Here is a 144,179-nt window from a genome sequence, read left to right as displayed (position 1 = left end):
AGCTGCAGGTGCTGCTACCTCACTGAGGCATGGTGTCCAAATGCTTTTATTTACTGTTTCTCTTATTTTATCATAGTGTAAAACTTGTCACATAGCAAGCACATTGGAAAGATGTATTGTTTAATTAGAATTTGTTTCTAATTGTTTCCAGCACACATTGGCTTAGTCATTTATGTGCCACAGTGGGTTAGGACAAATCTTAACTAGGTTGCTTCACAAAGACTCTGTCCCTGGTAGTGATTTGGCAACTTGAAAATTAGTAGGGAAAGTAGTAATGGCTCCTGAACAGAGCACCAATTTGGATTCTGATTTTCTGCTATGAATCATTTATTTAACCTAGGAATGCTTTAAATTATTTTTCTCTATGTAGTAATAATATAGCTTAAATAATGATCATATTTATTGTGTATTTATCCTATCTTTTTTGAGGTAATGTCTTGCTCTATAGCCCAGGCTAGCTTGTATCCCATCATATAGTCCAGGCTGACCTTGAATTTGCAATCCTTCTGCCTCTGTCTCCTGAGTATTGAGATTACAGGCTGTGCCACACCTGGCTGGCCTTTTTGTCACATTGTCCAAAGCACTACAAATCAGTTTCAACCCTATAACTTACCTGCTACTTCCCCACTGCTTGGCCTCCCAATTCCTAGACCCACCTTACCAGATTTTGTCTTTGTTCAAGCCTTTTTTATTTTTTATTTTATGTGTATGAGTTTATTGCTTATATGTATGTAAGTGCACCCATGTGGTACAATGCCTGAAGAGATAAGAAGAGGGCATCAGATCCCCTGGAACTGGAGGTATAGATGGTTGTTAGCTGCCATGGGGTGCTGTGAATTGAACCCAGATCCTCTGCAAGAGCAGCCAGTGCTCTTATCCACTGAGCCATCTCTCCAGCCGTGTTCAAGTCTTTTAAGACAAATGTCACCACATTTCTGAAGTTCTAATGGATCTTAGAAAGGAAACTATAGGCTAGAGACCCACAGAATCTACATCGTTTTGTTTTTATGGTCTTTCACTGTAGCCTAGGCTGAACTTTACAGAAATCCTCCTGCCTCAGTCTCCTGATGCATGCTGGGGTTACAGGCACTAGTTACCATACCTGGCCTGAGCTGGCATCTGAGACTGCCTTTTGACACCTTCAAACAAACCAAGAACCCACAAAAGAAAAATTATTTAAGAAGGCAAAAACCGCTGAAGCAGCTCAAATATTCTCTTGGTAGCTAGTCAGAAGCATCGGCGTCTGGCACAGTCAGTTCAGTTCTGTAAGTCGGCTGGAGAGAAAAGGGCTATTTTAAGAAATCACCTCCTAGGAAGCTTAACAGGCTTCCTTTGAAGTAATGAGTCCAAGGAACTCTTGAACTGAAGAGCCATCCTGGATTTCTGATATCTTTTGGAAAGAATCACTCTTGATACTACATAACTTAACCCTGGAGTGATAAAAGAGGCAAAATTTATTACCTACAATATCAGCCTTTTTTGGTAAAGCACAGATGAAATTTTTGGTTCTGTATACTAATTGTTTATAGTCACTGTGTGATTGTAACATTTCAGCAGACAAATACAAGGTGCAGGGATCAGATCATAATTGGTGTGTATCTCATTTGTATTATTTCTTTGTGTTAGGAATTTTCAAAATCCCTTCTTCATGGGGGCATGGTGGCACAGGCCTGTAATCCCAGAACTTGGGAGGCAGAGGCAGAAGGATCATGAGTTTGAGGTCAGCCTGACCTGCATAGTCGGTCCTGTCTCAAAGCAAAACAAAACAACGAAAACCATCTATTTACCTGCTTTGGAATACATAATAAGTTATTGTTAACTATGCAGATAGAAAGTGTTGAGTGGATCCAGATAGCCTAACTGGATGTCATTAGAAACAAATGTCTCAGTATCAAGCATAATTAGTATTTTCAAATGAACATGAAAAATTATTTAGAACATTTTACGTAAAGCAATCAGTTGTATGTTTCAGAAAACATGGCAGTTGGTCTTACATAGTATTTGGCACAGATCTTTCCCCATGCTGTAATGAGACATACAGCAAGAGTCTTAAGACTCAGTGGAAGTTATTTGCCTTTGTGACCCTGGCCCAGTCACTTCAGTGTGAACTTGGTTTTCCACCTTTACAAAGATCCCTTGTTACAGTCTAGAGGTCTTGATCTGGTTGTTTTCTTGACCAATTAAAGAATTAAAAGACAAGAAAAATCTCAGACACAGCAGAAAGCAACAGAGTAACAAACTTTATTAAAGATGAAGAATCATGTTGGGGAACCCTGCTGCTAGGGTTTTAGTCCTCCACGTCCAGATAGCTCTAAGGGTCTCGGTGCTATATGGAAGGACTCCCTTTCTCAGTGGGGGCCTCCTGCTCTCTGCCTGACTTACCTGCAAAGTGCTGCCAAGCACAGATGCCTGACCTTATTTGGAACATGACTTTTGGCATAGTTACCTGGAGTAAAAACTACCCCCAGGTTTTTTCTATGTGATAATTAGGCATTGCACCATAGTCGGATGATAGGATCCCTCTACTACATGTAAATAAAGCATACTATGAGCACCTATAAGCTGAAGCTTTGGCTGCTGCCTCCACACTATATTTTCCCTGACCCCCACTGAATAAACGGAGCTGTATCACTGAATCTGGAGCTGTATCACTGAGCATGCCTCCCCGGGAAGGGCTTTCTTCCATCAGTGCTCACTGGCCGTCCTGACCCTGTTCATTGCTTCTGCTCCTTTTGTCCTCTTGGAACGGTGGCCAATGACCCACGAGGGGAGGGAGAGGCCCCACAGAATCACACACAGAGAGAAAAGCTCCACAAGTGGAGAGGGGATAAGAACTCCAACATTCAAAGCCTCCAGGCAGGCTTAGGCCTTTTAAGTGTTTTTGCTGGTATGGGGCAGGTCCCCCTCCCCTAATTTTGGATAACCAACTTAAAGAAGAGAAAGCCCATAGGTCACAGCTCCAAGCTGCCAGGTCGGCCTAGGTCTTACCTAAGCTGGTCTGGACCCATCAGCTGGAAGAGAGGGGGCTTGCTAATGCAGGAGGGAGGTCCCAGGTCTTTGTCTGGGACCATGGCCCTCCTTGCTTTCAGGGATTTAGTGCCTCACAAGCTTATTTCTTTGTTTTGGATTAATCCATATCTAGATAAAGGAAGCCAAATGTTTTCCGTGACACCAGTTGCCATTTAAATAGCCTTCCCATTGGGCTGGTGAGATGGCTCAGTGGATAAAGACACTGGCTGCCAAGCCTGAAGACCAGACTTTGATCCCCAGAACCCACATGGTGGAAGAAGAGAACTGACTCGTAAGTTATCCTCTGATCTCCACATGTACACACACACACACACACACACACACACACACACACACATCCCATATATACATACATATATATGTAATAAGTATTTTAAAATCGTCTTCTTGTTTCTCAAAAGAGGTAGAGGTTGTACACGGTACCTAGAGTGGTCCACCCTGGGGAATGAAGATGAATTCCAGTCAGTAGCCACCAGATGACTGACTTGACTGCAGCCTGTATGGGTCCACTACCAAGAGGCCTTTGGAAGTAGTGGGGCTGCATCAATTTGACCAAACAGAAGAGTGGTCAGATATGCCAGCCCCCACTTAGCCCATCATCAAGAAGGAGGGTGGGCTGTGAACGGTAGTCCTAGGGAAAGACTATTCCAGGTTCTTAGGTCTGAGTATGGAGCCCAAGGCTCTTTAACTGGCCTCATCACTGGCTCTTCTCTCACACCTTTTCTGGGTACTTATTTCTGTTCTTGCTCATATAGAAGATAATGGACCCAAGTCATTCACCATCACCCCAGATCTTCTGCATGCATTCTTTGTTGCCAGAACACAGGTTTTGTGCAAGGGGACCCCAAAGCCCATGTGACTAAGTGAAGGGTTCCCAGGTGCCTGTCTCATGGACATACCTGACTGGTCTAAGTCAACCACTACACTCCCATCCTCCCATCCTCCTAACTGGTAATTGCTGTACATATGGCTAGGGACTGTACTTCTGGCCAGTGAGGGAAGTCAGTTGAGAGGCATCTGGGGAAACCACACTCTTACATCTGTGCAGGGTACCTGGAATACCACCACCATCTTTTGAAGATGAGAAAGATGAGTTGACAGGCTGAGAGAGCCCTGCTAAGCGAAGAAGTAAAATTGTCTGGATCTTGGGTGAGCTGTTTGATGCACAGCCCTGGCGACTCACTGCTTCCTGAGCTACTGTGACCCGAGATTACAGTGTTTTCTTACTGTAGAGTAGGAAGCCCAAAGCATCTTATAAGAGTTTGTGTAGCAAAATGCAGGGGCAGTGAGGACATCTGGGTAAGAACTACACATGCCTGGTTTCAAATCTCAGTTCCTCCCTTAGTGCTGCTGAGGAATCAACTAATTCAGGATTCAGTAGCTTAAAGCACAGCGCCTATCCCACAAGGAGGCACATTCCAAGACCCTAGTGGATGCTGGAAACCAAGATTAGTACCAAACTTTGAATGCACTGTGATTTGTTGCTGTATACACATACCTATAATAAAGTTTGATTTACAAAATGTACATAGTAAAAGACAAAAATAACTTCTAAGAAAGTAGAGCAGTTACACCAGTATACACTAATCAATTATTTAAAATTTATGAGTTACTTACTTCTGGAATTTTCCATTTACTATTTTTGGGCCTTGACTGGCTATGAGAGAGTGAAACCTTTGAAGGCGAGAGCACAGGTCAGTGGGGACTACTGCAGCATTAAGCGTGTTTTCATTTCTAAAGGTTGCAAACTTGGGAATGGCTTGAATCGGCAGCCCCGGGTTTCAGTCTTCTGTTCTGAGATGTAAATTGTCTCTCCTGGTACTGCTGTGATCTGAAGGCTTAGGCAGGGCTGGTAGGGGTGCTTCCTGGCAGCATGTTCTCATGGCTCACAGACGGGTGTTGGCTATGGATAGAAACTTCTACTCCTCAGCACGTGGGTGTCTCCCCTGGTCTTCTTAATTATCATCTGCCATAAACACAGCCTTTAGTATTATAGGTATAACAAGGCCAACACAGCAAAGGGTGACTGCAAGCAAAGAGTGTTTGAGGCCTGGGGATACAGTTCAGTAGAGCACTTGCCTGGCATGTGTGAGGCCCCAGGTTTGATCCTACCCATGCATAAGGAAAAAGAGAAAAAGTTTTACACCTCACAGATTCCAAGAGGAGGCACATGCCATGGCATGCATCCACATGGAGAAGCACTGGAGTGGTCAGGAGGCAGTGGGAAGAGGGGAACCACAGCATATTGCCCTCCCTCAGGATTACTAGGCCAAGTAGGGGCCCTGTGTTGTAAGACAATATACTAGCTGGGGAAACGTCCAAAATCAAAAATTCAAAGCCCAGTTTCTACTGTATCAGTATTACTTTCATATCAGCATAACATCAACAACCGAAGATCCAATAGCATAGGTTAGGGACCTTCTGGGCACTATAGCTCCGAACCCTGAGTCCAAGTTACACATCGATTGCAGAGAAATTAGACCCACAGAGATGAAACACAGAATGAAGCAGTGAAATTTGAACTGCAGGGCCCTGCCCACAGCTAACAAAGCCTAGGCTCTTTGGTAAGAGGAGACTGTGGCTGTTCAAACTGAGATAGAAGGAAAGGAAATAACAAATGGGAGCCTCACCCCCTTAGAGAGTGTGGTTAACCTTGGTTCATGTGGGTGCCAAGCAGCCAGGGCTGCAGTTTTTGCAGGAAGCCTTCAGTCTTTGCCTTAGTTAGCCACCTCTGTTCATTGCCTCCAATGCTAGCCACAGGTCTACTAGATCAGTTTGGACACAGGATTTGTATAAGTCTCAGCAAACTAAGGAATTTGTGTGACAGAGGTGGGGTAAAAATGTATTATAGTCAATCAATATGAGGGGCTGGGGTGTGGCACAGGGGAGAATACTTGCCTAGCATCCATGAGACCCTCGGTTTGATCCTCAACACCATGGGCAGCATCACATCACTTTGGTGTGAGACCACCAGACTCACTGTTATTCTACCCCAAGATGGCTTTCCACCTTCTGTTAAATACCCAACCATTACTGAGCACTCTCAGCCCCCATACACTTTTGTTTCACCCTCCTGAGAGTGCCACAGGGTCAGTATGTACAGAGATCCTGCTTGTGTTCTTGGGAAGTGGATGAGACCAGTCCTCCCTTCTCCATTCTTCCTGATGCTGTGGAACCTTCCAGGTACAGAAGTGGATGAGAGTTGTGCAGCAGCAGCCGTGGTCAGGGCGAGCTGAGCTCTGGTAACAGATCTGGTGTCCAGCCTGGTGATGTCAACCCTGGTTTTCCAGCAACACAAAACCTTATTAAAAATCTTCCTGCCAAAACAAAGCAAAACAAAACAACAAAATACCAGGCAGTACATGCCTTTAATCCCAGCAGAGATAGGAGGATCTCTATGAGTTCCAGACCAGTACAATCTACATAATGAGTTCCAGGCCAGCCAGTGCTACACAGTGAGACCCTGGCTCAAAACCAAACCAAACCAAACTCCCTCCCCCTCAAAACCTAAAAAAAGAGATGGGCTGGAGAGATGGCTCAGTGATTAAGAGCACATACCACTCTTGCAGAGGATTCACATTCAGTACCCAGCACTCACATTGGGAAGTTCACCACCACCTGTAACTCCAGCTTCAGGGCATCGGATGCCTCTGACCTCTGAGGGTACCTGCACACAGGTGCACATATTTCCCCCCACACATATACATAATTAAAAAAAATCTTAAAACAAAAAAACACAAAAAGAATATATATTTCCCTCATGGGGAGCTCTGAAACACTGGTAGGTATCTGCACATCAAGATTTACTGGCTAAAATCTCATGGACCTTAACATCAGGGTGATGCTCAAGGTCGATGTGTGTGTGTGTGCGTGCACAGGTGTGAACATGAATGTGGATGCCAGAGGTCAATGTCAGATAGCATGTCTTCCTCAGTCTCTCTTCACAGTTTTTGAGAGAAGGGGCTCTTACTGAGCCTGGAATTTGCCAGTTTGGCTAAGCAGGCTGGCCAGCAGTCCCCAGCGGTCCTCCTGTCTCTCTCTCCCAGTACCGAAGTTATAGGTACCACTACACCTGGCTTTTTACACGGGTGCTTGGGATTGAACTCAGGTCATCATGCTTGAGTGGCAAGCACTTTGCCCACTGAGCATCTCCCGGCCTTCAAGAATTTTGATTGTTTGTTTCTGACAGTGTCTCACTAGGTAGCCCTGGCTGGCCTGGAGCTTGCGCAATCCAGGCTGGTCTCAAACTCACAGAGATTTGCCTGCCTCTGCTCCCAAGTACTAGGATTAAAGGCATGTGCCACCATGCCTAGCCTTGTTTTTTTTTGTTGTTGTTGTTGTTTTGTTTTGTTTTAAGACAAATTCTCATAAAGCCTAGGTTTCCTTCAAACTCACTAGCTGAGAATGACCTTGAACTCGTGATCCTTCTGCCTCTATCAAGTGCTGGGATTTCAGGTATGCATCACACACGGTCACAAGTATGTTCTTAAGTGAACAAGATAGCCTATTTCTTTTAAGGGAAAGAAAAGTTTAAGAGCAACTGGTAAGTCAAGACCTGAATGTGGTATCCACCTCATTCTGCACAGGCCCTTGATGTCTCTAGACTTCCCTGTTCTAACCTGCAAAATGGGACCTGCAGGTGATCACCAGATATACCCAAGGAAGTGAAATTACATCATAGCCCTTAGGGATGAAATGTGACACCTGGGTAAATCTTTGTTAATCCTGTGTAAGGAAATAAGAAGAAAGATTTAAGGACCAGCAAGATAGTTTAATAGGTAAACCTGTCTGGAAAGCCTGAAGACCTTGCGTTCCAACCTTGCAAGGAAAAAACCAACTCTACAAAGTTGTCCACTGGACTACACACACACACACACACACACACACACACACACACACACACACACAGAGACTCCTACATACCCCCACATATACACACACACTTACATACACACAGACTCCCACATGTCCCCCACATATGCATACCCCATATACACACACACACACAGATTCCCTCTTACCCCTGCATACACACACCCCATATACACACACACCCAATACACACATACACTCCCACCCCTCTCCCCCACATATACATATACCCCATACACATACACCTATATATACACACCTCCTATACATATACACATACCTATACACACAAGCCCATATACACACCCTCATATGCACACACCCTATACACACCATATACACACATCACACACAAACATCACACCCACATACTTCCACACTCCATGCACAAACACTCCATACATGCATACCCCCCATACACACATTCACTTCCACACATACACACACCCTGTACACACATACCCCCCTACATGCACACACACATATACACACCCCATACACACATTCCCACACAATAATAATGAATTAGATAACATCTGAAGAAAAAAGGAAAAAGAATTTAAGGTTAAAAAAGTCTTTTAGAAGTAAAGTTTTAGGGGTAAAACACCTTAACGAATAGCAATAGTTTTTTCTTTCTGCTGAAATAAATTGCCACAAACTTGGTGGCTTAGAAAACAGCAATTTGTTCTCCTATAGTTTTGGAAGTTATCCATTTGGCATGGGCCTCCATGTTCTCAAAGGAAAACATGGACAGGCCTCTGTCTCTTCTGGAAGCTGCAGGAACTTGGCCTCGCGCTCTCTTTACCTACCAGGCTATCCTGCTGGTTGGTGAGGGTCATGACAGAGCGCAGAGCACATGCCAGAGGGGCATTCTTTGGCTTGTACCCCTGTTGGGTGGGCTGAGTGTCCCCTAAGCGTTTAGGTTTGAAGCTCAGCTCTCCACTCCAGGGTAGGTACTGGGAAGTGGTGGAAACTAAGAGGAGACCACCTTGGGTCTTTGGAGGCATGTCCTCAGAAGGATTAATATATTGCTCATGTGATCTCTTGCTAGTTCTCACAGAGGGTTTTTAAGTAAGCCTGGTCCTGCAGTCTCTCTCAGCTTCCTCATCTGGTCCAGGACATTTCTCTGGCATGTGCTCTGCCCTCTGTCACAGCCCTCACCAACAGGAGCCGAGCCTCTTGGACGTTCATCCTCCAGAACTGTAACCTAGTTAAACCTCTCGGCTACTTCATCTTAGCAACAAGAAGCTTACTAGTCAGGGATGGTGGAGCACTCTGGAATTCTAGTGCTCAGAGGCTAAGGCCGTCCTCAGCCACTTAGTGAGCTGGTGACTAGCCAGGGCTTCATGTAGCCCTAACGCAGCTCTTTCCTCGTCTCAAAGCCAGCTTCTCACCGTTCCAGGATCTTTGGGCCCACCTCTGCTGTGGGACACACCCTTGCTTTTATGAAGCCATGTGACTTCCCGAGTTTGTCCAGATAACCCAGGATCATCTCCCCAGCTCATCACTTTTGCAGAGTCCCTTTGTCACGTAAGGTTATATGTTCTGGACATAGGTGAGCAAAGTTGTTCTGCTTACTGTAAGGATGAGATTTGTTTTTCAAAGAACTAATGATAGCGTTGAGAAAGATGTCATAAATTTTGAAATTAGGCTATGTGAGGCACACAGTATAAACAGGGTTGATGGGGGGGAAAAAGCAGGGAGCTTAACTGCAGCAGGAGCACACCATCAGCCAGCAGTGAGGTGCAGGTTAGTCAGAGCTAATAACTCTTTACTGTGAAGAGTTATTATGGACTGGTCTATTTCTCTCAGAACTAAAAATCTAAAATCACAATGTGTGACAAGGAATGCATTAGCAGTCACTAAACTGGCTTGGCTTGATTTTTTTTAAACTTTGATTTATTTTTATTTTATGAGTGTTTGGTGTGCAGGTATGTAAGTGCACCACTTCTGTGCAATTCCTGAGGAAGCCAGAAGAGGGCATGAAATTATGGAAGTTGTTAGCCACCGTGTGGGTGACAGAAGTCAAATTCAGGTCCACTGCAAGAGCAGTGTGTGCCCTTAACTGCTGAGACTTCTCTCTGGCCCAGCTGTGCTTGATTTTCAGGGTGGGATCAGGGATGTTAGGAAGCTTCCTACAGCGCTCCAGACAGAATTTTGAGTTCAAGATATAGGGCAAAAAGGAGCATAGCATCTCCATGGAGGGGATAGTAGATTTGGGGGCCACTGGCGGTCAAGTGCCTGTTTAAGGGTCAGTAAAAGAGATCCAAGAAGGGGTCCCAATGAGGGCGTGCCCGAGGACTTCACAGCTTTGGCTGTACTGGCCCATTGAACCAGAAAACCTATCCTTGTGAGGGTCTACCCTGTTCACCACAGTGACGTCCATTCATTCCCTGTTGGGATGTGCCTGCCCCCTCCCCCAGGCTGTGCCAACCCAAACTGTCCCTGGGGGCAGGTGAGCAAGGTCAGGTGAGGTTGCAAGTCACCCCAGTTGAGAGTCAAAGGTATGGAGTCACAGAACTGGCCACAGCCAAAAGGTGGAGCCTGCCAACTGGGAGAAGTTCTGCAGTGCAAAGGACTAAGACATCTCTGCAGCCTCTGAGTCCCAGGCTGGCAAGGCACCACTGGGCCTGTCCTGCTGGTTTGAGCATAGGCAAGGCAGCTCAAGGTCAGAACTCCAGGACAGTTTGTCCAGACTTGAGCACTGTGGCTGCTGTCTGTTTCACAAGCACAGATTTCCATAGGCAGTTCACCTGACCAAGTGATAGGCTTGATTATAACTTAAACAGTGTGGGAGCTATTAGTTTACATGGTTATTTTACTTCATCTGGGTTAACTGCCTGTCCTCCTGACCTCTGAGTTGTAAGGGGAAAAGGAGCAGAGAGGAGAGACTGGGAGGCAAGCAGTGGACAGACGTTTTAGGTGACTTAGGAAAGCTGCAATCCTGGGTGTCCCTTTGGGGCATCATGACCAAGACTCAACAGATGGCGCTGGAGCTCCCCCTTCTGATCCCGCAGAGCCCACTGTCAGCCCCACACAGCCTGGGCACTCTGCACAGTGAGCACCTTCAGGGCCCCTCTGGGGACAAACCTCCTGTCCTGCACACTGCTATTATAGGTCACATGATAGAAGTGGGGAGCCTTTACTATGAAGGCTACTGGCCTTCCTAATTAGAGTTCTGATGCAACACACAGTTAAAATACAAGGACACTGGGTTCTGAAGGGATGGCTAAGGTGATTTATGACTGTTCTAAGGGTGGAAAGGCACAATGAACAGCTAGGTGATGCTGTACCTAGCAGACTTGCTGTCTAGGTGGGTCATCTTGTGCACTGATAAATTTAGGATGAAGGCAGGGAATGTGGAAAGAGCCATGCTTTTTCAAAGGAGGGCAGACTCTGCAGCAGAGGGCAGACATCTCAAAGCCCTCCTAAGTTTCAAACACAAATGCTCCAAGGTTTGTCAACCACACTTAAGCTCAGGATACGTCGTTCTATAAAATAAGTCATGATCTACTGTGTGACTTACTATTGCTGAGTACTGTGTAAAGAACTGGCTTTCATGATCGGGGAAGGCTAGAAGTATTCACACTCTTCTTAGGAAGGCTGGGTGAGGTCCTGCCAAGCGGCAGACAAGGAGATTCTCATTACATGCAGAGATCTAAGTCACAGTATTAGAACCAGGCGTAGACAACGTTAATGGTGGCCCACACATCAATCGTTCAGTGTACAAGCAACACGGTGTTCGGTGTACTGTTTCACATTGTATATGGCAAATTAACCTTCACAGCGACAAAACTGAAGAAAAAGTATAATCTACATGCTTTTTGATTGTGGAGATATGGTCCGTGTAGGTGAAGCTGACCTTCAATTCTTGGTCTTCCTGCCTGTACCTATCAAGTGTTGGGATTTTAAGTACACTCCTATTCTTGACCATCTATGGTTTTTATGAGTCAAAGTTATTGAAAATAAAAAGAAAGGATGACTTCATTATTATTGTACACTGCAGATGTTCTGTTTGAGTAATGAGATGGACACATAATTCATGTATCAAATATTTATCCAATAAAACTAAGGCTTTCATTTCAGAAAGTCACTAATTATACTGTTATAATCAACATTTTTGAGTCTTGGGTTTTTTTTAATTTAATTTTTTTTCTGTTTAGAGAAACTGCAGCAAAGCAGAGACAGCAATTAAAACTGTCCGCCAAATTCTTTTTGTTGTGTTGTCACAAAGTGTCATGTAGCCTAGTGTGGCTTCAAACGTGCCATGTAGCTGGGCTTGGTTTGAACTCCTTGATCTTCCTGCCTCCACTTCCCAAGTGCTACGATTAGAAGTGCTCACCACCAGATCTGGCTGTGACACAATTCTTGAAGCAGCTCTCTTCAAAAATCCTGGTGTTAGTTGCCTTCCTCAGTGCTGCAATAAAATACCTGACCAAAGCAACTTAGGAAAGGTTTATTTTGGGCTCACAGGTCCAGAGGAGTTCCACCAAGGTGGGGAAGACATGGCAGCAGGGGTGCGAGGCAGATGGACACGTTGCCCCTGCAATTAGGAAGCAGAGAGCAATGGATGCTAGTGCTCGGTTTCTCTTTTTTGTTCAGTCTGGGATTGCAGCCTATGGAACAGTTCCAGCCACAGTAAAGGCAGATCTTCCCACTCAACTAACTTATCCAGATAATCCCTCACAGGTATGCTAAAAGTGTGTTCTCCTAGGTGATTCTAGATCCTGTCAAGTTGGCAATACTTTCCTGATTAATTTAGCACTCCTGTGATCACCATACCTCACATTTATTCGTGTGTGTGTGTGTGTGTGTGTGTGTGTGTGTGTGTGTGTGTGTGACTGGGGATTAAACCCAGAGCATCACACGCTAAGCAAGTGATGTGGCACTGAGCAACAGCCCCAGCACAGGATACAGGAAAACGACAGTTTTCACCTAGATATTTATTATTTCTTTGTGATTCCAGGAGCATTCAAAAACTTCTCTACCAGCTATTTTGCCATATACAATTATCAGAGACTGGACACAGTGGCACATGTATAGTCCCAGTACTAAGGAGGCAAAGAGGATCAGGCATTCAAGGCCAGCTTCAACTATATAGTGAATTTAAAGCCATCCTTGGGTACATGAGACTCTGTTGAATGAGAGAGGGGAGAAAGGACAGGGTATGTACAGTTATAAACTATAGCTATCCTACTATGCTATAGAATATTAGACTTTATTTCTTTTCCATTTGTACCCATGCTCCCATTAAATATCCACCCTCCATGCCACTCTTCCACACCCTTTCCAAGCTCTGGTAACCATTATCCTATTTTCTACATCTCAACTTTAAAACGCTCTGCTATGGGCGTTTCACAAGCATTATTGAAATAAATCTTGTAACTGCCTAAGTGGCTGCTTGCATTATCCCCAATTTACCCATGATGAAATTAAATTTCAAACCAGCCAAAGGGCTTGATGAAGACCATACAGTCAGTGACAAAGGTGTGATTTGAATCCTGTGTGTCTGAGTGCCCTTCTTGTCACCTGCCTGGTCATGCCTTCCTGTGAGAGACCAAAGCCCATGCTTGTGGTTTCTTGACAATTGCTATCTGTTCTTTGTCCCTATTTAGCGAAGTCAGATCTTCAAATTTTTATTTACTTTGTGTGTGTGTGTGTGTATAGATGTCAAAGCACAACCAGTGGGAGTCAGTTCTCTCTTTCAAGTTTGTGGGTCCTGGGGGTCAAACTCAGGTTGTTTGGCTTGGCAGCAAGTGCCTTTACCCACTGAGTGGACTTGCTGGTCCAAGGTCCTGTTCTCTCTGCATCCCCTCTCCAACTTTTAAGAATGAGACATAAATGATAATTGAGCATTTGTCTAGCTCAGTGGACCATAGGAAAATGGTTTTCTTGCTACAACCATTTTTGGGGGATCTTTTTGAGACACAGTCCCTCTGTAGCCACAGTTGGTCTGGAACTCACTATGTAGATCAGGCTGGTCTTGATCTCACAGAGATCTGCCTGCCTCTGCCTCCCAAGTGCTAAGATTAACATGTTTTGTGGTTTTATTTTTTTTCCTTTTAACACTATATCTTTTTATTTCTTGAACTTCTTTTTTAAATAAGTAATTTATTGAGAATTTCATGCATGCATACAAGGTATTTTGATCAAATCCATGCCCACTCCCTCCTATCAAACTCCTCCCATATATCCCCATCACTTTTTTTTTTTTGATAACTTCATGGACTCTTTCTTCTTTGATTGATTTATTTTTTTTAATGGGGCTTTTGGCTACTCTAACATTCCCCCCTCTGAAGAGGTAACCCTAAAATCTTTTAAGGATTAGACAAAAGCTCCCAAGTACTGTCGAAATTTTGGCCATTGGAACAGAGTATGTTGCTAAGAGGCCCAAGGACATTGTGAGTTTTAGCCACTGGCTACTTTTCTTTGGGTCTTTTTACCCTAACTTCCTAGCCAATTCCTACCTCCTATTCTTATCACACCATCCTCTGAAGAGGTTACCCAACTTGCCAATAGGGAATTGGGACACAGACAGCTCTGGCTTCTTCCATGCTCAACAGGGATGCAGGATGAGGCAATTGGAGTAACCCTTCAGTGGGTCTATCTAAAAGACTCCCAAATTGCATAACTCTTATCTCTAAGGGGAAAGGAAAGTTCTTGAATTGTGAACAGGTGATGTGAAGGAGAAGTAAAGGCAAGAGTAATTAGCATTACAAGCGCTAGACAGGGAACTAGAAAAAGTCAGAAAAGGGCAATTTTCAAATATTCATGAGAGTCCACTGGAATTTCTTGACAAGGGCTTCCAAAAGCATCCCTCTATTGGGTTCTTCCTCATTTTTCTTTTGTCTTCCAAGGCTGGACTCTAAAGTGATGGATTCAGGATTTGCTTTCAGATATTTTAATAGCTGTTGGAGTGGTTAGAATCAGTGTCAGTTCCCTCTCAAAGGCTTCTAGATAGAGGGAGAAAACAAATTTATCTGTCATTTTAGAACAACACCTGGTTGTCTCCCTTTCTGATTTTTTAATGTAGGCACTTAGAGCTATAAACTTCCCTCTTAGGACTGCTTTTTAAAGTGTCCCAGAGGTTGTGTTGTGTTGTATCATGCTTCTCGTTGAATTCCACTTTTTATATAGATTTAAGCCTGATGTCTGGGAAGTGTAATCCCTTGAACTCTTAAAGAAATATACTGATGACTTAACTCTTTGGTTATACTTTCCTTTGGGGGGTTTAAGACCATACAGTTGGCCCAAATAAATCAGTTTACTTATACACTTAAGGGCATATGAGGATCTGTTCCTCCAGGGTCACATGGGTTTGGGAGTAGACCCTGGCTCCTTTCTTTTACCAGTTCCATCTATGTGAAGATATGTTCGACCATGTCTGGCTTCACTTGGAAGCATGAATGAGATGTTTCTTCTAAGTTGACCCTCCTTTTTGTAGACTGGACACTGGTTCAAGTCCATCCGGTGGGGTCTCCAAAGCCTCCTTGATTAAGAGGACAGGGACAGGTGGCTCACCACAGTTACAGGACATTTTGAGAGATGCTCCATAGTCCCCTGGAACTTAGTCAACCTTGGAGGGCAAGGGGCAAAAACTGTCTTTAAGTCCCTCTGACCACATTAGTATAGGCCTCAGACTATGGCTGTTAAACATTCAATAAGGTTAGTTCCACCAGTGTGATACTTTTAATTATCATGTGCTATGTAGATAAGGCTTGGGTGAAAAATCAAATATTCTCAGATAAACCTTGACTAGATACATATTTTGTTCCTTAAACTAGTTGACTAAGCTATGACCATAGAAAATTTAAGATTTTGTGTATATATTATTTGTGTCTCATCCTTTGTATATCATAACAAACCTACACAGACCTTCATCACTCGCTTAGGCTTTCTTATTTGCTTTTATGTGTGTGAGTGCTTTGCCTAATGTGTATGTAAGTGTACCACGTGCAAGCAGTGTTCCAGGAGGCCAGGAAAGGGTGTCAGATCCCCTGGAACTGTAGTTATGGTCAGTTGTTAGTCGCCATGTGGGTGCTAGGAACCCACCTGGGTCCTCTGTGAGAGCAGCCAGTGCTCTTAACCACTGAGCTATCGCTCTAGCTGTTGATGTTTTTTGAGACAGGGTTTCACATAGCCCAAGCTGGCCTCCCAATTGTCATGTCGCTGAGGCTGGCTTTGAACCCTTGATCCTCCCTCCTCCCAGCTGTAGAGAAATATCACATATAGTTCTTTGCATCTGCTCAGCCTCTAGGTTCAGTTTGACTTGCAGATGTTGCCAAGATACATCAGAAATCTCTGGAGGCGATCTGTCCTTGCAGAAGGAGAACAGTTGGGATGGCTTTGTGTGGATTATTATTTATTTATTTATTTTTGGAGATTTTGAATTTGTGCAAAGACCTCCTCACTGTAAGATGGAGAATATTTAGAAAAAAGTTTGTTTTATTTTTTATATTTTATTTATTTTATGTGTATGCGTGTTTTGCCTGTGTGTATGTGAGTACACCAGTGTTGTGCAATGTTGCGGTGGTCAGAAGGGCGCATCAGAGCCTCTGGAACTGCAGTTACTTTACAGATGATTATTAGACACATTGTGGGTGCTGGGAATTGAACCTGGGTCCTCTGCAAGAGCAGTCAGTGCTCTTAACTGCCGAGCCATCTCTCCAGCCCCAAAAGTTTGTTTTCCTAAGATATAAACTATGGTCTCAGTAACCTCTCAGAATATCAGACCTAGACTCTGGCCAAGAAAGTAGTTCTTTTTCTCTAGCTTAATTCTGTCCTTTGGGAACTAGAAGATTGTTCTCTTTGCTGACAAGTTCAAAAACTGTGTGTGTGTGTGTGTGTGTGTGTGTGTGTGTGTGTGTCTGTGTGTCTGTATATTTTCTGGATAAGATGGCTAGTTTTGTCACCTTTTTTTTAAACCACAAAACCCACACATCATTTCACAGGTGAAAGCATGGAGTCTAGGTGAATCTGAAGGATTTTCTCCAAGATGATTCAACCGACACTAATATAAATGCTGGGCATGTCCTTTAAAAAAAAGATCCCATTTAGTGAAAAACAGAGCTATTATACAATGAGTTTTAGGCTAATTTTAAAGCAAGTCATGTGTCCTTCCCTTGCTTTGACCCAAATGTGAGACAGAGATGCCAACTTGTATACAAACCCTCAGATTAATCAGGAAGGTCCACATGAGCTGTTTGCTTATAGGAACATAAGTCTCATTTTACAGCCACTGTGATGTCTTGCTCCGTGGGTTCTCTGGGGCTCTGATTTGTGGCTGGAGGCTTATATGGAGGAAGCAGAGTCTTCAGCCAGGACTAACTTATGTCACCTGATCTCTTAGACCCAGGCTTCCAGAACAGTGAGATGCTAACCTTACCCCTCACAGAACTGCCTGTGTACTGCACTAACCAATGACTGTACAGAGGGCTGAAGCTGTGGTCAAGAACTCTTTGGAGGACTGGTTGGGAGAAAGTCAAAAGCAGTGGGGCTGCCAATAGTCCAAAGGCAGCCTAGGGATGAGGAGCACTGGTGGTGAGAGAAGGCACCAACCTATACGGTGTTAGTTCACCCTAGTTCCCTGTTGGTAAGCCCGTTCTTTCTGTCTAAGGTTACTTTACACAAACAAAAGAGCTTTCTTCCTCTAATTTCTTCAAATCAAAACCTGCTCCAGGGAAATTATTTAAGTTTAGCTGCAGTATGGAGAGCAGCTGTGTTGTGGCCATGCTGTACTGTGGTCACATCGCTATCTTCTGGGACTATCTGTGTCTGAAACTGGAGAACCACAGTAACAGCTGTCTGCAACTTCAGGGATGAGGGAAGATGGTCAAGAAGTAGGACTTGTCGGGGGCACGGGGTCCCAAAGATGGAGGGCAAGGTGGCTGGCAAGAAAGTCAGGTAATATAACAGGAAAAACATGTTCAGAAAAGGAAAGGAGACAAGTGGGCAATGGAGAACACAATGGATGCCACGGAAGCGAGGAGCAGAGAGCCTCAGACTAAAGTCCTATTGGAGTTACCGGCTCCTCTTCCGGAAACTCACAAAAGCATGTAGGCAACAGTTACCTTCTTCCATCCGTCCAAGCCTTCCTCCCTCCATTCATCCACCCATCCCTCCCTCCCTGCATCCACCTGTGCCTCCATCCCTCCATCTGACCAAATGTAATTATATTTACCACATTCCAAGTAGAGATCACTGAGAATCAGATAGGCAGAGTTTTTGTCTACATGAAACTTTCTTTAAGCTGGTAGATTACTGTATTAGTCACTTTTTTGTTGCTGTGATAGAAACACTGACCAAAACAACTTATAAAAGGAAGAGTTTATTTAGCTTATGGTTCCAAAGAGGGAAGAATCCATCATGGTGGGGAGGCATGACAGTAGAGGCGGATGGAGGAGGAGCAGAAGCTAAGCTCTCACATCTTCAAGCAGGCACAGGAACCAGAGAGCAAATTGAGATCTGGCAAGGATTAAGAATGCTCTAAGCCTGCATCCAGTAACGTGCTTCTTTCAGCACAGCCACACCTTCTAAGACTTCCCAAAACAGCACCACAAACTGGGGACAAAAAGTCCAAATACTTGAAGCCTCTAGGGGATGTTCTCATTCAAACCATCACAGTAACACTAACAATGAACAAAGAATATCTTTCTTTCTTTCACTTTGTTTTTGATCTTTTTGTCTTTTTGAGACAGGGTCTCCCTGAAGCCTCAACTGTTACATTCCTCTAACAGTTGCTGTGTAGGACAGGCTGGCCTTGAACTCATAGAGATCCGCCTGCCTCTGCCGCCCAAGTGCTGGCATTGAAAGTGTGCACCACAACGCCTGGCTATAAAGACAAAGACTTTCACACAGCACTAAAGAGATCACTAAAGGTGATCACAGAAAGTTTCCTAGGTAAAGCTTCCCAACTCTTCAAACACTAAAATACTGAGTTAAAACTGAGCTTTAAAGATGACCGCTCCTTTAGGGTGGAAGTATGTCCCATGCAATTCTTGAAACACTTGTATACTCATTTATCTGACCTACAAGTGTAACCAGATATCCTGAACTTTACATTGGAACCCCAGTCCTAAGAAGCCTAAGGACTAGAGTGGAAGCATTCCAGAAAGAAGGGATAAGTACACAGCCCCCAGCAAGCTTCCTGGCCAGCATGGCTTGTTAGGAAGATGCTTCATGTTCTGGAAGTGAGGTGGCAGAGAGGATGATGGCCAATATGAGCTGGTGGGGCCTGATCATAAGGGGCTCTAGGCCAGGATGAAGAATTTACATCTTCTGATATCTGGAGTTTTAATGAAAGACTTCAGCACTGTGAATTATTCAATGCCATGAATATTCCAGTTTTGAACTGTGTTTTCTAAAGCAGCTCCACTGTTTTACATTAACATCGGGCTTTGGGATGGAAGAGGGTAGGTACTCCTGCCCTTGGGGAAAGTGAATAGGCCTACGCCTAAATCTACCAGGCTGGCCTCCCTCCTCTCCTTCCACTCACTCACTAGTGTCTTAGTTTTCCTAACACCATTCACCAAATAATAAATGAGCTCAAAATGCTACTGGTAGCAAAGACTTAGGGGCTCTTTTTGTGTTTGTGTCTTTTTGAGACAGGGTTTCTCTGCAGCCCCAGAAGGCCTGTAATTCACCATGCAGACCAGGCTGGCTTCAATCTCACAGAGATACAGCTGTTTCTGCTTCCCAAGTGCTGGGATGAAAGGTGTGTGCCACCATGCCCAGCATTTTTGCTAGTGAGTAAATGACTACTAGAGAGTTTTTCAAGTAAGAGAAGAGCATGTACTGTACCTCAGAGGATAATGATAATAAAAAGAGGGCTGGAGAGGTGGCTCAGCGGTTAAGAGCACTGGCTACTCTTACAGAGGACCTGAATTTAGTTCCCAGTACCTACATGTGGCTAATAACCATTGGCAACTCCAGTTCCAAGGCATCTGATTCCCTCTGCTGACCTCCATGGGCACTGCACACATGGATGCACTTATATACATGCAGGCAAAACACTCATACACATAAAATAAATAAATCTTTTTTAAAAAGAATATAAAAAGAAATTTGGGTTTGGAGACAGGTTCTCATGTAGCCCAGGCTAGGTGCAAACTCACTATGTAGCTAATGATGAGAACAAGAGATAGAAACTGGTCAGGTGTTTTTAGAGACAGAACTTCTTGGGCAGAAGTCAGGAATGTCTTGCTCTGACAAGAAGTTCTAGACATGTTTGTGAGGTTCTGGTTCCTGGTTCAATTTCTTACTATTTTTCTTCTTTTACACAGCTGTGTTAAGTAGCTAGACAGGGATTATCAGGCTTGAAGGCCACTGAGGATGGACCGACCCCTCCCGTCATGGGCAGCTTTGGACACACCTCCCATTTCATTGGTAACACCAGAAAGGGCAACAAAACAATGGCCCCTCTTTAGGAGGCCCATTAAGGAGAGCTGCTACCTGGGCTCAAAAGAATGGATGCTCTGCCTCCTGCCCCGAGAGGCAGATGTGATATTCTGAGCTGCTCCAAAGATGAGAATACTACATATTATGGCCTCCTCCCTTAATTGTGAATCCTGCTGGGCCTGTCAATCACCCAGCCTAGCCTCTACCCCACAGGAAAGCTGACTGACCTGAAGATATGCTAAGGATATGGGAGGGATGATTATCCCTTACTGAAGTACTGTACTTCCCAGAAGCCCCTTCCCCAGGATTCAGCTGCTTAGAGGACTTCTTCCTGCAGCACTGTTAAAGTCTTTTCTGTTTTTCTGCGTTCTCACTCAAAAATCTTAACTTTTCCTTCTTTCTATCTCTTCAGATACTGGCCCAAAGCTTGAACATGCTATTCCTGACACTGGGCTTTCTGAAGACACCATGCTCCTTTCATGCAACTGCTTGCTGACCTGCAGGTCTACCTGAAAGGGATAGGCTCTTCTCTTTTGTCTTACCCATCAAGTTGCCTGCCCTGGTGCTTTTCTCTCAAATAAAATTGTCCTTGAGCTCCTTCTGAATTGGTTTTCAAACTCTTTCATTGACAAGACTAAAAGAACAGGGAATAGTTGGCCTTTTAATGAGATAATGTACTTTTCCTTCCCAGAATTCCTGCCTCAGTACAGTTACTTACAGAGTTCCAGCCAAGCAGCTGAGCCACCACACCCAGCAACTTCTCTCTTTTCTAAGCATGCTTTCCCCTGCACTTTGGACTCCACTCTCTCTAAAGCTCCCCTCCCCAAATATGGCTGCCTGTCCACCATGTGGCTGACCTTTATGCCTAACTCAAAGGACATGACTTTTTCTCTTTTTCTGCTCTATCTTCCTTCTCCAGGGAGATGCTGAAATTTGTAGCTTGCCTGCTCTTTTTTGTTAAACTAATAAAACTGTGTGCAAGCTTCTGTTTGAGTCCATTATTAAATTATTTTGTTAACAAGACTTTACGAGAACCAAGAGGAGACTTTGACCCTCTGGTAACACATGGCAACCCCAGTGGGACTCCTCACAGTTTCCAGTGTCAAAAGGAAACTGGTGACACTGGTACCCAGCACTGCACCTTGGCCTATTTGCCTGGCTAGGACACTGAGGCCAAGGGCTCAGTACAGAACTGAAACCCAGTTCTCATTTTCTATGTGGAGGACAGGCTGTACGCCTTCACTGAGGAGACTTATTCTGAGCCAGGCTGTTTGGGCACTATTGCTCAAGGCAGAGCCATCAAACACGGAGCTGGCAAGCCCGCCCCCCCTCCCCAGGTCTTGTTCTTGCAGTCTCTGTTGCGGACCCTGTTGGGCTTCATTCTAAGATCAGCAGCTGCCTTTTGCTCTAGTCAGGGTCAGGCAGGGTGACTCACCCACTCCAACGCTTTTCTCCTTGCAGGAATTCATCTTTCTGAGTCAGAATCTTCTCTGGCTTCCTGGTAAAAGATATTTAAATAAAGAAAAATACTGCAGGGCTGGAGAGCTCAGTGGTTAAGAGCACTGACTGCGCTTACAGAGGACTCGGGTTTGATTCCTAGCACCCACATGGCAACTAACAACCGTCTGTAACTCCAGTTCCAGGGGATCCGACGCCCTCTTCTGACCTTCTTGGCCATTGCATGACATGGGTGCACACATGCAGGCAATACACCCATACACATAAAGTAAAAATAATAAATAAAAAAAGAAAAATACTGCAATCTATGAACATGTCCTACCTTCCTTTGCATGCAATGAGGGGCTTTTCAGACAGAACAAAACACCTTGTTAGTTCCACAGAAGCTGCAGGAGGTCCTTAGGGCAATCCTCAGGGTGGTCTTTAAGGTGGTGATCCTTAGGATGGTGGTCCTTAGGGCACCATCAGGGGAATGTAGACTTCCTCTGGTTTCAAGAGTAGTCAGTAGTAGAAAGTGAACCTGGACCTCTGTTTGTGTCTTTTCTCACACATAACAGACTTTCAGTTCATTTGGAAAGTATTTAATGCCTAAAGCCAGAGCACACAGGATGTACCTTCCTCTATATACTCAGAATGCTCTTTTCCTATGAAACCAGGGTTGGAAACCAAGACAAATCTCTACTGGGGGACAGAATCTCTCTTACTTCTCGACAGGTGTTCATGGCAGTGAGGCTGAGTCACCTTGTAATTGATTCAATTCAAAAAAATATGGTGCTGCCATTATAATGTGGCAGAAAATCTGAGAGTTGGAAAAACACGGAGGAAAATAAAATTACTCATAATCCTCCTACCAGATATAATTGCTGTTGGCATTATGACATGCATCTTTCCTGGCTTTGAACACATATAATAATACTTTAAAAATTGGAACAATATGACATGACGTTTGAAAACTTACATTTTTCATTTAACAGCATTTCCATGACCATCTTCTCATACTGGCAAACCATCTTCAAAGCATGTCTGATGACATCACTGTGTAACATATGCACAACACACCTGTTTTATGTAACCTAGTGGGATTCTGAAGTCGTTACTCGCTCTTTAATTATAAACAAGAGTACACAAGCATCTAATGTCTTAAGATTTTAATGGTGTTTCCACCCAATGATTTGCTTGGGCCTTTGATCTGAAAGAAACATTGAAAACAGGAAGAAACAAGTTAATAGACATTAGCTCAGTTTTTGTCTGTCTGCAGGAGAGAAGCAAGGCTGCCAGTTTCAAGCCTCTATGAAGGTCATTTCCTTCCCCTCTGCTCTCAATAGTTTCTTCTAGCTTAGTCCTTGCACTATCATCCCCAGTTCTGCAGCCACCTCCCCGTCTCCAACCTCCCACTGCCTTCAGCCTTGGAACTGTCTAGCCTCTCCACCTGTACCTTCCTGTGCTCACAAATCTGTTACTAAATGCTTCCTGACTTTACTCAGTGCCTAAGAAGTTATATCTGAGAACAGCAAATGAAGTCTGCATGCCACAGTATCTGAGGTTGTGCCCACGACCTTTGACAAATCATTGTACCTTTCTGTCTATGTGTATATTGTTCCCAACCCAGCTACAAGTGACCCTGACAATAAGCCTGTCTCTTCTCTGCCTCTGTTTCCCTCTCTCCTTCTCCTCTGGTCAGGCTGGCCTTGAATTTGATATGTAGTGGAGGATGACCTTAAGCTTCTTATCCCCGTACTGTCCAGAGGTGATAGCTGGGAGGCAGAAATAGCTGCTCATTTGTTAGGAATGGGGGTGTGTGGGAGAACCCTTTTTTATGGTGTTGGGGGTGGAACCTAGGCAAGCATACTGCCAATTGAGCACACCTATCATTTTGTTTCTTGCTGGACTAAGCTAAGGTCCCTTCATTCTCTTCTTAACAGGAGCTATTTGGTGATTGTAACAACTGAAAACAGGTGGTATGATCAGTATTCTCAAACTAGAATTTGAGAAACAGAAGAGAACTTATAAAAGTCAATAAGCCTAAACCAAGTGCCTTTGAAAAAACAGTAACAACAAAGAAAACCCAACAGCCATCTTATTTGTTGCAAGCTTCTAAAAATAGTTTCCAATGCTGTCTTTCACCTTCACAATTATTTTTGTCTTCAGTTTGAAATCTGAATGGCCTAGAGCAGCAGAATTCACGCATTGTTTGCAGGGGAACAGAAAGCTCATTAATTTTGAATGCTGTTGGGATTTGACTGGTCACCATCATGTGCTTCCTTCTAAAATATATCTGGGTCTACTTTTCTGGGATGATTAAGTTGTACTGACCACTCCAGGGCTATTAAAAACATAATATCCTTCATATGTGAGAGAAGGTTCCAGCTTCCACACCTCATGGTCATTCATTCACAAATGGACTTACTCTGATATTTAAGACTCACCTACATACCAGACTGGAGTCTTTTAGGAGGAACACAGATAAAAAGACAGCACAAGGAAAATGTCACAAAGAACAGGAATCCAAGGGAGGCATGAGGTAGACAGGGGGTGAGGTTTAAGATGTGGTCATCAGAGAAGGCCTCTTTGGGTAGATGGCCTTTAAGTCACAAGGGGAGTGGTTCAAAGTGTGAGTGAGGAAGGCAGATCTGAGAGGGGAGGGTCAACTCAGGAGCAGCGTACAGGAAGAGAGGGACTCCAGATCTTACTACCAGGAAAGCAAGCACAGAGGTGGCCTGGAGGCAGAAAGAAGCTAGTAGGTCACACAGAGGTGGCCTGGAGGCTGAAGGAGGCTAGTGAGCTGTTCAGAGATGATAGTTGGGAGGCAGAAGCACCTGCTCATCTGTTAGGACTGGCAGGGGGTGTGGGGGGAGAACGTCCAGGAATTGTACACTGACGCTGTGGTTCACAGACCCACCCTTTTGGAGGCATTCCCATTCAAGTGAGCAGCTCTGGTATCCAGTCTGCAGAAGCAGGTGGCATTCCCTTTGTGCCACTTGCTAGTTTTTACTCATTTAGCCATGGACTGCTGCATGGGGATCCTAACCCGTGAGTCTTCCCATGTACACCATGTGGATCAGCATATATTTTCTCAAATGCCAGAGATGTATGTCAAGGAAGTAAGTAAGGTACCTGGTTACTGAGGGAGAGAGGCATTTAAACTCAGCTCTAATTGGCTGGAAAGACTTTGTCACTATGCACCATCGTGTTTAGTGCTTCCTAAGTGCCTCTATTTATTTCTCAAAATGTTTCTTGAAGCTGGCATGGTGATCCAAAACCAGTAATTGCAGCACTTACTTAGGAGGCCGAGGCAGGACTGGCAGCTCTGCCTCTGTTTTTATTGGAAGTCTGCTTTGTGTTGGATGCTGTGCTGTGCTGGATGTGCAGCAGTCATGAAGACATGAATGACACACTTCTTGCCCTCAAGTGTCTTGGGATGGAATGGAGTCCATCTATATTACATCTTCTAGGATGATGTAAGAATAAAAACTTCCCCCTCAACACAGCATTTTAGATTTTCTAAATAGATTTACCACATTATCTTTCTCAATAAGGGCCTTTGCTAGCTACAGGTAGGGCATGAAGTAGCTGTCATCTTACTTCTGCTAATGTCATGTATAAATCAACTGTCAGTTCACTGTCTTTTTGTTTGTGGCCTTTGAACTCCTGATCCTCTTGACTTGTCCACCCAGTTTGGTCCATTTGTCTTTGACACTGGACACATTATTAGGTAGACAGTGTATAAATTTGGATCCTTAATTGTTACTTTAAAAAATCTTCAAAGGGAGCCAATGAGATCGTTCAGCAATAAAACACTTGCTGTGCATGCCTGGTAACCTGAGTTCTCTATCCTGGAGATCCACATAAAGGTGAAAGGACAGAACCAACTCCACAAAGTTATCCTCTGACCTCCACATGTATGCCAAGGCAAGTATCACTTTCCCATACACTCAGGTACACACACATACACACACACACACACACACACACACACACACGCACACACACACAAATTCTTCAGAGAGATCACACTATGCCATAGGGCTAAAATGAAAAGTCCTCAATGCAGAGGCCTGCCATGCTGTGGGGCAATGAAGAGGGTGTCAGACATGGTTGAGTCTCCAAGTGCTCCTGGAAATTTTTGAAATGATTAAACTTCCAGTGATACCTTATGTAATTGAGGAAAACTACCAATTTAATCACATGTATAAAAGCTCCAGTGCTGGGGTTCAGTGAGTTATTCAGTGGTAGAGAATGTCCTTAGCACGTGTGACATTCTGAGCTCAACTGTTGGAACCAAAAAACCCAGCACTCTAGCATCTTTTAATATGCTTTGAAATCATCTGCACAAGTGCCTAAGAAAATACTCAGGACTGGCACTCTGTTCTTCAGGGCAGCTCCACAGTTTACAGCTAGTTTTGTGGGCTTGTCTTTGTCTTTCCCCTAGAATAAGGTTATCCTTTCATTTTTATTTCCCCATCAACTGGCAGGATGCTTGGAGCAGCTGGTGCTCTGGTAGAACGAAAGTGGGTGGTGGGAAACAGTGTGATACAGGCCCAGTAGTGAGTGGCCAGAATGATTTCCAGCTGTTGTGAAGGGGCTTCCACTCCAACATTTTATTGTGATGCTTAAAAATGAAACACTAAAGGGCTAGAGAAATGGCTCAGTGGTTAAGAGCACTCGTCGCTCTTGCAGTGGATCAGGTTTGGTTCCCAGCACCCACATGGAAGCTAACAATCATCCTTAACTCCAGTGTAGGGAATCTGACACCCTCTTCTAGACTCTGTGGGCATTGCATGCATGGGTGCACTTGCATACAGGCCAAACACTCGTACAATAAAATAAAAATACAAAAGAAACAACACATAATTTTATAAACATACTAGTAAATAAATATTGGTTTTACAAATAGAATCAAGAATATGCAAGACATTTGTTTTCTGAAAAGAATGTATTAGATTTACAGTTATTTGTGCTTTTGTTATGAGAACATTTTTTCTCAATGGTATGCATCATAGGATGAAGGAAATAGTATGATGAATGAAAAGCTCTTCAAATATTTCAAAGAACAGATGAATCCAGTAAAGGTAAAGGGCACAGTGTCAACACACACGCACACACACGGGGAGGTAGGAGCACTACTGCAAGTCTGAGGCTAACCAAACACTCCCACAGGCCCCCACAATATCAACATACAGAAAACAACATATATTGATAATGAACTTATTAAAAAGAAATAGAGAAATCAGTTCTATTCAGAATAGCTATAAAAATATGAGGAAGGCCAGTGAGTAGAGCCTGCCTGGGTTCAGTCCCTGGAATTGACTTTAATAACTGTCCTTTCATTTTTCAGTTCTAAAATGAGGTGGTTCAGTGTCTAGCCTGGGGCCATCATGGTTTCTCTCTTCTACTACTTAGTTTTATGCTCAGGATTTGGTTGCTCACTATTTCCTTGTACGGGCATGCAGTGGCTTTTGGCCTTGGTCTTAAAATACCTTTAACCTAGTACCCTAGGGCAGCAAGCCAGTGCTCCAGTTGGCCCGCTCAACCATACAGCCTCCCCCAGGCCTGCAGTGAATGAGGCTGCAAGTTTGTTGGAACCTGGTGTCAATGCACAGCTACAAATGAACATCCACTCTGTTGGGAATGCTGTCTGGGGCGAAGGCGTACAGCTTGCTGCAAAATGCTAGCTTGCCTAAAATGGCAAACTCATTCGCCAAGGGAAATCCACATCTGTGCCCATTATTCCAACACATAATGCCAGCAGTGTGTTGACATAATCACTGAAGTCTTGTTTTCATGCAATGTGGAAGCTGGCTTGTTTATAAGCCACATACTACCCATTCCCACTCAGGTGCTCCAAGGGGTCAGACCTCAAATGCTATTCCTTCTGTTAGGAGGAATTTTCTGGCTTTGACAGACTAATTCATAGCTGATGCAGAAGCGAGTCCTAATTCCCACTACCATTGCTCCACACTCCCTAGCACTGCTGTGAGGAGATGAGCTGGGAGCTGGGACAGCAGGTACAGCCAGGGTGCCCACAGCATAGTTACTGCTTCCCCTCCGGAAGGCTGAGAAAGATTCCACACATTTCATCAATGAGAACACTCAAATTCCACTCTCTTCTCACTCTGCCTCTTAAATTTAAAAACTATCAGGTTCACCCACACATCTACTAACAGTTCAATATACTGTCTCTGCCTGCTACATGTTTCTCGTGCTGGTTCCTGTATCTAAATGTTGTCTCCCAGACAACCTCCAACCTCTGTCTCTGACGCTAAAACCCAGACTGTCTGAAGGCTCAACTGAAAAGCTCGATCCTCCTCAGTACTTTTCTTCAGCATCTTCACTGAAAGAGCTCTCCTTTCCAGGATGTGGCAGTTGGTTTATTTGAATTTTGTAGCACTTGCACACACCATTTTACACTGATGGTATCAGTGTGCACGTTTGATCCCACTCAGTCCTTTGGGGACTGAAGTTCTTTGCTTAGTCCACCTAATTCAGTGTCCTGTTCACCATGCCCAGTGAACAGTGTGCAAAGGTGTGGTCAACACAGCAACATAACTGGGCAACATGCAAGTCCATATGAGAAGGGGAAACTGTCTCCACACCACTGGGTCTCTGCCTCTGCTACACTTGACCCAAGTCTGTGCTGCTTATTCCTACAACTTCCATTCTGGAAGTGTCTGTGATCTTAGACCAAAGCCTAGTCCAGATGTCCTGTGTGTCCAGATTGTGGCAAAGGTAGGCCCAGGAATTTCTCCTTACAGATGAGAGTCATAAACATAGCAGAGAAAGACAGATGAGATGCAGGAAAATGTCAGTCTTTCTAGATCAAGAACTAGTGGCCAATGATACAATGCTAATGAGCAGATAAGTAGAGCAACCACTGTTTTCCTGTTTATTTCTGCATTGAGGACAATCATCTCTAAATTCTAAGAGTGTAGAGAAAACCCTGGGTAGGATTTGAAGTCCAAGACTGGTGAGAAGATAGTAGATGTCTCCTAATTGGCTAGTTCCTCCAAGGGGTGGGACCTTCCACCGAAGGTGGACTACTGAGGGGCTGCTGGGAGCCACCTTGGAATGGAAGGCCGGAACTGTGGGTAGCACGTGGCGTGGGAACACGCAGCAGCAGCACCGGGCATACTCAAGGACAGAATGGCCTGTCAGAATGGACCTGGGGCAAGACCACTGGCTCCTGAGGCATGAACGAATGCTAGCGGTGACTATGGGCGTGGTGCGGGAACCATCTGATATGGCGGGCTCTGAGCCTTGCCGCCAGAGGCGCTGCCTGAGCCCAGTGGCGTGGAGCTAGGCACTGGGTGCTTGTTTCTTTGTAAGTTACTGTCCTCTCCCCCCACAGAAATAATACATACACATAAAGATGTTATATGATTTGCCTGATAGTACAAGAGACGCCCCAAGAGAACTCAGGCGACAAAACTGGTGCAGTCCGGCCCAGATAAAGGAAGCACAGCCTTGGGGATGTGGGTCTCAGAAAGCAGTGCTGTTCCCGATGCTCCTGTGGCGGGTCAGCTGGGCTCTGAGTCCAGGAGAGAAGCCAATCAAAACCCATATGCTTAATGGGGTTAGGGATAGTTACATGGGTTATACAATGGATTATAAAATCTAACCAAAAGGAGGCCAGCCACACAGAAGCGTCAGCCACAGCTTCTTACAACGTGGGCCATGTTGTAAATGTGGGGATGTGTTGCAGGTATGTGAAGATTTGTTAAAGGTTATTCAGAGGCTAGAAAAACGTTATCCCCAAACGGAGTGCCCAGAGAGGGAGCGGAGTGCCCAGAGAGGGAGCGTGGCCATTTTGCGTAATAAAAGATGTGCCCCAGGCAGGGGAGGCTGAAAAGGCCAGGGAGGTCCTGGCAGACCCAGTTCCAGAGCTGGAGAGAGAGAAAAGACTGGACACTTTGACTTGTGTAAGGTCCAAGGACTCAGAGGAAAAGGTAATAGTAAAAAGGAAAAAAAAAAAAAGCTAACTGTGCTGTAGCTAGGAAATAGTCTATGCTAGAGCTGTTAAAACTAGGAAAAACTTATAAGCAAGCAAGCAGAGAGCCCCTGGCGACATGACTTGTGAGAGTATGGGACATGGGTGCAAATGACATCAGTCTAAGTCCTTCAGAAGCTTCACAGCTGAATTATATAACTACCCATCTGTCCTTGTGATATAGGCTGTTCAACCTAGGCCAATGCAGGGGGGAGCAGTCCTTAATGGGATGGCTGGTTGAAGGCATTAAAGATACATGGATGACATCAAGGGAGACTAACATGACTCGCAGTAGCTGGAGGACTATAAAGGAGGGGCAGACATTACTGAGAGAGCTAGGTATGAGAAAAGCAATATATGATGTCCAGTTCACTAGGCCAGGTAAGACTGAGCTCACCAGAGATATAAAGGAGAGCTTAACTCAACTGGGACCTTGAGAATGGTATGGGGCTTTAATGGTTTTACTAAGCCCTTTGATGGGACAGAATCTGTGTAAAGTGAGAGAGGCTTTGGAAAATCTAAATGGTTCTGACCAGCATGTAAAACGCATCTGTAAAATAACAGAACACCCTATAAGAGATATAAAAAAGACCAGAGGAAATGATCCACTTAGGTTACTTGAAGACAAATGTGGCAAGACTTATGTCAAGCCCAAATCCTCAGAGAAAAAATGGATAGAAAACCAAATTCAGTACTAAGGTTTTAAAACAAAAGAACAGTTTACAAAGGACATTTGATGAATAACAACTGTACAAGGGGTGGTTAAGAATCCCCAAGGATTAAATAAGATGCATTTCTCTTCTGATAAAGGCTATACTAGGGGTGGAAGCAGGTTTTCCCACCAAGTTCTCCCCTAGCAACCTGCTGTGGTCAATGGGAAAATGACAGATATGACTACAGTCAGGAGACAGATCCAGAGCCTGTCTGATTCAGGGAACCAACAAGTGCAGCAGGGACAAGAGAAGCCCCCTGCCTCCTTAGCCCAGTGCAGGGTCAGGCAACTGGAGCCAATACCTGTAAGTGTATCAAGAATAAAAGAATCCAAAGGGATAACTAAAAATGGTAAAGAGCTCACCAAATTAATGCCTCATACCCATGCTATGGTACCTAACAAGAATCTATGGAGAAAAAGTTGATACGAATGGACAAAACCTTTCCATGCTTTGTGAGACCTTGTCTATGACTGATTTAATATATAATGTTAACCTTCCTTCGAGTGTTTTACTGATGTGAAACCCATTTGAAAGATACCTGAAGAAGCGAAGGCCAGCTATAGCTGTAAGATTCTTGGGAGTTTCATGGTTGGGTAAGATGAAGACAGAGACTCCCAAACTATACAACTGTTAAGAAAATCTCCAATACCAGAGGTGAGTTGCCCCCCCCCCATGAGATGTTGGTCAGAGAGATCCTAGAGGTCCTCAAATTCACCAAGGCCATTAATGTCGGTTGTACACTAGAAAGGTCAGTAAGGCCATGTTGCTGAAGACACTGCATGTTGTGAGCATGGGAGAAGAAGAGATGGAACTGAGACTAAGCCAAAAACTCCATGCCACTGGACGTATGACATTCATATTACCAGAAGGTGCTATGCAGATGGTTGGGGAAGAGAGGATCCCCTATAATTCTACTCAGTGATGGACCCCGCATGCTGCACATTATGGACATGCCAAGCAATACCTGAAAATGCAATAATGGCTTGACCAACATATGTACAACTGACAAATTTCTAATTGGATAAGGCCCACTCCTAGGGGTGGAACACACATCTGGTGCTGTAGACCAGGCCAATGCCTTGTGTCAAGAAAGGCTACAGGCTGTAGTGGGGAAGCCATCACAAGCATACTGTTTAATGAATATAGTATACCTACTAGAATATCTTCTAGGCATTTGTATATACATTCAACGCTTGTTTAAATGTGTCTGCTTCCTTCCACTGTCTTTATAGTAGAAGAAACACCACTGACATAGATCAGTGGCCACAGCCTAAAGATGACTAATGGGGAGGCCCAAGAAGCCACTATCTCACCATGATACAAGAGAGACTGCCCTACATCTGTCACCCCTCCAAGGTTCAGGGACATTAGCGGAAGATTGGCGGGAAGATTGTAGGAGCAGAGGAAAGGGGTGGAGTGTGTCCCAATTGGCTAGTTCCTCCAAGGGGCAGGGCCTTCCAGGGAGGGTGGACTACTGAGGGGCTGCTGTGAGCCATTTTGGAATGGAAGCCACAAGCCCCGGATGGCGCATGGCATGGGGAATGCGCAGCAGCAGCAGCAGCAGCCGGGTGTACGCAAGGACAGAATGGCCTGTCAGAATGGACCTTGGACCTAGGGCAAGACCACTGGCCCCTGAGGTGTAAGCAAATGCTAGCAGTGACTATGGGTGTGGCACAGGAACCGACTGATATGGCAGGCTCTGAGCCGTGCGCCTCTGGAGTCGAGTGGTGCGGAGCTAAGCATGGGGTGCTTGTTTGTTTGTAAATCACTCCCCCACCCCCGACAATAATAAATACATATAAAGATATGTTATATGGTTTGCCTGATAGCGCAAGAGACTGCGCGAGAACTCATGCCACAGTAGGGTACACCTGAGCTCATGTCAAGACCTCTCAGGCACTGACACAACCTGCCTGGAGTGTTGCTGTCAGAAATCTGGAGAGATACTACTAGGAAGATTGATAATCACTACCCTGTTTGCCAAAGAGTAAAGCAACCAGAGCTGAGGGACATCAAGGATAATGACTATACTGGTGCTGAAGAGATGGTTCAGGGGTTAAGAGTGTTTGCTGCTCTTGCAGAGGACCCAGGTTTGGTTTCTAATGCCCACAGGGTAGCTCACCCCTGCCTGTAACTCCAGTTCCAGGGATCCAATGCCTCTTTTGGCCTCTGAGGGCCCCTGCATGCACGCAGTGCACATAAAGTCACACAGGCAAACACATGCACATTATAAAAAGAACAGTGAACCTAGATGATGGTGGATGACCAGGCAGGCTCTGGAAGAGTCTCCAAGGAATAAATGGGAATAAGTTGGATAACAGCTTGCAGAAGCAGTAAGTGGCATCTCAGTATCTCATCACAAAGTAGGACCATCCAGCCATTTCAAGGCATTGTCTCAGTTTGGGGGATGCCCTACTCCCAGTGGGAGTGATGCCAACAGTAGACTGTGGGAACCATGGCTCAAGACACAGAGGCTCAGAAAATCTGCACTGTGTTTTCAACAAGGCATATTTTAAAGAACAAATAAGAAGGGGAGCCAGCCAGCAGCAGCAGTACTGTCAGAGGGAGGAGAGATGCCAGGAAAAGCCTTTCCTCTCAGCTCTTGACCAGGCAACCATGGTACATACACCATTTTAAAAAGGCCTCTCTTCAGTTAGCGGAGAACCTGTGACTCACATCTTTGAAAAACTCAGAGCAAGTGTTTCAGGATCATATACTGAAACCTGGCCAGCAGAAGAGCTGAGGTGTGCAGAGAGGAAAGCTTGACCCATATAGTGTTCAGCAAGGTTGAACATCGTTAGAGTCAGAGTCTGCAGGGGAATGCAGACTCAGCTTCCATGTGGCACACCTGATCCTGGGAAGGATTGCCCAGAGGCAGCGTCAACACTGGTAACCCAACTGGTAAAGACAAGACCACCATCTGTGACGCAGTCTTGCAAAGACCTGCCTCAGGGTGGGCCTGCATTCACCAGCAGACTCCTAGAAGGTGTGACCATCATCTGTGACCTGACCTCAGAGTCAGCCCAGAGGTGAAAGAATCATTGCAACTCAACCCCTGCATCCTCTGAGAACCAATCTCACGAAGGAATGCCCAGGGGTGTGACAGGCATCTGGGAGCTAGGAAAGGAATGTCCAGGACTGGAACCAGAAACAGGCAAGACTGTGTTCGTAATACAGCCGCACACAATTCGCTACACTTTTATTTCTCCTTTGTTTAACACCCAGCGTCAACTTAGCAGGCCAGCCGTCCTGCTCTGTGGTCCTGTCTCAATCTCTCCTTCCTGCCCTCTCTGCCTTATTCTTTCCTTTTTCATTTTAATAGGCTTTCCCAAAGAACACAGGCTTGTCCAGTTTGTGGGGCCTCTGTGCCTTGGGTTTTTGAACTGACCCGGCTGCTTCACCTCTTTTCAACCCATCTTTAGCTCATACTGCCTCAGCTCACCTGCCCCACCCCTACTGCTCTTCCTCTAACTTTTCTCTATAAGCCCAATTTTAAAATATTTTAATTTTAAATATATTTATTATTTTCATGTGTATGAGTGTATTACCTGCATGTATGTAAGAGCACCCATATCATGAAATGCCCACGGATGTCAGAAGAGAGCACTGGGTCCCTGGAACTGGAGTTACAGATGGTTGTTAGCCACCATATGGGTGCTAGGAATCAAACCTGGGTCCTCTGTGAAAGCAGTCAGGGCTCTTAACCGCTGAGCCATCTCTCAAGTCCCTTATTATTTTTATTTTGTGTATATGAGTGTATTGCCTGCATGTGTGTAAGTTCACCCAGGTTGTGCAATCACCACGGAGGTCAGAGGAAGGCATCAGATCCCTTGGAACTGGAGTTACAGATGGTTGTTAGCCACCATGTGGGTGCTAGGACTCAAACCCGGGCCCTTTTGCAAGCACAGTCAGGGCCCTTAACCGCTGAGCCATCTGTCCAGCCCCTTAAACCCAGTATTAACCACTACTCATACTCTGCCTTTTCCTCAATACCTGAAGTAACTAGTGCATCAGGGCATGCCGTGCTATCAGTGTTCCTCACTTCCCAAACGACTGGCATCTTATTTGACGATTACTTTGTTCACACTGCACTTACCACTGATACTGATTTTTTCTTTCTTTTTTGGTATTTTTGAGACAAGGTCTCTCTGTAGCCCCAATTGGCCTGGAACTTGATATATAGACCAGGGCAGCCTCATACTCACAGAGATATGCCTGTCTCTGCCTCCCGGGTGCTGGGATTAAGGGCATGTGCCACCATGCCTGGCCTTGAGAGTGATTTTTTTGCAGACCGTATTCTGCTTTCAGAAGAGTACTGGGGACTGAGCCTAATTCATCAAACACCAGAAGATAAAAAGGACAGCTCAACTTTGCTACCACCTCATCCATCTTGAACACTGCTCATGTTTTTAATGGTGATAAAAAACAAAAATAGAACAAAACAAAAACTCACTGACCTAACCCTAGATGCACAAATTCCAATGCACAAACACAAGAAATACGAAAAACCAAGACATGGCTCTTCAAAAAAAATGACACTAGTCCCACAGCAACAGCATCCAGTGAGAGTGAATTAGACAAAATCTCTAAGAACTAAAAAAAAAAAAAAAGAATGATTACAAACATATTCACAAGCAGCTAAATGAAATAAATCAAAACAGGATATGACAAAAATGAGATAGAAATATTGAAGATAAATCAAACAAATACTGGAAATGAAAATTTCAGTAAGTCAAATAAAAGCTCCATGGAAAACCTCAACAACAAGATGCATCAATGAAGGACAGATTATCAGGGCTTAAAGATTAGGTAGAAGAATAGGAACATTCAGGCATTGATAATGATAATAAAAATACAAGCAGAACAACCAAGATGTGTAGGACCCACGAGAAGACCAAATTTATGGATCATGGGCATAGAGGGAGAAGATTCATGATAATGGTGTGGAAAATATTTTCAATAAAATCATAGCAGAATAATTCTCAAATGGAGAAAAAGAGATGACCATATGGGCACAGAAGGCGTTTGTAACACCAAATAGACAAAACCAGAAAAGAATCTCCCCATATCCCATTACATTTCAAACACTCAAAATACAGAACAAAGAAAGCTGCAAGAAACACCAGTCACATGCAAGGGCAGGCCCATCAGAATAAAAGATTTCTGAACAGAAACTTTAAAATGCAGGAGGGCTTAGAAAGATGTATTTCAAGTTCATAAAGACAACAGCTGCCAACCCAGACTATTATAACTATTATAACCAGCAAAACTGTCATAATTTAAGGAGAAATAAAAACTTTCTAAGATCAAAACAGGCTAAAGGAATTCATGACCACTAAGCCAGTTTACAGAAGATACAGATGAAATCTTAGAGTAAAAGGACATAAAACAGTATTCCAAGCAAATGAAACAAACAGGTGGTGTTGAGTTTTTGCTGTTTAGTGTGTGTGTGTGTGTGTGTGTGTGTGTGTGTGTGTGTGTGTGTGTGTGTGTATACATGTGCAGGTGCCTTGGCATGCATGTGGTGGTCAGAGAGCAAGAGAACAACTTGAGAGAGTGCACTCTCTCATGGGTTCTGAGAATCAAACTTAGGTTGAGAGGACTGTAGGTGCTTTTACCCACTAAACCATCTCCCCAGCCCAAGTTGCTGCTCTTATAGCTAACAAAATAGACCTTAAACCAAAATTGAAAAGGATAATGAAGATTAATTCATATTTACTAAAAGAACAATCTATCAAAAAGACACTGCAATTTCAAACATATAATCACCAAACACAGAGGAATCCAATTTCATAAAACAAACACTATTAGATGTAAAGTCACAGATTAACCCCATCACAATAAGAGTGATTTAATATCCCGTTCTCACCAATAGACAGTTATTCCCTCAAAATAAACAGAGAAACATCTGAATTAAATGACACCATAGATCAAATGCACCAAATGCTGCTGAACACAACCTTCTAAGCAGTCCATGGGACTGTATAAAATAGATCATATAATGGGATACAAGTGACAAAAGAGTAATAAAATTGAAATAATTTCTTGTATTTTATCTGACTATATGAAATGAAGTTACAAACCAACATCAAAAGAAACTATAGAAATACAAAAACACAGACATTAAGCAACACACTATTGAATGATGTATGGGGTCATTGAAAAAAAAAATCGGGGAGGAAATAAAAATCTAGGCTTAAAAATGAGAACACAACATACCCAACCTAGTAGTCTTAAGAGGGAAGTTTATACCTACAAGTATCTACATTAAAAAAAAAAATCAGTGAGATCTCAAATAAATAACTTAATGATGTACCTTAAGGTCTTGGAAAATCAAAAACAAGCCAAACCCAGAAGTAGTAGATGGAAAGAAATAAGATCAGGGCAGAAATTAATGAAATAGAAACCAAACAAAAACAACAGATGAATAAAAGCTGGTGTGTTAAGAGGCTGGAGAGATGGTGACTGCTCTTGCAGAGGACCCGGGTTCGATTCCCAGCACCCACATGGCGTCTACAAACTGTCCTTAACTCCAGTTCCAGGGGAATCCTCCTGTGGTGACCACTAATGGATATGCAGTCACTGTCTGGTAAAAACAAATGAGTCATGCAGAGATTGTGCTGGGATAAAGTACATTTTACTGCTAAGTTTTAGGGAATTAGAACATGAAGAATATGTTGAAAAGTTACACTCAGTAGATAAAATATAACAAGGTACACATAGGTAAATATAATTCTTTACGTTCCTTTTGTAATATTTTATTTATTTTGTACATATGAGTGTATTGCATGCATGTAAGTAAGTGCACCTGTGTCATGCAATGCCTGCGGAGGCCAGACGTGGGCGTCAGATCTCCTGGAACTGGAGTTAAGGACAGTCGTTACCTATCATGTGGGTGCTGGGATTCAAACCTGGGTCTTCTGGAAGAATAGGTCTTGACTACTGAGCCATCTCTCCAGCCCCCATGTGAATATATTTTTGCTGCAGTTAAGAAAAGGTAGGACTGGGTAGATGGCTTAGTTGAGAAAGTACTTGCCTCACAAGCAGGAGAATAGAGTCCCAGCAGCCAAGTTGAAAAAAAATAAGGCTGGGTGTGGTGATGAATGCCTTTAATCCCAGCATTCAGGAGGCAGAGGCAGGCAGAGCTCTGTGAGATCAAGACCAGCTTGATGCACATCATGAATTCAGTGCCAGCTACAGGGAATCCTGTAACCCCCAAAGCATGAAAAAATTGAGGCATGGCAGCACACACCCCTAGTCCCAGCCATGGGGTGGTGGAGACAGGAGGATCCCATGGGCTCCCTGGCCAGCCAGTCTAGCTGAAATTTCCAGTTCTAAACTGAAAGAGACAATTATCTCAAAAAGTAAAGTGGAAAGAGAGAGAACACCAGGCACTGACCTCTGGCCTCCATAGGTGTACTCAAGAGTGTGTGCACACACACGCAGGTGCACACACATGCACACACCACAAATACACATGCCCACATATGTGAAAAGGAAAGATACATTTTCTTCTGAGATTTTGAACAGGAGGCCTCTGTGTGCACACAAGGATTAGCCAAGTCCCCAAGAGAGACGTGCTCTAGGACTCATACACTGGTGAAAGTGTTCACTCCCTCACTCACTAAGCACAGGGGATGGATGAACTTGGAAAGGCGATTTACCAATTGAGGCTCCCTCTACCCAGCTGTGTCAAGTCGACAACTAAAGCTATCCAGCACAGTCTATTTGTTTTAGTAGAGAAAATATTCAGGACTATTAGGAATTTTATTTATGTCATGAAAACAAAAACAAAATTTATTTACACAAACAATTTTAAATTATCTTCTAAAACATTTATTTAAGAATTAAACAGTCCAGGGCTGGCGAGATGGCTCAGCAGTTAAGAACACTGGCTGTTCTTGCAGAAGACCTGGGTTTGAATCCCACCATCCACATGACAGCTAACAACTGTCCGTAACTCTAATTTCAGGGGATCTGACAGCCTCTTCTATCCTCCTCTGGTTTTGCACAACACAGTGCACTTACTACATGTAGACAAAACACTCATACACATAAAAATAATCTTTAAAAAAACTTAAAAAAAATAAATAAAAGAATTAAATAGTCCAAATTCATGGCATTGCTTTTTAAAAATACAAGCAGGCTGGAGAGAAGACTCAGCGGTTGAGAGCACTGACTGGTCTTGCAGAGGGCCCAGGTTCGATTCCCAGCATCCACATGGTGGCTGTGAACTGTCCTTAACTCCAGTTCCAGGAGAATACGAACCCCTCTTCTGACCTCCGCAGCATTGCATGACACAGTGCACTCACATACATGCAGGTAATACACTCATACACATAAAATAAAAATAATAAATAAAATATTTTTTAAAAAGCTGGTGTGTTGAAAAATAAACAAGATCAATGAACCCTTGGCCAAATTAACCAAAAGAAAAAAGTCAAATGAATAAAATTGGAGCTAAAAAGAACATTACAACAGATGCGAATGAGATTCAGAAAATCATAAAGAGGTACTTTAGAAACTTATATTCCACTAATTTGGAAAATCTAAACAAAATGGATGAATTTCTGGATGGCTATGACCTGCCAGAGTTAAAATAAGAGAGGTCAAGAATTCAAATAGATTTGTAGCAAGCAGTGAGACTGAACACAAAATCTCCCAGCTAAACAGCCCACACCCAGATAGATCCAGTTCTTTAAAGAACCAGCACCAGCACTTCTCAAGCTAGTCTATATAACAGAAAAGGAAGGACTGAGCAAGCTCTTTTCATAAATCCAGGAGTATTACCCTGACTAAAGCCAGATAAAGACAAAACACACAGAAAAAAAATTACAGACCAATCTCCCTGATAAACACAGATGCAAAACACTCAAAAAAATATTTGAAAACTGAATTAAAGAAACAAAACAGATTATTTATCATGATCAAGTTGCTTTCATTCCAAAGATGCAGGACTGATTTAACATATGCAAACGGATAAGTGTAACACATCACAAAAATGCACTCAAGAAAACACATGGACGCAAAAAAAGGCTTCTGACAAAATGCAACATCCCTTCATGAAAAAGCCCCAAAGAGACCAGGAATAGAAGGAACTTATCTCAATATAATAATAATATGACAAACCTACAGCCAGTATTATATAATTGGGGGAAGCAAAGCATCTTCGTTAAAATCAGGAAAAGACAAAGGTATGTGCTTTCTCCATTCTTATTCAATATAGTGCTTGAAGCTAGAGCAACAAGAAATAAAAGGAATAGAAATAGGAAAAAAAAACCAACCCAAACTAAAGTGTATTTATTTGCAGGTGATATTGATTATATACATAAGAGGTCCTAAAGATTCCACCCCAAAAATTCTTAGAGCTGATAAACACTTTCAGGAAAGTGAGAGAAAACAAAATTAACACACATAAAAATCACTAGCCTTCTTATACACCAGTGACAAACATACTAAGAAGGAAATCAGGGAAATAGTACCATTCGCAATTGCAACAAAACAACAAACACTTTGGAAACTATGATGGTTTGAATGAGAATATCTCCCCTAGGCTCCAAGTATTTGGACATTTTGTCCCCAGTTGGTGGTGCTGTTCTGGGAGGTCCTAGAAGGTGTGGCTATGCAGGAGGAAGCATGTCACTAGGGGCAGGCTTAGAGAGTTCTTAAGGTTTGTCAGACTCTTGAGTTACTCTCCTTTCCAGTACGTGCTCCAAGATGTAAATAGAGCTTAGCTTCAGCTCCTCCTCCAACCAGCTCTGCCCTATGCCTCCCCACCTTGATGGACTCCTGCCCCTTTGGAACCTTAAGCTAAATAAGCTCTTCCTTCTATGAGTTGCTTTGGTCAGTGTTTCTATCACAGGAACAGAAAAGTGACTAATACAAGGGGCCAAGGAAGTGAAAGATGAAAATTTCACAAGGGCTTTCTGAACAGGACTCTAGCCAGTCGGGAATAAGGATAACAAATGAGAAATGGGATCACATGAAATAAAAAAGCTTCTTACAACAGTGAAAGCAGTAACTGGGTGAAGAGACTGCCTACAGAACGAGAGAAAATCCTTATTAGCTATACACCTGAGGAGCCTAAATATAAAAAAGAAACTCAACCAAACCAACCCAATCAATAAATGAATTAACAAAATGAACAGAGGGTTCTTTAGAAATGAAACAAAATGCCCAATAAACACACAAGAAAGCATTCAATCTCACTAATCAGAGAAACACAAATCAAATGAACACTGAGATTCTATCTCACCCCAGTCAGAATGGCAGTCATTAAGAAAACAGGGCTGGGGCGATGGCTCAGTGGTTGCAGCCCTGGCTGCTCTTGCAGAGGTCCTAGGTTTGGTTCCCAGCACCCACATGGCAGCTAACAACCACCTGTAACTCCAGTTCCAGGGGATCAGATGCCCTCTTCTGGCCTCTGTGCACACTCATGCATATGGTGCAGTAACATAATGCAGACAAAAACACTCATATACATAAAATGAAAATAAATAAATCAAGAAAAAAACTTTTAGACGAAAACATCAACAAATTCTTGTGTGGATGTGGATAAAAGGGAACCCTTATAACAGTGCTGATGAGAATACAAACTAGTCCAGCCACTACGGAAATCAGCGCAGCAGTTCAGAAATTTCTCAATAATTAACAATTGGGGTTGGCAAGATGGTTCAGTGGGTAAGGATGCAAGCCTGAAGTCCAGAGTTAAATACCCAGAATCCACATAAAGATGGGAGAACCAATGCCCCCAAATTGCCCTCTGACCTACACACACACACACACACACACACACACACACACGTTAAGAAAGACAAATTAGTCTTTAAAAAGAAATGTTGGGTGTGGTGGCATATGCCTTTAGTCCCAGTACTTGGGAGGCAGAGGCAGGCAGATCTCTGTGAGTTCAAGGCCAGCTTGGTCTCCTTAGTGTGTTCCAGGACAACTTGGGCTACAGGGAGACCCTGTCTTAAAAAGATAAAAAACAAAAAACAAAACAAAACAAAACAAAAACCCCAGCAACCTAACATTTGATCTTCCATGTGATCTAGCTAATACTATTTCTATGTATTTACCCAAAGGACTCTAAGTCAACATACAGAGCATCAATACTTAATGCAGCACTACTCACAATAACTATGTTATGAGCCAACCTGGGTATGTGAGAGGAATGGATGAAGAAAATGTGGTATGTAGATACAATGGAATTTTTTCAGCCATAAAGAACAAAATCATGTCATTTGTGGGAAAATGGATGAAACTGATGATAATCATATTAAGTTAATTAAACCAATCATGGAAAGACTAATGTATTGTCTCTCATTTGTGGCTCTAAGATTTTTAATACATAAATAAAATCATGTATGTGTATGACACAAAAGTGTAAGTGAAACTGTCAGAGAGCATCAACAGAGAGTGCGATGAAGGAGCATGTCCAAAGTATAACATATATTTAGATGATTTCTTTAATAAAAAAGAATGGTGAACATGAAATCTGGCAAAAATTGGCAATGCATAAGGTGAACATTTGCCTCAAGGATTTCCACTCTGTTCAACAACAAACAAACGTGTATCTCTGTGAGAGGATTATCAGGAACCTAACAGCACAGAACCTTGTACTTGATAGATGGGTAGAGCGCTTGGAGCAGAACAGTTGTAGAGGTTAAGGGTGCCTACTGTGGTCCTCAAGTTGGCCTTTCCAAAGGGAGGATGCTCCCTTTCTGTACAGGTGAGTTGAATGCCCTTCACTCTTCCACAGAGGGATTAGTGCAGGGGCACGTCTGGCCTTACTCTGGTCTCTCACTGGCTCATTGCTCCCAGGGGAGGAAAGAGACTAACGGATAATGTTCAGAGGTGAAACTGAACATACCATCTCGGTGCGGCAAGGTTAGCAAGACAGACTAACAACAAGGGAATGCTTGTGCAGTGCCAGGGCTGATTTTCCAAGTATTTTAATAGGCAGTTCCGCACTGGGTCAACAACCAGAACCTGCACTGATAGGCTAGTGCCACCCCGAGTTCAGTCCAGGAGACTTACCTGGGAGAGCTATGCTGGGGCCTTATTTCCCACAGCCCAGCCTTTTCAGGCAGAGACATGCCATTCTGATTCCTCCTTTTCCAGTCTTCTTCTCTTTTGTCCTTTTATTTTTTTATGACAGGGTTTGGCTATGTGACTGACCGGCCTTGCAGTGACCTTCCCACCTGTCTCTCCTGCGTGCTAGGCTGCACATGTGCCACCACACCAGGCTTTCATTTCTATTACTCTCACTTTCCTGCTTTAAGTTTATTCTGGATTTAAGGCGGAAACACAGCGATGCGATGCACTATTATCCGTCCCCCCCAACCCCTTGGCAGCTTTTGACATCCCATTTATTAGCTGTCATTTCAGGTGAGACTTTTAAGGTGGTACTAATACACCTGAATTCACCGAAGCTTATACTTTGGACTGTGGCGTGAAGAGAATAAAAGACAGGATGTTTAGTGACCTGCTTCACTATGAGCACGGATAGACTGTGAAGACAAATGGGGTGGGTGGGGTGGGGCTGGGAGGGAACAGAATTTGGGAAAGAAAGTAATGAAACTTTGGGATCAAGCAGGGTACTCATTACTCTGAGTCAGCAAACCTGGCCTCAGGTTCTGTTTTGCATAGCCACACCCATTCAATTACATAGTGGCTATTCTGCACTCTACAAGGGCACAGGAGTAGCTTCCACATGGCCTGAAATATTGTCTATATTGTTCTTTTACAGAAAAAGTTTGTAGAGATTTGGCCTATATGGAAAGTAACTCTAACAGCTCATAGATGAAGGGAGTAAGTGAGATGCCAGGAAGGCAGGATCAAGGAGTGTGTTCAGAGCCATATGTACAGTGACGAAGGAGAAGGAAGAAAGAAACAGGGTTAGAACAGCGCTGTGCTTATCCAACGGGATCCCTCCTTACAGGAAGTGACACCACAGCTCATGTCTACTTGGTAACTTCCTGGAGGGTGAAGAAAGTGGACTGCTTTCAAGTCTTTCAGAACCAGTGACACATCAAATATAAAACACAAGCACCAGTAATCAAAAATGTTTTAATGATTAATGTTTAGACACTATTTAACAGTGTGGGTATATCCAGATTTAAGCACAGGTTGACAGCACACTACTGCATGTTACAGTTTCTGTATTGAAATATGTTAAGACATCTGCAAACTAGTACCTAGGAATGAAGACACTTACAAATATACACATTCTAGATTTGATAAGGTAAATGTAAACAGATGCTGTGACTCCTTCCAAACAGAAAACCCACAAGACTAATAAGAGAACCAACTGGCTCCCTATAGTATGAATGTGCAAAATTAAAGCATGGTAAACTGATATTTACATAAATATCAAACCCACAATTAGTTTATATATTGTCAATGATCTCCTAAGATGTGTCGTCAGTGGCTCGATGAATATTATTCAATGCAGAAGATATTTAGAGGCTAAGCTTTCAACACCGAGTCAAGACTCCTTACCTGTATGTCCACCTCCTCAAGTGTACAAGACATGATTTTATGATAAGCAGTCTATTACTTTTAAACAAGCGCTTCTAAACAAATCTTTAGATTCTAAGCAGAAAAAAATTACAGATGCTGCAAGATTTACATTAGACAAGTTACCACTATCCAAATATGCCCAGTTCTTACATGCCCTGGCTACCTCTTTAACTTTACCTCAAAAAATTTAAGGTGCTTTCTTTCTTCTTTGTAAATTTTGGTAAATTAGGCACATTTAAAAAGGGAGTTTATGTCAAAACAGCACTGCAGAAAATAATTCAAATTTGGACCCTGGCAACCAGTTCCCCACTGCTCTTCCAGGGAACTGTGGAATGGGAAATTATAAAGTATTTTCCCTCTCCTGCAGTGGTGCAAAGATGGACTTTTTGTTTCCTGTATAAAAACACTTCAGAAATGAAGAACGGTCTACTCACCCTCCTGTCTCCCTAGAATCTGGGGGACAAAGAGTAGACATGTGAGATTCTTCAAGACTTTTAAAAACACATTATTAATAATGGCACTCAAAATAAAAAAATAAGATCTGTTAAAAGGTTAAACTGACTGTCCCACTAGTTTTGAGCTTGCTTGTTAAAAGCCAGTATCATAGAACTGAAGGTGCCACTTCTGATTTGACATCTGTAAGTCCCTTGAAGTTACATGTCACACACCAGTTTCATGAATCATGTCTTTGACTTTTCTAAACAGAGCTACTACAAATGAATACAACCTGAAACATACCCTAATTTCAACTAATAAGCTTTGGGCCCTGCTTTTTAAATCTTAAGGCATGTGTGTTTCTCTACTGTTAACAACATTGTACAAATTTACATTTACAAACACATGCACGGTCTACAGTTAAAAAAAAGTTTGGATTACAGTGTTTTAAATTGTGAACCACAATTCAGCACCTATCGTGTTATAACTAATAAGGCAACAGCAGTGTCATATACTACAATAATATTCCCTTTCCACAGTCTAGCGTGGGGGTCAATGAGAGCCCGGAAATGTGAGATATCTTATGCCTACTTGTATAATCTGTATACTAGTCTAGGGAATTTGAACTGATGAAAAAGATCCTACATAAATCACACTACAGTAGGCCAGACTAGTGACAGCAGCTGTTACGCGCGTCAGGGCACAACTCGTACTGTGCTTACAATCAATTGCGTGGTCTGGAGGTTTGGGCACTGCTGCCTCAGTCTTTCCGTTGCTTCCTCGGCTTCAAGCTGTTCTCCAGGGAAGGTAAGCTGTTGGTGTGTCCATTGGCAGCGGTCAGAGACCCGTTCTGGTGGTCCTTCAGCTGCTCTTTCCTCCGAGAAGCCCCTTTCTTGTTGTAAGTCTGAAATGCATAAGGGCAGAAGAGGGCCTGGTAGACACAGGAAGCAGAGCTGGCGGTTGATCTCTATCTAGGCGTGACTTCCTCGCATGACAAATCTTACTTAAAATGCTTGTGGTCAAATTACTACTTTCTGCCACTAGTTTCAATCACGCTTCCACTTTGTTTGAGGCTTAGTTTGTAAGTTCTCTGACTCCTAGACCACAACAGAACATTTAGAACAACACACAGTAGGCTTTTCAGCATCTGGATGGCAAAGACGGGGGCTATGCAGCCAAATTTGCCTTTAAAATACCTTATTGCTTCAACTACCTCAGCCCTCACGTACAAAGTGCTATTATGAAACTGTCATAGCCTTTAACTTCCCTGACCTGGAGTAGGTGCCACAGTGTAGTCATAAGCTGTTAAGGCCAGCAGCACATGAAGTCAACAAGCCACTCACAGGGTCATAGGGACACAACAGGAAAATAAGTGGCCGAGCTTCCAGGTGGCTGCTCCACACCACTGTCTTTCCTTCAGGACCCATGACTTCTGTCCTTGCTCTCGACCTCCTGCTCAGGTCACTGGACCTGCAGCTACTTGGCCCTGGCCACAAACACAGGAGGATCAGCAGGATCTGCCAACTAGCCAGAGACAATCTGAGTAAAAACCTCCATCATCACATCAGGTAACCTCCAAATTTTAGCAGTGGGTGTCTGAGCAAAGTGGGACAAAATGTTTCTGTTGTATCAAAGGATGGTAAGGGAAATTTCACTTAGCCATGACAAGCAGGGCAGTGTGCTGAGACTTACGATTGAAAACCACCTCTTTATAGCTTTGTGCCAGGCAAGAGAAGGAATAAAGCACCCTGTTTAGCATTTCCACCTGAGTTCCCAGATGCTCAGGTCTAGGCTCTAGAGCACAGCTAGCCACCCTTCGTTCTCATAAAGGCGCCATCAGAGCTGGCATCCACTGGTGGCTCCACACTCCTAATGAGTGAGAAGATGAAGGTCAGGTACCAGTGAAATGTGAGATTTACCTCAATGTAGAAGTTTGTGAAGAAAGCAATCAGGGAAATCATGTATCCGATCTGGAAATACAACCATCCAAAAGGGAAGTCACATGGCCAGATGATGCCACAGATAGTCTGGATGATTGTCAGTACAAACTGAACCTGGAGAAGAGAAAGGTCATGGCTGAGTAGTGACCCTGCACAGACAGGGTTCCAGCCAGATAGACCATGTATGCAGCACCTCAAGTTTCTGGATTAAGAATGCCAGCTTTCTGTAAATATATATCTATATCCCTATCTATCTATCTATCTATCTATCTATCTATCTATCTATCTATCTATCTATCTATCTATCTATCTATCTATCTATCATTAAGCTGTTGACTAATTTAGATTTTCATTGTGTCTATTGTATCATATATATATATATATATATATATATATATATATATATATATTGTCCTGGAACTTGCTATGTAGACCAGGCTGGCCTCAAACTCACAGAGATCCACCTGCCTCTGCCTCCCAAGTGCCGAGATCAAAGCCGTGCACCACCACACCTGGCACTGTACTGTTTTATGCTAAACTCTGTATATGCACACATCTTCTGTAAGTTCTTCCTGTTCCCTCCAAGCTACTTAAGCCACCTTTCTCCAGAATTCAAGCACAGAGCAACAGAGATGCAAGAGTTGTTTAAGTACTTTATTAAAAAAATAAAAGGAACAGTGAAAAGTGTATGTTTAAAGGCGACATCACTCACAAAGCATAACCTGACAGACAAGCTCCCAGTCATCTGTTTACAGTATGATCTGCCGGACATCTTTCCTCTCCTCATGAATGTACAGTATGATTTGAAAACTTCCTACTGCACTCCTCATCCCTATACACTATGATCTGACTGACATCTTCCCACCCCTCATGTGTGTACAGTATAATCTGACTGAGAAGCGTCCTGTTCCTCAATTGTGTACAGTATGATCTGAAAAGCATCCTGCTCCTCATGTATGTACAGTATGATCTGACTGACAAGCATCCTGCTCCTCATCTGTGTACAGTATGATCTGACAAGCATCCTACTCTTCATGGGTATACAGTGTGATCTGACTGACAAACATCCTGTTCCTTGTCTGTGCACAGTATGATCTGACAAGCATCCTACTCTTCATGGGTATACAGTGTGATCTGACTGACAAGCATCCTACTCCTCATGTGTATACTGTATGATCTGAGTGATAAGCATCCTGCTCCTCATTTGTGTACAGTATGATCTGACTAACAAGCATCTTACTCCTCATGTGTATACACTATGATCTGCCTGACAAGCATCCTGATCATCTGTGATAGTATGATCTGACAGACAAGCATCCTGCTCCTCATCTGTGTACAGCATGATCTGACTGACAAGCATCCTGCTCCTCATCTGTGTACAGTACAGTCTGACTGACAAGCATCCTATTCCTCATGTGTATAGAGTGCGATCTGACTGACAAGTATCCTGCTCATCTGTGTACAGCATGATCTGAATGACATGTTTCCTACTCATGTGTATACAGTATGGTCTGACTGGCAAGCATCCTGCTCATCTGTGTACAGCATGAGCTGAATGACATGTTTCCTACTCATGTGTATACAGTATGGTCTGACTGGCAAGCATCCTGCTCATCTGTGTACAGCATGAGCTGAATGACATGTTTCCTACTCATGTGTATACAGTATGGTCTGACTGGCAAGCATCCTGCTCATCTGTGTACAGCATGAGCTGAATGACATGTTTCCTGCTCCTCATCTGTGTACACTTTTGGTGTGTTGAAAGCTGGTGAGAACATTTAAACTGTTCTTGACAAAAAGAACTGCTAGTCCACAGCTGATTTCTGGTGGGATTTCGAAGAGCAGGTGGAGCTGTTTGGAGACACAGTATAGAAGTGCTAGAGGATGGGGACTAGTGAAGAGGTCCCTTCAGGAAGAGCAACAGAGGGTGATGACAGCCAAGGACATGTCAGCCCAGTGAGGCTTTGGATGCTGCCGGCCTTTTTGTTTTTTCTTTTCCTTGACTTTCTTAAGGCTAGTTCTCTAGGATGAGGAGTAACTAGGCAGATGGCACAACTTTCTAACTCAAAGTACAGAGCCGGGGTGGGGGGAGGGAGGGGGTCTATGCCCTAGAGTTCTTACGTAGTCTGTCTGCTAGATACAACCACAGCGTAAATCCACCTCTGCATTCTTTCTCCTCAGGCATCACAGGAAGAGAACAATTATCCTTGCTCACACATGAAAAAAAGATTAACAAGGACTGTAGAGCGGCTGACAGAGGTGATAATGAAACACCAAATATTGAAGAGCACAAACTTCTCGTAATGTTATTTTTAAATTTAGACAAATTGGGATTGATTCAGGGGATCTAAATCAGCTTAGTTTGGAAAAAAATGTATACAGAAAAACTAGGGCTAAGGGTTTAATGTCTGTACCCCTCAGGCAGCCAGCTTCAGTCTCTTCCCTCCTGTCCTCACCTACAAAATGGACCCAATAATATGACATCAGGCTATGGAAACAGCTATGTAAAATCACTTAGCATGAGTGCCTGACATTTTAATACAATCCAGTGTTCACCAATAGTAGTATTTCTAATTACTGACAACTGGGGGAGGCTTAAGAAAGGATGGCGTGAAAAACCATCAAGTCCAGACAATTACTGGCTGGCCTCTGGCAGGGGTCATCATCAAAGGGCGTGGGAGGCTTTCTCACCAAGTGCTCTGCTACATGGCGCCAGAGTAGACACCGTGTACCCATCTCAGCCAGTATTCTGTCAAGTAAGCTGTAAGGGCCCTGGGTGCTCAGTACCATAAAAGCTTCATTTGAAACTCCTGGGAACACAGATGAACAGTTTTCACCTTGATTTAGGAAATGAGAAAGCACACATAGGCACATGTGTGTACATTATGTATTTATACACACAAAGTAAAAATCAAGGCTGAGTTGAAGTTGGGACCTTGAGACTTGTGTGCTCCCTGCCCCACAGCAGCTTCTGTTTACTAGAAACGGCATTCCCTGATCTGCCTACACTGAGGAGTTTAACTGGATCAACTCGATACAATTAAACTACAATAAAGCCAGGAAGAGGACTGTATCCAGCAGGGAGCAAGCCCAGGGGAAAGGATGGTGTGACTCACCAGCTGCCCCTGAGTGATGTACTTCTTCCACCAGAGGTAGGGTCGCATGGAAGGGACAGATGACAGACCATAGTAGGAGTACATGAGGACATGGATGAAGCTGTTGAGTGTAGCTCCAAAATAAGCTGTGCGAACAAAGGGGGTTTGGGAGGAGAATGCATTAGTGTCTTATAAGTAACAGGTGGAAAAACATCCAAGACACTTTTGGAATGAGAGAAGTGCTTCCTAACAGAGGGTGGCAAACACCGCAGCTCGAAGCATTGTGTGATGTGTAATGAGATAGTTTCCACTGGGGCAGGTGGGTGAGCACGCTCCAGGGCACCTCAAACCCAGTGGTCAGCTGGATTTGCCATGACGACTCACACCCCCACAACCTGGCACCTGCTCCTCCTCCCAGAGGCTGCTGACTTTCTTCCCAAACCCAGATGCCTCAGACGTGCCACTCTGAAGCCTGGGGGAGGACAGGTGCTGGACAGCACACTCAAAGCGGGCTGTCTGCACTCCTTTGCTGAGTTTGGAGAAGCCTTTGAAGTTATTAATTATTCCCCAAGTATGCAGTGCTCAAGTTATGGTTTTAACAGAGTCCAGAGTCAGTTCCTTAGGGACAAAAGATTCATTTTATCATGTGACCTTCAATTTCCAGTAGGAATTTTTCCAGTTTTTCCCACTGTCCATCTTCCTCCTTGAATGAATAGTGAAACAAGGCTCCCAGTTTTTCATGGAACACAGGGCTATGTTACAGGACTTTCTACTGCTGGTTATGACAGAATCTGGTCCTGTAGCTTTGGCCAGGTCATGCCCATTCTCTAGTTTTTCATGGGCCAAGTAAAGCTGGTTGTCCTATGAAATACCATGAAATTTTAAATACCCTTCAAATGGAATGACGTGAATGGAGGGGCTGTCTCTACTTTAGCTACTCTCCTGAGGTGATGGGAGAAAAGCATTAGTTCAAGAAGGCGCTCAATCCAACCCTCTGGGGTCTCAGTTTTCTCCCACATCCAAAGATGCTATATTTAGAAAGTCTTCTCTGGTTATGAACCTGATGGAGCTGTGAATCTAGGGGGGCCATGCAATTTGAGGGGGGGGGCGCAACCCAGAGGCAGACCCTAGAAAAAGGGTTCTGTGCCTTTAGGCTGCAGAAACTATCCTTAAAAGTAACCCAGAGTTTTATTCAGAATGTCCCTGCCAAGGCCTATGTTTTGAAGTGTTTTGCCTTTCTCTTCTAGCAGGTTCAGAATTTCAGGTCTTGCACTAAGGTCCCTGATCCATTTCAAACTGACTTTTATGTAAATTGAGAGATCCATCTAGCTTTGCTATTTTACAAGTGGATATCTAGTTTTCTCAGAAACATCTGTTGAAGGGGCTGTCGCACTTTTATTTTTAAATTAGCATTCAAAGTAATGGGTTTTAATTGCAGCGTCTGCATACAAGAGTATCATTATGCTTTGTTCTCAACTGTTCCCTGCCCCCACTGTCCTCCCCGGTGGTCCAGGCCCTCCCCACTTCCAGTTGGTTTCCTTCTTCCCACAGTTATTACCCCTTCTGCCCTTACTATCTCCTACCTCCCTTAGGATCTTTTCATCCCCCATCATGATCCTCTTTCTAGTTTTGCAACCTACAAACACATATATAATTTTATATTTGGGTTCACAAGATAAAATACGCATTGTTTGAGTCTGGCTCATTTCACTTAATATGATTTCCAGGTCTGTCCATTTTCAGTGTTTTTGAGGAAGCTCCATACTGACTGCCATTGAGGCTATATAAGTTTACATTCCCACCATTGAATAAGAGGTCCTCTTTGCCCACATCCTTGCAGCACACATGAACCCAGAGCCTCATGTGTGGCAGCCAAACACTTTACCACTCCTTCCCAGTGGGCTGTTTTCTTGATGATAACCATGCTGACTGGGGTGAGACAGAATCTCAAAGCAGTTTTAATTTGCATTTTCCTGATGGCTAGGTATGTTGAACATTTTTTTCAAATATTTTTTGGCTATTTGTTATTTCCTTTAATAAACTGTATATTTAGTTCAATAGTAAATTTGTTGGTGGATAATTTGTGGGAGTTTTTGCAGTTCCTATGTACCTTAGATGTCTTATAATTAGCGTTTTTGACACTTGTGCCAAAGATTATGTAATAGAGCACACCTTTAATCAAGGCAGAGGCAGAGGCAAGAGGCAGAGGCAGAGGCAGGCAGGTCTCTGTGAGATCAAGGCCAGCCTGTTAGTAAGTTCCCAGCCAGCTGGGGCTACAGGAGACCTCATCTCAAACAAAACAAAATGACTATGTAGCAGCTGTGTGGCTGACTTACGGGGTTTCTACTTTACTGCATTAGTCTACATATCTTTTTCTGTTCCAGTACATTGCTGTTTTTGCTACTATGGCTCTGTAGTGTAATTTGAGATCAGGTATTATGATGTCTTTAGCATTCCTCTTTCTAAGATTTCTTTGTCTAATATATGTGACTTGAAAGCCTAAGAAGGGACTATTTGGGGGGAAGAAGGGAACCAACCAGCCAAGGGTAAAGGGGACATGAGAGGGTAGTCAGGGGACAAATGAGAATGAAGTATAATGATATGAAAATGTCAAAATAAAACCCTTTACTGTGTACGCTAACTTAAAAAAATACAGAAAAAGAAAAAACCTAGACACAAACGCATGTAAAAATCCAGAGACAGCAACTTTCCACTCTATCCTGCTCTCATGTTCCCAAAGCATCCTCTCTTTGTTACTCACAATGGCCGCAGGGGACCCAGTTCATCACAAACCACCAGATGTTGAACATGGAGGCATGGTGGTAGACATGCAAGACTGTGATCTGGTGGTTATTCTTACGCAGGATGAAGAAGAAAGTGTCCATGAACTCTATGAGTTTGGAGAAGTAGTACCACCAGAGGACACGGATGATCTAAGAGCAAAAAGGCAAAGGGTTTATGGTTCATCTTCAACACTTTTCTGACATATCACCTGTGACAGGTTTCACTGACATCCCAGACCAAAATAAAAGCTGGAGTGTCCCACTGAAACACTTTCCCGTGTCAGCAGCTCTGGTCACTGCAAATACCTTTAATCAATGAACATGTTATGCTGGGAGAACTGAGATAACAAGGAAAATCTTCACAGGGTTCCTGATTCTCTTCCACACTCTAACAAGATCAGGATAGTGCACCTATGACCCAAAGCCTTGGGAGGTAGAAGCAAGAGAACCAAGAGTTCAAGGTCATCTTCAGCTACTTACTGAGTCTGAGGCCATAGTAGGCTATAAGAAAACCTCTCTCAAAACAAAACAAAACAAAACAAAGGAAATAATAACAACAAAACCCCAGGCAGCTGAAGTTCAATACCATCTTTATGACCACTGTATGGAAGTAGGCTGCAGAAAGATGCTTTTGGTGACAGGGGTTGGTGTGGAATAGGTAACAAGACACCACAGAAAAAAAGGAATCAGAATTTGTCCCTGGCCCAGTTAATACACCCAAAGCAAATGCCTGCCTGTGTGGACCTTTGCTCATTAGCCTTTTGTTAAAAAAAAAAAAAAAAAATCTAGGCTAGAGAGATGGCTCAGAAGTTAAGAGCACTGGCTGCTCTTGCAGAGGATCTGGGTTCGGTTCCCAGGAGCCACATGGAGGCTAATAACCATCTATGACTCCAGTTCCAGGGGATCCAATGCCCTCTTCTGATTTCTGCAGTCATTGCACGACATGGGTGTGTTTACATGTATGCAGGCAAGACACATACATAAAATTAAAAAGTAAAAAATAGAAGAATTTCAATAAAATCTCAGAGTGGAAGTTGGATTTTACCTTTAATGCCACTATTCAGAAGGCACTTATGACTAAAAAAAAATTTAAGGCATTATTCTTATGACCTTTTATGTAAATATAAAATCTGACAAACATACGATTTCCCTGTAAATTTCAGAGAGGGAGACTTTAGTTCTCATTTTACATCTTTCATTTTTAAATTTTCATACCACGTGCACACTTATTCTTTTCAAAATGTCAACAGGATTTACCTAAAAATGAGTGGGTGTGGGTATGGTCTATTTTGTCTTTTGTATAACTTCTTTATCACACACACACACACACACACACACACACACACACACACACACAAACTTACCCAGTAAGACTACTTAAGAGAAATAGTACCTTCATATCTGATTCTCCTGCGCTGCGTGTGCCCTGACAGAAGAAGTTGTATTTGCCTTCCCACACACCTGTCACCAGCTAAGGAAAAAAAAAAAAACAAAAAAACAACTAGTCACTTACAACGTTAAAACCCAGTTGAACTGAACTTTAGAATTAGAGAAACTTTACTTTGCATTGTGCTGGGGCAAGTCTGCCATAAGGAAAAACAATCGCAGCGAAGTGCAGAGTCTGGAACACCTAGAACCTTTATCCACAAGGTTGGCATGTGCAGGCTGAGGGAGGCTGTTGCCTGTAGAGACCTTCTTCTACTGCTGCCTCAGCAGCATTTCAGCTCATCACCTCTACACAGTCATACCAAGTGCCCAGACCAGCCCAACTCCAGGCTGTCCTACTGTCCCCTCAACCATATTGCCTAAGCCAGGGAGCCTAAAACTTGAGTGCACAGTTTGGAGTCATCAAGTCAGACAGAGACTATCCAGGAGATGGAGGGTAAAATAATTTGTATTTCTAACGAGTTCCTAAGATGCCAGTACCAGAGCTGCTGGTCTGGGGACACACTCTGAATACTGTCAAGGAATAATTTAGGCTATGTTCACCTTCCTCATCACTTCCTATTGCTCTACACTTAGGGACCAGCCACCTGTAGAATTCCTCTGAAGATACTGTGGAGTCACAGAAGGGGCCCTGGAACTCGGGTGCAAGGCTCTTGCTAGAGGCCTGTAGTTAGTTATCCCTGGTTGGCCCACTAACAGGGTCTGCTTCCTCATCAGCACACCATGAGAATGAACCACCTACTTTGAGATGCTCCAACAGTCAGAATGGAAACTTTTTTGACTACTCTATTTCCACACTGTCCACATACCATGTTTCTAACACCTGAGATGCTATTCTATGAAAACTATAGCTCCCTGCGTCTACTTCTACAGTCCAGAACCGTCTTGAGAGTTCCTGATGACTGCCTGGTTCCAGGCAGTGCTTGAGTACAGGCTTTGAGCCTCTTCTCATCTAAGCATGAACTGTAAGGAACCAGCCACAGGTTATGAAGGTGTGGGGCCTTGTTCAGTACCACCAGAAGCACACAGGGCTTTTACAGAAATGCATTAAAAAAAATTATGTTTGTGTATATGTATGTAAGTACAACACATATGTGCAATGCCTGCAGAGGCCAGAAGAGGTTGTTGTATCCCCTGGAACTGGAATTGCAGACAGTTGTTAGCTGCCATGTGGGTGCTGGGAATCAAACCTCGGTCCTCTGGAAATGCAGCCACCTCTCCAGCTCCTAAGAAACGCATTCTTGAACTATCTCACAGCTTCAGAATTTAAAACCCTGGGGTAGATCCCCAGGGCTGGGCCTCTTGGATCACAGACACTTGAGAATCTAATGTTACTGCTTTCAAAGTGTGGTCCCCAAGTAGCTGAAGTGACAGCACCCAAGAATTTGTTACAAAGTCTTGGGCTCTACTCTTATCTAGATCTTGTGACTCCAACATTTCTGGGCTGGAAGTCTAATACATATTGAGACAGGGCTCCAGTAGCCCAGGATGGCCTTGAACTTCTGTTTCTCTTAAAGAATCACTAACACCTGGCCAGGTTATGTCCATGAAAGGAGACCTCAGGGGGCCTCTTCGAAAGTCTCAAGAGAATTCAGAGTGCAGCTCAGATGGGATTAGTGGTTTCTACTGAACTTCAGTGTGAAAATGGACCTCCCAACAGTGTTCAAGGGAAGGTGGCTCAGAGCCAGGAACCAGGAGGCTCCAGCTGCATTCCTACTGCCCTTGAGACAAGAGTCCAGCTCAGTGACCAATGCAGACTCCTTCCGCCAGTAGCAGGTCTGAGCAAGGATAGGAAGACACTGTCACATCTCCATCAATCTAACATCAGAAATAAATGCCACCGAGTGGAGTGTCTGATGTTCCCCAACTTCATTTCTGTTCTTTTCTTCCTTCTAGCTTTGCCCCGTGCAGAGGGCCCCTGCTGAGGAAAGTGTAATTCCTGCGGGCCCACGTGATTTTCCTGTTAAAGGGAGGTCCAACTAAATTATCTGCTGTGGTTCTCTGTTCTACTTTCAATAATTTCTCTGCTAGGGCTTTAAAAACAGACCATGCACAATGCCAGTTTTTCCAGGCAAGCACAGCAAGGTAGTTTATTAGATGTACTATCTTTTCAGTCTTACGCCCTCTCTGAAGGCCAGTTAAGTAGGTCACAGCCAGGTCTATTAGAACTTCTAAGATCCAAAATACAAAGCCAGACTCAGAACAGGACTGGGGGCAGGGTAGAGGGGTGGGCCTGGCATCCTCAGCAGACCCGGCTGGAGTGGTCTGTGCCAGCAGGGTGTATCTGTTCACTGTCCTTCCTCCCACCCCTTGACAGAACTGCTGAACTGTCTTCTGAGATTCAGAAAAGAAATGCTTCTTGCTGAAAATATCACAGATCATGCAGTAATGTTTTCATGGGGATGTGAACAGTGCAAAAGGTACATGAAATGATTATATTCATTAGCAGTATCTTTTGAGGGTTTTTTTTTTTTTTTTTTTTTTTTTTGGTCAACATGATCAAGATTTACTTTTAAGTTCTCCTAAACAGGCCAGGCATGGGACTGATACCTCTGCCTGTTTCGGTGGTTCTGGGGCCTGTCAATCTTTCACCACACTTTCCAGGTACAGAAGTCCTCACGAAGACTGGGCAGGGTCAGACTCCGAGGAGCTGCCTTCATGGAGGGGCAGGACTAGTAGTGAGAGGTGGGGAGGTCATATGTAGCCTAAGAACCTGTTAAGTCCATCAGTATGTGACGGAAGGGTAGATGAGACAAGAGAGCACAACCCAAACAGGGAGCCTAACTCTGGTGGGCAGGACAAGCAATGTTTGGGTCCTAAGTATGAAGGGGGTGAACTGGAGACTTGCCAGTTCTCCCCTCAGGCTTCTGGAAGGGTGAGCAAGACAGGAGGGGCTCTTAGTCCTGAGCAGCTCCACCTCCAGAAGAGGGCTTCAGCCAAGCTGGTGGGGGCCACCATGTCTGCACTGCCTTGCAGACTTGGACCCTGAGATATGGAGAAGGCGCCAGCAGCCTCATCCCTGCTAGACCTTCACTGAGCCTTCTTGGCTGTGGGGACCTAAAGGCCCCACCTTGCATAGGTCCGTCCGAAAGGAAGTTACTGGGGGCATGGCCTTGCTTTGAAAGTCTGAAGAATACTTCTGCACTGCTGAGGTGTGCATGATCAGCGCATGACCATCCTTAAGATACACCCTCGGGGGGGGAAGGGGGAGTTCCAGGTGCCTTTATAAGCTTTGTAACACCTGTAATAAATGAGTCCCTGCTTGACCAGCCTCCCCATTGTGTCTGAGTGTCCCTGGGTATTGGGGGCGGTGTGGGCTGGCGAACAGCGTGCTTACTCATCCCCAACCATCACTGTGCCGGGGGTCGCTGGTTCAAACCCCCGGCAACTGGCACTCAGCATGGCGCTCAAAGGAAGGTGAAAAGAAGAAAAGAAAGAAGAAAGAAGGAAAATGGATTGGGGGCAATCAAGAGGTTTGGGGTAAGCAAGACCCGAAATATGGGTAACACAACTTTTAAGTTTGAAGACCCAGCATTAAAGTGCTGAGATGATATGCTTAAAAGCGGGGGATTGGATTTGTCAGATCCCGTAGCTCAAAAGGTTTGGGCAGAGGCCATTCATTTGGCTCCCTGGCTACTTGGGGCTAATGTTTTTACTGGTGATACATGGGAATCATGGGAAGGGTTTGAGGAAGAAGGCAAAACTGCAACAGAAGTAAAACCAAAAGTGGCCAAAGTAACAAGTGGCACCTCCGGCATGCCCTGGCCAGCTTCAGAGCCTCCTGGGCAGAAGGGTGGGGCAGAGTGGAGCACATTGGGGTTGGTGGTGAAAGCCGCCCATCCCACCCGCCTTGAACTAACAAGTGAGGGGGTCAGGGGGTGGGGCACTGTCCCGGCTGACGACCGGCGCGGGTCCAAAAGTTGGGTGGGGGTTGTACAGCGGCCGCCAGGCACATTTGAAAAACAAAACAAAAGAAAACCACCTTTGGCAGTGTACCGACGGCTGAAAAGGCCTGGTTTGGGGAAGGTGGCTCGGGGAGGGGCCCTGCCCCGTCCGTTCCTGGTGGCCGGTGAACCGCCCCACCCCTGGGGTGCTACAGCCCCTCCGGCAGCAGCACTCACCAAATCCCGCCGAGGGAGCCCTTAGTAAAGCCTACAATGTTTTCACTGACTGTGGCAGATGTGGAGAAACCAAAAAGCAGCTCAATTCAAGGAACTCATGGCCGTTGCGTTCTGACAGTATTCAGACTCGTATGCTCCTTAAAGAGAGAGAAGCCCCTATCTTCTTACAGCATCTTAGGGGGCACCAAGGATTGCCTAGGCTTTTATCCCAAGGCAATGCAGAGGCAGACAAGATGGCTTATTGTGTACAGGTACCGCCTCTGAAACAGCCAGGGGTAAACCCCAGGGGACTCAAGCCCAATTCCTTGTGGCAAACGGATGTCACACACTATGCTCCTTTTGGAAAGCTTAAGTATATTTCTGTGTTCATCGACACATTCTCACATGCCTGTTGGGCTACCGCTCATACAGGAGAGAAGTCTAAACATGATCAGTCTCATTTTCTCCAGTGCTTTGCTATGTTGGGATTGCCCCAAAGAATTAAAACTGATAATGGACTGTGTTTTGTGAGTAAAAATTTACAAGATTTCTTCTCACTTTGGGGAATTCAACACAATACAGGAATTCCCTACAATCCCCAAGGTCAAGCCATTATAGAACAAAATCATCAAAACCTAAAAATTCAATTACAAAACCAAAAAGGGGGAATAAGCCCCCACCAACAGTTGGGTATGGCCTTATTCACTATTAATGTTTTTAATTTTCAAAAAAATCAGTTGGAATCCTGGTTTCAGAAGCATTGGGGATGACAGGAGCAGAGACCTGAGGTACGGGTAAGATGGAAGGACCCCATCACAGGACAATGGAGAGGCCCAGATCCATTGTTAACCATGGGTTGAGGCTTTGGGTGTGTCTACCCTACAGGAGAGTCAAACCCCATATGGGTGCCTGTGAAAAACCTTAAGTGGGTAGGCCAGGATCCGACTGACAAGCATGACAGTCCAAGGACAATAGTTCATGAGACAAAATTCCTCTCTTTATTTATATCCATCTGAGGTGAAGGATCCAGTTCCTTGGCTTCATTGCCAGTCAGCCTCTGACAACTGGCTGATTTGCTAAAAGGAACATGGTCTCAGAAGTATTTCAACTTGTCCTACACCATGACTGGCTTTGTTTCTCTTGATAATGCTATCTTTAAGTGTCTTTACCAGATAATTCGGTGACAGAGGACCCTTGGAACTGCCATGGCCCACCTCCTCATGATTACGGACTTCCCCAGGAACCCCTCCAGTTGCCCATGCTTGGCTAACTGAGTTAGGCAGAGACTAAGACTGTCATGGGCTGGCATTACCGACGGGTAAGATGTCCCATGACAAGTACTCCTAAGACAGGACATGCACATGGCCAGGTGCATGATCCAATGATGGGCAAGGCTTGATCAGAGGTGATACAACCTAAGACAGGCAAAAATGTATTAAAGGAAGGAGATAGCCATCTCTCCTCAGGGAGCCGCCTATGAGGTGGGTAACCCGTGAAATAAAGTCAGCCCAGCCTTAAAAATAAAAAGGGGGATATGTGGGGACCTAAAGGCCCCACCTTGCATAGGTCTGAAAGGAAGTTACTGGGGGCGCGGCTTGGCTTGCTTTGAAAGTCTGAAGAATACTTCCGCACTGCTGAGGAGTGCATGATCAGCGTGTGATCATCCTTAAGATACACCCTCGGGGGGGAGGGGATTTCCAGGTGCCTTTATAAGCTTTGTAACACCTGCAATAAATGAGTCCCTGCCTGACTACCTGTTGCATATTGGGGCGGAGTGGGCTGGCAAAAGGCGTGCTTACTCATCCCCAATCATCACTCCGCGGGGGTCGCTGGTTCCAACCCCCAGGACTTGGCCACCCTCTGGCTCTCAGCATCACATAGGCAATGAATAATCCCACAAACTAAAGCAGTAGGAGGCTTGAAGCCAGTGGGATGAGGATGATATAGGTTGGGGGCAGGAAGTACTTATGGATGACCTGTTGGCTGTCAGTGAAAGGCAAGAGAATCACCCAGATTGTATAGTAGGTGGCCACTGGAGCCACCTCTTTTGAAATTTTAGTATCTTTAAAATGGCATTTTTGGCCTTTAATCCCAGCACTTGGGAGGCAGAAGTAGGTGGATCTCAAAGTTCCAGGCCAGCCTGATCTGCATAGCAAGTTCCAGGCCCAGGTCAGGCAGGGCTTACATAATGAGACCCTATCAAAAAAAAAAAAAGGTCGTATTCTAGGCCCTACCACTATTGTTTCCCTAGCTACCATGTTGGTATCCTGGAATGCTTTTGCCTTTACCCATTTATAACAGGTTGACTATGTGTATGCACAAACAGTACAGAAGTCTGCAATCAAGTCTACCTTTGCAGGGGAGGGGCTTCTCTAGGGAAGAGGACAAATGCTTCCTTGCATTCTGCAGGCCCCTCTGTCCCAAGAATGGGCAGAATGACTGGCTCTTGTGAACCAAGCCTGGACCCTCCTGACACATGCTAACTTTTCATTTCTGTTCCTAAGGAATCCAAGTGAGACAACCTTCTTGACTCTAATGAACCCCGAATCTTACTGGTTCTTTCCTATATGGCCGGGAATAAAAGAGTAAAAAAAAGTCGCCACATAAAATGTTACCTCTGGAGGTTGAAGAGCTCAATGTGGGCACTGGGTGGTGCGTTCTTCCAGTGCTAAAGCATAAGCTATCCACACACATCAGAAGCTGCTCAGGTTCTGGCCTTTCTCTTCGCCCAAGCCTACCGTTCCTCTCCACCTGAAGTCACCACATTCCACTGTGACTGCCACCAACCACTGCTGCTGGGGCCACTGCGGCCTCTCAATGCAATAATTCTGTTTAAAATCCTTGAGAGAATTGCTGTTGCCTCATGACAAAGCCCCAACTCCCGGCTCAGTGCTCTATCAGTCATGATCTACAATGAGCTTCCCAGCTCACTGCAAACCTCTACTCTTTCCTTTCTCTAAACACATCTTTCCTAGGCACCACTGAAGTCAAAGGGAAGGAACGCAGTTTCCATTGGCCCATCAAATTCACAATGACAAGTGGGGGGGTGTGTGTGGCTGGGTGTGGTATTTCCATCTCTTTAAGCCTCAGGTGCCTCACTCAAGTGGGACAGGAATGTTCCAGCTTCAGAATGTCAGGAGAAGTTGTTTATCTCATCTAGCATGGCTCACTGGATGAGAATAATAAATGTTCTTATCAACTAGAATGCTGTCTCTTGGTGCCTCAGTCTCCCACTCTAAAAATCCTATCCACCTTTCCAAGTTCAGTCAAGAGTCTACTTTCTTCATGACCGCCCCCTTAAGCCCTGCAGTCTGAAGTCTCTTCTTCCTGTAAGCCCATCCTTCTAGGAGCTCTTGTATTTGCCCCTTTGCTCCTTCTGAGGCTTTGTTAATGAGGTGCCTGGTTCTCTGGTTTTTTTGGGGGTGGTGGTGACCTTCACTCTTGGGTCAACAGATTTGGCACAAGACTTGTGCACAGGAGGGTGCTAAGCAAATACTGTGAAACTGATGACAAAAGTTCAAAGCACTGTGCTCTTTCCTCTAAATGCAAGCATCAAGTTTCATCTGCAGGAAACAGTGAAATAGAGAAAGGCTGGCGGGAGGGGAGGGAGGAACTGCAGTTCATTTCTGCATTGAAAATAGAGAAATTAAAAATGCCAGACAGTATTTTAAAGGTGCTAGAATTTTATGACAGGCTTCTCAATCCTATTCATAAGAGGAAAACCTTTCTCAGAAAGGACAGAATACCTTAACACACTAAGACTAAAGTTTGTCTGTACAGAATCTCCACAAATGGGGCAGTACTGGAGGTTTCTACGCCTTTCACTACTGTCAAAGGAACTGGGGTGCCCATGCAGTGGGCCCAGGGACTCACTGCAAACAGCTGACCTTTCCTTGGGTGCTACAGAGTCCCTGTCGCTGCTGCTCAGGGCTCAGGGCTCAGGTCTGACTGTATTCCAACAGTCTGCTCTAGTCAACTGTAAGAAATGCATCGTGCTGCATGTCTGCAGACATGGCAGTGACAGGACAAGGTGAGGCACTGAAACAAAGAACCAGTGTCTACCTCGGTCTCTGAGAATCAGCTCAAAAGAGGAGGAGCTTCCAGAATCAGAAACGGCACAACAGCTTGCCTCTACCTTAGCACGCCCGCACTGCCAACTTGCTTGCTCCAAGGACAACTAAGAAAGAATTATTTACATGGCTTTCCCCAAGGAACCAAGATACAGGCAATACCACTGCAGACCATAGGTGCTTTCTCCTTCCTTGGAGTAACGCAAACCTTAATTAGGCCAGAGGCATGTGAAGAGCTATCATTAAAACACAGCTAGCTTTCTCCTCTCCTTAGGAGAAAAATTCAACAGTCAATGGAGGTTTTGTGTATCTTTTCATTGAAAGAAGAAAATCTGTGTGTGCTCACAGAGGCCCGGATGCCGAAACACCCAGTGAACTGGTAAACACTGACTTTCCCATTAAGCCTTGCTTTCGACCATTAGCATGACACTGTCTGGAATAGCACCAAGCATCTCCAGAAACAAAGTCATCTGAAACACTCAGTTTAACTGGAAAGCCTGTCCTCATGGCCCATTCACTCTTCCCAAACACCTCAAGATGTCAGAGGGCTGGCTGCTTTTAGTGATAAGGGCTGGGTAAGCTACTGGGTATTTAGTCTCTAAGCAGAGACAAGTGAGAAGCAATGAAAACAGACCCTCCAGGCTTGATACAACTGCACCCCAAGGCCTGACACAGTCCTGAGAGCCAGCACATTTCTCACAGCTTTGCCTGCTTGTGTATGAGTTGCCAAGGTTTTTTTGGCTTGGTTTTCTTTTTGAGATCTGGTAGAAGTGAGTGCTTTAACCAAGGAAGCGAGATAAAGAGATGGCACGGTGTACTCATGTCACACACCTTCTCAATCCACACTAGTGTGCTCTGGGGACTGGCACACTGGAACTCTGACTCTTGTGTGCCTCACACAGTGGTTCCAGGTTCCTTTGACCTTCCTTGCATGATACTGAATCCTTAGCAAGAGCACAGCAGGATCTTCTACCCATGAAGGATGTTGGGGAGAAATTGGACCTCTACCTGTCTCCTTATCCTTAGCAGAGGTCTTGTTTAGAATTAATCATCAGCTATTTCAAAGTCAAAAGTATCTATTTCCTCTAAGGTTTAATAGGCCACTTTCCGCATTGCTGTTATGAACAGGAGTCAAATCTGAGGAGGTAGCTGTATTGTTACATTTCTGTTGCTGTGATAAAACACTGTGATGAAGGCAACTTATAGAAGGAAGAGTTTATTTGGCTTATGGTTCCAGAGAGAGAGCCTATAAAGGCAGGGAAGGCAGAGGTGACCGGAGCACAAAGCTGAATACTCGTATCTTCAAGCAGGCACAGGAAGAACAGCAAGACTGGAAATCTGACATGGTTTCTTAAACCTGTCTTAAAGCCTGTGCCCAGTGACGTGCTTCCTTCCAGCATGGCCACACCCTCCAAAGGTTCCATGATCCTTCCCAAACTGTGCCACAAACTGGGCCAAGTGTCCAAATACTTAGTGCCTACAGGGAGTGGGGGTGGGGGGCACTCATTCAAATCACCATAGCAGCTTCCAGTTTCAAATCTCTCAAGTCCAGAGCAAAATGAAGCCTGTGAAGACACTCTCATACCTACGCCCTTTAGAAGTGTTTTCTCCCTATGACCAGGACTCCAGATGAAGGCATGCCTCTTGGTTAAGCCACAAGGACAGCGTCTGTACACTTGACAAGTCTTTAGAACAGAGCAAACAGGCGAACCTGAAGCAGGTATGCCTGGCATCTCCTAAGCACCAGCCCCTGCCCTGGCTGTCTTTTCCTACTGTTCACTTCTTAGAACTTTCCCTCTGTGAAAGGGTATATACCAGGATGAACATTAAATGAGAAGTCCAGGATTTGGCATAAGGGAGGTACCATGTAAGTCTCCTATGTGTCTAGTCAAATGTATGATATTTCTGCTTCAATGTTTGAAGGTCCACAACCTGTATGGAAACAGGAAGTGTCCAAAGTGTCCTTTTCATTTCAGCCTACTTACGTCTTTCTTTGCAAAGTCTGGTTTAATCAAGAACTTGTAGTCCCTATACCTTCTTACATCAGCTGCAAAGTCAAGTCCCCAAAGGGCTGCTGAGTTGATCTGAAGCAGGAGGGCCAAGGCTTGCTTTCCTCTCTGCCAAAGGCATGCCCTCCCCCTCACTCTTGGTGTGGGTGAGAAGTGGGGTGTAGGGTGTGCATGCTACATCTTTCCCTCCCTCCCCCTGGGTTGTGGGCTGCACACTTCCTATCTCTCCAGTGAGTGCAATCTTCTCAGGAGCACTTCAGATAAACTGAGGGGGAAGTACTGCTTCTTTATAATCCCTTGGGAATGCTTTTCTGAGCAAGGAATTTCAGCTGTATGGGAACAAAAAGTGACCAGCATTTTAGGCAATGACCTACAGTCATAGGTCCCAGAATAGTTATGACTGCAACACAAAAGCACAAACTTATTTAAAACATGAGACTTTTTCACCCAAGGTTCACAATGTCATGTGACAATGTCAAAAGGTTGGACACGCCTGGAGATCTTTCTTACAAGACTGAACTTCTCTACACCTCTGTTAAATAAGAAAAAAGCCAAAGAGCAAATACCCATTTCAAAGTATTCTGGCGAACAAAACACTTATTTCATAAAATCCCAGCAATCAATTAATAGATCATTCGAGTGTTTTTCCAAATCCTATTTTCTCGCAATAATATATTTATTTTAGGAATGCCTGAAGCAAAAGAAAACAAGACAGTTTAGACTATAATGCTTCCAAAACAACTGCTCTAGGGTCACATCAGAGGACCTTGCAAGACAGAGCCTGGAGGTGCCTCCCAGGCTCCTGGGGAGGTACTTAACAGCCCTTCAATTAGAGGCTAGGAAGCTCCAGCAACACAGCCAGCCCATCAAACACACTGCGTCTTTCATCTTTCCAATGAAGCAGCATCATGATTTTCAAAGGAGGAAACAAAAACAGGCAGTATAAGTCTCTGGCCTGATAGCATGGTGACCTACCCAAAGCAAAGGCCGCTCATGATGAACAGACATCACACAGTGCACTCAAACTCTAACACCATCGGCGCCTACCTGTGAACAACACTTCTCCTATCTCCACCCCCAAGTTATTCTTTAGAAAAGAGAAGACCAGCTTGAATTCAAGTCCTTCCAAAATCTTTCAGTCATGTGGGAGAAGACACATTCATCTGAGGTAACCCCAGCAAAGCCAGTATGGGATGCTTAGCTAAGACATTCAACACACCTTCCTGTTTTAAAGAAGTTAAGAAATTTAACAGATTCAATCGTCATTTCAGATGCATGATCTCAGGGATGTAGAAAATTTAAGATTTTCTTTTTTTTTTAAAGGTAGGGTCTCATGTACACCAGGGTGGCCTTGAGACTGCTGTACAGCCCAGGATAGCTACAAACCTCTGCTCCTCCTGCCTCCACCCTGAGAGTGCTAGGATCAGAGGTGTGAACCACCAGTTTTATGTAGTGGTGGTTGAACCCAGGGCTTTGTGCATGCAGCAAACATGCTACCAAATGAGCCACATCCCCAGCAAGAAAAGCTTTTCTGTGTGTAGTGTTTGCACATGTTCACCTGGGTGTGTGCATGTGTGTGTGTGTACAAGCGTCCATGTGGAAGCCAGAGGCTGACAATGGGTATCTCCCTCACTGCTCTCCATCTTATTATTTTTTGATCTCTCATTGAATGGAGCTTGATTCAGTTCAGTTCCAGGGATCCTCCGTTTCCAGACGACCCCCCCACCAAATCTCCCAATGCTGAGGTTATACATGTATGCTTCCATGCCTGGCTTTTACATGGGTACTGGGGATCTGAACTCAGGTCCTCATGTTTATACAATAAGCACTTTAACAACAGAGCTATCTCCTCAGCCACTGAAAAAATTGTTTAACGAATATTTTAAAGCTGGGCTTGGTGGCATATGACTTCATAGAAGCACTTGGAAGATAGACACAGGTCTAAGAGTCCTCAGCTAGAGAGGGAATTCAAGGCCAATCTGGAGTTCAGGAGACACTATCCTAAAAACAACTGTTGAGTAAATACTTTAGTATGGAGCTCACTGGCACATGCACACCTTTACCCTGTTTCCTATTATTGAATGAAGAAAGAAGCAAGTAAAAGATACATGATCGTTTAAACCAAAACCACAATAAATCAATAAAAGAGCACATGAGGGGGCTGAAAAGATGACTCAGCGATTAAGAGCACTGGTTGCTTTTGTAGAAGACCTGGGTTGAAATCTCGGCACCCACATGGTGGTTAACAACTGTCTGTAACTCCAGTTCCAGGGGATCCAACACCCTTTTCTGTCCTCTGTGGGCATTGCATGACAGGTGCGCTTACACATATGCAGGCATAACACTTATACACATAAATTAAAAATAAATAAATAAAAAATTTCAACAGAGCACTGTGAGGCATGGTGGTACATGCCTTTAATGCTAGGGAGGCAGAGGCAGGTGGATCTCTGAGATCAAGGCCAACCTGATCTATCTAGTAAGATCCAGATCAGTGAAGCTACAGGGAGACCTGGCTAAAAATCAAACAAACAACAAAATTATACCATTGATCCAATTTTTTCACAAAATACCTCAAAATATACTCTATAGGTCACGTGTACATGTGTAGCAAAAGTATAAAAAAGAAAAGGGAACTTTAAAGAAAGGTGCATCTGTGAAATGACTGTAGATGCATTTCTGTAATGTTTCAAAGTTTACTTAAATGATGAAGACTGAACACTGGGTCTCATACATGGTGAGCCCTCAGTTTACCACTGAGCCACCCCACCTCAGCTTCATGTTTTCCTATTTAAACAAGAACAACAAAAATCCCAACGAAATAACATTTAAAAAAAATATTTTATTTATTATTTTTATTTTATGTGTGAGTGTATCGCCTGCACGTATGTGAGTGCACCCGTGTTGTGCAATGCCATGGAGGTCAGAAGAGGGCTTCGGATTCCCCTGGAACTGGAGTTAAGGATGGTTCATAGCTGCCATGTAGGTAGGTGCTGGGAATTGAACCTGGATCCTCTACAAGAGCGGTCAGTGCTCCTAACTGCTGAGACATCTCTCCAGGCCCCAATAACATTTTTTAGGTACATAAATATTTATGTGATAGTGACTTTAAAGGTTTTAGGACAATTCTAGATTACAATTTAAAATTTAAAAATTCAAAGAGGAAGATTAAGCTTGGATTTATGCCAAGCCAGGTGTATCTACCCAGACATTAATCTTTTTTCATTCAATATTCAAATATTTCATTTAAATATTCTGAATATTTGAAAGGTACTTGGCCATATTACTCACAACATACATTTCCAACTATGAGGGAAGAAACATACTAAATTATGTAACCTATAATTTGTGTTTGATTGCTAAATAGCAGAAAAATATGGTTCTGGCATTTGTTTTTTTCCTATTCTGATACAAGCATAGATTTGGTGGACTAATAAGCCATATTAACAATGGCAAAGATGTGGAGGGCACCTTTTCACTACAGGTGTTTCATAAGCCAGTGATCTGTGAATCTGGGTTGGGGGAGGTAGGGGATGTTGACGGGCATACCACAAGGGTATTTCATTTGAAAGGAGCACATCATACTCACTGGGAGCAGAACTGCCGAAGAGGCTATAAAAAAACAATCCTGGCTCTGGAGCCAAGTCCTTTCTCTCCCTTAGCTCTCTCCAGACTTCACAGGTACTGGATCCTATGCAGAGTCTTTGAAAGTGAAATGGGAAAGTGAGGGAGTTTCTAACTGTGGAAAGAACTGGCACTGGTGAAGTTTGGGCAGAGCTGAGCATGGCAGGCTAGGTAAGGTCCAAGCACATCTTCCAGAGGGGCCTCTCAGTGCAGCGTCCCCAGGGTGCAGTGTCCCTGGGGTGCTGATCCTGCTTACTCAGCAGCTGCTGCACAGTCTAAGATCAGTATGTGAAACAGGCTGAGCAAGAGAATCGTTCTTTTTTGGATTAAAATAAACCACAGTTAGATCCTCTCTGTGCTGGGCCTCAGAGGTCACGGACATAATGGCAGAGCAGTCCACAAATCAAAATGGCTCCAGGTCAGAACAGAGCAGCTGCCTAAGAGAAAACACTGGTGCAAAGCATCAGAAGTCCCTCTGATAGCTTGCTCACTAGGCAAGGAAATTCAGTCTAGTGCATGTAGATATACAGACTATGTAAGCGATGACTTGGTATCACAAAGGCAGGGGCTTGTAGTTGTTACTTTTCTCATTCTTGCAACCAAAAACTGGACTAAAAGTAACAATACATCCCTTCATGGGTGAGGGGGCTTGTTCCAACCAGGAAGCAGGCAGAGGAAGGCCAAGGTTCATCTGGCTTTCTTCTTTTCTCCCTTTGAAGAAGGCTGGGACCTCAGTCACTGGATGATGCTACATATTCAGGGTGGGTCTTCCCTCTGCAGTAAAGCCTCTGCAAAAAGTAGCTGGGACACACCCATAGGCGTGCCTCATTAGGCATTTCCTAATTCAAGAAGTCAAGGATCAGAACTCACATCACCAAGTTCTCACCTTAGGACTCTGAGGATAAGAAGACAGACACGGACAGCGAGCTTCTATTCAGGTGAAACACTGTGAATCTCAGAGGGTAGCAGGCACATGAGACTTGTGTTTGCTGTAAGAGCAATTTCATGAAGCTATTTCTTCTACAGCTTGGATTTTTAAAAAAATATTTTACTTACTATTTTTATTTTATGTGTATTGCCTGCATGTATGTAAGTGCATACATGTCATGTGAACCCACAGAGGACAGAAGAAGGTGCCGGGGAGTCCCTGGAACTGGAATTACAGACCTTTGTTAGCTACCATGTGGGTGCTGGAACTTGAACCCAGGTCTTCTGTAAGAATAGCCAGTGCTTTTAACCACTGAGCTGTCTCTCTAGCTCCTACACCTTGGAATTTTATATTCAAATTTGCATCACTGTCTGGGATGTTATTTGACAAGAGAAGGCTAAAATACTCTGTACTTTCAAACTAATACACACCACTATTCATACAAACTTAAAAACCATGATCTTTTTCCTGGAAATAAACACTAGATCAGTGGATAAGTAAACTCATTACTTCTTTACTGCTTTTTAATTTTTATTCTAACAAATGTAGAAACTATGAACACATTAATATTCCTTCTATATTTTGAAATCAGTTTCAAAGCTGATTTAGTTGTTTTCATTCCTCTAATTTTAATATTCTGGTGACCTCCCTTTCATTTCCTTCCTAATCCCTTCTTTTAAGACTGCTCTGTTTCTTAAGCGACCATTAATTTTCCTTATATCAACAAGAACTTGTCAAAGAAGTTGTGCAATTTATGTCACAGAATTAAATAAAAACACCAATGTCTACTTATTTGCTTTTAAAATTCCTTATAACCTTAATTTTATAGATAAGCAGGAAGGTTAAGTAGAGACTAACATTCATGACACTGCCTCAGGGACCTCACGATCTCTTCAGGTTACTCCTGTAAAACTCCAAGGCTACCCCTCTGTCTTGTTATTCAGTGGAGTAAAACTGCTAGTTCCAGAAAAACTGGAACTGAAATGAAACCCCAAAATTGAGAGGGGACATGCCACTGTGGTGGTATCACTGACGGATTTATGTGCATACAGAAACAAAGACAAAATCAGAGAATCGTCAACTCAGAGCATTGGGGGCTTACTCTCATTCAGGCATCTGAGATCTGAATCTATTTCTATACACAGGATTAAACGTAAGGAATGGCTGCCTGCTTGTGTACTGCCCATGTCCTCTAAACTTATGAGTTAAGAGTGTGATTTTCGGGGCTGGAGAGATGGCTCAGCAGTTAAGAACACTGGCTGCTCTTGCACAAGACCCAGGTTCGAATCCCAGTACCCACATAGCAGCTAACGACTGTCCATAACTCCAGTTCCAGGGGATCCGACAGCCTCTTCTGTCCTCCACGGGCATTGCACCACACGGGTGCACTTACTTATATGCAGGCAATACACGCATACACATAAAATAAAAATAATAAATTTTTTAAAATATTAAAAAAAAGTATGATTTTCCTCCTCTGTGTATTCCTTGCAGGGCTTAGTGTTCTGAACATCCACCACTCTCACCATCTGACAGAAGAAACCCGAGCTTTTGCTCACAGGGTTTAAGAACCCCCTACTCAAATACCCCCTACTCAAACAGGCAGACCGTCAGCTTTTTTCTTCTCTCCTTTACCACAGAAGTAACTGTGTAAGAGGTTAAATTATGACGTATCTCTAGGGCTTATGAAACATCTAAGGCAAATAAGTTCTCTAAGAGCTAATTCTCTTAAATATCTTCTCTAGAATATACTACGTAAAATAGTAAGTCTATGAAAGCTTCCTTAAAGAAATGGCTCTATCATCTACCAATTATGCATGAATAAACAGTTTGCTCTGGAACCTGACAAGCCGCTGTGGTTCTGTCCCTCGAGAACTGAGTGCTGTGCCCAGGCTGGGGCCAGTAGTCACACCTGTGCACTGCCCCTGCCTCCAGTTCTGTAATCTCCGTCCCGGAGGCTAATTAAACTGCCTTCATTCTAGAATAGGACAGAAAAAAGCAAAAGAGGGTTTGTAAGCATTTCTTGCAGTGTTAAACATAAAAGCAATGCTAGTGCTACTACCCCAGTCATAAATTCTACACCTTAGCTGAGAGTACATAGATAGAAGACAGACCCATGAGCTGTTGTGCCTCCAATGGTCACATGACCCCTAGCAGCTCACACACCTAGTCACACAGAGCCAGGGAATCTCTGCTGCAGCCCGAGGCTCCTGGAGACTTCACGTTCAGCACTAAACACTAACTTTCAGTTTCATGCTCGTTTTACCTCTCCACTTCTTGGAGATTAAGCCATGATAATGCCTGAATAAACCTGAATGTGTTCACTGTAGATCAGCTCAAGTCTCTGCTCAAGAGTATTTAGCAAGAGGTTAGTGTTGTGAACCTGGAAAATCTCATTCCCTACAAACATACAGAAAGTGTGCTTACTGTGGAGGGCAAATTTCCCTTCTCTTCCTAGCTTTAGAGGCTGTATTATTATCCCTTGCAGGAAAGAAAGAGAACCGAAATATTGATTCGGATTGTTTTTTTCTTATTAAGTTACAATATTTACTTTTGAAGCCAAAATATCTAATTTTGAACATTCTCATCATACAAAAGAACTAATTAGACCTGAAGCCACCCAGACCAATAAAAACCTAAATAAGGCTCTTACCATCCGTGCAGCTTAGCTTTCAAAATCAATCTGTAACACATAATGTGTACATGTGTGAAAGTCCTCATGTAGCACATGCTGTGTACAGACAATATACACAGAAGAAAGACTTGTGAAATTTAGCAAGTTATTAGATCAGAACATAGACTGAATTGCCACAAGTATCGTTGTACCAGCTACTTTCCTCCTTCTCCTCCTCCTCCCCCTCCTTCCCCCCTCCCTCCTCCCTCCTCCTCCTCCCCCTCTAGAAACAAGCATTTATCAAGGACTTAAGCATTTACCAAGCACAGATCTGCTTTTCTCGTTTTGCTCATTTTCCCACCTGTATTTTGCATGCATAAGAATGTTTCTAAAGATATTTACTTTAGTTCTAGATGTCACATGAAACATAAGCAACATAAAATCAACAGCAAAGGCTTCAACTTTAGATATTAGGAGGACATTTGTACAAATAACTCTGGTTTTTTAAAAAATCAATTTTGAAATCTACTCAAAATGCCATTAATAGACTTGTTTCCTGGTTCCATCCCCATACAGGGTAGGTGCCTTTTCCTCACTTAGGGACACAATTCAGGACAGTTCAGTGAAAGGAATCATGTTTAACCACTGACCTACCATATAAAACATATAGAGAGACAGCAAGGTAAGTCCAAGGTTATATACCACCAGAATTCCCCTGCAAGAGAACGGCTGCTTGTTCTTCATGTACTTTGGTCCTAGCCATACAATCAATAAATAAATAACAGAGCAGACAAATGTAGGTATATAATTGTCCAGAAGAAACCATCCTTTTACTCTCGTATCTGAAAGACATCAGAAGAAAAATATTTAGCAATGATTAAGATAGATATAAAAAGAACTGTAACTTCTAAAAACATACAAAATATTTCTCTAGCTATAATTTTTTAAAGTTTATTTTTATTTTGTGTATGAGTGTTAGACCTTCATGTAAGTGCACCTGTGTCATGCAGTGCCCAAGGAGAACAAAAAAGGGCATCAGATCCTCTGGAACTGAAATTATAGATAGTTGTTAGCTGCCATGTGTGTGCTAGGATTCAAACCTGGGTCTTCTGCAAGAACAGCCAGTACTGTTTATGTTTTTACTCATGAGTTATGTGTATATCTATGTGGGGATATGTGCACATGAGCGCAGGTGTCTATGGAGGCCAGCAGTGGGTCTCAGATCCCCTGGGACTGGTGGTTGTGAACTGCCCAAGAAAGTGGGAAGATCAGAACTCAGGTCCTCTGAAGGAGCAGTATGGACTCAACCACTGAATCACTTCTCTAGCCCCTTTAACCAAAATTTTATAAAACTATGCATGCTAGGGACTAAAATCAGGGCTGCGTGCATCCTAGGCTCTACCAATAACCTACATGCAGAAGTCACCTGATATTGTTTCTAATCCTAACAATGCAGAATACATATAAATAAGGTCAATCTTGATATATATTTTTTTTTATATATATATATATTTGAGATAATTTATTACTCATGGTTTTTGCCAAGTAAAAGAATAAAAACATGCTTTCAAAAATCTGAAAGAAAAGAAGAAAGCTAAACTTTCCACTAAGTTTATTAGATCTGTTGACTTGTATATGGGGTCATGAGACCCATGAAATGGTAGTCTGCATTCCAAAGTCCTTCACCTCAGGAGTACCCAGCATGTGCCTAGCATGTGCAGGCTCAAGCAATGTGCCCTTTGGACAGGTTAGGGGTCTTACTGGAAGACGGAGTGTGCTGTGAGTATAGCAGACAGCAGCAGAGGAACAGTAAGTCAAAACAAATACACTATTGTCTCAGCCACGGTCAGACAGTGCCTACAGACAGTTACAGCACTGTAAGAGCCTGAGAGACCCACGATGATCCAAGAGAGCTTCTGGAGTAGACAAGGACACCCCACTCTATCTTCTCCCCCTGGTAGGGACGAGAAAGAGAAAAAAAAAACAAACCAGGCCCAAGTAGCTGCTAATAACAACCAACAGCCCCGTGCACTGACGGTTCTGTCTTGCTTCTCTCCCTCATGTTCCCCTTTGATCTTGCAGGGAGGAGGAATCGGCCCAATAAAACACATGCTCACTTCAGGGAACTGCCAGTCTTCCTTTTGTGCACTCTGTTCCCAGTATGCCTTTCATGGCTTGCTTTCTTTGGCTCAGAAGGATGCTCCCTCCACATCCACCCTGTCAGTTAGGCTAGGCACCTGGGAGGTACTGTCAGTTCTAAGAACTGGTAGTTCTCAGAAGTCCTTCAGGGAAGTGACTGACCCCAGAAATCTCAGTAAAGGGATTCCTAACACCTTTGGTTCTCAGTTCGAGGCCTTAGGCCTTAGCTGTCTATTTTGAGAAAGGAAGGTACCCCTTACCACGGAACAGATGGTTACATCTTTAGTGCGTACATGTATCATGAGCAAAATGAACACATGCATTTCACCTAACATTCTGTTGTGCACCTTGCTTTTGTAGCAGATCTTCATTCCCACATATCAGCAAGGACCCATCCTCCTTCTACTCCTAGGGGTGCTGCCATGGCAGTTGGTCCCAAGCCCAACCCCAGGCAAAGAATCCCTAGGGATCTAGGCAACCATGGTGGCTTAATGCTCCAAGTTCAGAATCGCCAGTTCAGAAACATCCGGATACAGGGAAGAACTTTAGTCCCTGAGTCTTTAGGGATAAGCGAGTTGAAAGCTTTCTTCAGTCTCACAATCAAGCAATAAATAAATGTGTTCTTCCTGCTTTGGGTGTGCTGTGCCTGGAGCTGTGATCATCATGACGGTGGCTGTGCTGAGGACAGGGCTGCTTAGGTTAGGGTGGTAAAGTAGAAAAAGACAAGACCAGCGGTTTTTAGTTAATGTAGACCCTTGAAATAACACAGCAGCTGCCCTTCCTCACAAAGTAATAATTCTTAGCATTATTTTAGTCAATTAAGAGTTGGATTTTCAGTCTCTCACAGTCTAGCAAGAAGGCACCGTCTCAACTTGAGCACAGGCTGATGGATCTGATTTGTTGCTTATTCTGTGCCTTGCTAGACACCTTGCTCTGGCCCGGAACTTGTTATGTGGCTAGGGTTACTCTTGATTCTTCTGCCTCAGTTTCCTGAATGTTACAATACAGTTTTTTTCAACCATTCCCAAACTACCTGTTCTTTTCAACTGGCCATACTTTATTTAACCTGTTCCTGATTGATGGGCGGTCTTAACAACACTGTAATGGGTATCCTTCAATGTACCTTTGCATAACTGATCAAGGTTCACTGTAGTATAAGTTAAGCTTAGTATCACTATGGCTAGTCATGTACACTTCAATTTCAATGTAGCCAAGAGACTGTACCTGATTAGACCAAGCTTATCACAGATGTTACCAAACATCATTTTACCTCTGACACACTGGTAGGTGAGGTTCTTTTGTTTTCTCTGTGTTTTAAAAAACACGAGTGAAACCAAGAACCCTTTTATCTGCCTAAAAGCTACCTGTGGTTTTTCAGTGACTCTTTCTGTTGCAGTTTGGATTGGGAAAGTCACCTAATGACTCACATGCTGCAGGATTGTTCCCAGATATGGCAATGTTCTGAGGTAGGCCTTTGGGGAAGTGACTAGACTAGAAGGTCTCTGATGTTACCAGAGGATGAATCAATTGATGGTCTCATTACTGAATGGACTATGGGGGAGTGAGGGGTGTGAAAACTATAGGAGATGGGGCCTAGGTGAAGAATGCAGGTCAATGCAGCTTTCCTTTGGAGGGCAGATCTTGTCTTTGGGCCTGTCCTTTCACTCTCTGCCTCTTGGTTGCCACTGAGATGCAGTTTTGCTTTGCCACACTCTTCCAGCAATGATGTTCAGCCTTGTTTCAAGCCCAAAATGATAAGGCCAAGAGATCATGGACCGAGATGTCTAAAACTGTGAGCCAAAATAGACCTTTCTTCCTTGAGGTTGATTTTCCCAAGTATTTTGTCACAGGATGGACATCTAACATATTACTGTGAATCAAAAAAGTTTCTTCTCTCTAAAGACACTAAAAGGCAGTATAGATGACATTAAAAAGGCCAGAGGAGCTAGTTTGCTTTCAAAAAGATAAAAGGGCTGGAGAGATGGCTCAGTGGTTAAGAGCACTGGCTGCTCTTGTGGAGGACCTAGGTTTGATTCTCTGCAACCACAGGGCAGCTAACAACTGTCCTTAACTACAGTTCCAGGGGATCTGACACCCTCTTCTGACCTCTGGGGGCAATGTACAACATGGGTGTACTTATATATATGCAGGCAATACACTCATAACATCAAATAAAAATAGTAAATAAATAATAATAATAAAGACTAATAGCAATAAAGGTATTTCAGGTACATATATATGAAGTGCACATGAAGCAAAATGAGTTATAAACCCCTTAAAGTATTACTGGGAAGTGGAAAAGGATAAGCCAAGAGGAGGTGGCAATGGAGAGGGTCTCAGAGGGGATGGATATGATCAAGTACATTATTCAGATGTATGGAGATGTCAAAATGAAGCTCATGACTTTGTACAATTAGCATAAGTTAAAACAAATATAATTTTAAAAATTAAATTTTAAAGAGAAGAAAAGGCCCGTAAAGGCTTACCTGCATTCAGTTCAATGACAGAGCACTTGCCTACATGCTCAGTGCTGTATGCACATATTCACAGTCGGGTGTGGTGACACACACCTATAGGCTAGCACTTGGGTGGCTAAGGTAAGAAGAACGCTTGAGCCCAGGGATTCAAGGCCTGGGCAACACATCCAGACCCAGTTTTTAAATGGAGAAGCCTTTAAAATTGTGCAAGGGAGATAGCTTCTAACCCTCAGACAGCTGTGTATTTTGGAAAGAGGTTTCTTTTAGAGACTCAAGATTAAGAAAAGCTTACTACTACAAATTATGGTTAAGTTGGTAGTATTTACAGACTACAAGCATTGTGCCGAAGTCACAGAGGGACACCCCCAGCAGCTGAGTCTCTGTCCCAAGAGCCAGGGGACAGCACCTAGCTAACAGAGAATCTCACCACGTCCCTCATTACCTGAGATAAAGTTTTGATCACATCATAGAAAACATTTTTTAAGATCTCCTCATGCAATATTTACAAGTGGCTATAAAGAGCATGGGAGGGGGGTCACAGAAGATGAGCAAAACCACCTTACCTCGTGGGCCCAGTAGTGCCCTGAAATAGATACTAAGTGATGCATCAAAATTTTCCATTTTGAAACCTATTAAGGGAAAAAAAAAAAAAGACATTGATTCATCTCTACTCAAAATACTTTTCATAAAACAAGTTGTTTTCAAACAAGATAAAATGGACATGGCTAAATTCCAAACAAAACTTTTTTTAAACTCCCCAAAGTAATTTACATGTTAGTTCTAACTTGAAAATTGAAAGGAAAAGTCTTATGAATTCACTTTAAAAACGAAGTGCCCGTTTTCTAAACTTCTTTTCTCAGTTCCATAAAAATTCTCCCTGTGATGCTGAGCCTCAGTGAGAGGAGGAACTGGACTGAGAGGTGGCACAGATATCCACTGTGTCAAGAGAAAGGCCACTCAAGTAGCAAAGGCAGGAAGAGCCTCCAGGGAACAGTGTGAAGTGACAGGAGAGGCGGTGTGAACTTGCTTGTCACCTTTTTGTTGCTGTTGCTATTGTTACAATTTAAAAATTTTTATTACCTTAATTTAGTGTGGGGGTGGGCATCCAGGTGAGGGTCAGAGGACAACCTGCAAGAATCAGTTCTGTCCTTCTACCATGTGGGACACAGGGATCAAACTCAGGCTGTCAGCTTGGTGGCAAGTGCTTTACTTTACTTGTTAGGTCATGTACCCAGCCCAATGTTATTACTAGTTTCATAAGTTAGCATGCAAAATAATGGGTTTCATTATGGGCTTCATTATGGGAATGGGAATGTGAGTATGAGTGTGTGTGTGTGAAAGAGAGAGAGAGAGCGAGAGAGAGAGAGTGTGTGTGTGTAGATCACTTAGCATTAAAAATAATCATAAACTGATCATAGCAGTGAATCAAAAGTGTTCTGCCCTGAAGGCTTCAAATTAATGCCAGGCATAGTAGCACACTTCTTTGATCCCAGCATGAGGATCGCAGAAGCAGGCAGATCTCTGTCAGCTCCAGGTCAGTCTGGTCTATAAAGAGAGTTCCAGATTAGCCACAGTTACACAAAACCCCCTTCCCCAAAAAATTCAATTTAATTTCATAAAACCTTAATTTTTTGGGTTTTTTGTTTGTTTTTGTCTTTTTGAGACAGGGTCTCCATGTAGCCCCAGCTGCCCTGGAACTCACTATGTAGACCAGGCTGGCCTTGAACTCACAGAGATTCACTTGCCTCTGCCTCTGCCTCCCAAGTACTGGGATTAAAGGCATATACCACCACGCCTGGTCTATAAAACCTTATTTCATATTTTTAAAGAATGATGTTCTCAGCTAGGATGTAAAACCATCTCACCATGGGGAATCACAGTGAGACCAGAAAAGCACTGTTACATAGGAAGAGAACACATTACTTGTTTCAATTAATAAAACATCTTGGAGATGGTACTTATGTATTTATTTACATCTTCTAAGAGTCTATAACTGCCTGCATTTTCTTTTTTCTCTAATATAGATATACATTTAGAGGCTGGCAAAGTATCTTTGTGCATTGAATAAGTTTTATTAAAGTTAGAAAGCATACATTTTTAAGTTTCTTGGTCATTCTTCTTATAGGAAGTAGTGGTGGATGGATATGATCAAAATACATTGTATCAGCTCGTCGTGGTGACACAGGCCTTTGATCCCAGCACTTGGGAGACAGAGGCAGATAGATCTCTGTGAGTTCCAGGTCAGCCTACTCTATATAGCCAGTTCCAGACCCTGTCTCAAAAAACCAAAAACCAAACAAACTTACGTCCTATCAAGGTATGACTCTTACAAAGAATTATATATATATGAAAATGCCACCAATATTTTAACTTCAAGGTCAAGAGAAAAGTTGTTTTTATCAACTAAGCGGTTAGTCATTTAGTGATTCTTCCTTCTCTTGGCTGTCATACTGAAGTGTGTATATTCTCCAGCTAATTTCCAGATAAATTCCCTTATGTATGAAATTATCCGAGAGCTCTGGTAATTACAATTAAGTCAATTCAGCCAGGATATGAGGCAGAGATGGGAGGGACCACCACTGACAGGGAAAGCACCTGCTTCCCGGCGGTGCTTCAACTGCTTTCCCAGGGGGGGATATGGGGGAGTCAGACTCCCTCAACTGGTGGCAGAAACCATGACTGCCCTGGCCCCTCTTTCCATCCGCCATGACACAACACTGGCACTAGACCACTTCTGAAACCAAGGCTATCTACGGACCACGTGATACACAAGCTGCTCATCAAGGTCAGGTTCTCCTCCCCAAGGCATCTTGCATCCAACTCTTATTACCAGATGGGAATTCTTTACTAATTTAATGATGGGTCCCACTGATGTGGCTTTAAACAGGTATAGAGCACAACTTAAGCTGACCAACAAGTGGTTCAGTGCTGAGCTCTAAGACACTTAGGCCTTGAAACCGATTTTCTACTTACTCAAATTGTGGCAGACTGACTGTTTATCCTATCCATAAAATGGGATAGCTGCCTCTAAGGTTTAGACGCCAGGATTTAGCATACACAGGCTTTAACACAGTGCTAGGGGTGCAGAAAGCCCCCACAGTTCCTGTCCTACACTGTCAGCAGCTCTAGGATGAACATTGAAGCCACCCACCACTGCCTGTGTACTCTGAGGGGAAGCCGTCACTGCCCTGTGCGCTGTGGATCATTAACCTGCCCTGGGTCCCTGTCTACTAATGATCAGTTAACTGCCAGTCCTTACAATAACCACTCCTAGGCCAACAGCAATAAAAGGTGAGGCGCTATTTCAGGAGGAACTTGTCAGAAAGAGAGATTACCCAAATAAGAAAGTCAAGATTCAAACGAAAATACAAATATTAGCGATTCTTGTGTCCCAGGGATTGTCAGATACAAGCAAAGGCCACCTTGAACAGGTTATGCACAGGAAAGAAGCCAGGCTCAGGGAGTCAAAAACAAAATCCAGTTTTTAAACGCACAGATATTACACTACACCTCTATCTGTAGCTGCATTCATAAGTACTTAATGGTGAAAGAATAAAATTCAAGTAACGATATTCTGGACTCTAAAAGGAATACTTCCTGGAGAGACAGTAGGGAGATGATAAGGGATCCGTTCACTCTGTTTTAACTGCCAGGCTTTTCAGAAGGCTGCAGATGGTCTCAGTTTTCTAAGTAGAGGAAACGGAAAAGTTGAAAACAAGAGTGAAGAAAGGCCTTAAAATCATACAATACAGATGGTCTGGGAAGGGAAGGGGGTGGACAGAGCAGGAAAGTCATTAGTGGATTGGGAAAATGTAAGTTCCAGGAATTGCTCTAAATGACCCATTATTACAAGGGCAACAGACTAGGACAGAGTCCAACTTGAGAATCTAGGCTAACAGGCAGGAGAAAAGCAGCTTGATTAAACACAGGTTAAAATGTTAGTCCTAGAGTACTGAACCCAGCTTCAGGCTACCAAAAAAAGGCTGTAGGACTTAGTGTTTGCAGACACCACAGACAAGCCATCTGTCCCGGAGGCTAGACTGCTCTGTAGCACAGGCCTGGGAGCCAGTGGACACGGGGCACTTCAGTCTTCATAAGATGCCATCCTCACTACAGAAGCACACCCAAGAGATTTTGCCAGAAACAACACACGGGTTCAGAGGCCGCATTTCTTGAGTTTGCAGAACTTTTCACAAACTCACGAACATAGTGACAAAGAAGCCAAACGAAGAGATATGTGGAAAACAGTAACGGTATTTTTCAGAGTTGACTGCATCTATGATTAAAAGGGAGAAGAGAGGTAAATATGGGCCTGGAATGCAGACCCCTAAACCGGGAAGCCTGATTTTGGGCTTGATGCTTGACTCACCCCCAATCACACCCACAACTGGGCATGTCTATATGCTCCTATGTGAAGGTTGATCTTCTACAAGTTAGCAAGAGAGATCTTCACTAAAGGCTCCTGGCTCCATTTGCTCATATGATGTCATGTGTCTGCCCAACAGTCACCAATTCACGCAGTGTATTCACTTTTTCATTTACACCCACAGTTACTAAGTGTCTACACCAGGTACCAGGCCACTAAGGCCTTAAGGCCCCAAGAGACACAGCATGCTACAAACAGAATTCAAGGCTAGGGGGAAAGGCATACCATGAACATATACAGTAATCTAAACAGTTTCAATTACATGCAGGCCAAAAATACAGGCTTGTATCTAAAAATGTCCCTAAGGAATATTGATGCCGGAGATTTGGAAATGCCAAAAGATGCCTTTATACAGTGTGCTTTAAGTGAAAAGGTTAAAGTTTGTTATCGCATGTATATAGGAAAACTGTGTACATAGTTTCACACTGTCTGGCTTCAGGCACTCAATGGCAGGAGTGTGTCTTGGAATATATCCCTATAGATAAGGGAACTACATAACGACAACAGGCACACACATGAAATGTGAAATACCTTAACAAGAAGAATAAAGCAGGGCAAAGAGGGCAGAATGAACTGTGAATGGGATTAATTTTATACAGCAAAGTTAAAGAAGGCTGAACACAAGGAAGTACTGACCCCTTTAAGGGAAAGCATGCCACTCTAGACAGAGGCATGCAATGGTGCGGAGGCTCACACTTGGCCCTGAACAGTGAGAACTGGTCAGCAGGGCAGTTACATGGCACACCTAGCAGGGAACATGTGACGAACGGCTGGGAACAAAGATGGTGGCCAGTCCTTAACTGCTCACATGGCTTCTCATGCACTGGGAGGCACAGGATCCCGAAAAACACTTAACACTTTGCCTAGTCATCCAGAATTATGGGAAGGGCATGACCCACTTTGCACAGGATGCTCAACTGCACTTCCGGTCTGCAGCAGTTCCACAGCTCCCAAGCCATGTGGGCTAGCAACATGATTTTGCAAGTGTGCTGGGCCAAGTAGGAACACAGCTGCTTTGTACCACAGTGCTAGCTGGGACCAACACGCAAGAGGAGCTTTGATCCTCTGTGTAGCAAACAATAGACCTTTCTTGACTGCCTGGCTCCTTACAAACTGACCACAAGAGAGACATGACAAGAGTGGATCACTATCCCCAGAAACTAGACCCTTCTGACACCAAAGAAGAGTACCAGCCTCTTTACATGGGGGATTCTGACCCCCACTTAACAGGCCTCCCGAGCTGCAGGTCACAGCTAGGAGTACCAGGATCCATGGTTAAAATTCAAACCACAACAGTATCCCAAAGCTACTCAGGAGTCAAGGGCCACACACAAAATACACTGACAGAGAAAAGCAAGTAAGGGTGGGCAAATTAGAAAAGATCTTAAAGAATCAACGTTTTTGAGGGCTGGGTATAGTGGCACATACGTTTAGTCCCAGCACTCAGGAAGCACAGGCAGGAGGATCTACATGAGATCAAAGCCATCCTGAACTACACGGTGAGCTCTAGGCCAGCTGGAGCTACTCTAAAAAAATACCATTACCCTCCCACCCCCCACCCCCCTGCCCCGACAAACCAGAATCTCCTTTTTTGGCTGTTTATAACAGGTTCTCCCCATGTTCACAGGTTGGCTGGAGATCTTCCTGCTTTGGCCTCCCAAGTGCTAGGTTTACAGGTTTGACTAGGAATTTGGGGGAGGGCAGGGGGAGTCTTTTTGAGACAGGGTCTCTCTGTAGCCCCAGCTAGCCTGGAACTCACTATGTAGACCAGGCTGGCCTTGATCTCACAGAGATCTACCTGTCTCTGCCTCCTGAGTGCTGGGATTAAAAGCGTGTGCTACCATACCCAGCTAGAATTCCATTTTTATACGTATATTTTCTAGCACGCTCTCGGTTGAAAGCCATTTCCCACTATAAAATTCTAGGACGGCTTTGTATTACTGTGTCATATTTTAAATACCACACTATGGAAAACTGACTTAGGCCTCTGTTCCTTTTCTTAGCAACCCTATATTTAAAGAGACAGCTGAAAGGATAGAGGGCAGAAAGATCAGCACACCTTCATCTGACTCTTTGCCCCAAAGTGTCTAAGTGCTATAGGATTTGGAAATCTTCAGGCCCAAATTCAAAAGAAAGAGCAGAGCCACAGCATGAAATCCTGCAGATTCTGAACCCGAAAGGGCACATCAAATCCCCCAAAGACAATCCTAGCCCTGCCTATGTGGTAAACCCATCCTCCAGGTCTCATAAGCCTGTCCCAGTGCAGCGTAAGCCCCGGTGAGCTGGGCTGTGGGCTTCAAAAGCATCAGTGTTTTCCTTGAGCCAAGCTGCTGAAAGCATGTTAGAAAAACAAAACTACACTGCAACAGGCTTTGCAGCAAATCAGTCCCTCTGCCTGCTTTCCACTGGACTGCCAAGCACAAGAGAAGGGTAGTCATGGGGCTGGCAACACTGGGGTTGATGGGGTTAATGAGAGGTTGAAGCTCAGTGAGTGTGAAGCATGCAAGAATCCTGGGAGGAGTGAGGATGAAGGAGAGCTGCCCAGCAAAGGTGCTGTTCTCTTACTGCAAATCTGTGTGAACACATCATACTTTATCAAAGTGTTGCATATGAACCACAGCAAAGAAAGCTAATTTCCTAAACCCACTATCAGGCCATTTGCTGACGCAAGCAAGTGAAGCCTGTGCTTCTTGGCTACAAAGGTGACCCTGGCAGGAGGCAGTGGTTCACTTGGAAGCCTCCTTTTCTCCAAAATCAGTGAAGTCAAATTTCTTTTAGTTAAGAAATATATTTACTGTGGAAGTTTAACTGTCTTCTATAACCTCATCACATTTTATTTTTTAATATTTCTTATTTATTATTTTTCTTTCATGTGTATGAGTGCATTGCCTGCATGTGTGTAAGCACACCCATGTTGTACAGTTCCCGTGGAGGTCAGAAGAAGGCATCGGATCCCCCTGGAACTGGAGTTATGAACAGTTGTTAGCCAGCATGTGGGTGCTGAGAATTGAACCCAGGTCCTTTGCAAGAGCAGCTAGTGCTCTTAACCGCTGAGCCATCTCTCCAGGCCCATGCTTTATTTTTTGCAACTGTCAAAAGTTCACCTAAAAATGATCCAGTTGAGCCAATAAACTTGTGAACACTTTTCAAATTGGCTGACAATTACACAAAAATATTAAATGATGCTTTAATTTAACCACTGTTTCTTGAATTTAAACCATTTTCTAGGTTGGGAACATCAGCCCCAAAAGAAAGTTAAGAAAATAACCACATCTTTTTAGCAACGTTCAGGTACAATTGGGCATAGCAGCACATGCCGCTAACCCCAGCACCTAGAGGCAGAGGCAGGTAGAGCTCTGTGAGTTTGAGACCAGCCTGGTCTACATAGTGAGATTCTGTCTCAAAAATAAACACTAACAAAACCAAGAAATGTTAAAAATACTGAAGTCTGGAAGGGAAAGAACACTCAAGCACTGACAAGCTTTTGGACACGAAAGTGACCTAGTAACAAATCCCTCAAAAATTCTGCATTTAAATAAATAATGTGTTAAATCTTGAATACGTGAAAATACCTGCTACATCAGCATACCACCATTCCACACCTGTGAGTTTACTCTTATTCTTCTTCTGCTGTAGAATCCCACATGCTCTAACTTCCACTCAAAGAACATAATTCTGGTTGAAGTCCTTTTTTCTGCCATACAAACATGGAATACAGTAACACAGTTCCATTCAGAATCTTAAAACAGTGCTTACAAAAGCGAGGCATTGGCATGTTCTTCTGACGGGTTCATAAGGTGGTTAGGCCCATGGTTAAAGAAGACAAAATTATCCTGTGCTGGTATAATGGTATAAGGGACATCTTGGGAGCAAAAGTTTAAAACCCTGTAAAAATTAGTATTCCAACGTACAAATTAAAGACTTATCAAAATAGAAGCTTCCATCATCAATTCTTTGGTTGCTGCCAGTTGGTCAAAAAGCACTATTTTATGTGTTGAGGGTAGCTCTCACTGGTAGGCATGCATGGCTCTCCATTGGCTAGCATGCATGAAGTCCCTGGCTACTTGATCCCTAGCAACATGTCTCACACACAGACACAGACAGAGAGATGGGGGGGAGAGAGATGGGGGGAGGGAAGAGAGAGAGAGAGAGAGGAGAGAGAGAGAGAGAGAGAGAGAGAGAGAGAGAGAGAGAGAGAGAGAGACTATTTGAAACACCACTGAAGGACTGAAGGACACATTTCTAAACCAGTAGTCACTCCTCTGGCTTTGTTCTTTTTGTAGTTGTGGGTGTTAGTGGTGGTTTGTTTTTTAAGACAAGGTTACACTATTTAGCCCAACTGGCCTCAAACTTCACAATCCTCTTACCTCAGCCTCCACAGTGCTGGGACTATAGGAGTTTATCACCATGTGTAGCTAGTGCTTGTTCTTAAAGGAAACCTCTTATTTCTTTGTGCTCTGCCCTCTCTCTTTTCTCCAACACCCACATCAGGTGTCATAAAGTACTCCTATAATAACCTCTTGAAGCTATGCTGCCTGGACCACTCCCTTAGAGCACAGCAACTTACTTCTGACAGAATCTGGATATTTCAAGCTAGGTATTATGAAACAGAACACTGTACAGCCTTAGAGCTTTAACCCTTAACAGGCAAGACTCCAATTTGTTCTGAGTAAGACAGTCTACAAACATGATACTGCAGATAGACAGTGCTGTCATGAAAGAAAAAGGAAAGCGGAAACCCACTAAACCCATAGAGGCGGCTTCCTAATGCAGGCTCAACCCTAGCTACAGAGGCATGGGGGGCAGGGGGGTTTCCTCAAAGGCCAGTCACCTGCAATGTTAGGAGATGCCCTGCTCTAACCTACACAGTCAGCAAAGGCGTTCTGTAAGGTATGAAACTATTTCAAAAACACAAAAATAAATAAATAATAAATAAATAAATACATACATACATACATACATACATACATATGTACACCTTTCAACCCTAAAAGAACTTTTCGACTCAGGGACAAAGAGATACACTTTTCTATTCTTAATCTAAGAAACTCAGACACAAAGCAAAGGCAGCAGTTGGAAGAAGAGTAACGTGATCTCAGAACTTAATTCTAGGGGCTGATTTCTTCACAGCTGACAAACAGAATGTACCTCCAAATCCTTCCCCAGACCTCAGCAGGCATTAGCCTGGACTCCACATGCCCATTTATTTAACAAACACTCAGAGACGGGCACTGTAGAAAATTTCTCTTATTACCTTAACCATACCAACTTAATTTGTACTTGAAACTCAAGACTTGGTAATAATTTTGCTTCATCAAAGCACACTCTATCACTTGGACTAAAATAATATTTGAGGCACAGAATTTTCCTTGCAGCTGGGTGTGGTGATGCACACCTTTAATCCCAGCTACTCAGGAGGCAGAGGCAGGAGGATCTCTGTGAGAGCGAGGCCAGCCTAGTTTACATAACAAGTTCTAGGCTAGCTTGGACTCCAGGGAGATGCTGTCTCAACAAATCAAACCAAACCAAATCAAACCTAACAAAAGACAGAATCCTCCTTACTGGTGAGCAAACATCAGATCACTGCAGATGGACCTAGAACTCACTCACAATAAATAACCAATTAATGCCCACCAGACTACTGTGTAGCAACATGCCTAAGTAAGTGTGCATATCTAGTCACCCCATGACTGGTTTTGCCTCTGCTCAGTGAGTTCTAGAATGATAACTCTTCCTGCTTCCAGCCATTCGAAAAGTAGGAAACTCAATGAGTTCATGGGTATTTCTTAAGTTGCTATGCACAGAGGTGGTCAGACAAAGGTGTCAGATTCCCCTGGAACTGGAGTTATGGAAGACTGTTAGCCACCATGTGGGTGCTGGGAAACAAACCCAGGTTCTCTCCAAGAGCAGCCAGTGCTCTTAACTGCTGAGCCATTTCTTCAGCCCCAAGTTGCTTAAGCTTTTAAAAGTATCTTAGTTTCCTAGTCTGTAAAATGAGGGTAACTGTACCTTCCTCATGTGACCCAGTCAATGTAGGCAAAATATCTCAACTAATGCATGGCACACTGTGCTGCAAAAATGCTTGAATATTTTCATCATCGTTATAAAGACTGTTAGCACATCACATCTGATATTTTGAAGTTCTGAGAGGACATAAATTGGAACTCCTACAAGGTCACAGGCAGTAAAGCTTGCTTACAGTCTCATAGCTCTGCTACTCTCTATTTTGGGCAGACTCGAAAACCATGATGATACTTGAATGGTGGGACTAGACCAATTCCTCTGGGAGGTTAAGGGGATGCTGGTGATTAACTTCTCTGTGAAGAGTGCAGTCAGGGTCTATTTCCGTCCTTAGAAGAGAACAGAAGTCTGTGCAACCTGCTTTTCATTCCTGGCACCTAGCAAACAGTAATGCTCAATGAATTTCTTAATTTTCTATGTTGACTGTCCCTAACACAACTATAGTTGGATTCAGGTTTTTTGATGCTGCAATGGTATGAAAACAATACTCACTCAGACCTATATTTTGAACCATGATATTTTCCTGGTCTAGTGACAGACAGTGTAGCACTCTTTCTGTGACACTGGGCAGCAGTCAGGAGCTGTGGCTCCCAGCCAGCCACACGATCTTAAGGGGTAAATGCCAGCATACTCTGTTGCTAAGTTACAATGGATTTATCTGGGCATGATCTGTCCTAAGTCAAGAAGTATTTTAACTGGAGAGGTGCTAAGCTGCCAAAGGTCATGCACTCAAAAACTGAACCTCTGTCTCCTGCTCTGAAACCGATTGCTCTTGACATACCTCAAGCAGCTTTCAAGAGAGCATCTTCTGGAATGCACTAAGAAGATGGTGATAATTTGTATCAGCATTGGTCGAATACACAAATCTTTATGAGAATATACAAAATTAATGCAATTTTAAATAACATCGTATTAAATAAAACACATGTGCTCCCTTAAGATGCTTGGTAATTGATGCCTTATAAATCTCTGCAATGAAGTCCTAGATGGGAGGAAGAAGCAATGGTTCTCCTTGGCTTCATTCACACTCCGTCATTTCCACTTCATCCCAAGCAGTGATAAAATAGCAGCCTTATTTTTGAAATGTTGTGATTATTAATTAAAATGAAATTTTCTGCTCCTCTGTCCACAATCCATATTACACTCTGAGCTCTTCAAGGTGGAGTCTCTGGTGTTCTGGCTCATATCTCTAGAGAGCCTGCTGGGCAGGACAGACTGACTGCCAGGTGAAAGCACGGTGACTGAGCAGGGAGCCTTCCAGGTTCCTATCAATCACGTCTCGAATCTGGCTGCATTAAGAAAACACAGATCTCCGGAACCCATCCCTACAAGTTCAGATTCATAGAGGCTAAGAAATTTGTCCACAGGTAATTCTGAGGAGCAGTCTTTGTGGAACCCTCCCCCATATATATGTACATATACTTTCCCCCTCAAGGACAAGCTGTTTTATAATTCCAACAGACTCTGGCACAATTCCTTGTTTGTTGTAACTTTACTAGCTAAGAGGAAAGAGGATCACTTCTTTTCAAACCATCTCTCAAAATGAAATAAAACCCATCAACGTAGCTCATTTCTCATGTTTGTTAATTCTGCATCACCTCATACATATCACATGCCCAGCATGCATTACACAGCACAGTTCTTCCTCCATTCTGGCACATTGTGAAAACACCAGTCATGAAATGAGACCCTTTAACACTTGTTACCACCTCCTGAACCAGAAGTCAGTGCTGGCCACATCCGTAAGGCTCAGTGAGAACAGGGAACATAACCACCTCCCTTCCTGTAATCCCAGCAGCTGTTTGTAGTACACAGAAGGAATTTAGTCACTACTTAATCATTTGGAACTGGGACAGCAGTCACTGCTAAAATAGTGTCAAGTCTTTGGAAGGAGGCAAGGTGGATGTCAGGAAGACTCTGGACACCACCTGACATATCTGTGGGCCTTGGCTCTCCTGCTCCAGTCACAGGCTAAGCCACCTATCTGCTGCAGTTTGGCTATAAAATAGCCCCCAGACCAAAGGATGGGAACTAGTGGGGGTGGGGGATAAGAGTGAGTGAACTAAAGTTTAGAGAGTTTAAGGAACATGGTCAACACAGCCACTTAATTAACCCCAGTTTATATACCAATAGACAAGACAACACTCCTGCTTTGGGAGTTTCCTGGATATAAGACCTTCAGTGCTAAAATCGAGAAATTTCTAGGCACCATGGGAAGCATGGTCATCATAGTTACTGAATGTTCACAAAATCAAGTGATTTAACTTGAGCTGGTCCAGAACTCAAAACTCTTTGTAAATCACCATAGCTGATTTTCTGTTTGGCTGACCAGTTTGCTATTTTTTAGAAACAGTCTCACTCTCTAACCTGAGCTTGTCTACAACTCAGTATGTAGCCCAGGCTGGCTTCATACTTGTAGTAACCCTCCTGCCTCAGCCTCCCAAGTGCTGGGATTACAGGCCTTGTGAGCCACTATGCTTGGTTTAATTTTTTTTTAAGTACGTCTTAGGGGCTAGAGAGATGGCTCAGTGGTTAAGAACACTGGCTGTTCTTGCAGAAGACCTGGGTTTGAATCCCAGCACCCACGTGGCAGCTAACAACCGTCTGTACTCCCAGTCCCAGAGGATCTAACAGCCTCTTCTGACCTCCACAGGCATTGCATGAAACAGGTGCACTTACCTACATGCAGGCAATACACACATACACATAAAATAAAAATAATAAAATCAAAAAAAGAATTTTTTTAAAGTACGTCTTAAAGCTCTCATTTGGCTGCTTATGCTCTGCAATGAATTTTGAAATATGTTATGGTTTGAATGTGGAATGTCCCCCACAGGCTCCTGTGCTTGAACACTAGGTCCCTAGCTGGAGTGTTTTGGGAGACTACAGGAGCATGGAGCCCAGTTAGCAGATACAGCACTGTAGGGGCAGGGGTTAGGGGTTATTGGGGCAGGGCTTAGGGGATACCGGACATTTCTGATTCCAGCCAAAGAGAGTAACAAACTGAGCTCTAAGTTCTCTCTGCCCAGGATGGAGCCCTGGCTGTCACACCTTCTCCACCATGGTGGACTGTATTCCTTAAACCCTAAATTAAAATAAATCCTTCATCTGCTAAGTTGCTTCTATCAGGTACTTAGGCACAGAGGCTATAAAAGAGAACTAATACAAAATGTTACCTGTTAAAAATAACACCCCTTAGGGCTGGAGAGGTGGCTTAGCAGTTAAGAGCACTGCTGCTCTTGCAGAGGACCTGGGTTCGATTCCCAGCACCTACATGGTGGCTAACAATCATCCATAACTCCAGTTCCAAGGGATCTGACACCTTCTTCTGGCCTCCGTGGCCACTGCACAACATGGGTGTACAATACACCCATACACATAAAATAAAAATAATAATTAAAAAAAAAAACAAAAAACCACCACCCCAGGCCAGCCTGATCAATGATCAGAAACCTGGAAGGTCCAAGCAGGAGGTGGAACCATGGGGTGAAATGCTCTTCGTATTGACATCTACTTTAGCTTTGTATGTAAACAGCAAACAAACAAGGAAGTAACTAGAAAATTATGTCATCACAAGAATAAAACAAAAATTAAAATATGTACTGCCAGGCAAGGCCAAAAAGGAAATAAAAATCATAAAACTCTCTAGTTCTTACAACACACAAGAAAGACTTGGACTTTTTTTTTTTTCCTGTTAAAAGCAAATAAATTGCTGTTCTTGTGATACATACCAGTATGGAAAAATTTCAGTTTAAGATTTAGCAAATTTCTGTTTCAAAATAATGCAGATCCTCCAGAGTGGCTCAAAGAACTGACAGGTAACTGGGGGGCCACTCAAGACCCTCACATTAATTTGTGAGCTTCTGCAGGAGAGGCAAGTAAGCCCAGAGGCAGTCAACTGAGCTTGGGGGAACTTTCAGCATAAGTGGTGCCACAGTGGTTGTTACATTTAGGAACCAGCAAAGCAGGGCTGCCTTAAGAGCTCTAGCCTTTTCTCTTTCAAAAAGACCCATATAACACCCACTCTGGTAGCTGTACTAAAGATAAACAGTAATAGATGTTGGCAAAGACATGGGGAAATAAAGTGAGATGCTCATGTTACTTGCTGGTGGCATTGGGAAATGGTTTGTTTATTATGAAAACAGTAAAGCAAGTCCTCAAAATGAGAAACAGAGCTTCCTGTGGCCCAGCAATTCCACCTCTCTCTCTCTCTCTCTCTCTCTCTCTCTCTCTCTCTCTCTCTCTCTCAACACACACACACACACACACACACACACACACACACACACAAGAAATGAAAATCTTTGTAAGGTATATCTGTACAAAGCCCAGACACAAATATTCATAGCAGCATCACTTCTAACTCCCTCAAAGCGGGATCATCTCCAGAGTCCACCAACTAATCCGACTAATCAATGAAAGAACAGAATGCACCACGTCATGGAACAGAAAAGGACAGCATTGATAAACCTTAGAAACACGGAAAGTGAAAGAAGAAGCCAGAAACAAAAGCCACCTGTCACTTGATTCCATTACAGGGAACATCCAAAACAGAGAACTTAACTAGAGACACGAAGTACAGGGTGCCCTGGTGAGGGACAGAGGGTTAGCAAGGACAGGACATGGCCGCTCCAGAATACACACTTTCAGGAACTTTTTTTTTTAATTTTAAAAGGAGATATTTAAAACAAAAGCTTATTTTTTTTGATATTTAGGTATACTTCTAGAAATTTATATCAAGAAAAAAATAGATGTATATTAAAAAATAGATGTGTATTATATTTATCTAAAGACCATCATTAGTGATATTTATAACCCATGAAAACTGAGAGGGAGCAACTGTTAAATATCCATCTGGAAATAATGAGTGACAGAAACCACAGCAGAGGCAGACAATTACATATTCTACTATCACCAAATGAGGTCATTGAACATCTGGAGAAACAAAAACTTATGTTCATGCAAACACATCCACAGCAGTTTTATTCATAATAAACTCAGAACTAGAATAATAATGGTGCTTAGTGGGTGGACAGTTAAATGGTGACATGCCCATACCATGAATACTTAGTAACTGAGAAAAGCAAAAACTTCATGGGATACTTCCCTATGAGTTACTGGTCAGGGAGGCCTTATTACTGATTATTACTGAAGACACAACACACGTTGGTTGGAGGATGTTAGAGAAATCAAGCTGAAGGTACGTTGGGCCACTGGGGAGAAAACATCATCAATAGTATTTCCAAAAGGAGAGTCCTAATTGCTTCAATACCAACCTGGCGGGGAAGACGTACCCACTGATACAATAGTGGCATGAAGGTTATTTGGGGCAACCAATTGCTTTCTGATTGGATTTTAGGCCCGCTCTACAGGATGGAATTCATACCTCTTCTAAACCAGGTCAAAAGCCTATGGCACAGGAAGTAAATATTAGGCCCGGGGTGGGGGGGGCATGGAGGGCTGGTGCTGTTGCTGCTTTGCTAAATAAACATGTTGTTCAATTGCCTTTAAATAGTTGTGCTTCTATTTACAGTTTAGTGCACTCTCTTGGTCAGAGAAGCAGTAGTTAATACAATTCATAACTAGTCAAAGTGCTGAAAATAAGTGACTGTGGAGTGCTCAGCTCTAAACAGGACATCTGTATCAACCCCTTAACACTCACGGAAGGAAAGAGTATAAGAGCCCGAGGATGGGGAGGAGTGCTCTGAAATCCAGGAAGCCAGTTCACTTACACAATATTTCTGAAATGACCAGTTCCAGAGAAAAGGAAGAGCCTGGCGACTGCCAGGATTAGAGGTGAGGGGGAAAGACACAGCAATCAAAGCAAGTGTGTACTGGTAAGAATCACCCCAGGCCAGACCACATTAATGCTGGCAGGACCTGGCCCCCGGGAAACTAGGTAAAAGGATATTTAGGATCTGTGTGTTATTTTAACTGTGTATGATCTACAAATCTCTTAAAAGCACAATTGTTTAAAAAAGAAAAAACAAATCACCCAGCATAGAACTGGGAAAATGAATAGCAGACCCTAATCTTATCTGAAGAAATAATGGCAACCGATTGCTGCTAGGTGAAGAAGAGCTGATCTTCCTAAAACAAGAGACTCTAGATAGGCTGACTAGACCTCCGTGGATGGACTTCCATTGGGGAATGGCTAGGGACACTGACAACACAGTGAATAAATAAGTATATGGGCTCAGTGGGGGGGGGGGGCTGGGGGGAATGCCAGTGGGGATGGGATATAAAGATGATTAAATTAAAATTGTTTGAGATGTTCTATATGAAATACACAAAAAATTCAATAAAAACAAATTAAAAAAAAAGAAAAATCACAGCAGTGAGGGAAACTAAGCAAGTTGCTAAGCATTTGATTTTTTTTTTTAATTCAATGTAATCCATAATCCAAGCCACATGGTGGTGACTTTGGGGCCATAACTGTGTTTCTGTAAAGGAAGGTGTATATTGGAAAGGGGTCCTCTAAATTGTGCCCCAGAGTTTCCACCTTCACTAAAGGCTGATGCTTCAATTAGTCCCATCTTCAAGCAGTCTGACTGAGCTTCAGAAAACACTCATCTATCCAGACTGCTAGGATGGAGCCGGTTTTCACCAGTCTTGACTTCCAAGTCATACTCCCTGTTTTCAGATCAAATCTCCCTGAATAAAATGTGCTCTTTGTTGATTCAGGGACATTTTGTGGCTCTGAACTATTTCAGTCATAATTACAAATGCAAAAATCTCATGCTGCAAGACTGTAGATGAACATAAGCGAGATAGGATTCCCCCCAACATCATAACTTCCCTCTATTGGGGATTGAACCTAAAGCCTTGCCCATGCTAGGCAACTACACTTACATCCTCAGCTCCTTTTTCTGTAATGGAAAAATTCCCATAGTTTCCTAACATGAGCCAAGCAGGAGTCATTTGTTTCTGCACTGGGCTCCACCTGCACTGGGCTTCCTGCTGTCCATCCACAGAAGGCATCACTCCACTCTTGCAGCCTTCCAGAACAGACTGAGGTATACTTCTGAGAGTTGCTCTGGAAATTCTCCATCTAGATTTGACCTCTCCCTGTGATACTTTCCTTTCTCCACCAATGGCTATTTCAATGCATGTACGTAACATTGTACCTAAATCCAGACAACTGCTAAAGGTGAAATGCTGAGAATCAAATCATAGGTAATTACATTTTGGTGGAACTGTGAGGATTTTAGGAAGTCATGGTAATGTAAGTGAATATTCTAATAAGATTTTTCAATTCTCCCCAAGTACCAACAGTCAACTCTAAACTATGGTAAAAAAACACTTTGCTATAATAAAATGAAGACAGGAAAGCTAGTGATGAAATTAGCATGAAGTCAATTAGATGCTCAACTACAGTTAGAACAACCAAGGGACAAATACCAGCAGGTTGTCAAATGAAAATTAAGGAGATTTATTTCTGTACAGAAAATTTAAATACTCTTTTCTGGAGAAGTCAATCAGGGGAAATTTTAACAGAATTAAATTGCAAAACAGTCTCACAATATGCCTTTCCCAAGCATCAAGGAGTGTAGAATGTGCGGCAGGAGGTGGTGATAGGGAATATGCTTCTTTCCTGAAGGTCAGCTAGCTAGCTGTCATCGAGGGGGACCCATTATTTTCATCTTGATTGAGAACATACTCAGCACAAATTCACAAAGCTGCCCTGAATTCCCTCCTCAGTGTGCAACACACACACACACACACACACACACACACACACACACACACACACTTCCCTCCCCCACACCCTTCCAAAAGGCAAAGCTGACTAACTGCTGGGTGACAAATATAAAATGGTGTACACCATCCTACTTTGGTTTGGAAAGGCTATCACATGGCTTCCTGTGCAGAAGCAGCTGAAAACAGCTTAAAATGCTTAAAGGAGATAAAAATGACTGCAGACGCAGTGGCTGCTTAAAACGCAGTGCCATTTTCTCGACTGATTCCTGCTGTACACATGAGCAGCTAGCCGGATGGAAAAGAAAGTGTCCTAGCCAGCTTAGGCTGCAAAACAAATATCAAATACTATTCAGCAACTTTGTTCTCATAAAGGCCAGAAAGTTCCAAGACTATTTTCTCCATAGTAAATTGCTTTTTTAAGTGATTTATTTATCTTTATTTATACAAGTATTTTGATTGCTGATATGTTTACTGGCATGTGTAGTGCCCGAAAACTCCAGAAGAAGATGACAGAGCCACCACATGGGTGCTAGAAGTTGAATCCCGGTCCTCTGGAAGAACAAGTGCTCTTATTCCCTGAGCTACTTCTCCAGCCCATAAATTGCATTTTTTTTAGATTTACTTTTAACTTTGTGCATGTATGTGTCTGCACATGTGTGCAGGTGCCCAGGAAGGCTAGACACACTGGATCCCCTAGAGCTAGAGCTATAGTATAGGCAGTTGTGAGCCAGCCAACATGGGTGCTGGGAATTGGTAGGTGCTGGGAATTGTTCAGGTCCTCTAGAAGAGTAGCAAGTGCTCTTACCCACTCAGCCATCTCTCCAGCCCCCGTAAATTGTTGTTTTTTTTTAAAAATACGAATAATGTCCCCTTTATGAAAAGGTGTGATAGACATTCATTTATTATCTGACCTTTGAAAAATGTCTTTTTCTACAGAAATAAAGTTAAAATTGTTCTTAACCTTACGGTTAATTTGTAGTACTAACACCAATTGCAAATATTTGATTAAGCAAGAGACCCTAGTCCCAATCCCCAATCCCCAAATGACAGGGTTTGGACTTAACTAAGATTTTGAGTCTTGCAGAGTCTAGGAATCCACACTGCCTAAGCACAGACCACCCCCCAGCTGTCTGCAGTTGACAGATCTCTATACCAGCTCTGAGTTGCCTCCACTCCACTGAGGACTCTTCTAGAATTTGTCCTATGTATCTTTACATTTAGGTGTTGTTTGTTTTTTGAGATGGAGCCTCACTATGTAGCCAAGGCTGGCCTTGAACTTGTTATGTCACGAATGCATTATTTTCCGACCACAGCATCCCAAATGCTGGAATTACAGGCACGTGCCACCATACCTAGCTTGACTGTTGATATCCTTTAAAATATCCTTCGTAATGTAAGTATACTGTTTCCCTTAGTTCTGTGAGTAGCTGTAACAAATAAATGAATCTCCATTTTTCAGTCTGTTAGCCAAAAGTTCCAAATGCCTAGACCTGACTTACCAAAATCGAGGGGTAGTCTTGTGGAACTGAGCTCTTGAGTTGAGGGAGCTGCTTCCAGGTAGATAGTTTAACTATCTGACTGCTTGCTGGTCGGAAGCAACATGTATGTACTAGGGGATCACAGAAGGAGATCTCTGGTGTAATGTACAGTAGGAGAAAACAGTTGCTTGGTTTTTTTGGGGGAAAGGGTAATGAATAAAGTGATTGATGTACTGTGACTAAGTATGTCCAGGAGAAAGCTTGGGGTGAAGAAAATCATCAGTCTACATGAGAACCAATGGATCAGTTTTCAAGTTTGCCAGTGAGGGACTGGACAAGCAGGAGATGGGAGGGAACAAGGGAACAAGGCAGCAGCAGGTAAGGGTTTCAGTACTGGGTCCAACCTGGGAACTGAGAGTGTGGTTGGACAGGAAGCAGAAAAGAAGGTGACATTAGCGTTCAGAGTTAGAAAACAAACTGCAACAGTTCCCACAAGAGGTGAAGTCATCCTAAGGCAGAGCAAGAGAGAGACGTCAGGGAATGGGCAGGGAGAGGGAAGACCAAGCTGCAGTCTTCCAGTCTGCAACCTGGAAGGGGGTGCCATGGGGTGAGTCTGTGAGCCCAGGGGCAGGGTGGAGAATGGAGCTGGCACATGGAAGTGCAGCCTACCCAGAAATTTACAGCACCGCTCCCCATTTTATCAATCATAAATTGATCATTTAAGTTCATATGTTTATGTTTTATAGCCCAACGGATAAGAAGTCACATGAATTTTGAACTACTAACTATGAATCAGTGAAAACAGTATACAGATATTCCTATAGAAAAATGCAGAAGATATTCCCATAGAAAAATACAGTTATTGCTCAGTATCCACAAGGACACCAAGACCGACCTATGCCAAGTCCTTGATATGGAGTACACAGCACTTGCACAGACCCTGACACATTCTTAATGGAAAAGCTACTTAAGGCGTTATTATGCTGTACTGTTTAGGGAATGATAACAAGAGAAAAGTCTGCACTAGTTTGGTTACAGAGGTGTTAGGAGTATTTTTGGCCGCAGGTGTTGGAACCCCAGGTACAGAGGACTCTGGTCTGTGGTTCTAAGAAAATATTAAGCCAGCTTTGCCCAATATGAATTACTTTCAGGGTGTTGAATTATTTAGCAAACTGCTGCCTGCTGATGACTGCCCACTTTGAAGGAAGCTTTCCAAAGTGCATCCTCCCAGCCCGGTAATATTGTTCTACAAGAATCTGATGACCATTCATAGCCTATCCAAGAGTATCATTTCAAATGACAGAATTTTTTCTTATCTTCAGATTCTTTGAAGATGGATTACAATAATTACAACAGCAGCAACTGACACTAGCTCAGCCCTTATCAGGTCTCAATCTTTCTGTTATATATTCATAAGGATAATCTAACTTCTCGTCCCTGCCCTCATTTACCCCTTTTCACAGGTAAGTACACAGAGGCAGAGAGAAATTAAATCATTTACCAAGGTCACACCCCACAGCAGGGACACTGATCCCAGGACCCTTCAATTGTACCTACTACTACATTCTGTGCTACTCAGCTTTCCATCACTAAAACAAAATAACTGAGATAACCAACTTAAAAAGAGGAAAGGTTTGTTTGGTTCAGTTCTAGAAGTTTCAGTCCATGGATAGCTGGCCAGCTGTGGCTCTCAGCTGTGGCCTTTGTGTGTGGCCCAGAAGGGAAGTGAGAGGTGAAGCTGGGGTCCCAATGTTCCCTTCAAGGGGTGTTCCTGTTGACCTAACTTCCTTTCTAGGTTCCAGATTTTAAAGGTGCCACCATTTCCTGGTGACATCAGGTGATAACAAAGGCATAACACATGATCCCCTGAGGGGCATTCACCCAAACTACGGTGTGCCCAAGTTACAATAAGGGATTTTTTCTTTTTCTTTTTTTTTTTGGTGAAAATTTAGAAACCAGAGATAAATGGGGCTGGAGAGATGGCTCAATGGTTAAGAGCACTTCCTTGAACTGCTAACAACCATTCATAACTCAAATTCCAGGGGATCTAACACCTTGTTCTGGCCTCCATGGACATTGCATGCACGTGGTACACTTACAACGCATGCGGCAAAACACTCATACACATAAAATAAACAAATTTAAAGTGGAACTACAGAAAAATGTTTCATTTTGGAATAAAAGCAAAAAGCAACCAGAATACAAGAGAAAATGCCTGTCCCTTCTCCCATTTACCAATGGAATCATCCTTGGTTAGCTGGCCTCTAAAGTCTTGGCCTGGAATCAATCCTTCTCTCCTTCCTTCTTCCTTCGTTCCTTCCTCCTCCCTCCCTCCCTCCTTCCCTCCTCCCTCCTTCTTCCCTCCCTCCCTCCTTCCTCCCTCCTTCCTTCCTCCCTCCCACTGTTTTATCACAGTGACGGTAATGAAATGAAAACATTTCCCAAGGACTATAGGTAAGATCTTGGAGAGGGCATGGACTTCTGTTATGATGAGCTGGTAGGGAGAAGACCCGGGGACCTATGGGATCATGAAAGCAGGTGTTCCACTCAGGAGACACTTCCCAGAAGGAATAGGGCTAAGCCAGAGCCTAGAAGGTAGGCTGGAAAGGTAGGCTGGCTTCAGTCCTCCCTCCTTCCTCCCTCCCCCTCCCTCTTCCCTTCCTCCCTCCCTCCCTCCTCCTTCCCTCCTTCCTTCCTCCCTCCCTCCTTCTCTCCTTCCTTCCTCTCTTTTCTTTCTTGCCTTTCCTTTCTTTTCTTTTCTTTTGGTTGTTTTGATACAGGGTCTCCCTGTAGCCACAGCTGGCCTGGAACTTGATATGGCTTCAATTTCAGAGAGATCCACCAGCCTCTGTCTCACAAATGCTGGGATTAAAGGCCTGTGCCACCACGCCTGGGTCCAAATCCTCCTTTCTAATGGAAATAACAACACTGATCAAATCAGATAATGGATCATGTACAATGTTTAAGATTAAGCTATGCTATCATGTAATACATAAATAAAACATCTTATTTCTTCTACTTTTTCATACAATAAAAGCGCATATTTGTAATCTTATATTTCATCACCACAACAATCATTTTCTTTATGAATGTATTTGAGTTCTGGAGCAATACTTTTTTTTAAATTTTGATTTATTATTCTTATTTTATGCATATGCGTGTATTGCCTGCATGTAGGTAAGTGCACCCCTGTCATGCAATGCCCACACAGGTCAGAAGAGGCTGTTGATCCCCTGGGACTGGAGTTACAGACAGTTATTAGCTGCCATGTGGGTGTTGGGATTTGAACCTGGGTCTTCTGCAAGAACAACCAGTATTCTTAACCGCTGAGCCATCTCTCCAGCCCCCTGGAGCAATGCTTTTGTTAGCGTCATGTGAGTGCTGGGAATTGAACCCAATCCTCTGCAAAAGCAGCCAGTGCTCTTAACCCCTGAGCCATCTCTCCAGCCCCATTTTTATTATCCTTAAATAATACCGTAACAAACATCTCTGCACTCAAAATTTCAGCTATACTCAACTCTCACCACTGAAGCTTCCTTTAAATGGTGATTAATCCAGAAGGCTATAACTGGCCAAAGTCCAGAGAATAAGAGACTGCAGAGGGCTTAGTCCTAATAGGACACCTATATCGAACCTCTGCATTCCAAGACTCAGGGACCATTGTGGAAGAGGGGATGGAAAGATTTTAAGAGCCAGAGGCAATGGATGACCACAAGGAAACAAAAGTTTTCCAGAGGCTTGGAAGTTACTCATATGAACCCACAGTAATGGTGACAGCATGTACAAGACCTACACAAGCTCAAGCCAGACAAAATCCCAGCACCTAAGTGCAGAAGTAGGTATGAACCCCCAAACTTAGGTGTTTTGGTGACCAACAAGTGTTGGGAGAGGAGTGTCAGTTTTCTTTAAGGGTGTGACTCTAGATAGGTTAACCAAGCTCTAGTGGAAGGACCCACACCAAATGATATTTGGGGACACAAATTTGACTTGATGGGTCTTACTATATATGACAGAGTACATGAAATCTGGCCAGAAGCGGGGAACTATAAGAGGGGCAGATAGGGGAGGAGGTCTATGATAAAATACATTGTATGAGCCGGGCGTGGAGGCGCACGCCTTTAATCCCAGCACTTGGGAGGCAGAGGCAGGTGGATCTCTGCATTCGAGGCCAGCCTGGTCTACATAGCGAGTTCCAGGTCAGCTGTGCCTACAGGGAGATCCTGTCTCAAAAAGAACAAACAAAAAAATTGTATGAAACTAACAAAAATTCAATTAAAAAAAAACTTAGCTATAAAATTACTTCCACGGGTAAGGCCTTCAGAAACTGGCCAATGTAGTCAAGAGTGTTAGTGTGTAGTACAAAGCAACTTCCTAAAACATTTCATTTCTAGCTTTCTCCTTCATAGTGTGTGTGAGCAGCCCTCAGAACTGAGCCCTGGCCAGAGCTGGGTAATCCCAGATGGAGAGACAGTTTTCCACTAATTCAGTCTAACACAAGATGTTCTATGGGTCAGCTATACAGAGATCCGGATGGCTGAATAAATTCTTGAATATATGCACAGAAAATCTGTGTACATATAAAGCCATCTTAGGCTAATAATTCTAACAAAAACCTACAAGCAAATGTTGTGCCTTCTACTTTCTGAAGGGTACGTTTGTGAATGGAAGCTGGTATTTGCTAATTGGTCACTTTGGTTAATGGTCTTCTTTCTCTCATTATCAGACAGCAAAGAGTAAACAGAATTGTCTACACCCGACAAAAACCTGCCTGAAACCAAGGAGCCAAGTCTTGCTATTTTAAAACCTCTTCAGAATTATTTTGCCTCATGAACAACAGGGGCCCTTAAGAACACTGGCACCAGAAGGCTCAGCTTCAGTGCCTGTGGTATCTATTCTGTGTAGGGATGTGGACTGCTGTTTTGAAAAAAGCTGAATCTTCAAGGGAGGGGTCTTGTGAAGTAACAATATATTCGCCTAGTAAGAGAAGGGCATAACTCTTTTTATAAGCCCAATGTTTCATGTGTTTAAGGAGAGAAACATCCTCCAGTTGGTTTCTTAATTGCACATAACATTTTGCAGAGTCCACTGCTGCTGACCAGTCGCTGAGTCAGCAAATTCCAGTTGGCATTAGTAGCAGGGAACTAAGGCAGCATAGAACAGCTTGATTTTTCCAGTCCCTGTGGAGGTGCTGAGAGAGCAGTTAGGGAAATATTTGGAGTTGATCACAGAGAAATTTTATACACATGTCAAGGAACACAAGGAAAGACCTCAAAGAGTCCTAGTAATAACTGAGTAACACAACAGCTTTAGTTTAAACTTTACTTATTATTTTTTAAATTTTATATGTATGAATTTATTGCCTGCATGTATGTAACTGCAACTGTGTTATGCAATGCCCACGGAGGTTAGAAGAGGGCATCAAGTTCCCCTGGAGCTGAAGTTACGGACAGTTGTTAGCCACCATTTGGGTGCTGGGATTTGAACCTGGGTCCTCCGCAAGGGTAGTCAGTGCTGTTAACTGCTGGGTCATCTCTCCAGCCCCAACAGTTTCAGTTTAACTAACTCCCACTTGCATCACAGTGGTCTCCCTGTGACGAATGGCCCTCTATCTGAGAACTGAGTCACAGTGGAAAGAAGCCATCAAATCAGCACACTATCTGGGAAGTAGGTGCATAAGCTGCTGGGTTTAACAGGATGAGGTGGAATTAACTCTGGCCTCATCTGTCCCAGCATCAAACACATCTTGCATCATTACACTGTGATGCTCCACTAAGGAGATTTCATTATGAATCCTGAATGCTCTTCCTGTGCTGGCTGACTTCAGGACATCGCTAACAACAGAAACACACCAATGACAACCACAACAGCGGCCAATGCCAGTGGTTACTGAGCGCTTAGTAACCACTGAGCCCTACACCACTCTTCACACGATCTCTTTGACTTTTTCTACTCAATAATCCTGTAAAGGGTTTCTTTTAGACAAGATTTAACCAGGTGTGGTAGTTCACACCTCTAATCTCAGCACTCAGGCAGGAAGATCTCTGAGTTTGAGGCCAGCCTGCTCTACACAGTGAGTTCCAGATCAGCCAGGGATACATAATGAGACTGTGCCTCAAAAAAATAAAAATAAAAATAATTTAAGTACCCATATCTTATTTATCACAGGAACTTATGAAGCTATGTGCACCATCTGGGTATTGATGGATACCAAATGTTCACAAGCACGCTTCTGGATGGAATGACCTAGAATTGGCACCACAAGAAAGTGGCACCTCAGCATCAGCAGGAAGCACAAGCACCCAGCAAGAGAGGGGGCTGCTGTGGGGAGGGAAGCGGCCCAGCACACTGCGGGAGTCATCAGGGTTTCCCGACACTTGAGATGCTGATAGATGTGGGCAAGCTGAAAACCAAGAGACAGAAACCCTTCCCATGGAGAGGAGGGAGCAGGCTGCCATGTTCTAGGAAGAAGCGCATGCTGGCCAGCCTGCAGATCTCTAGTTCTGCCTCAGCTTGTAAGCAGCCATGTAATTACCCTGTACTGGCACTGTGTTGCACCAGAAAGCCAAGCCGGCAGGGACCTGAAGCACATTAGAACATGTGGATATGCCCAAATATTTGTTTAATGAATTAATGCCAAGCAGAGCATCAGAAGAGCTTCTTACACAAGCTGCATCTGGTCATGTTAGTAAGGACTTTACAACAGAGAAGGCCTGAAGGCCAGAATGCTGGTGGGTACCTAAGGCAGAGGGCACGGTGGAGAGCCTTAGAGGCATGAAAGGAAACCGCAGATGGGAGAGCCAAGGCATCGGATAACTGAGCCACTACTAGGCCTGGTGCTATCTCCCAAGACCCTTACAAACCCATGTCTTCCCATCTGCACCCTTCCCTCAACAAGCCATGAAAGTGGCTTTCATGCAGGTGTGTGTGTGTGTGTGTGTGTGTGTGTGTGTGTGTGTGCGAGCGAGAGAGAGAGAGAGAGAGAGAGAGAGATATTCTTGCTATGTTGACCATACTGGTCTTGAACTCACAATCCCCAGGCCTGTGTGCTGGGATTATAGACAAGTACCATCACGCACAATGTGGACATTACTCTTAATCTCTCCTACACATCAACACATTTGCACCACAGAATTCTTTGTAATGCTACCCACCAAAACTGTTGGGATTACTCCTGCCTGCATCCTTTTATCTCTCCGGATCTTTTAACAGTGCAGTCAACCTGTAACTCTCATTTGGCTTAGAGGCTCCTCCATGCCCTGGCCTATACCAGGTTCCCCAGCCTAAATTCTGCCCCCGCTGCTACTCACAGCACCACCCCTTCTTGTGACATTTTGAGAGTCCTTTTGTTGGGCAGACCCTATAGAGCTCTGACAAGTCTTCCAGGCTCCCAGCTGCTCTCCCATCTACTCTACAAGCAAAGAAGGTAGACTACAGAACACAATCCTCTGGAGGCCTAGGCTAGGCCCCACTGCCTGTAATCATATGGCACAGACAAACTAGTGAACAGAAAGGCAAGGCGGTGCCTGTCTGACACACCACGAGCATGAGGAGGATGCCTTCTATAACACAATCCTCAACAGTCAAGATAATCAGCTGGTGCCCACTGACAGGTGAATGAAGATAGCAGACAATGGAGTATCATGTCACAAACAAGGAACAACATCGAGTCATTTGTGGCAACATGGGTGAAACTGGAACATAAATAAGTCAGGCACAGAGTATATGCCTGTGCTCTCATTCACGGGGCTTTAAAAGTTGATCTCAGAAGAACAGAAAATTAGGAAGGGAAGCCAGCAGGGAGAGGGGGTGGGGCCATGTACCGGACAGCTTCAGCTGTCAACTTGACACACCTGGGTAGAGGGAAACTCAACTGAAGTGCTTCCAATGGACTGGCCTGTGGCCATGTTTGTGGGGCATTTTCTTGATTGTTGAGTGATGTGGGAGGGCCCAGCCCACTGTGGGTGGTACCACTCCGGGAGGGTAGTCCTGGGTTGTATAAGAAAGCAGGCTAAATGACCTAAAGAGTGAAAATAAACTGGTTTATCTGGGCCAACTATATGGTCTTAAACACCCAAAAGGAAAGTATAACCAAAGATTAAAGGAGCAATATAATTCTTTAAGAGTCCATATGGGTAGCTAAAGGCTACATAACAAGAAACAATGCCAGACTGGATACCTTCCTTTGAGCTGTTGGCCAGGGTGGCCCAAGAGACTCCCAGAGAGTAACCCAGCATAGAACTGGGAAAATGAACAGCAGACCCCAATCTTACCTAATGGAATATTGGCAACTGATTGCTGCTAGATGAGGAAGAGCTGGCCCTCCTAAAACAAGGAACTCTAGATAGGCTGACTAGACTCAGTGGATGGACAAACACTGGGGAACACCTGGAGGCACTGATAACGCAGTGGACAGTAACAGAGTATTTGTGCTCCAGTGGCGGGGGGTGGGGGTGGGGCTATGGGAGGGTGCCATTTGGGAAGTGGGTATATAGATGAATAAGATTGTTTGGGGATATTCTGTATGAAATACACACACAAAAAATCAACAAATAAAATATGAGTTATATTTGAGGAAGAAGCATAAAAATTTGCTTCATGTTAACTAGTAGAGGTGAAAACCATTACCACTGAAATTTACCTGATGATTTTATATACATGCTCAGGTGCCAAGGATCTCAGAAAGTAACCAACTGTGACTAGTAATAATCAGATACCTAGAGATTAGAGACGCATGGACAAACATGTTAATTGCATTAAAAATTAGTTTTCTGTATGAAACAGTATATTTTAAAATGAAATGGAGATCTTTTTTAAAGGTTAAAACCTCTTTCAATGTTATGTCTTATAGGGTTTGTTACTACTAAGTTCAATATTGTATGACTGTCAACTGTGAACCTAAAAATTTACAGCCAATTTTTAAAGAGATGCATCTTTGTTCTGGAAACTGTTATTGACTATGTTAATGCTATAATGAAATTCTTCTTGTAATCATGTGGTTATTAAATAAATAAGTTTTAAAAAAAAGTAGGCTGAGCATAGGTCAAAGAAGCAAGCCAGTAAGCAGTGCTCCTTTATGGTTTGTGCTTCAGTTCCTGCCTCCAGGTTCCCACCCTGAGTACCTGCCCTGAAGTCCCTCAGGGATGAACTATATAACCTGACAGATGTAAGATAAGTTAACCCTACCCTCTCCAAGTTGATTTTGATCAGTGTTTTCATCATAGCAACAGGAAGTAACTAGAACAGGAGGATAGAAACGGACTGGATAATGGGTACCAAAATCAGGTAGGAAGACTAACTTCTTGTGTTCCACAGTATAATCATCTATGGGTCTGCAATGGGTTCACTTTGTCCACCAATTAAAGGATTAAAAGGCAGGAAGAACCTCACAGTAGGTAACAAACTTTATTAAAAGAAATAAAACACAGAAAGAATGTCCACAAGTGGAAAGGGGATTCAGAAATCAAAATCCAAAGCCCCTAGAGGGGCCTGGGTCTTTGAAGTGTTCTCGGTGATAGAGGGCAGATCTCCCTTCCCTAATTTTGGATTGATCAACTTAAACAAAGAAGAGGCCCATAGCTCCAAGCTGAAATATATCCAGGTCTGGCCTTGGACTTATTTAAACTGGTCTAGACTGGTCAGCCACAAAAGGGCCCCTGCTGGTTGCAGGAGGAAAAGCCTGTCATGTCTTTGTCTCCAGCGAAGAAGCTGAAGTTTATTATTTTTATATTATGTGTATAAGTGTGTTGCCTGCATATATGTAAGTGCACTTGAGTCATGCAATGCCCATGAAGGTCAGAAGAGGGCATCAGATCCCCTGGAACTGGAGTTACAGATGTTTGTTAGCCACCATGTGGGTGCTGGGAATCGAACCTGGGTCCTCAGCAAGAACAGTCAATGCTCTCAACCTCTGAGTCTTCTCTCCAGCCCCAAGTTTGGCATCTTTGCTGCTTCTCGGTGCTCTTTCCCTATCTCCGTGCCTGCTAAGGACACAGATAACTTCTAGTCCCTTAGTAGCACAGAAGGGACTACACATATATACACATATATGCGTATATATGTGTATGTGTGTATATATATTTTAAAGTAACTAGAAGAGTTTAAAGGTTCCCAATGAAATTTGATAACTTAATTGTATTGTATATATCAAATTATCACAGTATACTCCCTGAATATGTATACTTACTATTATGTATTTATTAAAACTTTTAGAAAAAAATAATAACCAGCCACTCTTTGAGCCACACTGTCCAATTTGATACACATGGGCCACATGTCTACTTAAGTTCATAAAAAAATAGGCCAGGCGTGGTGGCACTCACCTTTTTTAATCCCAGCACTTGGGAGGTGGAGGCAGGTGGATCTGTCTCAAAAACAAAACAACAAACTCATTAAAAATAAAACTAAAAATTCAGTTCCTCAGTTACATGAGCCACTTTTCAATCTTCAGTAACTACATGCAGCTAGACAAACAACCAGGAGAAAAGACGGTACCCAGAAACAGCAACTCATGCCCTAAGCCTGACTTAGTGCACAAACACCTTGAAGAATGTCTAGAGCAAATCCAGGCCTGGCCAATGCGGTGCTCACTAGGATCTAAAAGTACAGCTCCAGAGTCAGATATTATCAAAAAAATCTTCCTGTAACATATGGAATTAAGGGCAAAACAGTTAAATAAAACAAGATGAAGATGGGGCATGATGCAGCAATTTCTATTAAAACAAAGGTACTGTCCAACATCAGCAGTAAAAGAAAAGGTCAAGCTTATCAAATGAAAAAAGCATGAACAGAAAAGAAAACTACATGTTTTAAAGACATTTTCTGCCAATTTAAAAGCCCAAATATTAATTATAAAGCAAAGATATTAGAAAGGGTTGAATTAAAAAATAAAGTGTAAAATGAATACCTAAAAAGCTATTACTGCTACAATGAATTTAACTTTATTTGCTCTTTGTTGCTTTAGACTTTTACTTTCAAAATTGTCTACCATAGTGCCCCAGTACAGCACCTATCCAAACAACCAATGTCCTTTATATTTTTTCATCTTTTAATTTTATGTGAATGTGTGTATTGCCTCCATGTAGGTAGGTACACCCCATGTCACACAATGTCAGAGGAGGACAGAAGAGGCTGTCGGATCCCCTGGAACTTGAGTTATGGACAGTTGTTAGCTGTCATGTGGGTACTGGGGTTAGAACCCGGGTCTTCTGCAAGAACAGCCAGTGTTCTTAACCACTGAGCCATCTCTCCAGCACACAACCAGTATTCTTAAGAGGAATGAATTTACTAGTAAATTTTATCCTACCCCAAAACAGTACTTTGCAGACATATTCATGTGATAGAAGTCCAAAATGGCAGTCTACCTGGTGAAGGTCAAATGTGAATGGAAAATAACATATCCTGTGCTGTACAAGACATTTTCCCAAGCAGAAGGAACAGGGCAATAGTTGCTGAAAGAAGAAAGGATAAATGATTTTGTAAGAGTTAAGTAGGATGGCCACCATAAAAATACAAGAAAGAGGACTTACTTGTTTAGTTATTCTCAAAATGCAGCCAATCATCCCTAATCTCCAGGCCCTTTTCAGGGCTCAGTATGACAGAAACTGTTTTCATAATTCTACTAAGAGGTTGATTTTCCATCTTATCTCTCACAGAGGATTACATGTACAGTATTTTCAACAGACTAAGTGTAGCAGCAGATTGAGAGGATCCAGGTGTCTTCATTAAGCCAGATGGGCAAAATGTCAAGGACTGCTGGTTTTCATTAATTTTATTTTTGTTTTGTAAAGTGTATTTTTCACAGATTGTTTATGTTTTCAGGCAATGGGAAATTTAGTATCTACAATTTTATTTTTGAAACAATTTGAAATTAATTTCCAATAGGGTAAACATCAATAGGCAGAATACACATAAACAAAGGCTCTTTGAGGCTGTCAAGTAATTGGACCAAAAAGTTTGACAGCTGTTATATAAAGAGCTGTGCAGCGATCTCCCTGCCCCACAGCCTTCTCTAAAGTTTTATTTCTAAAAATCATTTAAAATTTAGTTTCCAAATGTAAAGATCAATGTTGTTGCCTCTTCAAAAAACACTCAAAAAGGTTTCTTTAAAGGTTTATTTTATTATTTGTGTGCATTACAGGTGCATGAATGCAGGTGCCTCTAGTGGCCAGAAGAGGGCATCAGATCCCCTGAAGCTTGAGCAACAGGTGGTTGTGAGCTGCCTGACTCAGGGGCTGAGAAATGAAGGCCCTTTGGAAGAGCAGCAAGTACTCTTAGGCACAGAGCCATCTCTTCAGCACCAATAATGAGTTTTTGATACATAGCTTCAGTAGAGATAGAGTACACACAGTTTAGTCATTTTGAAAATGAATTATCAATAATAAATCTTACAGTAAGTGCTTTATAACTAAAAGTACTTGTGGAAGAATTATGTTCTTACCCTACTGACTCAAGTTATGTATACTTTGGGATTAAGAAAAATCCACATGACCAATCAAAGAAGAGTAAGCTGATTTCTGTGTGAGCATAAAATCTGAAGGTTTTTTGGGCCAATACCAATGTATTCAAGTGGGGATGAGTGAGAAAGAGCACAGTACAGTGACACACGTAAGAAAATGCCATCATGAAACCATTTCTGTGTCTAACTTAATTTAAAACTTAAATAAAAAAATATGCATTCAATCACTAACCACTGCAAACACAAAGTGATCCTATTCAAACATAATATGGAGAGGGAGAGGGAGGGAAGGGAGAGAGGGGAAGGGAGGAGGAAAGAGAGAGGGGAGAGGGCAGGAAAGGGGGTGAGGGAGGAAAGAAAGGGAGAGAGGGAAGGGAGGGCAGGAGTAAACAGAGGACGCAGGAAAGAGCACAGAGCTCTATCTTCCAAAGTAAGAATCGGAAAGTGACACTCTACCTCTTTGCGCATGCCTTTCAGTGACTGGGAAAGTACTCCTCTGAGACAGCAGTGTCCTGAGAGCCAGTCCCTGTGCACTGCACTTCCCTGGTGTTAGGAACAGACACTGCTTTGGAACAAGAGCCTATGGCCCAACCACAGAATAGACATTTGCGAGTTTCTCCCTACAAAATGTTTTGTTAGCTTTCTTAGTTTAGAAAATATTATAGTTAAGCAGGTACACTGGTAACCAGGTACTCTATCATTTAAATGGGCAGTGAAGAACAGGACTTCTTTGCATCCTGGCTCAGCCTGGCTGTGCTCAGCCTCTGCTTCCGTAGGGGCTTTCTTACAGGGATATTGATTACTGTAAATGAAAGCCCACAGTGTACACATATAAATCTTATTTAATCAAATCAAAGGGCAAAGTGAAGAGAGAACAGAAAGTTTGCCTCATCAACTAAGAATGTTGCACCTCTTATTTCAACCTCATTTCCCTTTCTGGAGAATGAAATAAAAGTAAAGATGATTGTAATTAAAGTCATTTTCACGCGTGGCATGTGAAACTAGTTCATTAGTATTATCTCCAAACAGGTAGAAAGGCAATGTGGTACCAGAGAAAATAAGTTCTAATGCCAAAATACTACACAGATGCTCTAACACGGTTCCTCGGGAAATAGACTCCAGCTTTTTATTATTTTTTGGAGATAGTCTCCCAGTAGTCCCAGATGGCCTGGAACTCACTGTGTAGACCAGGTTGGCCTCAATCTAACAGCAATCTGCCTGCTTCTGCCTCCCAGTCACTGGGATTAAAACCATGCTCTACCACACCTGGTGAGACTGCAGTTTTAACAGTGCAGCCAAGCTAATTATGAAGTATAAAGGGATTTAGAGACCAAAAACTTAAAAACAGATGCAAAAATTCTAAAAGCAGCATCTGAAATGGCAAAACTCCACTTTGCTCTAGCTGACTTCTGCTTTACCCTGTCTGTGTTTTTGAGAGCCAGCCAAGCAGAACATCTCATGCAAGTAGTTTCAGGAAATATATTGTTTCTACAATACTGGGAAGTTAAGTAGCCAGGTATCCTGTCCAGTGTCCAGAAAGAACATCCTCCCTCCCAGCTATACCTGCATCTCTATGGAGCCCACTGTTTCTACAATTCTGAGAAACTTGTTTTTTCCTTATTGAAACTTTTTGTTAACTGAAAACCTCTTTGTTAACTGACCTGCCCATAGTCCAGTGTAAGTACAGTGATCTCATATAACTATGGTTTTGCCAGTGGCATGATGCAATTGTGGTTTTAAGTTTTATAAACCCTGCCCTGCCTTCCTGGGGGTCAGGAGTTCTCTTGGCCCTCCTCTCTGACTGCCAGCTTGCTAGCTAGCTAATAAAGGCCTCCTAATTCAACCATCACTATGTGGTATTCCTCTGTGCAGTCTCACTTGACATTGCACATCCATTTTCCTTTTTCTAACACAAGTCATCAAGCTTTGGGGTTCTACACACACACACACACACACATACACACACACACACACACACACACACACACACACACACACACAGAGTTAGTAAGGTTTGATACTGTTGAACCTACAGTGCAGACAGAGCCTGTGACCTGGAGCTTTTTTCAGTGATAGAGAGAACAACCAGAGCCAGAGAATGGCTTCTGGGAAAACCCCCAGGCACAGGGAAATAAGCAAGGGCCAGCCACAGATCTGTCATTTTTATTTTGTTCATTTTAACTTCCTAATTAAGTTTTATTAACTTACATTCTTATATTTAACAAGTTTAGGGATGCTGTTGTCATTAGTGAGGTAGATGGAGATCCGGCCTAGTGCCTAAGCAAGTGCAGTGGCCCTGACTAAACCACTGCAGGCGAGGCATCTGTAGGCTTAGAATGGTCTGTGCAGTGAAGAAGGGCTATAGAACCAAGGTCTTCCAAACCTAGGACAAGGGCAGAGACGGGTGGACCAATTTCCTGCTGCCAGATTTAAGAAGCTTGCAACAGAAGATAGGGTCTGGGTCTTCAGGGGAATCTCTGTGTGTCTGGATGACTGAGAAGGGTAGAAAACTGTGCAAGAATGTACACATTCTCATGAGGGCCAGCAAGCAACCTGAAAGCCTTTGGGAGAGTGAGGATGATGGACATGAAGTGGTGTAGCATACTTCTGAGACAGAGCAGTCTCAGCTCCTTCCCCCAGCAACAACACATTTTCTAACATCATCTAATGGCTAGTGACCAGTAACAGCAGGAGCAAGAACCAGCATTCACTGGGTGTCAGGACAGCCTTTAAATGTGGGCATTAGATTTCAAAGGCTACAGACATATCCACATGGCCTGCGAGCCCATTGAACTAGAAGACTCAGAACATCAGCAAATTGGTTCTGTATATGGACAGCGTGTTCACCACAAATGATACGCTTTCATATTTTATTGCTTCTAGTGATTTTCCAGTCACTGTGAGGAGAAAAGGCCCTGGTAGGAGGTAGTGCAATCAGGATATGGATTGTAATGGGGCTAAATCTGGCTTGTGAAATGCCGAGGAAAGAGGAAGTACTTTGAGGTTACAGGTCTGTTGCCATACAGTAGGATGCAGTTTGTCTCTTGTGTATTACTAACATGGGATTACAGTACACTGTTTGGGGGGCTTAGGGTGTCATGTATAAGCAGTATGTGGAGACACTTTAGATACTGAAGACTTCCTAGAGGAAGTACTACCTTAAACTAAAAGCTTAAGATAGGCTGGACAGTAGGTAGAAAGGGGAAAGATGGGGTATTTCAGGCATGGGCTAAAGGCATTAAGCAATTGAGACTACAGAGGTGAAGAACTTAGGCTGAGACTCAGCACACAGAGGAACAATGGTACACAGTGAGATTTGGGCCAGGACGGTAGTGTACGTCTTTGCTCCCAGCACTGGGGAGGCAGAGGCAGGGACATCTCTGAGTTCAAGCCTAGCCAGGATTACACAATGAGACCGTGTCTCCAAAACAAAACAAAAAAATAACTAGAGGCAAGAAAGCCAGGGCCCCTTAGATGGGTGAGTCAGTGAGCATGCATTCTCCCAGGGGTGGGTAATGGGCTTCAAGCCTGGAAGTTCAAGACTGGAAGAGGAGGTGAGGAACCAGTGTGGAAGAAGAACTGACCAACAAGGACTAGAGCTCCCCCAGGACAAGATGTCAGTAGATGCACACTTCTGACACTCAGGATGCATGGGCAGTAAGAAGCTAAACTCATCTGTTTACATGGAGTGACAGGCCTATGCCAAGTAGATTTTAGTGTAGTCTATGACCCAGCTTCTTAAACGAGAGGTTGCATAACTGAATACTGGAGTCATGAAAAAGCTGGCAACTGCAAAGATTTTTGAATGCACAATGACCAAAACTTAATCCCAAATCAAAGGCATAATGTGTCCAAGGAGCTTCTGGCTGAGCTTGTCCTTACTATACTGTGTACCCTCGCGGCACCCCTGGTTCTGAACACGTGTGTACTTTGCACTGTGCATGCCACAAGACCACATACCACTAACCAAGCCACCTGAAACACTTTGGTTCAGATTCAAAACTAGTGAGCAGTAAGAACACCACAGTGTTTTCGCTGTACATACAATGTCTTCTACACATACCAAAACTAAGTGTATCTTTGTATCCTATTTTTTCAGAATGTTCAATTTTAAAAATGGCTGTTTGAGCTGCTGACTTGGGTTTCAAAATGGTAAAGCAGCATCACTGAATGAAATTTGGCTTGGGATTATGACAGATTTCCAACAATTTCTGAAATGGTTGGTTCTAAATAAACTTCTGCCATGTTGCCAAAGCAGCATTCTCAGCACTGATGACTGCATACATAATCGAACACTGATCAGCTCTGGAAAAAACTGAAGACACTCCACACCTGATACTCAGTCTTATATTAAAGCTCTTCATGGTTTCTGAACACTTCCCAAAACACTGCCTTATACATCGTACAGGTCACTACACTGGTCACAGAACCAAGGGACACCACTCTTACGCATTGCTCTAGGTAGCAGGCCCTCTCCACTTCTCTGCCCAAGTTACTCTCAGCTCTTAAGACTCAGATCAAGAGTCACCCACCTCCTACATCTACCTCCATGCCAGAAATGAGTTCTGCCTTCTCCAAAAAATACCACAATAGATGCATTTGTTGGCTCACTTCTGCAAATCCCAGGCAGCAAGACTATACTTCCATGCTAGGTTGGGCTCCATAGTAAAACCCTGTCTTAAAAACAAAACAAAACAAAACCAGGGTCTGAAGAGATGGCTCAGCAGTTAAGAGCACTGACTACTTTTGCTGAGGATCCAGTTTCAATTCCCAGCACCCACATGGTGGCTAACAACTGTCTGTAACTCCAATTTCAGGGGATCTGGTAGCTTCTTCTGACCTCTGCGGGCATTGCACAACATGGATACACTTACACACATGCAGGCAATACACTCATACACATAAAATAAAAATAAATAAAATATTTTAAAAAACAAAACCAAACAAAATCTGCAGGGTGTGGTTGTGCGTGCCGTAAATCCCAGCAGAGGCAGGTGGATCTTTGTGAGACCAGGCCAGCCTGGTCAGCAGAGTGAGTTCTAGGTGAGGTAGAACTACAGTAAGAAAACTCAAATAAAACAGGACCAGAGACATAGTTCAGTGGGCCAAGTGCTTGCCACCAAGTCTGACAAATTGAGTTCAATCCCTGGAACTCACACCGTAGAGAGAACTGATGCCCACAAGTTATCCTCTGATCTCCACATGCATGCTGACACACACACACTCACAATGAATAATTTTTTTTTAAAGCATTTTATAAACCAAAAGCCCAGGACCTTTCCCTAACATCCAGATGCACTTTCAGTTGCTGTGATTAATGCGGCCCTGTGGTAGTCAAAATGAGGAATGTTTCCCACAGACGCAGGTATTTGAATACTTGGTCCCTAGTGAGTGGCCCTGTTTGGGAGGATCTTAGGGAGGTGCAGCCTTGCTGGAGGAAGTGTGTCACTGGGGGCAAGCTTTGCAGGTTTACAGCCTAACCCTACTTCCAGTTCACTGTTTCCTTTGTGGGGTTTGAAGATGTGATCTCTCAGCTTCCTGACCTGGTCACTCGCTGTCATGTCCTCCCCACCATTATGGACTCTCCCTCTAGAACCATAAGCCAAAATAAACTGTTGTGTAAGTTGATTTTGGTCATGGTATTTTATCACAGCAACAAAAGTAACTAATACAGAAATAGGTACCAAAGTGGGCTGTTGCTGTGAAAATCCTCTGTTGGGTTTTTTTTTGTTGTTGTTGTTATTGTTGTTTTTTCTTTCAAAGCAATTTTTTTCTTTTTATTTTTTTAAATTTATTTTTATACCCACTTCCCAGATAGCACCCTCCCACTTCCCTGACTAGAGCCCTTATATTATGATATCCCAGCTACTGTCTGCTGTGTTGTCGGCACCCCAGCCGTTCCCCACTACTTCTTGCCCTTCTGGTGAATCTAGTCAGCCTATCTAGAGGTCTTTGTTTTATGATATCCCAGCTACTGTCTGCTGTGTTGTGGGCACCCCAGCCGTTCCCCACTACTTCTTGTCCTTCTGGTGAATCTAGTCAGCCTATCTAGAGGTCTTTGTTTTAGGAGGGTCAGCTAGCGGTAATCAGTTGTCAAAGGAATATGTTGGGTTTTTTTTAAAAGAGGAATGTAGAAGGCTTTGGAACTCTGGAGTAGAAAAGTGGTTAACTGCTGTAAGCAGAGCTTAATGAGCCATTTCAGTAGAAGCCTGGAAGACAGCAGTGCTAAAAGTAATGCAGACTGTGGAGACTCAGCTTATGAGGGTTCAGAGGGGAAGGTCTCTATGAGCACCTGGGTGAGAAGCCATTCATGTGTTATTTTGACAAAGAATCTGGTTGTCTTCTGCCCTGCTCCTAAAATCTTGCCTGAGGCTAAATTAAAAGGAAATGGGCTCATTTCTTTGGTGGAAGAAATTTCAAGAAAGTATAACATCAAGTCTGTGCTGTGGTTACTACTCAAAAATCATATGCAGGGTTTACAATGTAAAAGAGCAAGGGTGGCTGGAGAGATGGCTGAGTGGTTAAGAGCACCGCCTGCTCTTGCAGAGGACCCACTAACAACCATCCATAACTCCAGTTCCGGGGATCTGATGCCCACTTCTGGCCTCTTCGGGCTTTGTATGACACAGATGCACTTACACACATGCAGGCAAAACACTCATATACACAGAACAAAAATAAATTAAAAAAAGAAAAAAGGGCAAGTGGGGCAGAAAGAAATAGAAAATAGTTTGGAGAGAAAAAAAGAGTACCAGTAAGCTTAATGTTGTAGTCGAGGTATGTGCTAGACTCAGTGGATTAACAAAAAAGGGCATGAAATTAGGAGGGGGACATGCTAGTACAGTTGGAGGGGAATGTGGGAGTGGATATGATCAAAATAATTGTATCTATACATGAAATGTCCAAGGAGTAAATAATAAAAATACCAAAATGTCCACCATGCCCTGTTTTCCCAATAAATAATTTCTGGCTCTGAATGTATAGTAGTTAGTACTCTGTGTTCTGTGAGAAACAATTTCTGGTATGCTCTATTTTAATTTCTGTGCAACTCTGGGCAAGCCATTTAAATTCCCAATCCTGGTAAAGTCTTTCCTAGTCCTTAAACTCTATAGATTTCTAAGACTTCATCTACTTCTGCCCAAAGCCTCAGAGCCACTCTGAAACTATCCAGGCGTCTCAACTGTCCTCATGCATTCCTTCCCAGGTGCTTCTTTCCTAGTCTCAGCCTTGTGTGGCTACTCACCTGCTTAAAACCAGTCAAAAGCTCTTAGGAAAATGCTCAGGCTCCAGGGGTGGCCTCAGGACCCACACGGGTCCCTGCTTCCTTCTCCAGTTTCCCTGATTCTCATTCCTCACATGCCCCTCCCTCCCCAAACAGCATGCCTATTCATTCTCTCCACCAGACAGACTCTGGCTTCACCCTGGCTTTCCAACCTGATTAAAGTACCTTCCTGAATGCCCATTGCACTCTACATTATCCTACTATGAGCCTCACTGCTGAGTCAATGCCTTCATTCAGAGAGTGTCCTTCACCAGACTCTGGGTGACCTGGAACTCGCTATGTAGACCAGGCTGGCCTCAATTCACTGAGATCCACCTACCTCTGCCTCACACATACTGAGATTAAAGGTATGTGCCACCATGCCCAGCTAGGATCCATGTTCTTTTAGAAGATGGCAGTACACGGTAATGTTCTATAGTGAGTAAACGTGCATGACCAATGAACTGGGAAGCCACAAGGCTACTCAACCCAGCTCTGCCCAACTTCAACCTGGGCTCAATGTTCTTGCTAACCAAAATGAGGTTTAAAAGAGAGGTGGCAATTCCCACTATCACCTTAATAATAGATACCTTGGGTACTCAGACACCAGAGTTGACTTTATTCCTTCCTAGGGAATGATGACACCAGACTGTTCTGTCCCAGACACATTCAACCTTTAAGCTCACAAAGTAATACTCAAATAAGCAACACCTTTAAAACAGAACCCATCACCTAGGGTTCTGGGCAGGTGGGATGAAGGTCTAGCAGTCTGTCTAATCTGAGAGCTGCTGCTCTTCCATTCTCTTGGCCTAGAGACACACAAGACAGCTTGCCCTCGTTCCTTGACCAGGTGGGCTCTTCAACTCTGTACTGAATACGCTCAGTGTTCTCATGATATTACATATGATCAGCCACTGGCACAGATTAAAGGACTCATTTGAAAGATGTTTAGAGAAATATTTACGCAAATACTTGCTAGGTACCTACACTGTAGATACCTATATGATCACTCAGAAAGTATATAGGTACTGAAATACAGAGATAATCATGCCAGACAAATTCTTAGGAATCATGAAAAGGAAAGTACTGGGTATTCTTATTTTAAGAATGAGAAAACTAGGCCAGGTATGGTGGCACACACTTCAAAAGATCAGGTGTGGTGGTGAGCACCTTTAATCCCAGCATTCAGGAGGCAGAGGCAGGGAGACGTTACATGTTTGAGGCCCCCATGAGGGGGACTCTCTATGTCGAGAGTTCCAGGCCAGTCAGGACTACAAAAAAAAAAAAAAAAAAAAAAAAAAAAAAAAAAAAAAAACAACAGAAGAGTAAGAGTAGAATAGGACTCCTATATGGAACCACATCCACCCCATGGCTCAGGGGCCACTGTGGAAGAGAGGGGCGGAAAGATTCTAAGAGCCAGGGCTGGTTCATGAACACAGGGAAGCAGAGGCCTCCAGCCTACATGCAACCTCAATTAAACAAAGGCCCAGAGGGGAAGAGAGAAATAGGTGGTGGGCCAGCACTAGACTGAGAACTATTGGAGACAGATTGCTGCTGGGTGAGGGAGAGTATGACTTACATACAATCACTAGATGGGCTGACTAGATGCCAGCGGACGTATTTACAAGGAAGGGCATTTGGGTAAAAATACCAGAATGAATAGGACTTAACATGCATGGCAGAGTGCATGAGGTTTGGTGGTGATGGGGGAGGGGATCTAAATTTGATTAAGAACTGTTGTATGAAATTATAAAAGCTCAATAAAAAAATAAAAATAATAATAATAAAAAAAGAATAAGAATCAGAAACTTGAGGTGTATCTCAAGGTTAAGTGTGGGCCATACAGCCAGGAAGGGGTCAGAACACAGTCTAGCTAGAAGAATCAGAGAGGGGCCATTAGGGTTTGACTTACGAAAAACAGAGCTTTTCTATTATGATTTTGATTTGCTTTAGAGTTGTTCCATCTCCAATACTGGAAATAGATACAGACGAACAAGCCAACCAAACGTAAAACAGGTGAGGCAGAGATGGAAGCAGGCACACATTGGGGGTCTTATCTGTGCCAGGTAGAGGGTCTAAGCTGGCCAGGACGTCAAGGGCTGGCCCTGATGAGGTAGTATATGAGGCCTTTAGGGAGGACTGAAATGATCCTATGTCCGAGAGCTGTAATGACAACACAGCAAGGACCAGAATACAAGGGAAATGAAGAATCTAGGGTGTGGGGACCTAAAGGCCCCACCTTGCAAAGGTCCGAAAGGAAGTTGCTGGGGGTGCGGCCTGGCTTGCTTTGAAATTCTGGAGAATACTTCCACACTGCTGAGGAGTGCATGATCAGCGTGTGACCATCCTTAAGATACACCCTCAGGGGGAAGGGGGGAGTTCCAGGTGCCTTTATAAGCTTTGTAACACCTGCAATAAATGAGTCCCTGCTTGACTAGACTCCCCGTTGCGTCTGAGTGTCCCTGGGTAATGGGGGCGGCGAACGGCGTGCTTACTCATCCCCAATCATCACCTCCCCGGGGGTCGCTGGTTTGAACCCCCGGCATGAGGGAGAAACTGTAGTCATCTAGGAAGAACCAAATTGCTAAGAAAGGCCAGGAGTACAAAGGCTGGAATGGACCATACACATCTAGTGACTGATGGGGCAGGTGGAATGGAAGCAGCAGATGAGAGAAAGGATCAAAGCACAGCTTGATGACTCAGGCCTGGTATACAGTGATGCTCCCTACCATGCTGGACAACAGGAGGTTTGTGGAGTCATCCACACAAACTTAGAGATGATGAGAAGTTAGGAGTCTTCTGAAGTTCAGAAGAAAGGGGTGAACAAGAAATAAATACCTGAAATGGACAATTAGTGGGAAGAAGCTTTGAAGTCAGGCAAGCAGACCTTCAGCTGTTTACCTCAATCTTAGATTCTCGGAGACCCTTTAAATTATGCCACTGCCATTTCTCAAAAACATGATAAACTTATCTTGAATCCTATTCCAAAGCTCAATGAAAAGCAACTACCTGGAGAGTGGTACATGCATACCTGTACACTAGCACCTTGGAAGTGGATGCAGGAGGATCAAAGAACCATAGCCCACCTAGACTACATAATGAGTTCCAGGCCAGCTTGGGCTCTACAGTGAGACCCTGCCTCAAAAACAAAACAGAAGAGTGACTACCTAGGCAGGATGTGTAGCTCAGTGGCAGAGTGCTTGCCTACATGACTTAGGTCCTGGGTTAAATACCTAGCACTACCAAAAAAGAAAGTGGGGAGGGGGAGATCACCTCAGTGTACTGCAGCTACAGCCAACTGCCTTTGGGATCATTAACCCATTCCAAACTGTACTACTTCCTGCAGAGAAAACAGTGTTCTGAAAATACAGTATTTACAGCATTTTCCTAGGGGCATGGGGGTGCTGACATAGCTTCATGGGCTTTGTTGGAGAAGCTCCCACTTACTCACAGAGCAACTACTTCTTGGAAGAAGCATACTTATAGACAATCAACAGCCACGGCAGTCAACTGACATCAAGATAATAATGCTTGTCTTTTTCCAATGGTTGCCTTAAAGACAAGGCTTAAGAAGGACTGGGCTCTACCTCAGTCACATTCTTAACAGCTAAACTGACAGGCTGCAATTGCAAATAGCTGAAAGAAAAATATTCAAGAGGCTTTTAAGCAATATTTTCTTCTTTGGGTAGCTACTTATAATTCTTATCTGACTGCAGTCTTATAGCTGATGTGATACTTGAATATTCAAAATAAATTCTAATGATGTTCCCTAAACTAATTTGTACAAAATGTACAAAGGCTGTATTATAGTTCAAGTTAAAATTAAGAGTGAAGATGCAATAGTTATGCAACCCTCTGAACAGAAAATGTCTTTAAAGATTTTCATTCAGGCCTTTGTAATATAAGGCATGTAATATGAAAACATTTCTTTGTCAAAATTCAATCTAAACATCTATACTTCATAAATATGTTTGGGTTTGGAAAGAATAGGGAGGGGAAGCTACAGTCAAAATGTGTAAAAGCATTTTGAAACCCTGCTTCAATAAGGCATTTTTTAAAAAAGCAAACAATAGTATTTGCGTATTCATCTCTTTTACAGGTTGTGGCCAAGGTCAACAGTGGTTTTATTACCTTATTAGATTCCTTATTAACATAAGCCATCATGTGACTTGTGATATTTTCTTATTTCAGGAACTTTTAGTTATCACAGTAACTTTTAGTTATTAGTACTTTTAGTTATTACAGTCTTGTCAGACACACCTAGCAACTCAATGCTCACCTAGACAGAAGACTTACTTCTAAGAGGGTGGAGGAATCCCCAGAGAACTGAAGAGAGAGAAAAAGTGCCTGAGGTGTGAATGCTGGCCCAGCACAGCAGCTCTTCACGGGATCTGTATCAGAATACCCTAGCAGGTGTTTTCAAAATGCTCGTGATTTACACGTCCACACAGGCACACTGAGATGATGCTCCCTAGAGAATCTGAGTGTCCTTCTTTCCCACACCTCTCACATCTTAACCTCGTAACACAAACCCAGATGGGGCTGAGGTCACAAGAGGACACCAGTGCTGGATTCCCTAGACCAGTCAAAGGAGAGTGAGCTTCTGAAGGTGGAGCTCTTCCACCAGTAGAGCCCTGTGTTTGCACCTCTTCTGTGTTCTTTTTTCCCCTTAGGACTGAGGATAGAATTCAGGGCCTTGGATACACTACAAGTGCTCTACCACTGAGGTATGTCCCCCGGGCTGCATGCAATTCTGATTGCCCAAAAAGGGGCCTTAAGATCGGAACATCTAAGAGTAAGGGAAGAAGTGAAAGCCACCCTCTAGCACTGCTTGTGACACTACTCCCTGTCAGCTTCTTTGTCCAAAGCTTTGCTTAGTTACTGTCAACAAAAGCTCTCTGCTGTCTATGTCGCCAATCTCATGAAATGTGACAAATATGACACTCAACTGTGTCTCTGCTTCCTGAACTAGAGCTGCCTATGCAGGTGACTAGGTCTTAGGGCTACAGCACAGCAGGTGGCTATGAGAGACCGCAGTACTTGCCTGAGTTTGAGTCCTGGATCTATTAGCTGTGGAGCTGTGAAAAACGAGGTGACATTTCTGTGCCTTGGTTTCTCATCTGTAAAACTAGGGCTGTTACCTTATAGGGTTCAGTCAGCTTAAAATGAATGCATTTATGTTGAACATGGTATAAAAAGTGCTATTTGGTATGGAAAGCTATATTTAGTGTCCACAGACCACCCCATTTTTTTTCCTAAAATTGGCAGAGTATTCCACTACAAGCTGCAGCATAGTTTATTCCACGGCAGGGCATCTACCCTAGTAGCGTTTCTAATCTTCTCCTCTCACAAACAATGCTGCAACTAGCATCCTATACTGAAGGATGACAGCACTTGCTAACTAGTCAGTTCCCACTTAACTATCACACATAACGCTGATGGCTCCAGCACCATCCAAAGTTATTATTTAAAATCTATACGTAACCTAGAAGGTGCAACAACTTACCACAGTCCAAGGGGCAGAGTTGGGACCCTACCTAGGTGTGTGGCTGCTAACTCCAAAGGCACTGTGTTTCATATACTTTCTACAGCCTTCCCTATTTAAAAGAATCATACAAGATGCTTTAAGTGCACCTAAGATCATAACAGGTAAATACTCAGAAGTTCTATCAGAAACAAACTCAGATTTCAAAGGTACACATCAACTAACAGATACAGCTGACTGAGGTATCAGCAACCTCTGTAAATATTAATTTGTTTCTTCTCTAAAGACTGAAGCATAAGTACTTTGAACACTAGCCCTGGGGACACACCACACTGTCAAATTCCCAGAGAAACAAATGAGTAATTACTGAATTTGGTATCCTGAGAATATTCTTTAGAGAAGGGAAATTTTTAACAATCACTTTGTCATAGAGTTTACTGTGTCAAGACAAAAGGGAACAGTACTCTGGGGTTAGAAACCTCAAAACACATCCCTGAGAGGCCAGTTTCCCAGCATGGTTTCAATGAAGCATGTTCAAGGTGGCTTCATAGATAATTAGTAACAAGAAGAAACTGTTAACCTGGGGAAGAGGTAAGAACAGAGGTAAATATGAACAGATAGACACTGTAACCAGCATGTGCAGGAAGTGCTAGCTTCCTATGGTAACTAAAAGAATTACACTTAAATAGCAGATATGTTTCAAGAAAATAGCTTTTCTCCCAGTTACAAAAGACAGAACAGTAGCAGCACTAAAAATCTTTAAAACAATTTCCTAAACCTCAAACAATGTAAGACATTAAAGCAAAGGGACAAGAGTCTAATTTGCAATACATGAAGTAAAAGGGCCTTCTATATTGTCCGAGGATAATTACAATTACATCCAACTGGCAGGGGAGGAAGGGATAGGAAGGGTGGGGATTCAGTCTTTTGTGTCTGTCCGCACATGTGTGTTTGTACAGGTGAGCTTATAGAAGCCACAGGCCAATATCATTATTCCTCAGGAGCCCTCTGTTTTTTTGTTTTTTGTTTTTTTTTTGAGACAGGGTCTCTCATTGGCCTGTAACTTGCCAAGTAGGCTAGGCTGTATGGCCCATGAGTCCCAGGGATCTGCCAGTCTCTCTCTCCCCAGTGCTGGGATTACAAATGTATATCAGTCCCAGATTTTTTAAAGTGGGTTCTAGGGCTTAAACTTAGGTCCTTCTGTTTGCAAGGCTGAGCTATCTTAATAGCCTGGAATTTAAGTCTCTTAAAAATTCACCAAGTAGAGGGGGCTAGAGAGATGGCTCAGAGGTTAAGACCATTGACTACTCTTGCAGAGGACCCAGGTTCAATTCCCAGCACCTACCAGCACCTACATGGCAGCTACGAACGGTCTACAGCTCCAGTTCCAGGGGAATCTGAAGCCCTCTTCTGACCTCCGCGGCACTGCATGACACGGGTGCACTCACATGCATGCAGGCAGTACACTCATACACAGAAAATAAAAATAATATTTTTTAAAATTATTAAAAAAATTCACCAGGTAGAGTAACTGAAACCCAGGAACCACACAATGCTTAAAGTAAATGCCTACAAATCAACTAACAATGCCCCCATGAAAAAGACATGCCAGTGGGAACCCAGAGGAAACCAAAAGATTTGGTGACAGAAACATTTACGGATTGAAATCAGGGACTGGGAGGGAAGGTCCTATCACAGAAACTAAAAATTAGGTCCTTAAATTTTGCTTCTCTAGGGCAAAACATCTCCAATGGCAATGTTCCAACCCCCTAAAAGCTAAAGCCCACAGCAGTTTGTAATTTCCTCATCTGTTCTGATGTCTGCCTTCCTGAGGCCTATGTGATCAAAATTTTCATTTTCTATCCCCAGTCGAACAGAAACAAAGGGTTTATTCTTGCCAAAAATGAAAATAAGAAACTAAGTTTTCATTTTAAAGGAAGAGACCAATGCTCAGAGCTGATTTCTCATTGTTGGTGGCAAGAAACCATGCAGCCAATTTCTAACCGAAATGCTTAAAACTGCCTTTTCAAACTGCCACAGCTCTAATAGACAGACTGGCACGTGTGTGCTCTACTCGAACCCTGCACCATGAGCCTGCGTGTTTTTACAGCCTGTCATCGGCACTGCTATGAGAGGTAACCCATGTGGAAGAGCAGCCTCTCAGCCTCTGCATATTCTGAGCCTCTGTGGCAGCCAATTTATCCGGCCAGCTCTGACAAGACTACTACTTCGGAAGCACTGCACTCATAATGCACTCCTTCTAGCTAAAAAACTCATATTCTGTATTACCGAACACCTCAGGAGAGAAAACAGGGTTTGCATGACAGGCTTCGCCCTTGGGAGCATCAGGGCTGCAAAGACTTGTGACCTTGGCAAGCATCTGAACTCAGTGTCCATTTCTTTAGCTATAGAGTGAGAATGCTCCTGGACCATAGCAGTACTCAGGTTAAGTTCTCAAAAGGGCTGTATGCAGGGTCTGACTCACAACAACTCAGTGAAAGTCAGGCATTCTTCTACCAACATCAGATTGTCTCTGTACTTCTACAGTCTCCACAGCTTCAGCAACTGGGCTACCTGCTTCTTGCCCAAGGATTCCACACTCACTCAGTCTCCAAACTTGTATTCATGAGGCATTCCGGAGCTGGCACAGGCCTTAAAGGTACAGCAGCCAGCTAGGTGAACTAAGATTTAACCTACTGTTGGGATGGATACCAGGTTATCAGATTCTACAGTCCAGTAACTGCTTCAGGTAGCCAGGGGCCTAAGTCAAGCCCCTCAGGGTAAGTCCAGACAGGTGCTGGTACTCATCTTGCACAATCAGCATGAGGGTATAATCTGTACCAGAGAGGACCTCAGTCAAGTGGAGCAAAGGTCCTGTTTTTCAGGCCTTTCAGGGGAGGTGTGAGGTTAGGCTTATCTGAACTGGGTTTTCTGTTTCCTGCACCAAAAGCATTGTGACCAATTCAATAGTGCTAAGCCACTGGTAATGTCTAACACGGACAGCTCTGTCATGAAGCTTTCCCAATACAGTGCCATGTGCCCCAGAAATCTACGCTATACTCCCTTTTGGGGCAAAGTACAGAATAAGTGTGTATAAAAGGCTTAGAGTGTAAACTAAATCAGGAATCCCTTTGGAATCAGCAATGCTTCACACTTCTTTGTATCCAACTACCCCATCCATGCACTAAATACTCAACCACTAGCTTACAAGTCAGTAAATTAAGAAAAACAATGAGTCTAGAGCTGGGGACAGGGCTCAACTGACAGAGAGCACTTGCCCAGCACACATGAAGCCCTGGGTTCTATATCGAGCTCTGCATAAGCTAGGTGTGATGGACCATGCCTGTTATTCTAGTACTCAAGAGACAGGGAGAATCAGAAGTTCAAGGTCACCCCCAGAAATGGTGAATTTATGTCAGGCATGGTGGTGCACTTGGGGTCTCTGTGAGATGGAGGCCAGTCTGGTCTACACAGTGAGTTCAGGCCAGCTGGGGCTACAGGAGACCCTGTCCTTAAAAAAGAAATGAAGGGTTGGAGAGATGGCTCAGCAGTTAAGAACACTGGTCGTTCTTGCAGAAGACCCGGGTTTGAATCCCAGCACCCACATGGCAGCTAACAACTGTCTGTAATTCCAGTCCCAGGGGATCCGACAGCCTCTTCTGACCTCCGCGGGCATTGCACGACACGGGTACACTTACCTACATGCAGGGAATACACACATACACATAAAATAAAAATAATAAATAAAAATTTAAAAAATAAAAATAAAACGGAAATGAATGAATATATAGGCCAAGTAAAGGAACATATTCAAGAAATAAAAAATTGTCACTCCTGGATGGTTTAAGATGAAGCTTTAAGCTCATGGTTCGATTTTAAGTCACCAAATAGCACAATTACATTAAATGACTACACAGATAATCCTAGCAGAAAAAGATCATGTGAAGGAGTTGGGAATGTTGCAGAAGACAGAGCTACGGGTGATTAGAGAAGAGTCACCTGACATCTCTAGGCCTTAGTTCTAGATTAAAAAACGAAACAGGAAAAAAGGGACATATGTGGGAAGAAGTATTTACCAAAAGACATCAACAGACTAAAGGAGTTGCTCAATGAAAGGGAAACAAGAGGGAAGGAAGGAAGGATGGACAAGTGAATGGCACGTGCACCGGACACCTGCGGGGACACACAGGCACCACACAGGAGGACCCTGCTGGCACTAAGGGGTGGTAGTCAAAAGTAAAAAGTAAATTAAAAAAATTGCTTTGGGGAGGGGTGGTTTGAGGAGAAAGAAAAGTAAAACTGCTAATGCTCTACTCTGCCCTCACCCTAGGAGAGAGATGGTTAACTATTTTGTCTCAATTTATATATATAATTCACAGTGGATATAAGACACATGGATGAGAACTTCACCTCAAAATGCAGAAGAGGAGCAATCCTAATGGTGAAGGAGGACCAGGAAGTGGTCGGGGAAAGACTTCTGCAACCATCAGGCATCTAAAACCTAAGGTCTCTAGCAGGGGGACACTGTTCATCCCAGGAAAGGAAACATTTACCAAACCACTATCTGGCAGACCCCACGCTGGGTTCTTTAATTTTCATTCTCTTGAAACCTGTGTAACAAATCAACAACATAGAACCCTGGTTTACTGACAAGGAAACCGAGTTAAGTGAGAGGTGGTTGAACTTACAAGAAACTTTTTGGAAAACCTGACAATCCAAGTTTTACATACTTTCCTTCACTCTGCTTTAAAGTTTACATTTATAAAAGCATCATATCAACAGCATTTCCCCTTTTTGTCTTGTGGAGACAAAAAGAAAATGCAATGAGATAGAGTACAGAGAATGTTCCTGGCAGCGACCTTATAATCGGTTAAAGAATCGGAACAGGAAAATGTGCAACATTTCCCTTCAAGGGCAGGGCATTAGGGGAGCAACCAAGCAGTGCCCTCGCAGGCTGGAAAAGGGATCCCCTTGTCTCCAACCGCAAAAGAAAATCTAAGTACAGCCACCTAATGAAAAGCCAGCTTTACCTGTAGGTTCTGCCCAAAATGGTGTGTCACACAAGTATAGACCAACAGGTTATAACTGCCAAGCCGTTAGAGGAACAAATTACAAAACCAATACGAAACATTGTTCTTCCGTACAGTCCTATAAAACACTTCCTGCCATGGGCCTTCACATCAGTAAATAAAAATAAATAAATAAATAAATAAATAAATAAATAAATAAATAAAGGCAGGGGGCAAGCGGCTCAGTGGTTAAGAGGACCAGGTTCAGTTCCCAGGACCTACATGCCCCCCCCCCCCGCATCCAAGTAATGATTCACGCGTCGCATTCTTTAAAACGCCCTCTCCCCTTTAGAAATCGCGGCAACCAAGGCCCCTGGAGATGAACAAACTCGGAGCGAGAGCGACCTAGTTCAAAGGTACCGAAAGGTTTCAAGGAATGGCTTCAAGACCGTTTAAAAAGAACAACTCTCGCTCGGGGCATTACCGCGTCCACCCGGAGGGCAGGACACAGGGAAGTCGCAGTGGCGTGGAAACAATAAAAGGGCACTTCTTCTAACTACTCGGATCGCGCGCTCTCCGGTTCCCCGGGCTCCAGGCCGCTCCCGTGCAGCGCGGCATTACGCCCGGGTCCCCGCAGGGCCGTCCCCGTCCCCGTCCCCACCCTCTCGCCTTCCTCCAGCCCATCCTTCCCGAGTGCTTTTAATAGCACCCCAGTGGTCCCCAGCCCGCGAGCTTCCCCTGGAGCAGGACGGGGAAGGATCCCAAGGCCAGAGGAGGAGAGGTGGAAGGAACGGCCAGGCCGGACCGCGCGAGCTCCTCCACATCAGCCCGGCGGCTTCCCCGGGCGGTGGACCAGAGCCGGCGCCCGGCCATCCCTCAGGTCCCCTAGTCTCGTCCCCCGCGGCGCCTGTCAGTGCCCGAAAGTAGCTGCCGCCCCCGAACAGGTGCCACGGCATCCCAGCGCGTCCCCGCCGCGCCCCTGCCCCGCCGCGCCCGCCGCCCGCTCTCCCGACTCAGGTCTCGCCGCCCGCGGAAGTTGGCGGCGCGGCTGCTCACCTCGGCCTGGACGCAGGGCCGCGGAGATCCGAGGAGCGCGAGCAGCTGGATGTGCGAGTGGGAGGATGTGCTAGTGAGGCAGGGAGAGAGCCGCGGCTATGCAAGACCAAGGCGCCCGGCAGCTTCAACCCTGGCGTGGGCTGACCGTGACGTCACAATGGCGCGGCCAGCCAATCCGACGCCGGAGGCCGGATCAAGCGCTATGATGTCATGCGGCCGTGGAGCCAATCCCGGGGCAATAGAACTTTCCTGATTGTAAATTCCAGAATCCGATGCAGGGGAGCGGAGGCCGGGGTTGGTCCCCTACAGTTCACGTGTCTGGGGGCAGCCTTCTCCCTCTTCCTAATAAGCCTGCGTGGGACGCAGAGTCTGCGCAGTGGTCGCCGTCGTAGTCCGGATTCCCTGAACTCTGCTGCACACCCAGGCAGCGGGGCAAGGTCCCGCCGCGTCGGTGACAGCGTTCACCGGCCGGTAAAGGGTTCTCCACGGTTCCGAAAGAATCCGGTTCTTGGCTTTAGCAGAAAGGGTTAATCTCTACGTGAATCTTTGAGATGTAGGGCAAGATTAAAGCAACAGAACAAGAAAATCAGTCAGAACTCTTCATAACCTTAATTCTTTGACTAGATTAGCCATGCGTTATTGAGAACTCTGATTTCTTTCTCTACTCTAGGAAATCATTCCAGAGCCTTGTGAGAGGAGATGTGATGATAGAATAATGTCTTCCCGCGGAGCAAATTGAGGCTAGACGTAAAAGAGACGAGGATCACAAACAGGTTTTCTCTGGCATTCTGGTGTTTAAGAAATCATACGGTTTCTCTCATTTCAAGCCCTAGAAATCGAACCTTTTCTATTTCTATCATCACAGTCCACTGACACCACAGCCAACCATTTAATGTAGGCAAATTTATTCTTTTACTCTTTATACAGCAATGTTGTACTGTAATGTTTATAATGTTCCAAGCACTGTCTTTTAACAGGTCTTCAAACTACACAGATTAAATAATTTAAACATACAAGATAGTAATGATTGGTTTTTGTTTTTTATTGATTTTTTGCAAAGTTCCTACACCTTGGCCATAGTTAGACCCCTTCCCTGTCTGTGCCTTCCATATCATCCCTCCACCAATTTTCATGCATTCTGTCATATATGTTAAGGTCTATGGGGCCAAGTTTGCTTCACCAAATGTTCCCTGTGTGAGTCCGTCCATTGAAGCCTGGTCAACCTGTCTAGTGTCACTGCCTTATAGAAGACTGATTCTCCCTCACCCAGCAGTGATCAGTTGTCAATAGTTCTCAACTAAGGTTGGGGTTTCTTACCCTCTGCCCCTCTTCTATGCTGGGTTTTTGTCTGGTTTGAACTTGCATAGGTGCTGTAAGTTCATATGAGTAATTCCCCCTGAAAAAGTGTTTCTTTGTGGTTATCCACCACTCCTGGGTCTTACAGTCTTTCTGCCCCCACAGTTATGATTGTTAACAGTTAATTGCCATTTACTTCTACAAACATTGAGTACTTACTCCAGTTCCGGGACCCCTTCACTGCAGCAAGGCTGAATGATAAATGCTCACACAGTGCAAGCACACATATACACAACTTTCCTTCAAGGGGCATTGTGGAGACATTTTAATGGCACAGGAGGAGTGAATCTCCTTCATTCTTTACTCTTCTACCGATAGTCTAAGACTAGAGCTGGTTCACTTCTCACTCCCTCTACATTCTGTCATAAAGCTTTCAAATTGACCTGAAATTGAATCTCAAGTTTTACATCACACTCAATTGTTTATAATGTCCCCACCAATAAAGTGTTTTAAGTCCATGCAGCCAAAATATGTGATTAATTTTCAACTATAGTAGTAAGGTATACAGCAAAAACTGATGTTTTTCTTACTTTGAAATAAAAGTTCTAATATTTTCTTCCCATCTTTTACAGAACGCCCTTTCAAGGTAGGCTGCCCACCTGTGCATCTTCATTTCTGGTATAGCACCTACCACTTTTGTTGGCGTTGTTTCCTAGCTCTGTCATCTCAATCCCTGTGGGCTGTGTACCCCAATTTAAAGATCACTGCTCTAGACTGTAAACTCCATTGGAAGGAGGAACATGCTAGGTTTTACTTACCTTTTGGATCTTAACAGTCCTTGGTTTGGTAAGAAGTCACCAGTTGCATTTTGAATGGGTTGAAGGCTGAACTCTCACCTACTTCTACATGTACTGCCAGTTCAGCTCCACTTCCCACCCCTGTCAGTGCTGCCCAGGGTTCTTGACTCTTCCAAAGTCATGTACTCATCTTTCCTCCAGGGTTCCTAGTATGCAATTACATCTGTGATTGATGGGGGCCAGGACCTTCCCAAGCCACAACAGCTAATCTTATACCACAGTGTGCAACAATGACCATAGTAGGAGGTAGCCCTGTTTCTGCATCTTTTGCATTCAAGTGTAAATATGTGGGAAAAGCAGACCTGCTGTGACTTCTCCATTTAAGTGCATTTCTCCCAAATGAATAAAAGCATACCCAGGATTCAGTGCTAGGCTTACTAAATAATAAAATTCAAGGAAAAATGTTTAGGCACCATAAGAATCAGATTGGTAGCCATCAAGATTATGAGACTATCCGGAAGCCATTCTGACCCTTTTACCTCCTATGTGATCTGAGACAGTTTAAAGCATCCACATGGTAATCCCCCAAGGAAGAGCATCAAATTTTCCCCCATTAATTATCTTTCCACTTTATTTAAATATGGTAGCATTTTCCCCCTTTGCTCTTAGTTTTGATCAGTAGGTCTGGATCTTCTCTAATCTTCTGATTTATTAGAAGGTGGTTTCAGTATTATTTTGTGGACAAAATTAGTTAATACCCTAGGAAATTTGTTTTATTGTAACAGCAGCTGCAGTAGAATTAAAAATACAATTAATATAGTTTCATTAGAATACAATTCTGATTAGAAAAGCTGTTGCTTCATTAGGAGCTATTTGCATGATGTAATGAAACCTGTCTTTTTACTTTTTATATATTTTTATTTTATGTATGAGTGTTTTGCTTGCATGTATGTAATGCATGCAATCCCTGAGGAGGCCAGAAGAGGGAGTCAGATCCCCTGGAACTCGATGGTTGTGAGCTACCATGTGGGAACTGAACCTGGGTCCTCTGCAAGAGCAGCCAGTGCTCTTAAATGCTGAACCATTTCTCCAGCTCCCCTACATTTAAATGACATCTAAAATGACATCTAAGCCTGTTCTCCCTCCCTCCTTTTTCCCCTCCCTCCTTCCTCCTTTCTTCTCTTGCTCCTTCCCTCCCTTCCTCTCTGTAATTTTGTTCTAGTTTGAGTTTTATCTTGCTGACCAGAATGCCTAGTGACTCCACTTATCTTTGCTGGAGGCAGATGGTGATTAAAGGCAGTTTCCTTTCCTCCTCAGGCCTCAGAGTCTGGTCCATACCACCACTGTTAACTTTGCTACTTCTCCTCTGCGTTCTGTTCACCAGTATATGCTGGAATTTATCTCTGCCCTCCTTTGACATTCGTTCATCTTGGAAACATGAGCTACCAGAAGGAAGGCACTGCCTGTGTCTGAACTGCTGTGTTCTTTTCTCTATAAGCTAGCAGAATTTCTGGCAAATACTCAAAAATATTTGTGGAGCCAGTGAGCAATTCACATTGTCTCTGGTTTCTCTGGTCTATCCCTCCCACTTCTATGTTCTTTGATACTCTATCCAGTATGACCATGTAATCATCTCTTGTCACTTTGATGCTGGGTCATGTCCCTGACATCCAAGCCTTTGGATTTGGATTCTATGTATTGCAAGCTCTGCTGATTCCCAGATGTGAAACCTCCTACCTTTGCTTCTCCCCAGAATCCCAGATTTATTGACTTCCCCTCTTAGACATCTAAGAGTCATTTCCAACTTAGCAGAGCCCCAAATGAATTCCTACTTGTCCCCAGATCTGGTTCCCTCAGGATATTCTTCAGATTACAAACAACAGTTCTGCTGATCCAGCTTCCCAGGCCAAACACATTCTAGTTATGCTTAGATCCTCTCTTTTTTTCTCCCCACCTCCTGTACCCAATGCACCAGCAAGCCTTAGTACTTGACTTTCAAAATGCATCCAGAATCCACTTGTTTTCTACCATGCCCACCACAACTACCTGGTTTAAATGACTATCAATTATTAGAGAATTTTGCAATAGGATGCTGTCTTCATGTACTTTCTGTTGTTATAAAGAATACCTGAGACTGGAAGATTTATAAAGAAAGGGGATTAATTTAGTGCATAGTTCTAGAGGCTGGAAGATTGTGTGGTGAAGGCCTCATACTGAGTCAGCAAGTAGACTGTGAAAAAGAGGCAAGTGAGAGGGTCTGGGTTCACTTCATATCAACTGCTCTCATGATAAAGGCCTTAATACCTTGTTAAGATCTAAATACCTATTAGAGGAATGACAATCACGTACATTATTTTTATTTTATGGTATGAGTGTCTGCATGTATGTAAGTATGCTACTTGCATGCAACACCAGAAGAGGACAGAAGAAGGCATCTGATCCCCTGGAACTGGAGTTAAGGGCAGTTGTTAGCTTCCGTGTGGGTGCTGGGACGAAACCTGAGTTCTCTGCAAGAACAGCCAGTGCTCTTAACCACTGAACCATCTCTCCAGTCCTGGCAATCATATTTTTGCTTGAGTTTCAGAGGACAATGCATATTCAAACCGCAGGGTTTCCTAATGGGATCTCTGTTTCTGCCTCTACCATTCATGGTCTTTTTTGTTGGTGCTTTTTTTTTTTTTTTTTTTTTTTTTTTTTTGTTCTTTTGAGGCCGGGTTTCCTTTTTGGCCCAGCTGTCCTGGAACTCACTACGTAGACCAGGCTGACCTCGAACTCACAGAGATCTGCCTGCCTCTGCCTCTGCCTCTGCCTCCCAAGTGCTGGGACTACAGGCATGTGCCACCACGCCTGGCTTGTTTTTTTGAGACAGAGTCTCCCTGTAGCCTCCAGCTGGTCTGGAACTCACTATGTAGACCAGACTGGCCTTGATCTCACAGAGATCTGCCTCTGCCTCCCAGCTGGGATTAAAGGGGTGCTCCACCACATCCAGTTCAGTGTGGTCCTTTTAAATTAAAAAACAACATGCCATGCATGTGTCTGTTCAGCATCATCTATCAACTTCATATTTCATCAGAGAACAAAAGCCCACTCCTTACTTTGGACTTCCCACTTCTCTAACCTCTAAAATTATCCACATTCCCCTAATAGGCTCCTTCTTATTTCTTAAACATACTAAACCCTAGACTGTCTTGATACCTTTGTGCGTAGTTTCTCCAAGCCTAGGGCTTAACTTAGAAATCTCTAAGGCCTGCATCTGTTACGGAAATACTCAAGAGATCAACAGCCAAAATCAGGTGAGGAGAGGGAGTTTAATTTGACACTAGCGGGACTGACATCAAGAATCAAGAAGTCAGACCCCATGTTCAAGGTTTTGGGGGTTTTTATACTCAAGTGAGGAATGCAAGCAAAAGGTACAAAGCATATACATGGTAATTAAGTAAGATAACAGAGGGCGGCAAGGGTAATAGAAAGGCAAAGGTTATAGGAATGCAGAAGCCTTAGGTCTATACAGGAAAGTGATACCTTTAGAAAACAAAGACTTCTTATCCTGGATAACTAAAAGGGGCAGGGGAAGATTCCAGTTTACTTTCCCAGTACTGGAGCTCTCAATTATCATCACATTGCAAAATCCTTTAGCATCTGATAAGTTCTACTTCCACAATATTTCCCTCCTCTTCATTGACATAATCCCTTATGTTTATTCTAGAGGAACACTGTGATATTGACAAATCACCAGAGTCTGATATCTTCTACTTGGTTTTTGATAAATTTATTGAGACTATTTATTATACATGGCCCTATCTGAAGGATTAATGGAATCATGACCATGGTCTTGTAAGTGGGGCCCACCAGGGACCCCAAATTCTCCAGGTATTCTTACAGAAAGACCCATTTCCCTCTTCTCCAGCCTTTTTTTTTTTTAGCAGTTGCTTTGCATTCTCTCTAACTATGCCCAATTGATTTGCATAAAAATAGCATTTTTCTCCCACATAGGCACATATACCTCCTTTCTGATGGTTCTGGCATCCCTTTTCTCAGGGATAAGTTTACTGGCAGATCTAACAATTTCCAGCCCCCAGTTCAGAAAGAAACTGGTCATTTTCTTTTGGAGTCTTTACTTTAAAACTGTCTAATTTTTACCTTTTTATTACTTTTGAAGAGGTAACCCAATTTGCCCATGAGGAATTGGGACGCAGACCACTCTGGCTTCTTCCATGCTGAACATGGATGCAGGGTGTGGCAACTGGGGTACCCCTTCAGTGGGTCTATCTAAATGACTACCAAGTTCCCTAAGTTTTAACTGTAGGGAGAAAAGTAAGTCCTTGTCCAAAGCCTGGGAGATACGAAGGAGAAGTCAAGGCAAGAAGAGATAGCATTACAAGTTCTACACAGAAAAATCAGAACAGGGCAAATTTTAAATGTCCAAATTAAAGTCCATTGAAATTTCTTGATGAGGGCTTCTAAAAACATCCATCTATTTGGTTCCTCTTCATTTTTCTTTGGGCCACCAAGACTGGACTCAAGAGTGATGAACTCAGGATTTGTTTTCAGGTACTCTGATAGCTGTTGGAGTGGCTAGAATCTGTCTTCTAGACAGGGAGAGAAAATAAATTTAGTCATCATTTTAGAACAATAATAGCTGCAGGTGGGCACTACAGTATTGGAGACCAAGAATTGAAGTTTTACACCTGAGCAGCATTTTCTTGTTAGGAACAAAATCATTACTGAGAAATAATTGTCTAAATAACATTTTACCTGGACTTAAGTCTAATGTCTGGGAAATACAATCCTTTGGACTCTTAAAGAAATATACTGATTAATTTTTGGTTATACTTTCCTTTTGGGTGTTTAAGACCATGCATTTGGCCCAAATCAATTTACTTTTATTTTAAGGTCGGTTGAGGAGCCGATCCTCAGGGGTCACATGGGCTTGGGAGGAGATTCTGGCTCCTTAGGCCTTTTCTTTTACCAGTTCCATCTATGTGAAGATAAGAGGTCCTGCTTGACCGGGGTTCCACATGGAAGCATGGAGGAAATGTTTCCTCTGTGTTGACCCTCCTCCTTGCAGACTGGACACTGGTTTGAGTCCCTCTGGTGGAGTCTCCATGACCTCCCTGAACAAGAGGACAGGTGACTCATCACAGTTACAGGACATAGCAAGAGATTCCCATAGTCCCCTGGGACACTGTCGACCTTCCAGGGCAAGGAAAAAAACTGTCCCTTAAGCCCCTTTGTCCAGATTAGTATGGGCCTTTAAGTATGTGTGTGGCCCGAATTCCCTCTGGGTCTCTTGTGCTATCAGACAAACCACATAATATATTTTATGTGCATTTATTAACTTATAAAGGAATGAGAACCCAGTGCCTAGCCCCACGCCTCCGCTGGTGCAGCTCAGAGCCCACCATATCAGACCACGTCACGACTACCATAGTCCCCACTAGCATTTGCTCACACTTCAGGGGCCAGTGATCTTGCCCCAGGTCCACAAGAGTCAGTCCATTCTGTCCTCTGCTGTGGCTGGCTGCGTGTTCCCCACACCACGCGTGCTACCCGCGGCTCCCAACTTCCATCCCAAAATGGCTCCCAGCAGCCCCTTCATAGTCCACACTCCATGTCAGGCCCTGCCCATTGGAGGAAATAGCCAATTGGGAGACACTCCACCCCTTTCCTCTGCTCTTACAATCTTCCCATCCATGTTCCGTTAAAGTCCCTGAGCCTTGGAGGGGGTGATAGATATAGGGTAATCTCTCTTGTATCATGCCAAGATAGTGGCTTCTTGGGCTTCCCCATTAGTCGTCTTTATGCCATGGCCACTGATCTATCTCAGTGGTGTTTCTTCTACTATAAAGACAAATGGAAGGAAATAAACACATTTAAACAAACATGAATGTAAATACAAATGTCTAGAAGATATCCCAGTAGGAGTACTATACTCATGATGGCTTCTCCAATAGGGCCTGTAGCCTTTCTTGACACAAGGTGTTGGCCTGGTCTACAGCACCAGAAGTGTGTTCCACCCCTAGGAGCAGGCCTTATCCAATTAGAAATTTGTCAGTTGTACATGTGTTGGTTGAGCCATTATTGCACTTGCAGGCATTGCTTGGCATGTCCATAGTGTGCAGCACGTGGGGTCCATCATTGAGTAGATTTATAGGGGATCCTTTCTTCCCCAACCATCCGTATACAGCCTCCTGGCAATATGAATGTCATCCATCCAGTGGCACGGAGTGTTTTGGCTTAGTCTCAGTTCCATCTCTTCTTCTTTTCCCACTTTCACAACATGCAGTGTCTTCAGCAACATGGCCTTACTGACCTTTCTAGTGTACAACTGACGTTAATGGCAACAGCCTTGGTGAATTGGAGGACCTCTAGGATCTCATCGGCGGGGGGGAACCCATCCCTGGTACTGTAGATTTTCTTAACAGTTTTATAATTTGAGAGTCTCTATCCTCATCTTACCCAACCTACATAAAACTGCCAAGAATCTTACAGATATAGCTGGCCTTCACTTCTTCAGGTATCTTTCAGATGGGTTTCACATCTGTAAAACACTGGAAGGAATGTTAACATTATATATTAAATCAATCATAGACAAGGTCTCACAAAGCATGAAAAGGTTTTGTTCATTTGTATTAACTGTTTTCTCCATAGATCCTTGTTAGGTACCACAGCATGGGTACAAGGCATTAATTTGGTTAATACACTTACAAGTGTTGGCTCCAGTTGCCTGACCCTGCACTGGGCTAAGGAGGCAGGGGGCTTCTCCTGTCCCCACTGCACTTGTTGGTTCTGAGTCAGACAGGCTCTGGGTCTGCCTCCTGACTGTAGTCACATCTGTCATCTTCCTATTGACCACACCAGGTTGCTGGGGGAGAACTTGGTGGGGAAACCTCCTTCCACCCCTAGTATAGCCTTTATCAGAAGAGAAATGCATCTTATTTAATCCTTGAGGATTCTTAACCACCCCTTGTACAGTTGTTATCCTTCAAATGTCCATTGTAAACTGTTCTTCTGGTTTTAAAACCTTCCAGGAATGCCTTAGTACTGAATTTGGATTTGTATCAATTTTTTCTCTGGAGATTTGTGCTTGACATAAGTCTTGCCACATTTGTCTTCAAGTAACCGAAGTGGACTGTTTCTTCAGTCTGGTCTTTTTTATATCTCTTATAGGGTGTTCAGTTATTTTACAGACATGTTTTACATGCTGATCAGAATCATTTAGATTTTCTAAAGCCTCTCTCACTTTACAAAGATCCTGTCCCATCAAAGAGCTTAGTAAAACCATTAAAGCCCCATACCATTCTTGAGGTCCCAGTGAATTAGGCTTTGTTTCATATCTCTGGTGAACTCAGTCTTACCTGGACTAGTGAACTGGACATCATATATTGCTTTTCTCATACCTAGTTCTGTCAGTAATTCCCGCCCCTCCTTTTAGTCCTCCAGCTCCTGCTAATCATGTTAGTCTCCCTTGGTGACAACCATGTATCTTTAATGCCTTCAACCAGCCACCCCATTAAGGACTGCTTCCCCCCTGCATTGGCCTAGGTTGAACAGCCTATATCACAAGGATGGATTGGTGGTTATATAACTCAGCTGTAAAGTTTCTGAAGGACTTAGACTGATGTCATTTGCTCCCATGTCCCATACTCTCACAAGCCACGTGGCCAGGGGCTCTCTGCTTGCTTATAAGTTTTTCCTAGTTTTAACAGTTCTAGCATGGAATATTTCCTAGCTACAGCACAGTTAGTTTTTTTTTGTTTCCTTTTTACTATTATCTGTCTTTTCCTCTGAGTCCTTGGACCTTACACAAGTCAAAGTGTCCCACCTTTTTCCTCGCTCCAGCTCTAGAACTGGGTCTGCCCTGCAGCCTTTTCAGCTTTTCCTGCCTGGAACACATCCTTTATCATGCAAAGTGGCTGAGCTTGCACTCTCTCTCTCTCTCTCTCTCTCTCTCTCTCTCTCTCTCTCATCTCTCGGCACTCCATTTGGGTCCAGAGCAGGTAGAAGATTTTCTGGCCTTTGGGTAACCTTTAACAAATCTTCACATACCAGCAACATATCCCCACATTTACAACATAGCTGTGGCCCATGCTTCTGTGTGGCTGGCCTCTTTTTAGTTACAAATTTTATGATCCATTGTATAACCCATATGACTATCCCTAACCCCATTAAGCATGTGGATTTTGATTGGCTTCTCTCCTGGATTTGGGACTCAGAGCCCAGCTGACCCGCCACAGGGGCAGCAGGAACAGCACTGCTTTCTGAGACCCACATCCCCAAGGCTGTGCTTCTTTTATCTGGCCAGACTACACCAGTTTTGTGCCCCAAATTCCCTCTGGGTCTCCTGTGCTATCAGACAAACCATATAATATATTTTATGTGCAATTTATTAACTTATAAAGGAATGAGAACCCTGTGCCTAGCCCGACGCCTCTAGTGGCACAGCTCAGAGCCTGTCATTATCAGACTGAGCCATGAATACCACTAGCATTCACTCACGCCTCAAGGGCCAGCGATCTCACCCCAGGTCCACAAGAGTCAGTCCATTCTGTCCTTGAGCTCTGCGGTTGGCTGCGCGTTCCCCACACCACACATGCTACCCATGGCTCCTGCCTTCCATCCCAAGATGGCTCCCGGCAGCCCCTTCATAGTCCAAGCTCCACATCAGGCCCCACCCATTGGAGGAACTAGCCAATTGGGAGACAGTACAGTTATTAGCAATCCAAGATGGTCAGTTGCACCAGCCTGGTACCTTTAATTACTGTGTAATATATAGATAAAGCTTGAACAAAACCCAAACGTTCTCAATAAATATTGACTGGAAGAGATTTACCATCACAGATTAACTAGGCACAGCCCAGGAAAGGGACCTTAAAACAAGAATTTCTTAAGTCTGTCTCAAATGAAGGCTGTTCTCTTACAAACAGAAGCAGTCTCCTTTTAGTTTTCTATATCCTGATCGACAGTTTTCAGAAGGAAGGGTGGCATTATATCACATACCTATGGACAAGAAATGAACTGATCAGAATTCAAACCAAGCTTCACCGAAACTGTTTTCTTCTAGATTGCATATATCTGGTTCAAGGAGGCAGACCTAGTTTTTCTTGAGTCAGATCATTCTTGTTATGGGTAAAAGAAAGTGTCAAAAGTAAATTTCATTATCCCTTCTATTTTGAAAATACCCCATCATTTTAATCTTTATATATCAATCTTTACTACTGTAGTCCTTTTCAAATTCAGGAGACCATTTGCAATTAGGGCAGAATTACATACAGCTGTCTGGGAAGACTGGCTGGATACTCAAGTGAGGTTATCTCTCCTTTAATGAAGAAATAACAACCATCGGCAAGCCCAATTGTGATAACCTTTTATAAGCAGGCACAGCTTACGTCATGAAGATGGTAGCTCTTTGACTCATTAGAGTGCTGTGCAGCATCATCTTATTATATAAGATAATAAATGAGTTAATATTACCCATGTACACATTATGCTTTAACTTCTCAGGTAGACCTTATAGTTCAGAGTGGTCTATCAAAGAAAGTGTATAAACACAAGATAAAGAGAAGCAAATGGCACCCAACCTACAGCATAATCATTTAAGGAAAATTGTACCTGCTCAGAATTGAATAAACCCTTTCAATAATACGCATAAACAAATTTACCAAGCAATTAAGATTTTACCTCAAACCTTGAAGCAGGTTTTAAATGACCAAGTCTCCTTTAAAGGTTTAGAGATATTTTACATAGACTTGGAAAATGTTTATTCTATATAAACATATCTAAATGCAGAGATAAATTACACCCTGGAGTAGAAGTAATCATTTTAAAAATTTCAGCTTACATGAGAACTTACTTACAAGTCAATTTGCTATCTAGTAAATCATTATTTACTAACAGTTCCCTTAGTATTAAACATAAGTCTATACATTCATAACAGTCTCATACAATAAATATTGTGGTTAGACACAATGTCATGACAAACCAGTTTAAAACCAAGATCTTGATCAAATTCTGATCAGATGTATATAAAAGAAACTCTTAAAAACCAGCAGTACTTTACATATACATCCATACACATACATACATATCCATACACATACATACATATGTGTACATATGTATAAAAATACACACACACATCTCATCTCAAAGTGGCTGTGCTGAACAAAGCCATACACATTGATGCTAGACATAAGTGAAGTGAAAGCATTTCAAAGCTATCATTTATATTTTAATACGGTAAGTATTTCTGAGTTTCAGACTCAACAAGTGATGGAAAGCAGAATTATACATTTCATTTGCACTCAAAACTAACCACGGCCAGAAGTTACGGTATGATTAAAACAAGCTAATGCTTAAACAGTTTTTATTAAAAAGTAGAGTAAGAAAACAGTTTTCATGAGTCTGATTCAGTGACAGCTGTCTGCACTTAACCCTTTCCCATAGTGGCGTGCAGGAACTTAGAAAGAATGAGAGGTGAGAGCACAAGCGCACAGCACACAGGGTCAGAGGAGCCGGTGTGCCGAGTCTGCAGGGCTGACGGTCTGTGACAGCATGGCTTAGGCTCAGGGCGGTCCTTTCCTATGAGAAACAAGGGAGGGAGAAAGACTGGGAAGGAAACCCAAAATCATCTCACTGCCCAGCATATAAGAAGACACACTGTAGCGAACAGTTATGAGCTAATTCTCACAGATGTCTAGATGTTGTTCAGTGTATGCATAAAGTACATGGTGATTTTACAAGACAAACATAATTATGTCTATAAGTAGTGATTCTGAACACATTGTAGTTGTCTCTTTTATCTCAGGCTGTTCTGGAGGCAAGAGATTGGCTCAGGACACCTTGGGGATCAGTTCGTACAAGGTACCCCAGAAGAAACCATGTGCTACTGAGTCTAACTCAGATGTCCCCTAGCCAGAGAAACAAAAGTGCCGCTGCCACATGGCCATCTCCAGGAGCCTGACAGAGCTCTTCCAGATATCAGAGAACTCCATTCAAGCCAAACTAAGATTCCTGGTTTCCATTATTGCTAGGAGTTTTAGGACTATCTAATAAAAAGGCAGTTCAGTGCAGGCTTAAACATGAGAGCTAAAGGGAAGAGTTGCTCCAAGGGAGAAAAGTACAGAGCCACATCTAAGCCAGTATTTTTTTCAGGACTAAAAGTGACCTTCCCCCAAATAGGCCACATCTGCCTGCAAACAGCAGTGCTGCAGGAAACAGAGGGAAAAGGACGAGGCCAAAAGGATGAGACAGGAAGACCAGTCCCAGAATTCATCTCCAGCAATGAAGATGAGTTTATATATTAAACCAAATCTATAACCAACAGGAGTTCAATTTTCTCAAACCATTTTCAGGCCTTTAGAGGTTGGAAAGCAACACCAACCAGACCAAGAATGTCAAAACCAAAATACTTCCAAAGCGAGCAAACCAAAGAGATATCTTAAAACAAACATTATGAAAACAAACCCAAACCAAAAGGTATGTAACGAATAAGGTCCTTAAACAACCAGCTCAGATATTGTTTTGGTCTTTGAGACAGGGTCTCCCTTTAGGCCCAGCTGTCCTGGAACTCACTATGCAGACCAGGCTAGCCTTGAACTCAGAGATCCACCTGCCTCTGTCTCGTGAGTGCTGGGATAAAAGGCATGCACCACCACACCCGACTTCAGATACTGTTTTGTATAAATAACTATGAAACACTTAATAGACCTAGGGACATTGTCCAATAAATTTAAAGACGTTTAGGGTACCCAAATTTATAAGGCCTTTGAATGTACTATCAAAATACCCTTATTTATAAATCTGCACATGTAGTATTTTAATTAGGCATGCCAAAATAAGGCAAAATAAAACCAATAATCTTGTGCACAATAAATGAATGAAAATAATAACTGAAGTGGCCAGTTTGTTTTGACGGAAACATATGAAGACAATGATCACTGACACACATGACAGAATTACTTGAGATTTCAATACACGAGAAAACTTAGACATACATGACATAATTATATGAATTCCCAAACATAAGGAAAATGATTATCATAGACACACATGACATAATTCCACACAAACTAGGTGCACCCAAAACACAAAAATCAAGGAGTTTGATTAGGATGGCCCTTTGCATGTAAAGCACTCATCCTTTAAAGTGGATCGGAGAACACATCCTCCATAATCTCCTCATAGCTATGGGGACGGTCTCCCTCCTTTTCTGGTAAGTATGAGGCTACGTTTTAGGGTTCAGGTAGCCTCCATCCAGACTCAGGGATTCTTGTCCAGCATGGCCAGATTTCAAGTCACTGGACTTCACAGAAAGTTTTTATTTAGAGTTTTATCTTAATGCCATAATTTCCTGCATAACCTAGTTTAAGGTTGTCCAGCATCACCTGGAGGACAGCCTGGGCCTGACACCTGGACTGGGAGGAACCCATCTGAAATTTTATATGTGCCCGGGATGTATGTAATGTGTGCATAGGAGGGGGTGGAGAGTGTTAGTCACTCATTCAGATGACTTCCTGGCTGGCCATTTTTTGGTGACTTAAGAGGTCTTACCTTAGGGCCACACATGGAATCTCCATGCTCGGTCACCCGAAGGTGAATGCCCGTTTAGGTTACACAACCTCAGGAGAACCGCAGGGTGAGGCCCACTCAGATTCCGTGGCCTCGCAGATCTGTGGAACCATTACTTTCACTCTCACATTCACACACAATCATTCAGAGTTTAAGACAGTCGTTCCCTACTTATTCCCACTAAATTCCTGTTCTGCCTAAAATGGGGCCAGGACCTTGGAATCACATCAAGGTTTGGTTGTGGCCTGGTTTGCTGCCTGATTCCTGTTTTACCTTAAACAGGGCCAGCACCTCAGAATCAGGTTGAGCGAGGTTTAGTTGTGGTCCCCTTCATTCCTGACTGGAGGCCTGTGCCACCTTGGAATCACATCAAGACTTTGTATGCACCCTCCTATGGGGGGATCGGCCCGAGCCGGCTTCCACCTCTCTAACCTGGGACCCATTACCCAGGCTGGATGTCCATTCTGGATCTCCATCTCGCTTCACCTGATGAGAGGCTCCGATCCAGGGCCATGCAGCTCTCTCTCTGGCCTCCTGGAAGGAGACCCCAGAGAAAATTCTTTGGGGGTGCGCACTTCTCTGTTCCAGAGGCCAAGGGGGCTGTAGGGTCCAGGAGCATCAGCCTCTTTTACCAACGAGGGTACGGCAACTTGATCTCACTGGGGACCTCCAGAAATGTTACAGAAATAATCAGAGACCAACAGCCAAAATCAGGTGAGGAGAGGGAGTTTAATTTGACGCTAGTGGAACTGACAACAGGAATCAAGAAGTCAGACCCCCTGTTCAAGGTTTTGGGGGGCTTTTATACTCAAGTGAGGAATGTAAGCAAAAGGTACAAAGCATATACATGGTAATTAAGTAAGATAAGAGGGCGGCAAAGGTAATAGAAATGCAAAGGTTATAGGAATGCAGACTCCATTACTGGAGCTGTCAATTATCACATTGCAAAATCCTTTAGCATCTGATAAGTTCTACTTCCACAATACATCTTTGTTTCACTTTGGTCTTTACACAAATACCACCACCCCCAGGAAGCAAATGGCCACCTTCCTCTTTGTCTCTTGGGGAAGACCTTTTATTATATTGAGTTTTTCTCCTTAGCACTCATCACTATTAAACATGCCACGGATTTCCTTTTTAATATTTTTTAAAATTATCCCATCGTCCACTAAGCTTACTGAGGGCACAGACTTTGCTCTGGTCATGACTTAGAGCAACACAGTTGGTGGCTGGTTCAGCAGTTAAGAGCGCTTACTGCTCTTACAGAGGACCTGGGTTCAGTTCTCCTCACCCACACCACATGGCTCATAACCACCTATGACTCTAGTTCCAGGGGATCTGATGCCTCTGGCCTCCAAAGGCACCTGCATGCACATGGCACACATAAATCAGTAGGTACGCATGGATACACAAGTAAAAATTCTTTTTAAAAAAGATTAATTTGAATACAAGCACCTTCCCTTGAAACAGAACCTATGTTTACTTCAATAATAATCAAATTTAGTGCCGGCTCTGTCCCTTTTTTACTGTTAAATTTCTAAGACCTTTACCAATAAACTCTGATTTTATTCTTTCAATAGCATAAGTCTGAGAAAATTGAACTAAAAACCAACCTGGTATACCTACAGCTGCAAAGCCAGTTAGTACAAATGACATCTTGAATTGGCCCCAGCTCTCAACGTCTTCAAATGTCTGAACTGTATACTTTACTTGGTTGAATTTTGTGATTTATAAATCATATCTCAAGAAAGTTCTTACCTAAAGGAAAACAAAGATTTTAAAACAGGACAGATTTTTCTTTGTGTCTTTTTCTTTGCTAGCTATCAGATAAATTTTATATTTGATTTATTTAATTCTAACTATAACAAAGAGCAAAATGATTAGATAAAAGCTGATGAGAGCTAAACCTTTAACCAAACACTAGCAGTGTAAACTGCCAGACGGCAGGTCATGATGTCTATTAAATAACATATTCTGAAAGGGACTTAAAAGATGTTAGAGCTAGTGATATAATACACTCTGCCCTAATTCTTTGCCCTAATTCTCTCATTTATAAAAACAAGTTCTCTAACAATTAGCCATAACAACTGAGTCACTGTAGGTCCTGGGCTATTTTGCCCCTGCATGGTGTATCATTAAGGGCCTTGCTTTTGTGGCCTGGCAATGTTAGGCAAGCTCTCGCATGTCAAAAGCCGGGAGCGCCATTTCTTCTCACAGTAGTAAGCTCTGTTTTTACTAAGATTGAAAGAAGGTGCCACTAAAGACTCAAGTGAAGCCGGGCATGGTGGCGCACGCCTTTAATCCCAGCACTCAGGAGGCAGAGACAGGCAGATCTCTGTGAGTTCAAGGCCAGCCTGGTCTACATAGTGAGTTCCAGGACAGCTGGAGCTACAGGGAGACCCTGCTTAAAAAAAAAAAAAAAAAAAAAAAAAAAAAAAAGACAAAAGTGAAATTCCGCAACTTTGTGGGGCAGCTTAATTATTTCTTAGAAACTACTGCTTGCCATTTGATTGCATAGCACAAATTTTCCCCCCAAATTCACATATGCCCTTATGTTAGGGTACAGTATGATACATGGCATGCTACTTTCTAGAAGCTGTATTTCGGTTTTAAAAGGAATTCAGTTATAAAATATAAATTTGTTAAACAAATGTCCTCTGAGCATGAATTTGGGACAACTTTAAATTTTGAAACTAGGAGATACAGAATACTATCTTGCTCTGTAAGATCGACTTCTACTCAGTTTCAATGTATATGCACCTGTTTTTCTCCTCCTCCCTGACTGTTTCACAGAATGTGTAGAACAAAATGTTTCTTTCCTCCCTTTCCATTAACAGAGCATTCTGTACTGCTCTTTATCACTTAACTGTTTCTACTATCTCTCTCCAAGCACCGGTTGGTCAGTTATTCTTGAGGCTTTAGCATGGTGGAATGCCAACTGCCTAAAAGGCAAAAACTATGCATTTATTGAAGTAGACTCTTAGAAGTCAG

General features: G+C 43.4%; 2 protein-coding genes across 3 annotated transcripts in view; both read right to left on the bottom strand.

Annotated features, from left to right (window-relative positions):
* Positions 1-43,502: 43,502 nt before the first annotated feature.
* On the bottom strand, positions 43,503-126,685 carry Elovl5 (ELOVL fatty acid elongase 5). 2 transcript variants are annotated; one of them, XM_008836548.3, is made up of 8 exons: positions 126,526-126,682; positions 76,198-76,263; positions 71,673-71,860; positions 53,621-53,698; positions 52,206-52,377; positions 49,466-49,590; positions 46,329-46,463; positions 43,503-45,313 (listed from the first exon to the last, which is right to left on the bottom strand). In XM_008836548.3, the coding sequence occupies exons 2-8, from the start codon at positions 76,253-76,255 to the stop codon at positions 45,170-45,172; spliced, it is 900 nt and encodes a 299-aa protein (XP_008834770.1). In that variant the 5' UTR covers positions 76,256-76,263; positions 126,526-126,682; the 3' UTR covers positions 43,503-45,169. The 2 variants fall into 2 exon arrangements, with proteins under 2 accessions (XP_008834770.1, XP_029421043.1); XM_029565183.1 differs by lacking the exon at positions 46,329-46,463 and having other exon boundaries at positions 126,526-126,685.
* Positions 126,686-133,161: 6,476 nt separating this feature from the next.
* LOC115070933 (translation initiation factor IF-2-like) overlaps positions 133,162-144,179 on the bottom strand; it is a 63,370-nt gene continuing 52,352 nt past the window's right edge. The window contains exon 3 of the mRNA XM_029565106.1: positions 133,162-133,207. Within this exon, the coding sequence (XP_029420966.1) occupies positions 133,194-133,207 (14 nt within the window). The 3' untranslated portion in view covers positions 133,162-133,193. The remainder of the gene's footprint in view (positions 133,208-144,179) is intronic.

The sequence above is a fragment of the Nannospalax galili genome, unplaced genomic scaffold (assembly GCF_000622305.1).
Source record: "Nannospalax galili isolate Female #2095 unplaced genomic scaffold, S.galili_v1.0 scaffold930, whole genome shotgun sequence".
NCBI lineage: Eukaryota > Metazoa > Chordata > Mammalia > Rodentia > Spalacidae > Nannospalax > Nannospalax galili.
Note: the sequence above shows the minus strand (reverse complement) of the source record. Positions and strands in the feature narration are given on the sequence as shown.

Excerpts from the sequence above, each read along its gene's own strand:
- Elovl5 (XM_008836548.3), bottom strand. The coding sequence starts at position 76,255 with ATGGAAAATTTTGATGCATCACTTAGTATCTATTTCAGGGCACTACTG. Across the intron at positions 71,861-76,197 it reads GGCACTACTGGGCCCACGAG|ATACGAGAGTAAAAGGATGG; the intron begins GTAAGGTGGTTT and ends GATGTCTTTCAG. Across the intron at positions 53,699-71,672 it reads CTCTCTATATGTTTTATATG|CTGGTGACAGGTGTGTGGGA; the intron begins GTAGGTCAGTGG and ends TTTTTTCCTTAG.